Source organism: Gopherus evgoodei, chromosome 8, assembly GCF_007399415.2.
Source record: "Gopherus evgoodei ecotype Sinaloan lineage chromosome 8, rGopEvg1_v1.p, whole genome shotgun sequence".
Taxonomy (NCBI): domain Eukaryota; kingdom Metazoa; phylum Chordata; order Testudines; family Testudinidae; genus Gopherus; species Gopherus evgoodei.
The window spans coordinates 93,032,117-93,176,295 of NC_044329.1; the positions used below are offsets into that span (position 1 = coordinate 93,032,117).

Below are 144,179 nucleotides of genomic sequence, written 5' to 3' on the forward strand. Positions count from 1 at the left end.
GTATGTCCTCCAACTGCGGGAACACCTAACCCAGGCCGGAAGCCTGGCGAGGGAGAACCTTAAGGCGGCCCAGGAGAAGCAGGAGCGGGGTTATAACCAGGACATGCAAATACGAGAGTTCGCCCCCGGAGACCGGGTTCTCTTACTCCTCCCCTCCAGTGAGTCAAAGTTGCTGGCCCGTTGGCAAGGCCCCTACGAGGTGCTTCGGAGGGTGGGGCCCGTCAACTACGAGATTCACCAGCCAGGCCGCTACAAGGAAAGGCAGTTGTATCACATCAACCTGCTGAAGCCGTGGCCTGCTGATCGACCCATGCCCGCCAGAGTCAGAGTTGGGTCCGGAAGGGGCCCAGACGGGGGAGGTGTCAGAACCTGCATTAGGAAGCACCCTGACGGAGGAGCAACGGGAGCAGGCCAAGTGCCTCTTGTGGGCCTTCCATCAGACCTTCACGGCGCTACCGGGCTGCACGGACGCCACTTGCCACACGATCCAAACAGCGCCCGGGAAGGTCGTTAGGGAGACTACCCGGCCTATCCCATACCGAATGCGAGCGGAGGTTGAGGAGGAGGTTCGGGCAATGTTGGCCTTAGTGGTCATTGAGCCATCCCAGAGTGAGTGGCGCAGCCCAGTGGTCCTAGTACCTAAGCAGGATGGCACCCGGCACTTCTGTATAGACTTCCGAAAGGTGAATGCCATCTCCCGGTTTGACGCATACCTGATGCCCCGGGTCGACGAGTTACTCGGCCGCCTCGGAGAGGCCCACTATATTACCACGCTGGACCTCAGCAAGGGGTACTGGCAAATCCCCCTCGAGGAGGCGTCCAAGGAAAAGATCGCCTTTGCCACCCCGTCCGGGCTGTATCAATTTACTAGGATGCCCTTCGGCCTCCATGGCGTCCCCGCGACCTTTCAGCGGCTGATGGATCGCCTCTTGCGACCGCACCAGGAGCATGCGGCCGCCTACTTGGACGATGTTGTGATCCACAGCCACTGCTGGGACGGCCATCTGGATCGAGTTGCGGCAGTCCTCCGAACCCTTCAGGAGACGGGGTTAACGGCGAACCCCAAGAAGTGCCGAATAGCCTGGGAGGAAACTAACTACCTCGGTTACACTGTTGGGCAGGGGCAGATAAAGCCCCTCGTGGGGAAGGTCCAAGCCTTGGCGGAGTGCCCCACTCCGACCACGAAGCGGCAAGTACGGCGCTTCTTGGGGCTCGTAGGATATTACCGACGGTTTATTCCCCAATTCGCGTCAATTGCCGCACCCCTGACTGGGCTACTGACGAAGAACAGCCCCCGAAATGTGGACTGGACCCCGGAGTGTGACGCAGCCTTTAAGACGCTCCGCGACTGCCTGTGCCAGGAGCCCGTCCTATATAGCCCCGACTTTGATAAACCCTTCATCCTTCAGACGGATGCGTCGGATGTGGGCTTAGGGGTGTCTTATCTCAGGAAGGGGCCGGAGGAGACCACCCCGTCCTGTATATGAGTCACAAGCTATTCCCCTGGGAGCGGAACTATGCCACAATCGAAAAGGAGGCCCTCGCAGTCAAGTGGGCCTGCGAGGCTCTTCGGTTCTTCCTCCTGGGGGGCCCGTTCACTCTGGTCACCGACCACACCCCACTCCAATGGCTAATGCGGATGAAGGATAACAATGCCCGCATTATGCGCTGGTACTTGGCCTTGCAGGCCTATGCGTTCACCATCCGGCATAGGGCTGGCAAGGACCACATCAACACGGACTTCTTCTCCCGCCTCGCTGAAATGTGGCAGTCTGACCCTGACCGACGGGGGTCGGACTTGAGGGGGGATGGGTGTAGTGAAGCGGTGTGGCTCTCCTCCTCCCCAGGGAGGGTTGAGCCCCGTCAATCACCCCCCAGGGCGGAAACGCTGGGAGGAAGTCCTGCCCCTCAAAGGGTCAGGCGGCAACCCGGAAGGATAAAAGCCGGGCCTCAGCCCTCAGTCAGGGCCTGGCCGCCGGCAGGAGCAGACGTGCCCGCTGACCCTCCTCACCGGGAAGCCGCTGAGGCCCGAGGCCGGTGGGAGCTGCCCCACAGTCGCTACGACGAGGAGCTGCCGGAGCTGCCCCGCAGTCGCTACGGCCCCGAGGAGCCGCTAGACCAGACCTGGTCCGCTGTCCCAGAGGTATTCCCGGACCTACCGCTCTGCCCGGACTGGGAGGAGCCCATGGTACTGGACACCCCGACGGACCAGGTAGGAACCAGGGGGGAGGCTGGAAGTAGCCCGGGGGCAGCTGACCATAGTCAGGCTGCAGAAGGCCCTGCGCCTATGTCAGTGTGTTTCGGTCAGGACCCCCTTCCCCACTGACCGCCACTAGCGGTGTCAGCCGCTACTAGGGCCCCGGGCTGGAATGCAGAGGAGTGGGTGGGCCTGTGTTCCCCCTGCCACCCGTAACCAGGTAGCAGACTCTGCCCCTCTGTTGCCACTGCTCTGCCCTGCTCCAAAGGCCAGAGCTAGCTGAACTGTAGTTGGTGCCCCGCCCGAACCAAGAGCTGGGCCCCCTTTGACTTTGCCACTGCTCTGCCCTGCTCCAAAGGGCCAGAGCTGATAACTGTGTTTGGTGCCCCGCTCGAACCAAGGGCTGGGCCCCTAGTATTTAACTGTGTAGCTGTTCAGTCCCATACACAGGGTCCGAACCGCTGGAGCGGACTGCGAACCCGAGGGCAGAGGCCCTCGGACGACGGGACGAGGCCGGTGTGGCTCCCCTCCTCCCCAGGGAGGGTTGAGCCCCGGCACCCCCTCGTCCACAGCTTCATTTCCCCATCTGTATAATAGAGGTGATTAAATACCACTCTCCCAGGCATGTTGGAGGGATGACTAATTGTTAATGTAGGCAAAGCCCAGGTGCTATTAAGCATTTCTAACTATTCATTAATAGCAAATCTGTGGAAAAACTCCACATTCAAAAATGCCCTGCTTTGCACTTGTTTCCTGCACTCATTGTCCCCAGAAATCTTCTAGAGTGGAACCTATGAGCCCTACTTATTTCATAAGTGATTTTCCCCCTGCCCCTGTCTCGTCTCTCCCATGCCCTCCTGCACTGTCTGCCTGGGATACTTCAGCAGGGCTATGAAAACAGTTCAGCAATCAAACCCCAACTCCACTGAGGAAGTGGAGCAGGAGTGGTCATTTGTCCTCAACTTGTCTGAAATCTTTATATAGACCAGATTCAGATTAATTTGCTGAGCACTGCTCTGTTTCACTGAATGAACTACTGTAAATTATAGGTGTAACTGTGGTAATGAATAACACAAGCAAAGCTGTTACTGTCAGGTCAAACTGAATGGGAGACCAGACATGGATTTCCAATGCAGTAGCAGCAGCAAACTCATAATTAAATAAAGCAACAGGTGGTGTATTTTTAATTTTGAAAACAATTACTTTTTCATGGCTATTGGTTATGTCAGAAGGAAACCTCCGTTGTTCTCCTTCCAGACTTGTTTGAATTCTTTGTGCCAGAGCAGTCTCATTTCCCCAGACACTCCACCTACGCCAGTTTTATTTCATTTCTGACTTGCAGAGAATGTTAAAGACTTTGGAACATCCTGCAGTAAAACAAAGCATCTGATTAACATGCCAAGATGTACAATCCAGGAAAGAACTTTTACAAGTCTCCAGTAAGAGGCAGTGATGCTTGGGGAGAGGACACAAGGACTTGCATTCAGTGTGGGCATCCACAATTTACCCAACTGATGGCAGCACTGGTAACTTGGCAGGAGCCCAAGGGCTCTTCATAACTTAAAATGGAGTAGATTGTGGCTGTTCTCACCTTTCTAATAAGGAGCAGGCTGCTTGGATTAAAATGGACCTCACTGTGGGCTGAGGGTCTATTGTCTCTGCAGCCAGGCCATCCATTTTAAAAAATGAGTGATTGCTCTTGACCAAACATTTCTACACTTGAGCTGTCTCACTGAGGGATGTCATGTCTAGAAATGGGTGTAGCTGGATCTGAAACTCATACACAATCTGAATCCTATTTAGGGTTCAAAAGAGTTTGATTAGCTTTGAAATAATAATTATACAGCTGAGAGGTCTTTTTTCTTGTGCTAGTTCTGAACCTGTTAAACCATGACCTTCTGGGACTCTCCTCAATGGGGCTGATTTTTACATTGGTAACTAAGAGCCTGATGCAGCCTTCTCAACTCCTCTTGAATTCAGTGGGAGACTAAGGGCTCTTAACATCCCATGGAATTGGATCCTAATGCAGTTCAGATATGTTCAAATAAGGATCTTAACCTGGGAATGTCCTAACTAAACTGAACCAGCAAATCTTTTCAGGCTCATTGACTGAATGCACTGTTGCACTGGAATTCATTATAATGACTATGAAAGGTGACTTAATAGGAAAGGAAGGGGTAAGAATATTGTTTTTTCTGGTGCCCCTCCAACCTGTAAAGCTGGCTTCAAAATAACATTTTGAAAAACTATTTGTAGTACTGTAGCTCCTGGTTTCAATCCTAGCTGAGATCCTTTCTCCAATGTGCTAAGTACTGTACCAAAATGTATAAGACAGTGCCTGTCCCAAAGTGCTTACCGTCTAAACAGACAAGACCAACGACAGGTGGGAAAAAGGTATAGTAGTGTCCCCATCACTGAGATAAACCAATCAATCTGTGCTGCTAATCAAAGGACATAGTGTTTTGCAGTGTGGTCATTCTCACTCAATCTAGTCAAGTTCTAGGGGAGTATTTCCAGTGTAGTGGAACAGCTCAACAGAAGAGACTAACTCTGCTCCAGAATAGTCACTAGGGTGGTGGTTAGGCATTCATAGTGGCTAGGGACCTAGGTTCAAATCCCCACTCTAGAGCATGGACTTTACTCCCCTTCCAGGTGAGTGCCCAAACCACCACTCCTTTGTGAATCTAGCCTTTATTTTTCAAGTTAAAGATGCCCAAAGCTGAAACAAAGAATCTTATATTGAGTACAATGAAACACCTTGTTGACCTGATACTTTATGTCTGAAAAAGTTATTTTGTAACTTTTCAGTTGCTGGAGTATTCCCCCTTCCACCAAATTATTTTCAGGTTGACCCAAAATGATTTTTTAAAATTTCTTTGGAATTGCCAGAAGGGGTAAAAAAAAAAAAAGAAATCAACTATTAGCATTATATTAGAATTGTATGATCTTTGTATTTCTATTTTCAGGGTGAAGATACACTTAAAATTAATTCCGCTGTTTATTTTAAAAACTTTGAACCACCTTATTTGTTTAGTTTTCTGCCCAAGGCTGACAGTGAAATCAAATGAAACTATTACCTCCTTCATTAAATAAGAACATAAGAATGGCCATACTGTGTCAGACCAAAGTGCCATTTAGCCCAGTATCCTTTCTTCTGACAGTGGCCAATACCAGGTGCTCTAGAGGGGATGAACAGAACAAGTAATCATGAAGCGATCCATTCCCTTTCACTCATTCCTAGCTTCTGGCAAACAGAGGCTAGGGACACCATCCCTGCCCATCTTGGCTAATAGCCATTGATGGACCTATCCTCCATGAATTTATCTACCTCTTTTTTGAACCCTGTTATAATCTTGGCCTTCATAACATCGTCTGGTAAAGACTTCCACACATTGACACTATGTTATGTGACAAAATACTTCCTTTTGTTTGTTTTAAACTTGCTGCCTATTAATTTCATTTGGTGACCCCTAGTTCTTGTGTTATGACGAGTAAATAATGCTTCCTTATTTACTTTCTCCACACCAGTCATGATTTTATAGACCTCAATCATATCCCTCCTTAGTTGTCTCTTTTCCAAGCTGAAAAGTCCCAATCTTATTAATCTCTCCTCACTCCGAAGCAGTTCTGTACCCCTAATAATTTTTATTGCCCTTTTCTGAACCTTTTCCTTCTAATAGATCTTTTTTGAAATGGGACAACCATATCTGCGTGCAGTATTCAAGATGTGGGCACACCATGGATTTATACAGAGGCAATATAATATTTTTTGTCGTATTATCTATCCCTTTCTTAATGATGCCCAACATTCTGTTCACTTTTTTGACTGCCACACACACTGAGTAGATGTTTTTAGAGAATTATCCACAATGACTCCACATCTTTCTTGAGTGGTAATAGCTAATTTAGACCCCATCACTTTATATGTATAGTTGGGATTATATTTTGATGTTTGACGAAGTTTTGATGTTTGCACCAGTGATAAATAGAAAGAATCACTCAGAGATGGAAGTGATGCTATTACAGTACTTTTGGGGGGGTTAATGCTGATGCTTTAGTCTTTATTAATATTACAGTAGTGTCCAAAGGCCATGATTACGATCCTATTGAGCTAAGTATCTAACTGTTTGTACAATACAATCTTAGTCATCTTTTCAAACATCTGGTTTTTATTTCATTTTACCTTTCCAAAAACTATTAACAATCTATTTAGATCTTTTGTCAGAAGATATATATTAGAACTGGTCAAACACTGGAAAAAATATTTGTTCAGTACATTTTGTTGTTGCTCATCATATTATCCAACTGGTCAGTACTATATAATTTTTAAAAAATTGAATAATATTTGGTCAAGTTTAAAAAAATCAGACTTTGACTACAGTTTCCTAAACTTAGAAAATAGTTGGCTCATAGAGGATTTTCCACTTCCCTGTTATGAAACTGGGAATGAGATCATTATCCTCTCATTCCAGTGCTATCCTGTGTAGATTGTTGGCTTTCTATGAGTTCACTGATTTATACTTTGAAATCATACTGCAAGAGTTGAACAGAACAGGGCTGGGGAGATTATCACATATGGGACAATAGATAACACGTGCACCTCTGTCTGACTAACAGTCCTGTTTTTTCAGCAGACTTAGGTAGGGTGCTGGGGACAGATTAATGACAGTCTCATAACCAAGACTTGGAAATGATGTACTGAGGAAGGCAGGCTGGAGGACAACATATTGGGCGGGATAGAGGTAGCCGGTTAAGCTGACTTCAGTAGTAAGGTAGCTTGGTGCTCCAATAATTGGAGAAGAAAGTCTAGAAGGTTGGCAGAAGTGGCTGCACATCTTCCCAAGCCACAATCCCACTTATGGTAAGATCTGTGGAGTACTTTTTTCACTGGCTATGGACAATACTGCAATACTCCCTCCTCTGCTGGAGTGAGTGTCACTGTGACTAAGGGGCTGACTTTAATTGATACACAAGGAATACAGTATCAGTCCCATGTCTCAAGAATAGTAATCTTAGAACACATTTGTGTTCTCCTTACTACTAAAGGAGACTATTGCTTATATGAGTCCCAGCCAACTACACAGAGATCCAGCCATGTTTTTCTGTAATGCACCTAAAAACTTTGAGGCACATCTTCAGAAAAAGTAACAGAGACAAATGTGTCAGCAAAAAGTCTTATGAATCTGTTCCAAAAAGAGAGAGACAGATTCTCAGGTGGGATCAATGGAGCTAAGCTGATTTACATTAATAGGGTTCAGTTTGGGACGATTGTAATTTACGGACTCCCAAACTTAATGTTGGGTCTTCTCTCATTTTGTATCTGCGGGTGTGGTGAAGAAGTCAAACTTGAACCTTATATATATACATAGAGCTTATTACATTTTAACATTAAGGAGTAAATCTTGTCTTCTGCAAACAATTTACGTAACAGACGAGGGAGGAATCTTTCCCTCATGTTACTGAGCAGTACTAGCAGAGCTGCTTCAAAGCCACTAATCCAGCCTAATGGATACAATCACTTCAGTAGATGCTCTGCCTCTGCAGGATGTAATGGCTAGTATGTCCACACCATAAGCAATCTGTAGCAGGGGTTGTATGTTTGTAGAGTGCCTACCTGCCTAGCAGAATGGGGCACCAACCTGGCTGATACCTCTAGGAGCTTATAACAATTTGAATGGTTTTTATAATGATTGATCCTCAGCCTTCCACTCACCTCCTGAAGCCAGGAGAGCATTGGGACCAAATGCCTGTGACTTACAAGGTAGAGCACAGACCTGGAAATCTACTCTCCCCTACTTTCTCATGAGCAGTGGAACTGTAATATCTTCTATATCCAAAGTCCTCTAGATTTGAGGATTTGGCCCCAAATTGCATCCGGCATGTTTTTAGGATGTAATTATATTTTCAGTCTCAGAATAATAATGCATTATTATTTAAATAGCACTATTTAGTTTTGATTTAAAAATTCAAGAATGACATTTTCTGGAAATTGTATTTATTAGCTTTGAAAAACATTCAAAGCAGACAAAAAGACATTGACAGTCTACCTACAAAAACTATCAACCACAGTCTAAACCAGACATAAGTAAAACAATTGATCAGTTTCATTATTGTTACATGAACATGAAGACCTGATGAAACTACATTTTACTGTTCACGTTTCCCATAAAACTTTCATGGCAACATTTATAATGCAAGGATATGAAATGGAAGCATTTTATGCAGACTGTAAAATAGGAGTGAAATCTGGTTTGCATATAACCACAAGTGTAGAGAGACATTATGATACCCGTGAAGGAGAACAACAGTACAGAATCACACTGTAAGCATTGTCTGCTTGTGGACAGAATAACAGATTTCATATAAGATCTTGTACTGAGACTCCCTCATATTTGGGTTTATGTATTTGTATTACATAATAAAGCCATAATCAGTCCCCAATGTGCCAGGTGCTGTAAAGACACAGGAGGAATTTACAATCTAAAAAGAGGAGTACGGATGGGTGAAAGGAAATATTAATATCCCCATTTTGCAGATAGAGAGCTGAGGTACAGAGAGATGAAGTGACCACCCTCCCCTCTCAACCTTGTGTATTGAGATTGCTAACATGTGTAATTACTAATGTTCATGTTTGCAGGATTAGGACCTGTGTGCTGATCCGGAACTGACTGAGTAGGTGAAAATTCCCATTGGCTTCACCATCACTTTATTTTCCGACATTCTCTTCAAAATTATATTATGTTGAGAGATTTAGTGACACAGAATGCATGTCATAAGAGATCAGTCAATAAATATAAATAGATAATTGGGTATCTGTTTTGTCCACTAGAGAGCAATGGTCCTTTCAACCCAAATGACTAGTTGCTTGAGCCGGTTGGAAAAATGCCAGTTTTTGTGGGAAATTTCAAGGGGGGGGGGGAGAGGAAGGAGAAGGGGATTCTTCAGAATGTTAAGATTTTTGATGAAACACCTAAGCTAAAAAAGGGTGTCAATGATTGAAAACCATTTTTTGGCTTAAAAAAAAGTTCAGTTTGTGTAAAACCAAACTCTGAAAAATTTTACTGAAAAGATTTCACTTTCTGTTTTTTCATTAAAATCTGAGAATTCTGACCCAAATGAAAGTTTTGTGTGGAAACTTTAATGGAGGTTGAAAGCTATATTTTTGTTGTTTTCTGATGGAAAAAATTTCAGCTAGCTCCACTAGTTACCCACTTAGGCTCTGATATCACAATACTTGAGCGTTTGCTTAATTTTAAGCATGGGGAATCGTCCCACGGAAGGCAGGACTAAAGTTATGGCCATTTAAGTGTAACTCAAGCTATTGTGACAAAAAGAAAATCAAATCTTTACATTTTCAATTATTTCCATGCACACCTCTCTCTCTCTCTCTCTCTTTGCCACCTCCCCCGCAAAAAAAATCTTGATACTTTCCATCTGATAAACATTGCCTCCTATATTTTAAAGAAGTAAAATTAATATGGCTGGCTTTTAGCAATAACTACTTTTAACTGTTCAAAAGATCCTTGTTTATACATTTGCCAAACTAACCTCCCGTCGGTGGAACAAGCCCTTAGAGATATGGGGACTAAAATGTCCTGAAGTTGGTCGAGCTGTGGGTGCTCTTAACCTGTGAAAGTTAGGCCAACAGTGTCTGGCATTAACCTTCCAAGGGGGATACAGGCCCTGTCTAGACTAGGAAAAGAGGCTGGGGGTAGAGGGCCCAGCAGCTAAAACCTGAGAGGGGCCTGAAAGGGATTGTCTGGAGCACAGAATAGCAGACCTCAAAACATCTTAAGGGGGCAACTAGGGTTGCTAATTTTGGTTGGATGTATTCCTGGAGATTTATCACATGACATAATCTTTAATTAAAAGTGAATCTTTAATTCCTGAAGACTCCAGGCCAATCGTGGAGGGTTGGCAACCCTAACCTAGACTTAATTGTTATCAGAAGGATGACCTAGAAGAGGCATCACAGTACTAGGCCTAAGAACCCCATAAGGTAAATTTGCCCTTGTACCCCTCTATGGGACTGCTCAGTAGGGGGCTGAGTTAGAAATTACAGGGTTTGTCTTTACTTGTTGTTGGCTGAGACTGTACCAAGTGTATTGGTATCCTGTCTTTTCTGCTACCCCTAGCAAATCCTTTCATTTGGGAGGTGTGTAGGAGTGCTCATGGGGAATCCACCAGCTTCCAGAGCCCTATGGTCTAGTAGTTGAAATGTCAAAAAAGACACATACTTGGTTACATGCCAAGGTCTGCTCTAGGGCTCAACCCAAGGGCTGGCTGGAGTCTCCATCACAGAATAAATTGAATGCCACCCTTATAAAATGGCAATGTCACCTTGGGGCTAGAGAAAGTGACTAGTAGGCAAGAGATCTGGTTTCTACTCACAACTGTCACAGATCTCCAGTATGGCCTTGGGCAAGAAACTTCATTACTCTGGGCGTCAATGTACCCTTCTACAAAATGGAGATAATATTCACCTTTCTAAAGTGCTTTGATTTTCTTGGATAAAAATCTCTTATGTGTCTAGCATTAGTTTGATAAAATATGATTGCTTACCTAGACTTTCTCAATGATTTATAACATTTTTATGTGAGCTTGGTGCTTGTGAAAGTGGTAGGTTGGCAGCCCTACAGAATGAAGTTCTCTATCCCCGGAAAAATCTCAACAGGGGCCATATGAACTATGTAGTGTGCTTCAACTTGAACTTGGTGGAATCATGCTAAGTGTAATAAAAGGTCAATCTTCATGTCCAGCCAAGTTTTGGCCTCTCTGAAGAGACTGTTAACAAGCTTCCAGCTGTAGTGACACCTATTACTAGAAAATGAACTGGATTGAAACAAGCAACATCCACTACCTACCTCAAGCTAAATCCTGCTTGCCTTACTTATATTGAGTAGTCCCATAGGCCTCAAGGCAAGCAGAATCTGTGCCCTGTTTTGTTTAAACAATGAACTAGTGAACATGATATTCCCAATGCAGTATTGTGTGGGCCAGCAGTTTTCAAACAGTGGGTCAGGATCCCAAAGTGGGTCGTGACTCCATTTTAATGGGGTTGCCAGGGCTGGCATTATACTTGCTGGGGCTCAGGGGCTGAAGCCAAGGTCTGAGCCCCACCAGCCAGGGATGAAGCTTTCAAGCTTTGGTGCACCCTGAGGCATCAGGTGTTGGGGTTTAGCTTTGGCCATCCTGCCCTGGGTGGTTGGGGTCAGGCTTCGGTCCCCCTTTCCGGGCTTGTGTAGTAATTTTTGTCCTCAGAAGAGGGTCGTGGTGCAATGAAGTTTGAGGAAACCCTGCTATGGGCAATCTTATGAATGGCCAGTAAAACACTTTTTCTTTAATAGAATCGAAGTGTTCTGGCATATAAATTAGTAAACTATAACATGAACACCTCTAAGCTTAACTACCAGCTTAGATCTGGTCTCGCTGCCACCACTCTCAAATACTAGCCCCCTTTTCTGGATAGTCTTGAGAGAATTCTTCACCAACTCCCTGGTGAACACCAATCCAACCCTCTGGATCTTAATACAAGGAGAATTTAATCATCCCCCCGCTTTTCCCCCCCATCAATTCCTGGTGAGTCCAGATCCAATCCCCTTGGATCTTAAAACAAGGAAAAATCAATCAGGTTCTTAAAAAGAAGGTTTTTAATTAAAGAAAAGGAAGGTAAAAGAAAAAAACCTCTGGGAGACAGCATACAAGCTGATCTCACAGACAACAGATTTAAAACACAGGATGTTCCCCTGGGCAAAACCTTAATACACACAAGAATACTCAATTTGATAATTCCCCTAATTGCACAAAGACAAGTTACAAAAGAAAATAAACATAAAGCTATTTATTCCTGTCTAAAACTTACTACTCTGATAAGAGGCTGGTTCCTTGATCTTTTCCACTTGGCTGAAACTGAAACTGAGTCTAAACAAAGGAAACTTCCCTCCTTCCTTTTGAAACATCTTGTTCCCCTATTGGTTCCTCTGGTCAGGTGTTAGCTAGGCTAGGTGAACTTCTTAACCTTTTACAGGTAGAAGAGGCATTAACTCTTAACTATCTGTTTATGACAATAACATATAATAGAAATGGCAACAAACAAAATGTAGAAGCCTAGCCAGCAAACCTACTATAAATATACCCTGATTGATGAATCAACATCAATTATTAAGAGCTGATTATGCCGAGGAGAGTTATAATTCAGCTGAATTAGTGTCATGGAGATGTCAAGTGTAATTGGGGTGGGGGGAGGGGAAAGACAGGAAGGTGGGGGGGTTGGGGTTTTTTTAAAAAATTTAATTATTAAAGAATATGCCCTGGACACTGAATTAGAAATGAATGTGATGGCAGAGTAACCAAAAGAAAACAGCAGTAACTAAAACTAATAACTTGGTCTGATTTTTTTTTTATCAAATTAAGTCTACATTGTATTTATACAGTACATTTTGTCTTATTATAGAATGTAACTGCTGACTGAATTGCTTCAATATTTGCTATCAATATTTGTATCTAAAAGCACAAGTGAAGACAGTGAAGACGAAACTTGACAAATATTTGGCACATAGACAATAGAGCCTCATCTACTCTAGGGTTTTGGTTTTGATCTTTGTTTTTAAATCTCCCAGCGGTGCAGTTTTCAGGGTGATGGTAACAGTAGGAGTGGTAGTGTTGAAAGGCACAGGCAATTTTAAACCATCATGACATACAGATCTGCTCTGAGCAGGGTTAGATGGCATGGTAGTAATAATGCTTGTGCCCTCTCTATGCTGGCAATATTATCCATGGAGCTGCACTGGTGGTAGTGCAATGGTGAGAGATTTCCTGAGAAATGCTTATATAGACATAGGATTAAGGGCTTGATCCTGCAAATCCTTCATGCATAGAACGCCCTTCAGCTTTAACTGGACTTCTGAACAAGAGTCCACAGGACAGGGCTTTAAGCAGGAAATTACCAAAATTACCTGATGACAGCTATTAAACTGTTAATACTGTTGATCTTGGTCAAAAGGTTCAGAAGAAAAGATCACCTCAGGCCTAGATTCAGCATTCAGGTTTGAGGTAATCCCCTAATCTAAGGGTTTGTCTACACTGGAAATTTACAGCACTGCTACTTTCTCGCTCATGGGTGTGAAAAACACCCCCCTGAGCGCAGCAAGCTTCAGCGCTGTAAATTGCCAGCTGGGTCCCTCGTGGAAGTGGTGCTACAATCACACAAGCCACATTAAAGTGCTGCCACAGCAGCGCTTTAGTCAGGAGCGGCGCCAGGGTTTTTGGCACCTTAAGCAGGGGTCCTTCCACGCTCCCGGTTGGCAGCGGCAATTCTGCAGTGGGGGAGTCCTTCTGCGCTCCTGGTCTTCGGGCCACTTCAGTGGCAGGTCCCAGAGCGAGTGGAGGACCCACCGCAGACTTGCCGCCGAAGACCCGGAGCGCGGAAGGACCCCCCGCCACCAAATTGCCACCAAGAGCGGCAAAATGCCACCCCTCCAAATCCTGGTGCCCTAGGCGACCGCCTAGGTCGCCTAAATGGAAGCGCCAGCCCTGGCTTTAGTGTTGCCGGTGTAGACCAGCCCTAACTCTCTAAAATCTAAATCAGCAATTTTCAGTGTCTACTGAGTCATTCCCTTAAAGCTCATTACGGCACTCTGACACTTGATCCTATGTTGTTTCACAACTGTCAAACAAATGTTCCCAAGGGTGATTTTTCGTGAAGACAATGCCTTCTGGTGGTCAGATGTGTTTATTCCTGATAGCTCTAATCCAGAGAGAAATCTGGGGCCTCTGAGATTGATATTATTCTGTTTTGAAAAGAATAGAGAGTGCTTTCCAGTAATGCAACATGTTTAGCATCTGTCACATGTGGTTCTTTCTCTGCCTCTCAAATTCTCCCCAGAAGGAGAATTATGGGTTTTGTAGGGTTTTCTTTTGTTTTGTTTTTTTAATATACTCATTGCTGTGTGTTTGTTAGACGAGGCAGATCAATTAAGTTTGCCTTGCGCTTGAAGTTGAAGGTGGTGAAGTTTATGATGGTCCTTACTTCATGTGGGAGTTCACTCCACAGTCGTGGACAAGTCCCCAAGAAAACAGTCTCTCGCACAATTGAGCTTTATCCTTATGGTAGAATTTTCCATTGTGTCCGAAAAGTGGAGTTGTAGCCTTCATCCCGGAGCTTTAGGCAATCTTTTAGTTATATTGGGCATTCAGCACCTTGAAGGTAAGGCCCAAGATCTTGAATTTGATTCACTGTTCTGTGGGAAGTGTGGAGAGCAGAGCACGGGTTTGGTGTAGTTGCTGAGGAAAATTCTAGCTGGAGTTTCCTAAGAGCTGATGACTTCATGTCCAAATGCACTGCACTGCTTGTGACACACAGGCCCACCTGTGGTTCAGTACTCCATGTTAGCAACTCTTGTCAAGCCTGACATACTCATTACACCTCACGCACTGGTGTCACGATATTTAGTTAAAAGGTGACATGTAATATAATATGTCTGGCTAATTAAATCTAATAGCGCACTGACCATTAATGTTGCTGTAAAATGTTTGTAACACCTCGGTAGGTGAAATCATGGATACTCTCTGATGATATGTCCAGGAGACTATAAACAGACAAAGGTGACAAACAGGTTTTTTCTATATAAAGGAGAAAAACTATGGTGGCAGATGCCCTGTCTAGGAAAGAGGGCTCTGACCTACTGCCTCAAAGTCAGCGGATGGCTCCTAGATTGGGAGCTACAGTGGCAAAGCATCGTGGGATACTCAGGGTTACAGGGTAAGAAGTAACACAACCCCTCACTGGTCTGGATTGCACCCCAAACTCTCTGACACTGCTGTAGTCCAGACTGGACATGACAAAAGTATGAATAACCAAGGTCAGGATGTGATGGTGTCTCCTAGCCAGCTGAAAATGATAGCATCTATGAGTAATACTTTCAATTACATGAGATCTTAGCATCAGTGAGGAATCTAAGAACAGTCCTAAACTACAAACGGAGTTGACGAACTGTAGGGTGTGTACTTTCAAACTAAGTGTACTGCACCATAGCTGCAAACTCAGTGCTTTCTTCTGCCCACCACAACTGAGGAGTCTATTGATGGATTCATTCTCAGGCAGGTTAGGGACACATTCTGCATTAATTTCATATTCGCCTTTTGGCTAAAATATCTGTTTCACAACTGATATGTTCTCTAGTGGCAGAGTCTATCCTGCACATGATGTTGTTTGGTAACTACAGAAGCCATTTGTAGTAAAACAGCTTTTTCTCCTTCACAACTTGTCTGTTCTTTCATCTTACCCATAGTGCCAAATTCCTCCCAGTGAAGCTGCGTGGGTGCAAATCAGGGCAGAATTTGGCCTATGATACTGAATTTGTGACATCACAATACATTTTGTATGTGGCGATTTCAGCTTTAATGTTAGGGACTGTGACTTCCCTGCAGGACCTAACAAAAGGCTTAGTTAGGACATGAGAGAGAAGCTTTCTTTCAAAACATAAATATCTTTACTAATAGCAAAGTGTAAAAATCAAACTATATATCTTTGGGTGTTCTTTACAAACTTTTTTTTTTCTATTTTGATATAGTGTTAAGGAAGGTCCACCTTTAAATACAAAGTTGAATGTGATGTGTTATAACGTGCCTGATTCTGGCTTGCAAATGATAACTTTTTAGAAAACTTTAAGCAGATGCTCTTCCTTGCTTCTTGAAATAAATGTATTTTTGAGTAACTCATAGTGTCAAAGTAGCTAATCACAAGTAAAGGCAAGTTTTACCAGTTTGGGCGAAGACAAGTCCTTGCACATTCCAGGCCTAATCTTTAAGGTGCTGAGCACTTCCTGTAGGGTGCTGAATTCCATCAACTTTCCTTTAAATTAGTGGGAGTCGAGAGTGCTGAACTCCTCAGAATTAGGTCCTTCCAGAGCAGAGACAAAGACTTATTTGGGCTGTGGTTAGTGATTTGGTCGAAAGCTAAATTAAAAGCAGCAACTGGATATTTTCCCTTCTGTATTGCTCAACCCTAAATTTGTTTGAACATATGGAGGGAAATAATCCTTGTTCTAACTGCATTGAAAACAATTGAGTTACAGCTCCAATTAATTTGGCTTCATTGAGTGACAAGATTTAGGAAAAGTGTGCTCTCTCTCTGTGTCTCTCTCACACACACTAGTGGGCAGTGTGACACCCTGGCACCAGGGTGGTGTGAGAGCATGGAGGGGGTAGAGTGATACCCTGGCATAGGGGTGGTGTGTGTGGGGTGGAGTGACACCCTGGCACTATTATTATTTGATGTATGTAATCTGGTCAAGCCAAGCCACAGCATTCTTATGAACTAGGTTCAAGGCACAAAGACCTCCGGTAAATTGAGTCATTTTGTAGTCCTCAACAATGTGTGTCATGGTTTGGGGCTGCCCACATTGACATAGTGGACTGTCTCTGAAACACCGCTGAAATTTTGCTGCAGCACAAATTCCATGTCCAGTATGAAACTGGCTCAGAAGGCTCCATTGACTTGGTGGTAAATCAACCCTAGGTTGACGTTGAGTGGGGTCTCAGAAAAGATAATTGTCATTTTCTCTGTGGACCAGGAAGCTCACCACTCATCCTCTATTATAAATCCCTCGCCAGGTAATCTTATCCACAATGGGCAACGTGAGGGCAGACGCCCAGTTGATGGATTAAACAAGTCTTTATTTAATAGTAGATGTGGCATATCATGCAATTTCGTCACAAGCTTTGCTATGCTTTCCTCTCTGCGAACACTGAGCAGAGCAATATTGCAGAGAACCAGTAACCATGGTAGAGGAATAATGCCCTTGGCACTGGGGCAGTGTGAGGATATAGGGGAATAGGATGCGTACTGGCACCGGGGTGGTATGATGGCGTTGGGCGGGACACGCTATCATGCCTTAGCATTGGGGCAGTGTGAGGGCATGGTGGTGGGGATGGTATGACCCCCTGACACTGGGGCAGGGCATGGGGTGTTGTGGGAGTGGTGAGATGCCCTGGCACGAGAGTGGTCTGAGGGTGTGGAGGAGTGGTATGAATCCTGACACTGAGGCAGTGTGATGGTGCAGTGGGGTTGGTGTGAGAGCATGGTGGAGGGTGGTGAGATGTCCTGGCATTGGGGTGGTGTGAGAGCACTGCTGGGGGCAGTGTGACCCACTGGCATAGTGTATGGGCTGCCCTGACACGGGTTGTGTGAGACCATGTCGGGGGTGTGTGTGGAGTGATGCTCTAGCACTGGGGCAGTATGAGGGTGTGATGTGGGGCAGTGTGTGGGGGTGGAGGGGCAGAGTGATGCTTTGGTACTGCAGCTGTGTGCAGGAGCGCACCAGGGTTTTTGGCGCCCTAGGCAGGGGTCCTTCTGAGCTCCCGGTCGTCGTCAGCAATTCTGCGGCGGGGGAGGTCCTTCCGCGCTCCCGGTCTTCTGGGAACTTCAGCGGCGGGTCCCGGAGCGAGTGAAGGACCCGCCTGCAGAATTGCCGCCGAGAGTCGCAAAATGCCACTCTCCTAAATCCTGGCGCCCTAGGCGACCGCCTAGCTGGCCGGATGGCGCCAGGGGGCGATATGAAGGAGTGAGGAAAGGGGCCGTGTGATGCCGGGGGTTATGACGCCGTGGTGGGTGGGGATTCCCTGGCACGGGGGCGGAGGGATCCCTGGTACCGGGGCGGTGTGAGGGCGGGGGGCAGCGCAGCGTCACCTGGTGAAGCTCCCACCCGAGGGGGCCAGCAGGCAGCGCCCCGCCCCCTTGAGCGAGGGCGTGCCCCCGCCTGGCTCGGCCGACGGCAAAGCCTGGGTCCTGTGGCGGGCGGGAGAGCTCCGGGCCCGGCCAGCGCCGCCGCCTCCCCCGCCCGGGGCCAGGCGGAGCCAGCAGCGGGAGGAGGAGCGGGTGAGAGGTCGGCCAGCTCCGGTCGCCCACAGAGGGTGAGTCCCGGCAGAGAGGGCGGCGGCGGCGCCCGGCGGTGAGTGCGGTGGCCCACCCGCGGGGGCAGGGGAAGGGCTCGGCTCGGGGCAGCCCCCCCGCCCGTACGCGCTGGGGCGGGGTGGGAATCGCGGCTGACGGCGCCCAGCAGAGCAGGGGCCCGCGCTGTGCCCGTGCGGCCGGTCTCCGCTGTGGCCCTCCCCAGGCGTGTCTGGCTCGGCGGGTGTGGTGGGTGACTGAGACCCCCACCTCCCGCCCGCCCCCTCCGCTCTGCTGAGGCTGGCCCTGGGGAAGGTGACTCCCGAGACACCCAGCGTGGCTGGCACTGGGGGAGAGCCGAGGTGACTCCTGAGACACCCCTCCCACACCCACACACACGCGAGAGCGAGGGGTGATATTCACATGCTCCTCCAGTGTGGTTAGTCCAGGGCAAATGATTCCCGAACTCCTCTCCCTGCATGGAGTCTGCGCCTGCTTATAGGAGTGCCAGAGTTGGAAGTGCTGGCAGGGTACTGGGAGTGACTTATTACAGGAACTTCCCAGCAGGTGTGGAAATAGCACCTATCTTGGCTGGCTAGTCTAGTTTTTCACTTGCTGCTGATTCTTCAGCCACTTCCCTAGATTTGAATCAGCCCTGCTCAAACACCTTCTGCCCTATCTTTGTGATACTGCTACATTTATCAGGTAATGGTCCTTGTATCAGAGGGGGGTAACTGTGTTAGTCTTTATGCACAAAAACAACTAGAAGTCCGGTGGCACCTTAAGGTGCCTCCGAGCTCCTCATTGTTTTTGTAATAGTCCTTGATACTGTTACAGGTAGGAAAAGGAAATAATTGTTCCCATTGACAACCAAGATATGACAAGACTTAAAACTATGGTAGAACACATTGTCTGGTGATAGTTGCCACTTTATTATTGAATATTTACTATATTTTTCCCCAGGTGAATAGACTAGCAAAACTAGTCAAGAGAAATATGGTAACAGAAAGAAAGAAGGGAGTTAATTAACATGTCCTATCATGTTTAGTGTTTGCCATGTTTGGCTTGTTTGCTGCTGAGAAGGAAGGAAACATGTAACTTGTTGAAAATTCCATCTGGCTCTAAACTCTGTTATCTTACTTCTCATCCTTATTACCTCTTTATCCCCTATGCCCTGTGCTGCTTTTGAGGACATAATGTTTACAGTCACTAGTGTAATGACAGTTGTTTAGAGGCTGGTGTACTGCCTATAGAGAATCTTAGCTGATGTCAAAAAGTGTATTTGTTTTAAGAGAAAGTTTTGCTCTGCCTTTAAAGTGTACTAAACCTTTGAAATATTGCACATCATCTTATGCTTGTGAGTAGCAGTCTCTGGTGTTTCAGCTGCAGAAGTGAATGGATAAATCGGATAATGACAGATCTAAATCAGCAAACAATTTAGTTAGCAAGTTTGTGGGTTTTTTTATCTTCACCCACAAATTCATTAAAACAACTTTGCATTAAAGCCAACATATATTTAGACTGATTTTATTTAATTTCAGTTAGTTACATATCCCTACTAAAACCCTCACTCATTTATTAAAAAAATACACTGAGTATGTAGCTATAAAAATTCTTATTAAACAAAAACATATTTGGAGTAAGTGTCCTTGTCCATCCATTGTGATTAATTTTTATTCTATATGTATTTATAGTGTTTGTTAGTGATCTGAGCATGAGGCTGGGGTCAGAAACTGCTGCAATCTAATCCTAGCATTGACACTGATTTGCTGTATGGCCATGAACAAATCACTTAAAGCTGTGTCTCATTTTCCACATCTATAAAGTGGGAATCACAAAATTCCACAAAAGAAAGTTGTGCTGATTAAGGCCCCAGTCCTGCAACTATTTGTGTGGGCAGACAAGGACTTAATTGGGGCTCTATGCTGGTCTCGTAGTCTGTCTTCATGCAACAAGTTGCAGATTGAGTCTAATTAGTTCACTGAAGTAGAAACATGTTATATTAACAATATTAGTCAAAATGTGCCTCACCAAAACTTGTGACTTGTCTTATGACTAAAATGAATTTATATGTATTCTTAAACTGCAATATCATATGCCAGGCTAATATTCTTGATGTTTTTAATGAGAGAAATGCTTTAACATCCATCTAGATAATGTTTGAATTGTATTTTTAGCATTATGTATAGGATAATATTTAAAGTGATTTATCACATTTTCCCCAATATTGCAATTAATTTAGAGCTAATCATAATAGGTTATTAGTTTATATTTATGCTAATTGCAGATCAGCTTGAAAATAAAACACCATGAGTAAGTGATCAGTATGGTATAGTAGTAGTACTTTGTGCTGGTTCATCACAAACTAAATGAGATTAAAGGATTAATATACAGTCAATGACTTCTAAATCCCCTATTTCATCTCTTTCTCCCCCCTCTGCCCCCAATTGTATATATTTAATCAAGTGCTAAAGTGTCAGAATACATTTCATGAATTGCTTTCCCTTAGAAATTAAGTAGTGCAATAAAGCAATCTTATCTGGACAATTATAAAGCTAATCAAGGTACATGCATTTAGTAATGAAACACTTCAAAATTGTTTTGAGACTTTTAACTTCAACTCTTCTTAGGATACATTTCTGTCTCGCAGTATACATACATTAATTCTATTTTAATCTTTTAGCACAGATACTGAGTTATACAAACATACATTTTCAGCTATTGGTTTCATTTTAAATAATATGTATAATTCAGATTTGTAATTATGTAGTAACTAATTCTGTGGGTACTAAAGGTCTGAAGTCTTCGGTCCTGATCCTGCAAAAGCTCAGGACCTTGGAGCCTAACTCATAAACAATGTGTCTGTGACTCTAAGAGTACAACCTGTGGAATATCTTGGGTGCTGGCTCCACAGCAGGCTTATGTGTTCTTGGGATATTGGGTCTGTCTTGGAAGATATTAAACAACTAAGTTTTATAGAAGGCAGTAGCTGTACAGGCAAAGCTCCCCAACTCCTGATGCTTGGTCTGTTGGTTAGACCCTGCAGTGGAAGCAAACCAATAGGAATTATTCCAGCAGCCTGGTTCTAATGAACTGACCTACTCTATCTCATAATACAAGAACAAACACAGACTAAATGAAATTGACAAATTTTAAAATGAATTAAAAGTACTTTTTATGCAATATAAAATTAACTTGTGAAACTCGCTGCCACAGAAATAAACAAGTAACTTTAGCAAGGTTCATAAAAGGATTAGAGCCATCTAGAAAGGAAATTAGCATCTGCATTTGTAAAATAAAGGATAAAAATGACAATCGGCCCTCTTGTTTTAGTGTATAAAGGACCAATGGCCTGAACCTTCTTAAATTGAAATCAATAATAAAATATATTAACTTCCATGAGAGCAAGGAGCAGGGTCTTTCCTCAAATCCTGAGTTGGGCTGAGAACTTGCAGTTCCCAGTGAAACCAAACCGGCAGGTGGTTTGGCGTCTCTCTGGATTTGGTCCAGTTTTATTACTGCTGGACTCGGGCAGCTTTTTTCCCTCAGAGTGTGGTGATATTGCATGGACTAAACCTAAGCTCTCTAAGGACTTGTCTACATATGAAAATTAATCCAGAATAATTTAGGAATTTAAAGTGGATTATCTATCCATGTGGGGACATGGTAACTCTATATGTGGATAACTTTATTCTAGAATAAATGAGAAATAGCTATACTGGAATAACTCCCCATGTAGAGAAGTCCTAGCCCGAGTTCATAATGGTATTTCAGATGGACTATAGGATAATTCTGTAACCAATGTGGCAATTCCTCTTTTCCTAACTATAAACCAGTATGTACATGTGACTGGATGTGTAAATGAGTGTGAGGGGGAGGGAAGGTTTGCTTGATAAGTGAACATTTTTCAGTGTCTGGCTTCCAAGGATTAATAAGAACGATCAGTGAGTTTAAAAGAGGATTAATGAAAATTACCGTGAGTGACTTTCAATAGTAGTAGTGTTTTGTGTGTGTATCTATATAACAAATGAGGGTTTCAGGATTTATTTTTTTCCCCACAGAAGAACAACTAAGTTAGTTGGAGGGGATAGTGTGAACAAATTGCTTTGTTTCATGATGACAGTTGGCAACAAAATGGCAAATTTAGGAGCCCATTTACAAACTTTGGGATATAAAATTCTCACTGGAAAAATAATATAGAGGATATCAAGAAAGTGGTAAAGGGAGGCAATGCTTATAGACTGCTGTTTATGGTCTGTCTTTCCATGTCTGCCTCTGCTTTCCTCTATAATAGGCAGATTTCCCCCCTCCATTCTGGATGTGCAGAAGATCCAGAATGCAGTGGAACCCTGTGCAGTCTGCAGTGCCTACCTGTTGCACTTACAGCTCTTTGGGGCTCTATACTTTCTTGTGCAGGGGTAGGTTTTGAGGATGAGAGAGACAGGTGGACTCATAACTGTTTGGATCCACCTCTAAAACCTGCTAATAGGGATGCTTCATCTTTGAGGCTGCTAAGTCTTGGCTGTGGAGCATTTTGACCCTGTGGAGGGACTACTGTTCCTGATCAGTGTGGACATGCCCAGTTTGGCATGCACACCCATTGGCTGAGCAGTGTCATATGTACTGACTAAAAATGGCAAACTGTGAGAGAGGAAATGTTGCAGGTTCCTGTGCCTCTTCACTCCGTTGTTTACCGAAGACCTCACCTTTCACATACATTATACTAAATCCAGTGTGCAACTAATATAATTATGTGAATCACTGAATTTTCTTTGTGGATTAGCAGATTTCTCCATCTTGTTTTGTCTTCCAAATGTATAGTCACCGCCAACCTGTACATGTTGAGTATCTTGCTGAACCAGTGGCACTGGAATACTTTTTAAAGTGAGGGTGCTGAAAGCCAGTGGTCCCCAAACATTTTACTTTGCACCTTCCTTACCCCGTCCGTGCCCCCTCTCCCCAGACCTGGGGCCAGGACTGGGCTGTGGCTCCAGGAGGGTGGGGGGATGTGGATAGGGTAAGGGGCCTGAGACTGGGACCACAGCTGGGGCTGGGGCCCTGCACAAAACCTTGGTGGTGCTGCAGCATCCTCCGCCTTAGTTCCCGGGCCTATTGGCTGAAGTGGCCTCTTGCTGGGTTTAGTAATCTGTGAATGGTTTCATTATTCACATAAAAAGGGGGTATGATAGGATCATCCACAATTACATTGGGAAAGGAAACACAGTGACAGTTATTGTTTGATGAGAATAGTCTCTCTAGATCTGCTATTGAAAAGTCCAGTCTCCAGAGTTCTTGAAAATTGTGTAAGTGACCTAACATTTCAGTATATGTGCACAGCTGCTCATTTCACATGATATGCACATATGACCTAAGTAATTACTTTTTCACCATCATGATAATTATTTGTATTATAGTAGTGTCTAGGGTCCCCAGTTGAAATCAGTGCTCCGTAGTGCTAGGTGCTGTACGTACACCTAATAAGAGATTGACCCTGCCCTGAAGAGATTGCATTTAGGGCTGGGTGAACATTTTTGGCAAATGGTAAATTTGCTAAAAACTGCAGTTTCAGCTAATAAAAAATTGAGGATTTAAAAAAAAAAAAGTCAAATTGACAGGTTGGTTGGTTTGTTTTACGTTGAGTTAAATTGACCTGAATGATTTCTCCCTTCCCTTCCCTCACTCATTTTGGCAAGGGGAAGAAATGAAAACAAATCAGCTTAGTTTGGAAACTAACAGCATTTTTTTGGATTTTTCAGTTCAGCTGTTGAACCAAAAATTGATTATTTAGTCTGCTCTAATCATGTTCTAATGTAATGGACATTTGCTTAGGCTATGTCTACACTACACAGCTTTTAGTGACATGTCTGTGTCGCGACAGCCGTGCTGCTAAAAGTCGTGCGGTATAGCCACTGTTCATTGGCAGGAGAGAGCTCTCCTGCTGATTTTTTAAAAAAACTTCCACCTCCAATAAGCGGCATTTGTGTTTTTGGCAGGAGAGTGCTCCTGCTGACAATGCAGTGTTCCCACTGGCACTTGTTGCAGCAAAACTTATGTCTTTTTTTGGGATGAGGGGATGGCGTTTTAACCCTCTGAAATACACAAGTTTTGTTGTTCAATTGCCTGCTATTTAGATGTCAGCTGGGCTGCTGTGCAATAGAAAGCAAATTGGTTCTGTTTACACCATCTTTCTGTCCATCCCTTTTCCATATTTTTTAAAACTTGCAGTACAAACATTTCACTTTGACATGATTTAGTTTCAGTTTTAGTCATAAACTTGTTCTTAGCATAATTTTTTCACTCTGCTTAATGTACAACTGTTCTGTCATACAACATCTGGTAACAGTTGACAGTTAAAGTGAAGGGTGAGATCCTTGGATGTTTGGAGAATGTAAAACTGAATCTTATCTTGGTGGGTAATGTATATAGAAAACCCGTTCTTTCATATGGGCTGGTATTTAAACATTGACTTTATAGATGCAGAGACTGGTATTTTCAGTTCCTTGCTGAATCAGCCTCTTGCTGTTTGTGACCCACCCTTGTTAAACAGGGAGTTGTAACATGTTAAATGAAGTCCTGCTGGATCTTGCATTCTTAATAGATAGTTATCTGCAAATGCTAATGCAGGTAGGTGTTCTTAGGAAAAGAATATCTGGAACAACTTTTCTCACATGGGTGGAGATTGGGCAGTTTGTATTGAGGCTCAAAGGCAACTGTACATTTCATTTAACGATTTGAGATTAAATAGTATAACTCACCTTTGCAAAATAGTAAAGGTGAGTTATACTATTCCTAGTGTTGATATAGGATTAACTACAAACAATAAACCTTAATTACCTTTCACTGCTAGAAACTCGAGGGAGGGAGGCACAATTATTATGGTTCTAAAGGAATTGATTTCCTCCAAGCCAGATTCTGATACCTGCACTCCCACTGAGGAGCACCTTGCTCTGCAAGTACTCTGGTTGAATTGAACTGCTTGCAGAGTAAATTACTACTCAGCATAAGTGAGGGTGTCCGAATCAGGCGTGAATGAGGAAATACTAAAAAGGCAAGTATTTGAAGGATGTCAATACCAAGGAGGGAAAAGAATTTTTTGTCATTCAAGGGGCTATAATTGGAGTAATTGGGTATCATTTGGAAAATGCAGGCTGAATATCAGGTGGAATTTTATGACCAGGAGACTTGTTGCTGTGTAGAATAGTCATCCAGTGGGAGTGGTAGAAAGGCCGCTTTACAATTAAATAGAACAAAACCAGAAGAAAATGTACTGTGCAATGCATAAGTGTTCTTGTGTGGAGGTATCAAAGTTATATCATCTAGTCTTACTCAGTTACTCTTTCTAATTTGATCCAGGTTGACATTCATCTTTGTGCTTTAATAAAATGATGGGAGCTAATTGCTTATAAATGAACACTAGTCCACTTCCACCATCCTGCATCAATTACATATTCATCTGAGAAGCCAAAACTGCTTTTCTGGTAGGGTGTGTCATTTTATGAGTATTTTGTGTGTGGTTAAGGCACAGAACTGTGCATCTCCTTGCATCTCAGTTTCCTCTCCTGCACATGAGACCACCCTAACTCAAAGGAGTGTAGTGCGTTGAGTTCCTGGGTGGAAGTCTCTCTAAAAGTGTAGAGTATCCTCTCTATTTCTTCCTGGAGGTAAGTTGTTTTTTTTTGTTTGTTTTTTCTTTTTTTAAAGGAACAGTGTCATTATCTATAGACATAAATATATAGTAATTTAAAAACATTCACTCCCATCAGAACCTCCTGATGTCTTACATATACTTACATTTCTTTTAAAAGGTATAAAAATTCTTTGGGTGCACAGCAGCCAGTACAATCCCCATATTTTGCTGTGCCCAGTGTTCCCTGCATGGAATAATATAAGACTTGTATGTTATCTTTCATCAAAAGATCTCAACATGCACTAAATTGTATAGTATGTGTAAGTTTTATTTTGTCCGATTTAAAGGTGGAGCAGCTGAGAGATGGAGAAGTTTTCATTTGGCTACCAGGTCACCCAGTGAGTTGCAGAGCCAAGGTTAGAATCCAAAATTACTCTATTCTTTGCCAAAATAGGCAATGCTCCCTTCCTACACAGCACACGCTACATATTTAGATTTAAAGGATTGGATCATCTTAAAGTGTTGGTTGGCCTGCAACATCTAGATAAATAGTAGGTGGGTGGGAGGCGAGCAATGGTGCAGGGATTGGTTTCCAAAGTACTGTGTACTGTAGCTAATAACTGAGTCTGGGGAGAGAAGGTGACTTGGTGGATAGTTAGTAGGCATTGGTTGAAGAAAAAACACTGCAAGCCATATCCTGTGAACAAGTTAAATGGAAGTACTATTACTTGGCAGTTAATATTTACAGGATCTTATCCTAATGTGGAACAAACTCATATATTTATTTCACGTTCGTGACGTCTTGCCTTGCAATCCTAGGCGGGAGACCATCAATTGAAATAGATGTTAGAAATTATCCTTTTTCTTTTTTGTCAAATGCCTATTTGTGTTTTTAAATTGTTTGTACATAGCAGACAGGAATCCAGTCATTTAAATCAATTGTAACATTTTTATTTAAAAATTAAATGCACTGTAGGAAGTCTCCAGAAATGTTTTCTGTAAACTGCCTATCCCTAATAGGATATGTTTAGATTTCAGTTCTGTATAGTTACATTTTCATGCTTAAATTTTCTTAACAGTTGGTTGAATATACAGTTACATGCTATTTGAACTGTCTGTGTTTATGAATTTAAATCCTTAAAACTGGCTCATTGCTTTAAGTCATTAATCATTTCAATAAGTAATGAAGCTTTTCAGGAAGAAAATTTCCGTTCTATATTTTTTTAAGTCAAGCTTACATAAACAGGAATTCACAATTTATTAGACTTCTGTGTCTCAGTGGAATAAATGAAATTCTATTGCAGAGCAGTCCATATCAGCCTAAATTGAAAGAATAAGCATTTGTGGAAGATGCTCTTTTGCAATAATACTGTGTGTGTTTTTAGGATGTTTGCAAAGAAACTTTAGCTGTAGTAAGTGTGACGGGTATTTTACGCTGATAGTATATATCAGTTTGTATGTCTCTTAACATCTCAAACATAACTTTAAGGGAGCAGGAGTTTAGTTAGAGAATTTTGCATAACGCAAAATGGAAGTATTACACTTATCAAATATTTATTTGTTCTATTGTTTTCACATTTGATTGATATGAATCTATGTAAAGGTAGATGGAAATGTTGACCATATTATTTCATCTGAAATGTATAGATTCATCTGTGGCTGTCAAATTCATTTCTGCTTTGAGTTATTAATACACAACAGAAATAATGGTGCAATCTTTACTCAAGTTAATAAGCCTTTCATGAGCAGTCCCCTTGGCCACACTTGGTGCAGAAGAGTAAATATTTTGTGTTGCATTGCAGCTGCTTTGTTTTTCTTTTTCTTTCAAGAAAAGGGAAGACTACAGAGGGATCTGCCCAAAGCAGCATATGCCGTGTTAATAGCATAAGCCTGCTGAGCTGGATTTACATAGTTAATAGTCCATTATTAGTCATTTTTTTTCTTTTGAGTTTACAGAAGCATAGTTAAAATAGACTAATGTGGCAGTAGTTTAGCATAACTTGGAAAACTCTGGATGCAGTTTTTGAAGATCTTTGACTTGTCTTTCACAAAATAACTCTGCTTTCATATTTAAAGTATTGCACTTGTATAAACTTGCAAAAATAATTGAATGGGTTTTAGTAAGTATATAATTTTAAAATAAATATTAGGGCTGTCAAACAATTAAAAAGATTCATCGCGATTAAGTGGCAATGAAAAAGATTAAGTGTGCAATGTTAAACAATAATGGAATGCCATTTATTTAAATATTTTGGGTGTTTTCTACATTTTCAAGTATATTGATTTCAATTACAAAACAGAATACAAAGTATATAGTGCTAATTTTTATATTTTTTATTACAAATATTTGCACTGAAAAAAATAAGGTAGTATTTTTCAATTTACCTCATTTTTGTTTATCATTTTTACAGTGCAAATATCTGTAATAAAAATAATATGAAGTGAGTACAGTATACTTTGTATTCTGTGTAATAGAAATCAATATATTTGAAAATGTAGAAAAACAACCAAAAAAATTTAATAAATTGGTATTCTATTGTTTAACAGTGCAATTAATCATGATTAAAAATTAATCATGATTAATCGCACTGTTAAACAATAGAATACCAATTTATTAAATTTTTTTGGTTGTTTTTCTACATTTTCAAATATATTGATTTCTATTAATCACACGAGTTAACTGCGATTGACAGCCCTAATAAATATATAGACATGAGTTCGTATGTGTAAACTTACCTCATATGTATGTATATGAATTCTTGTTATAAAATTTCACACATACGACTGCAGTTCAATAATTTGCATTAATGATTGGGGAGACCATTGAAAATCCCTGAATATTATGAATCAGGAAAGAAACAAATGTTATAAAGGAAGGCTAATGCTAAAGACACAATGTGCTTTATTCATTTATTTGGACAATTATAGTTATTTATAATACTTTAAGGTACATCTACACAGAAAAATAAATACAACACTGCAGCAAGTGTCAGAGCCCTAGCATGAATATCTACACAGCTATTTTTAGCCCTGTGACCCTGAGTCAGTTGACTCGAACTCTGAGGATAGTTCTGACCACAGCGAAACACCTGCGGCTGGCCTGTGCCAGCTGGTTCACACTCGTGAGGCTTGGGCTCAGGGGCTGTTTAATTGTGGTGTAGATGTTCAGGTTTGGGCTTCCAAGCTTTGCAAGGTCCTAGAGCCCAGCCTGAGCCAGAATATCTACACCACAATTAAACAGCTTTTTAGCCTGAGCCCCATGCACCTAAGTCAGCTGGAATAGGCCAGCCACAGGTTTTTAATTGCAGTGTAGACATATCCTGAGACTTGACACCACAGGTATTTTGCAGCGTAGATGTATCTCTAATGTACCATTTTAAAATGGTAGTGCAGTATAGTTCTTAAAGATAATAAAGATTTAGCAAAATAAGAATTCACTTAACCTCCTTTATTATAGAGCTTGAAAATTTAACCTTCAAGCTAATAGATATTAGGTAAGTCTAGCCAGGGTGAAAAATATTGATGCTGCTATACACCCTGCAACTAATAATATATCAGTCAACTCTATTTAAAACATTTTTAAAAAAAACCCAACTTGCTCTCTCCCTCTTGCTTTTGTTACACTTGCTTTCCTTTCCTGTCTTGATGGCACTTTTTTTCTTTAAGTTGGTCTCTTCCTTAAAACTTCCAGCAAGGTTGATATGAGCTTGTCTTCACTAGAATATTTGGTTGTACCAGGATACAACCGTTAGGTACCTAGGCACGATTTTGCTGTCAGTGTAGATGAGGACGAGTAGTGTTTAACACTTGACTCACAATCAAATGACAATTTAAGCATTGTTTGCCCCCATTGTTAATGAATGCAAAGTCAAGTTTACCATTGCATTGTTGCCTGCTCTATTGACTTTATCTGAGTCTTGTGATATTTGGTGTTTTTCTTAAAGCTACAGGAGGAGGTGAGGTCCTGGGACACTTAAAGATTTGTGTATGTCCAGGGATCATATGCAGCCTTGTCCTTTGGAGTTCAGTGTGGCAGGTACTGTACTTCAGCAGTGCCAAACTGTAGAAGGACAGGTGTTCAGTGTAGTGGATAGTGGGAGTTAGGCAGTACTTTGGCTCAAAGGCCACCTCAACCGCATCTCGGGGGCTCGACTGGATTGCTTTTATGCTGTAAAGTCCAGTATGATTGTTTCAGTTCTGCTTGTCTCCGACTCACTTGGCTGACCATCACTATGTCTCTGTCAGTGTTTCTGTCCCCTATCCTGCTTGTGTTTCCCATTGGTGTTTTTATCACCAAATTGTTTCAGGACCTGAATTTTCACCCAGGCATTAGCTGTGTTTTGGGAGCATTGGCGGCAGCAGCAGAAGTTCTTATAGGAATCCTTGAGACAGTGGCAGGACATGAGAGGTCCAAATCCAATTGTTTTGCCAATACTACACCCAGGCTGCTGTAAGGGCCTTGTGTCATGCTGTGTGCCCTGGAATGGGACATCATGGATCTTCATGGCAGCCTTGATGTTGGGAACCTGATATCCAAAATACGAGCCTCCAGAGCGCTTGCTGGAGAACCTTGCAGGAAGCTCTGGTTTGGGCCCATTTCCCTCAGCTGCATGACATGAGAAATTTCTTGGTTTGGAGAGGAACATTGCAGACTGTCAGCAGGGTCACTGTCTCCAGCTGCCCAAGGCATGTCTGACATCTGATTCTGTGGAAATCCAGACAGCATCTGTATCCTTCTGTGGTACTTTGTACTCACTTGAGTCTTATGACCATGCTGGCAATGGTGGAGCTGCACCACTGGTTGCCCTGTCTCGCTAGTGAGGAACAACAATGTCTGGAGCCCTTCTGTCCTTGCAGGAGCTCCTGTTGTGGTCCAGCAGCTCTCTACAGGCAAAGCCTCAGGAATAGATGGGCTGTTGTCTACATTTTATAAATATTTCTAGGATCTTATTGGTCCTGATATTTTCCTGAGTGGTTTCTGGAGTGCTTCCAGGGGAAGGAGCTGTCCCTCAGTTGTCATGGGGTAGTAAATACCCTGCGGCCCAAGAAATGGGACCTTCATGATGTGCAGAACTGGAGACCTATTTCCCTTCTCTTTCCCAATTACAAGATCCTATTCTATCCTATTTGGATACAGTGTTTCATTTTTTCCTCAATTGTTTCCATTTGATCTCTTTTTGTTTTTTTTGCGGTAGCTTTTCAATGGCTGGGAACTGTTTTTCTCCAAACTTGAGTTTATTCTGGGAGTGCAATACACAGCCTGTTTTTTTTGTTTGGTTGGATGGTTTTTTTTGTTTGTTCTTCTTATTATTATATGTGTGCTGGTGTTACTGTATCAGGCCAAACTAGTCATTCTGAACTTTCCCAAGGACAAAGTGATGGGGGTAAAGGGGCGTGATGTGCTGGAGGATGATGTTCTGCATGCTGATCGTTGCCTGGCTGTGGGTTTGCTACCTTTTATAAGCTCACTTTGAAGTCTGGATATGTTTTGATTGATCTGATGTATTAATGATGTCTTGAGCAAACTTGATTCTGGTGACACCATAGTGATCCATGTGTAATGTTTGTTTTTGGGGAGGTTATTGCTATTTATTCCTTTCTTTATGTATATTTAACATATTTAATGACATTTTGAATGTATTTAAATGTGATTTATTTTACAGTGAATAAAGGTGTTGTTCACATCCCTCCTCCCCCTCTCCCCTACCCTTCCTGTGCACCAGACCTAAAGACCTTCCAGAATCCTGACAAACATTTCTTGGAAACTGATTGATACATCTTCACAAAACATTCTGGTTTCAATGAAAACCTATTTTGCTGAAATGACAATGTTCTGAATAGTCACAGAACCTGCCCAGAGGTCTTTCTCAGTGGTGCAGTTTATATGCAGATTTGGCAAAAAAAAAATGCATTGGTTCACACTCACTTCACATTTGGAAGGTTTTGTTCTTTGCCATAAGCGCTAGAAATTTAATTAAAAAATATAATTTTTCATTTTTTAATAATTGACACTAGGAGTTCATGGGAGAGGTCCTAAACAAGCCATTGTTTCTCTTGGAAGTACAGCAAGTCTTCTTGGCAGAGTGAAAAGGACCAGTCATCAACTACATAACTGAGTGGCACAGAGCACATTTTCTTCCTTTTAGCCATTTCTTAAAACATATTAAAGATGACTAGGGGGAAAAACCTCTAACCAATCAAAAGGACATAAATGTGGTTTGTGTCCTTCAACCCATGTAAATTTGTTGTATCAACTATCTGATGCCACATCACAGTGAGAATTAGGGTGGCTACAAGAGCTAGAAACGCAGAGCAGAAATGCCAAAAATCTTCTCATTCAGATTTCTAACATTATGTACCATGTTATCTATGCACCATTCACTTTTGTTGGTCATGCCTATCAGTTAATAGTGCTAAGAAACAAATCCATTAGTATCAGGTTGATGTTGCCCAAGGATGTAGAAATAATGGCAAAGGAGAACAAGAAGTGGTTACTCGGAGATCATAGCAAATGGGCTCCATTCATGAGATATAAATACTGTCCTTTTGTACTCTGTGCACATGGACTAACAAAATAAAAAAGCAAATTATATGGAATGGCTCAGAGAGACACTTCAGAGTGTAAAGTCTCTTGTTACTTCCGTCTTTGCTACACAGTTTCTCAGTGTTCTCTCATTTTCTGTAACAACAGCTGAACTGTGTGATGAATTCTAAGTTATGGCACAATGAGAATTAAAGATGGCTCCAAACTCCAGATCTGAACATCTTTGAATTTTGGGAAATTTCAGATCCATGTCAAAACTTTGAAGCTTAGATTCCTCTTTAACTGGAACTTTTTTAAGAATCACAGGCACATTCAGGTAGACTTTACCTGAATGTGCCTGTGGTTCTTAAATGGAATCTAAGCTTCAAAATTTTGACATGGATCTGAAATTTCCCAAAATTCACTTGCTTAGTAGCATACTGTACTTCCCAAGTGAGTGCCCTCTACTTCTGCACAAAAAAAATTCATATTATTTATTATGTAAGTATTTAAATACGTGTCCAAAATGTATGAAAGACTCTGCGAGAGGAAAGAGTGATGTTTCAGATTTTTGTGGAGGGCAGCGGAAAGTATGAGACCAGCATTATATTGGTTGCTAGTCTAATAGAAATACTTGATACCTAAATTGCTTTTTGAATGTTCACAGCAGTGTACAGACTTTCCTATCTCACTGGGATATTGTAAAGACTGGTGCAAGTATATATCATTTTATAGATGCGGAAACTGGGAAATAGAAGTATTACATGAATTGGTTATAGTACATCAATGGCAGACCATGATTTGTTTGAGCTCCTGGGTCCCAATCCTGTGCTCATTCCTGTAGATTATATTCTCACCTAATAAAGAAGAGTAAGGGTCTTTTTGTTTTTTTTAAAGTTTTTAGGTTTAAGTCTCCAGTATTATTCAAATATTAAAGAAGCAAGCTGCTTTTTTGACAGTGTGACGACAGAGAGCCAAAGTTTAAAATTTCCTCCATCATTTTCAAGCACTGGAATCGGCCTTTCATAAATGTTGTTAGATAAATTCTGTTTCTTTTAAAAAAAAAAAAGGCTTTGGTTAATTTCACAGTTAAATGAACAACTAGGAAATTAATCAAAATAATTTTTAAAACTAGAAGCTCTACTTCACAATTGTTTTGTTTTGAAAGGCTTAGATTTTCAGTGCGTGCAAATGGTAAAGTAGATTCTCTGACTATATACTGCATCAACAGATTTGAGCCACCTTTTGGGATTGGTACTGAAATGGCAGCCCCCAGTGAGTAGAAAAGCAGTCCTCATACTGAAGTAGCATTGGGTATTTATAAAAGCTGTTTGGAACATGTTTTTAAAAATACCTTCATGACTTACTAAATATTTATTTAAGTATCCGTTGTGTTATGACTAAATCATTCTAGATTTCCTGTTAGTTGTCACTGTTTTGGAAGTGGTTTAAACTAAACTGGAAAAAGGCACTTTTATTGTGAAATAAGAGAATCCACACATGGAATTATTCTGGAATAGTTATCTTGTGTTAAATTCACACCCTTCTTTACTCCAGATTTAGCTTTCATATGTAGACATGCCTTTACTACCTGTATTGCTGCATATCTGTAATTTTGCCTCAAGTAGTTTTTATGCAGCTGTACTGTAACTTGCATATTTGCTTTTTAAAATTACTCTGGACTACAATCATTCCCTTTGTTTCTGTAAGTGAAGGGAACCTCAGTCAGATGGATCTGTCATGAAGGACAGAAAAGGGGAGAGAAACTTCAGGATTCGTCTTGAAATTGTTCTGTTGACAGTCGGGCTGCATATGGATCTTCATAGATACACTAAGCCCCTCGGTTTATGCACAGCTACTCTGCTGGCTCATCCTCCTATAACCATGTTGCCATGTGCCATCAGGTAACTTCCCCCACCAGCTGCTCAGTAGCAGCCACAGAGAGGCCTGGAAAGAGTTACTGTGGTTTGAAGCAACATGTACTCCTATTCATACAGTCACAGGGCCAGCAGAAGTGGAGGATGTGGAAAGTAAGTGCTTCCTTTCTCTGCCATCCCACAGATCCTGGAGTACCAAGTCTCAGAACTGTAGAGGAGAGCTACTATGCCAGTGGAAGAGATGGAGTAGTGGTGTCAATTTTACAGCATCATTGCCTCATTTCCTGCCCCCCCATATGTGGGTTTATTCTGAAAGCTTCACAAGAAAATCTTTGGGGAAGGGGAGCTTTATTAGGGGAGTTCTGCTCTGCTTTCTATATCACAGTTATACTAGTAATGGTTTTTAATTACTGGTTGATTTGATAAGAACTTTGAATTATTACATTTTTGGAGTGGAAAATGGCCATTAATTTGTGGCAGTATTTATTTATATATTTATTTAAACTGAAAATTCCCTAGCATGCTTATTATTCAAAATATATATGGCAACTTGTGTAGCTAAACTCTCAGTTCATACTACTGGTTATGTGATTTGGTAATGCCAGATTAATTCCTGAAGTATCTGTTTCTTTGTCATTACATTTAGTGATTTCCTTTGTTTTTCCTCAGCTGTCAGAAAGCAGATAAAGATTGCTTACTAAAGATTTGAAGCCGAAGCCCAGGAGAGAGAAAGTACAAGTGACTTGTTGCAATTCAGCAATCTTTGGGGTTTTTCGTTTTTGGATTTTTATTTATTTATTTTTTTACTGCAAACAATAATTTTGAGTTTTGCTAGTCAATTTTTTTTGCCTTCAATACTGAATTAATAGCATTTTTATTGTTCTTTGTTAATTATATTGGGCTATATTGTACCCGGTCACCCTGGGAGATGGAACCCCTAGGGTGGGAACACCAAGAGTCCAGGAAACTCAGCAAGGTTTTGTGTACACACAGCTTTGGGTGATTATTCCCTCTTCAGGAAGGTGGTTTTGGGGGCTATGAGGCAGGAGTAGTCCAAACATCACATCTCTGCCCAGAGGTTCAGCCTCTCTGCACTTTTTCAGGCTCCCTATTTGGGGATTTTCTGACTCATTTTACACTTCTTAGCTCTTCTGCTCACTACAGAGAGAATGAGTAGCAGGGCCATTCGTTTTTACAGTTCTGTAATGTAGACACAGTCTTACATACTCACCTTACAATGGGGACAGCTGCACTGTAAGGTCTGTAATGTAGTCGCTCTGTGCCAGTGGGAGAGAGCTCACCCGTAGGCATAATTAAGCCACCATCACTGAGTAGTAGTAGTAGCTATGTCGGTGGCAGATGCTGTCCATAGCCAGCACTTTTATCGACAAAAGTTTTATCAGTCAGGCATGTTTTTGCTGAGTTTCCTCCACACCCTGGCCAACAAAAGTTTTTTGCTAGCAAAAGTGCTGGTGTAGACAAAGCCTAAGTCTTTAAAAGTTTGCTTTAAAATGTATCGTGCTCTCACAAGTATACACAATTAAGTGTCAGTTTATTGAGTAAAAAGGATTCAAGCAAGAGAAACAGTTGGTCTACTACATTCTAAACCTTTTCATCCTTAACATGTTAGCATTATATTTAACTTTTTTTTTTTAAATGCTAGCTAGAGGAGGGAGTTATGTATCTGTTTTTAGTTTAATAGTCAGTACTTACGCATCATTCCACTTCTGATGTGCTGGAAACTTGTTTTACATTTCAGGCACAGCAATAAGTGTAAATCTTTAGCTAATTATATTAAGCTGTCAGTCACCACACTGAGCCATGGCTCTGCTCCAGCTCTCCAGTGGCACTGGCACAGGCTTCTTGTTTTAATTGCAAAAAATTCCGACAGTTCCCCAGATCCTATGGCTTCTTTCAGTTCTGGTAATGAATAATCTGTTGCTCATCTACATTTTCAATGTAATAGTCATCAAGTGTGTGTAGTATACATCCTGTGTTTTTTGATGGAGGGCATCTACATTGGGCTATAAAGGGTTATATATGAAAAAGCTCTTTTTTTTACACTTTATACACGCTTAAGTGAAGATGCTAATACGCCGACAGGAGATCTCCTATCGGCATATTTAATTCACCTAATGGGAGAAGCTCTCCTGATGACATAGCACTGTCTACACTGGGGGTTAGGTCGGCATAACTGTGTCACTCAGGGTTGTGGATTTTTCACACTTCTGAACAACGTAGTTATAGTGATCCAAGTCTGTAGTGCAGACCTGGCCTAAGAAGAGAAGAACATATCAGTACTGATAATAAATACATACATAAAATTACATACATAACTTGCAGTATATGACTAGTACTGAAAGATATCTTGAAGCACATTATAATTAACTCTGGAAAAAATAACATTCTCATTCTTTTACAGAACTATTTCAATATATGTTACTGAAAAAGTACTAATTATACCTGGCTCTACTTGCATAACTTCTGGGATCAAATCAATATGAGTGTAAAGAATTAATAAATGTCATTTGTAACCTTTTTGTAATATAGTCCTCGTTAGTAAAAGTTTTTCATTACTTTTTGTATTTGACCACTCTCTGTTATCCAAAGCACTATCGACAAGGTATGAAAGTGCCACATTAGTCTTCAGTTAATTTGACACCCAGGTTTGTTTACCTAAATAAAGAAAAGATCTAGTCATTCATGTTGTGGCGCACAACTTTTTCTTTTATTTTCGATTGAGGCCTCAGCTAAATTATACTTCTGAATCATACCTGATCCCATTACCTTTCTTTCAAGAACGACTTTATTAAATCACCATCTCCTAGCAGCTGTGATTAAGTCTTAGTTTTAAGTTTAAATTAGTAAATCTTCAGTGAAGCAAACATTTGAGATTGATGTTAAATACAATATCAGGTAATCATACTCAAAATTCACCATTCTTGCAGTAGTGAACATTGGTTGCAATGAGATCCAATGGATCTTAGGTCTCCAAGACTCTGAGAGCTCTTTTCTGGGATCATGGGACCTTAGAGGAAACTGGGACTGCAAGGGCATGTCTATGCTGCAATAAAACACTCGCGGCTGTCCTATGTCAGCAGGCTCACAGGGCCTCTGGCTGCGAGGCTATATAATTGCAGTACACAGTAACTCACTTAAATTCGTCCCAGTTAACATTGTTTTGTTGTTACAATGCTGATCAGTTAGAGGACATACTTGTTTAAAGTTGCACAATGCTCCCTTATAACGTCGTTTGGCAGCTGCCTGCTTTGTCCACGGCTTGCAGAAAGAGCAGCCCATTGGAGCTAGTTGTTGGGGGTTTGGAACCAGGGTGGACAGGCAGCCCGCCTATCAGCTCCCTGCTCCCCTAAGTTCCCTGTGTGGCAGCTGCCCAGCAGGCTATCAATTGATGGCAATTCAGCTGTCCCTCCCACCACAGACCTGTGCTGCTCCTGCCCTCTGCTGCTCCCTGGAGCCTCCTGCTTGCTGTGCCGGGGGCAAGGAGGCAGAGGCGGGAAGAGGAGGGCTAATATCAGGGTGTCCCCCTCCCCCTGCTCTTGCACCCTGCTTACCCCTTCTCCATAGAGCAGGGTGGGGACATGACAGGGCTTAGAATAGAGGGAGCTTGCTCTCCGCAGCTGCTGTCTCAACTTCCTGATGTACTTATAAAGACAATGTACTTAGAGTGGTGTCAGGGTACTTAAAGGGGCAATGTGGATTTCTCTCTCACAGGGTGTGTGTCTCTGTCTCTGTCTGCCGTGCTGTCTCCCCTCCCTCCATTCGTATTGCTTTGTAGAGTATGGGGCTGCATTAACAACAATGTGTTAACTCTTGAAGACTTAGCCGAATGCTAGTTCATCATTTAGCAGTAAGGCATTCCCTGGAAAAAATCCCACCCTCTTCCACCCTCTGACTTCAGCACCTTAACCAAGCTTCACAATCATCATTGCTGTATACAGTATTAAATTGTTTATTTAAAACTTTGTATGTGTGTGGAGGGGGGATATATATAAAACCTAAACGTGCCCCCCCCTACATTAATTCTTAGGGGGAAATTGGATTCGCTTAACATAGTTTCGCTTAAAGTTGCATTTTTCAGGAACATAACTACAACGTTAAGCGAGGAGTTACTGTATACATTTCTGGACTTGGGCTGGAGCTTGAGCTGTGGGACTCTCCCACCTCACAGGGTCCCACTACCCAGGCATGGCTGGAGCCCAGATATCTACACTGCAGTTTTATAGCCCCTCAGCCTTGTGAGCTTGCTGATACAGGCCAGCTGCAGGTGTTTTATTGCAGTATAGACATACCCTAAGGCTTTGTCTACAGTCTAGCATTTCTCAAATATGGCTGCATGTGGCCACTACGGGCTTTTTGTGCGGCCACATATTCCTAGGAAATGATGGGGAGGGAGGCAAAGCAGTGTTAACAAACATACAGATAACACTTTTCACAGAAACAGACTTGCTAGCTAGCAAGTCTTTTAAAAAAAAAAAAAGTGTAAGAAACAACAACAAAAAAAACCCAAGAATGTGCAAATCATATTTGTTTCTATTCTGTTTAGGTCCAGTAAAGAGTTGAGATGACTGTACATTATTGAGTCTGCAATGAAAACCTACTTTAATTATGATTTGGACTTGTATATGTGCATTTTTTTCTTTAAAGTTAATTAAGTATTTTAGGAAAAATTGTCAGAATGGCACCACCAAAAAATTTCTAGTGAGACCTCTTGGTCTAGATGAGGATTTAAGGGAATGTTGTTAGAAGACGTTAGCCAGTATCTTTTAATTAACGTATTTGGAAATCTCTAGCGTAGACAAAACATTGCATACTCCTAATATGGGTTAAAATGGCATTAAAACTTAGCTTCCCCACTTCAACCTGACCGGTTTAGCGTGTTACAAGCAGCGTGCCTTGTTTATACTAGGCAGCTAGAATGGGTTCCCTATCACCTTCTACCAATGTACTTTTAAATCTTAGGCTAGACAAAGCCAGTAAACCTTCCACCTTCTCTCTGAAGCTCACTGCTCCCAAAGCTGAGTTCCTAAAGGGCAAATTTTTATGCATCTAAAAATTTTGATTTCCTTAAAATGTTGATAGAGGGTTATTACTCCTCCTCCTCCTCCTCCTTTTAAAAAAAAAAAAACAAAAAACGGTAGTGAGTGCAGCAACTTGCCAAGAACATTATACCAAAAGCAAAGGGGGAAGAATTATACCCATGATCCTTAGTTATGATGTGAGAAAACAAAAAATATGTAAGACACTCTAAAAAGGTTTCTCTCCAAATTATATAAATCATGGTTTTCTCACTGATGATGCCTGAAACCAACCTTTCCCTCTTCTCTGGGATGCCTGAAACTGATCTTTCCCTCTTCCATTGCTTGTGCACTGAGATTTATTGGCTCTGCTCTGATAGTGCAGAAAAATTATTTCTAGGTTTCTAGCTAGAAGTGTTTCTACTCCTGTTCTAGCATACACTTTTATTGTGCACTTATGCATTTTTCTTTGATTTAAAAATACTCCCCAAATGAAAAATTAATATAATTGTTTTGTTCTACACATTAAACCATTTGAAAATATTTTAGCCGAAAGCTTACATTTTTTGCTCATTTTTATCATAATATTTAAAGTGAGACTGAATATGTAAAAAAGTGTGTGTGTGTGTGTGTGTTAGAGGAGTGAGTAGCTTGATGCTAAAGGCCTGATGCTGGGAGGGGCTGAGATTCTCTTTACAATTAGGTTCGATAGTCAATAAACAGGAGCAGGAAAAGGGATGAAATCCTGACCCTGTTGTAGTGAATGGGAGTTCGGCTATTGACTTCAATGGGGGCCAGAGTTTCAGACGCTGAGGCTATGTGTACAACACGGAGCCTACGCTTGCATAGCTATGTTGGCTAATGTCCTAATATAGATTTAGTGTACACCCAAAGGAGGACTATTTCTACTAGAGCAAGAACACCACTGCCTCAGACCGTGTTAGCTACCTTGACAGAAACACTCTTCTGTCAACAGAGCTGTCTCTACACTGGGTGTTTTCTGAGCGTAGCTGTCAGACAGAGGCATGACTTTTTTCACAACCTTGACTGATGTAGCTATGCCAGGCTCCAGTTGACTTTTCAAAGAGGTCTGGGTTCAGATCATTTTTCAGAATTATAGAAGTACTATTATTTTTTTTTATGATTGCTTTAGTGTCGCCTATATGCTAGGCACGTCCCAAACACAAGATGCCTTTCCTGCCCCTTAGGGCTCTCAGCTGGAAAAGACAAGAAAAGTATGAAGAGTTGGGAGATAGATAAAACATAGGAAGGATTATTTGTTAAGTAGATACCATGTATGCTCACTGGCCCTCTTCTAGCCGTTATCTGTTGGCTAGCTAAATCTGTTCTGGTTTCTTGTAGACATAACAGTAGAAGTTGGTCTGGAGCAGAGATGTAAAACTGTTCTTCTTGGCAGCTTCTTTTAGACATCCTGATTTTTTTCATTCATCTTTGGGAAAGCTTCCTGTGCTGTGGCCATAGCCGCTACTGGGTTTATGCTTTGGGAGGTGAATACAGCATGTGGGGTGTGTGTGTTTTTTTATTTGTTTTTTTTATTTTGCGTGTATATAAGGAAACTTTCAAAATATTGTAGTCTTTGTAATAAGAAATGTTAGTGTTCGATTCTAATCTTTAGCTTTCTTATACTATGGGTTTACCTATATTTGAATTTTACTGTGTTACAGATTTACTACGTTGATTAAACCTGAACAAGCTGGGACAAGTGGAAAGACTGCTTGTCTAGGTAAGTTTTCAGCACACACCCTTTTCTGTCTTGATTGCAAAATATACAAAGGCATGATATTCAATTTCTCAAACCAAGTTGCCTTAATTTTATTCTGGAGTAAAATAAATAATCAGTATTTATATTTGGCTCTGAATTTGAACAGTCTTGTTGCTCTGGAATAAATTGCGTATCCTGCTTGGTTGGGAGGCAATAGTAGCGACTGAATCTCTCTTTATTATGAAGAACCTACTAAACAAATTAAATGTATTGGATGTTCATTCTTTCCTCATATTTTCCATGCTTTTATCTTCTCTAATTTCTCCATTTTCTTCTGTTCCTTTCTCATCTGTCTTTTCCCTTGCTTCAGACTTTTTCATCTTCCTTCCTTAGTTATTTCCTCATGTCTTTCCTCTGCAAAATATCCTCTCACACATCCACTCTCAATCCTTTTTCTCCCTTTTGCTCTGCCACAATCATCCCTAATGCCCAGCAACAGTCCAGTGCTTACAAGGTGCAGGGGAGGTGAACAGAAGCATGGATGGCACTTCCTAGTCTAGGTCAGTAACTGCCTGCATGACAGCCAAGCTTCCTGTAGACTTGCGATTTGCAGCAGCGCTCAGAGTCTCAGACTCTGCTCACATCTGATTGTACAGCCTTGTCTGTGCTATGCAAACTTTCTAAAAACTTTCCACGATAATTAACACTTGTTTAGCTTCACTTGCGTTAGCAGATTAGGAAACTTGGTATAGGTGGGCTGCTGGCATCTTTAACATAGTGTCATAACTCTTCTCAGAGCAGCTCTAATCAACACTTGTTTGTTAATAATAATTAATCATAAAAGAATCAGCAGCAGTTGGTATCCCATCCATACTAAGACTTCCAGTGATGCTAACACTAGTGGAGCTGAACAGATGTCAGCAATGGTGGGAAACTTTAGGAAGATTTCCATAGAATAGGCAAGGGCCTATATCTGAGGAAGAGCTGGCTCATAGGGTTGCTGATTGTGAGGCTTAATTGAGTGGGGATATGATCATGTGATAAATCTGTGGAGGTCCCTGAAATGCGCATGTTTCCCAGCTCACTCTCATTTCCAAAAATTCAGTTATCTAGCCAGTCTACTGGGGTTTACAAAAATCAAGACTAAACAATATCTTCTCTAAAACCGACAGGGACTTTGTCAGTTTTCAGGGATACTTGGTTGCCCATTTATTTGTAAACCCCTGAAACTGTGTGTTGTTAATTCACATAAGTAGAGGGTAGGAGTGATCATGGTGGACGAGAGTCAGTTTGTCTGGTTTTCCTAAGGGGGAGTGGGTAGACAGAAGTTGGCAAATGATTTTTGTTAGGGTACTATCTCATGTGAAATGAAGCACTCAGATAATACAGTGATGGAGACTATATAAAAACCGAGATACATTACGCATTATGGACCATACCTCCAAAACCAGCAGTGATGGGTGTTCTGGGGAGGCAGATGAGAGAGAGAGAGTAAGAGAGCATGCGCAGAAGCAGGCATGTCAGACATTTGATCAATACCAGTTCAGCTTGAATAAAAATGTAGTGACCTGGACTGTACTTCATTTTTCTGTGTGCTGCTCTGATGCCTGAATTTCAGGAAACTACATCCCTACTCCAGTGTTTTTAATGGTAATTTCTGAGTGTCATCTGCTACTTTGGATGGGGTTCTTCTCCCAAGCTGTCAAATGATGCTCCTTCTGGTCATAGATGCCAACTTCTCCTGGTGCTGGTGGGTGCTTGCATCCCTACTCCACACCTGCCCTGCCCTCTTCTGCCTGTGCTCCGCCCCCATTTCAACCCCTTCCCCAAAGTCCCCACCCCAACTCCGCCCTTTCCCTGCCCCTATTGGGCCCCCTTCCCCAAATCCCCGCCTCCTCCCCTGAGTGTGCTATGTTCCCGCTCCTCCCCCCCTCCCTCCCACAGCTTGTTACAGGTGGCAAGCCTGGGAGGAGAAGCGGGGCTGCAGCACACTCAGGGGAGGAGGTGGAGGTGAGCTAGGGAGAAGGGGAAGGGTGAGGAGCTTGACTGCTGGTCCACCAATTTTTCCCCGTGGGTGCTCCAGCCACGGAGCACCCACGGAGTCAGCGCCTATGCTTCTGGTTTGCTCATTCAGTTTACTGGCAGTCTGTCAGTTGCAGATGACTTCCTGATTTGTCTACTAAAATAAATTAATTTTTTTTCTATATGGGTTTCTCTTCCTTGTCACAGAATCAATAAAATGGTCAAAAATAAAAGCTTTGATAAATTCATAAAACCTCGACTTTGCGTTTATGTAGTGCCTTCCAAACAAGGACCTTGAATACTTGACAAGTAGCCCCCCATCAGCCCTTTCAAGTGGATGTTATCCCTATTTTACAGGTTAAAGAATTTGCCCAAAGTAACACACCCACTGTGTGGCGGAGCTAGAAACCGAACACAGATCTCCTGACTCCTACTCCAGTGTTTTGACCACGGGACCATCTCTGCCCTACATGCTGTAAGGTAAGCTATTTTTGATGGAGAAAGAGACTTCTTTTTAGATGATCGGAAAACTTTCCAATTGTAGATTAGGCTGACAGCACCATCAGGAAGGTAATTGATATGTTTCTTAGAGAAAGATTTAGAGAAATCTCACTAATTTGAGAAGTACTAATTGTTCTTATAAATGACATTTTGTTGATATTACCTGAATGAGATAATTTACAGTGGTTTCAAAGTAACTAGGTCTAGGGGTCAACTTTCATTTTGATACTTTTATTTACTGTAATGGTCTGAGTTTTCGGAATGTGATCAGTAAAAATGGAGGGGGGAAAAGACCTATTTTCTCCACTATTTGCATCTCCACCAAACAGTTGTGCTTGACAGAATTGCACATGCCATTCATCCCCCGTCATACTAAAGGAGAGCTTGACCTTAAAAAGCCTAAATCACAGAAGTAGCTCCATTAGTCAGTGGGACTACTTGCATAAGAGCTACTCTTGGGAGTAAGGCTTTGAAGAATCAGTCCTTAACTGAGTATCCAGTATGCTGAATCCTGTTGAGAAAATTGGAAGTAAATGCCTTATGCTTTTCTTCACTTCCTTGCACCTTAGTACGGGTTTTTATGCTGTTCAGGAATATAGCCAAACTAAAAGATAGGTGAAAATGGTGCTTAACTTTTTTTTTTTTAAATGTACTCACTCTGACTAATCTCTTGAAAGCAAGAATCGGAAAACTGTTTCCTTCTAAAAAGCGATCTCTCTCACTGTGCACATGCACTGAACTGATTGACTTTGGAAAAGTTACTGTACCTCTGTGTGCCTCAGATTTTTCAATCTATAATGTGGGGAACATGATACTTTTTCCTTTAAGTGTTTTGACATCCACAAATGAAAAATGTGATACAAGAGTTAAGTGTTGTACTATTTATTATGGAAGTGGTTGTGAAATGTATTAATATACATCAGAATCTAAGCAAGATGTAAATGGATATTCCAGTCCCATGCTTAAACCACTGACTTAAACTCTCTCTTGTATAAAACCATATCTCAGTTCATGTCTTTCTGTTTTACATTGCATACTGAAATTTACAGTTTTTTATACTTACCGTACATATTATATTAGAGTGGAAATCCTTTTGGGATAATCATAGGACATATGAAAAATAATTTGTGCATGTAAAATTTTTCTATTAAACAGAAAATGGAAAATCTTTAAAAGATGCAGAATAACACGGATTTTCTAGAGCTTTTTTTATTTAGCTATAAAAGCTTTATGTTGAAAAGCGTGCATTCAAAAAACATCGGTCTACTCAATCCCCACTAGTAAACCATTGGCATTATTGTTAATAATCCATTGTATTGGTGAAGCACCAAGAGTCCAGGAGGAGGGGTGAGGTCCTCAGCCCTGTTCTCACCCCATTATATGGGGTAAAACAGCTGGAGTGACATAAAGGGGCTGTAGAAGTCCTGGCAGAGGCAATGCAGAAGACAACCAGAAGGCTACCTTCTGAAGACTCCACTGCAAGCCCTAGCATAGTCAGTGTGTCGAGGTGGGATCACAGCATGCAGTATGGTATTTTCTAGGCAGCACTGTGGCCGTTAAGACAACCAGAGAGGCTTCTGAAAAATAGGCCTCAAGGGCTGTCTTAAATTACTCTCTAGGACATCTGTCCCCCAAAACAATGCAGGATCAGGAGGGCAGAAAGGTGACTCAAGGCCACGTTAACTATTCCCTTCCGCAGGGCTGCGTGTTCTGGCACAGCACAGAATCTCACCCTTAAATTCCATTGTGCTAGGAGCTGTACATTCATATAACAGACAATCCCATCTCAAATAGCTCATAATCCAAGTGATTGTAAGGCATCTTGTTTTTTAATCCATGTTTTATTTTAGCATTATGTCCTGTATTTCTTGACGAGGACAAAACTTTAAGGTTTCTTCTCAACACACAGTTTTTCTATTACACTAATCTCTTTAATGTAACTCAAAATAAAAATATAAAATAAAGAAATACAAATTCAAGTATCAACTTTGTTGATAGTCTGATACATCTGACTTATTTGCTGTCCACTAGGTGTCACTCTTGTTCTAATATTAGGAAGGCAGTGAAAACCCTTGCGTTTTCAAGGAAGTGAAAGAAGTAGAAGCCTATGTAAGAGAGAAACTAACTGTTTTTAAGATTTTCTGTCTGCATTTATTATTAGAAATGAGGCTAGCTATGCAACAGCTGAGCAAGCCTGAATCTGATGTTCAGCTTTGAAATAACAGAGGTTTCTTTGAGAGGATGCAAGAGGTCTGTTAGCTTGGAGAGGGAGTCATAATCAAATGTCTAAAGACTGTTACACTAGTGACAGCGACTATGGTGGATGATGCCACATCAGGTGTGTGGTGAAGTTGCCAGATAGGAGTCAATCGTGTGAATCCATGAATCTCTGGGGAGGCCCCATGGGTGGCACCGGGACGTGTCAGGGCATGCACCACTTCACGTGTTGATGGAGAGTGTGAAAGCATGGTATGTTGGCAATGTGGCTGAAGAGCAAGTAATGCTGATTTTGGATATAACGAGGGCTTGAAGGAAGGCCAGATATTTGCAGAACTATGACATTTCACACTAAATCAAACTACTTTATGCTGAGGATTTGGTGCTGACAGCACATGTGGAATGCCTCTAGCTGCTCCAAGTGTGCTTGTAAGAAGTGTGACATTCCCTGGCCAGATCCAGAGACATGAGGTGGTCATGTGTGGTGCACAGTGGTTTTCATGATTTCAGGTGTTTTGTGGGCATGTTATCCATAACCAGTTGGATCAGAAGTTCTGGGATGTCTTTGGCGCGTTTAAGTTCTCATGCTGTGGCTATATCTCGGCTGATAGCTGGATGTTCAATGTTTGCTAATACAGAAAGTCACAGTAGAGGTGTCAGTTTTAAAGTTCCCATGATGATTTGCATGGTCTGATTCAGCTGCTCATCCACAAGTTGGGTATGGCAACTTCTTGTCTACACTTGTGCACAGTACTCTGCAACTCTGCCGAGACCAATGTTCATAGCACTGAGGCAGTTGATTCCCAGCTTGTTCCCACAAACTTCTGAATAATATTGATGCAGATCTTACCTTTAGAGGCTACTTTCTTGAGGTGGCCATGAAAAGTCAGTGAGCAGTCAAGAATGACATGGAGATATGTTAGTTTTGGGTCATAACAGTTTCATGACAAAACTCAACAGTTAGTGTTTTGTGTGATTTATTTTAGGTGCCTAACTGTGGATTTTGGTGCCTAACTTTTGCCTCTCAAGTTTGAAAATTTTGGCTGAGGCCAATTTTTTTAAATTACACAATCCATTTTAAAATAGCAAACCTCATCTAGAACAGCCTTAGGGGTACGAGGCTTCCCCTCCTTAACTGTTGGGGGTGATTCCTTCTCTCCTGTATCAAGAAGAGCATAACAGTTATCTATGACCACAGCAGGAGGATTCTCAGCAGGGGTGGAGCACTGCCTGCTGCCAGAAGTAATCAGCTGCCAGTGTCCACCCTGAGCCATCTCCTCCTCTACTGGTGTGTCAGTAGTCCTGTGAACTGGGACAGCTACATCAGCTGTCTCCACATGGATACTGTCCTGGAATTGCTCATGGATACGGATGTTCCTCAGCCTAGCCACCTCCTCCTGTAGCTCTCCCACCTGCTGCCTGAGAGATTCCACCAGTAGGCACCTTTCACATTGGATGCCACCCCCAGCCTGGATATCAGTAAGTGGAAATTGCAAGTTACAGTCTTTGCAAACCCACAACAGAATCTGGGTAAAAGCATCCATGCTTTTGGTGCTCTGTCTGGCTACAGGCGCTGGTGGAAGAGACAGAAGCAGTGCTGCAACAGGTGTTGCGGGTCCTCCTAACCATCGTAAGCCTCCCTCTGTCAAACTCTCTCAAATTCCCGTCTGCAGCTCCCTGTCTGCTCTGCTCTGCTTTAAACAGGTTTTGGATGTGGCTTGGTTTATAGGTTCAGGGGACCAATGGGTCACAGATGAGACCAACAAGGGACCCCCACTCCCTTCCTACTTCCCTTCCAAACTCCCTTGCGAAACTCGCTGTTAGCAGCTCCTGGTCGCTTGTGCGCAGCTTTATAAAGCCCTGGTCTGAGTGAATGCCCCGCCCACTGGTTAAGGCTCAGCCAATTACCAGAGGCTTCTAGCTTTCAAACCTTTCTTGGTAGCTCAGCCTCCAACTGCCAGCTACAGCACACGGTCCTTCAAACAAACCAACCACCACAACAACCAGACTGACAAACACAAGCTCAGCACACAGCAAGTAACCCCCAAACACAAACACACACACTGCAGACAGTCACTTACCCCACAGATGCTGTATTTGCTCCTCCCTCACCTGGAGAACTCCCTTGCGAAACTCCCTGTTAGCAGCTCAGCCAGAATCCCCATAGCTAAATTAACTAACTAGCACTCAAGTAACACTTCTCCCTCCCTCCCAACAAACCCCATACCTTTTAAGACCCCAAATGCCTGAAAAAATAGTTGTCTTGAAGCATGCCTTCCAGAGAATAAACTTGAGCTGTTTCAGACCCAGAGGCTCAGGGGAATTCCAAGTCCAGGTCCTTTCATAAAAAACACATTGTCAGGAGCCCTTCCCATCTTAATCAAGATCCCAGCTCAAGTGTCTCCAAGAATTATAGCTGTGGCTGACTCTCTCAGGAGAAGCAGGTGGCTTTATAGCTCAAAACCAGCACCTGAAAGGAGCAGATGTATTGTGAAACATAGCTTACTCAACAGATCTACTTTCTCTCAGTATTCGGAAGAAAAATAGATGAATTAAGTGACAGTAAGTTCACTGCTTTTTACTCCTGTTAGCTCTGAAGAGTCAAAGCAGCGAAAGAGAGACTGAGCTGGATTCTGTTCCTCCTTGTGTATCATCTACCAGTTTGTCTACAAATTTCCATGTAAGGGCAGTGCGGTTCACGTGTCACTGAGAACATAATTGGAAGATAAGGTCATTGCACAGGTATCCCTGAGAGCGCAACTTAGAAATGAAGGGGTGGTACATGTGTAATTTGTCCTGCAGAACCTTTGTTGCTGATGGTGATAACCATCTGAACCCATACTGCGGAGTTTGCAGAGCTGGCAGTTTGAAAAAATGTTCACTTGTAAAGTGAGCACATTTCATATGAAATCAGAGACCATAAACATGGAACTCTACAATGTCATTTTTATAGTCAGTTTTCAGATCAGAAATAGTTTTTATGATGGTAATTACATTCTAATAAAGAACTGATGCAGAATTTCAGAGTATTGGTGTAATATGCTGCTGACACACTAGGCGGCAGGCAGGTCTAACTGATCTAACTTTGGTTTCCGAATAGTTGTTAGGTACAGCACTATGTAAAAGCATAACAGTAGTCTAATCTTGAGGTGACAAAGGCAGAGCAGGTGGTAGTGAAATCCACGTTCAACAGAAAAGGTGTCTGATTGGATGTGGAGTTCCAAAGTTGTGGTGTTACAGACAGAGAAATGCCATCAAAGAAACAAGATACTTTTGAACATCACATCCAATCAATTCCAAAGTTGTCATGTTACAGACAAACAGAGAAATGCCATTGAATGAAATGCCAGTCATCTTCATAAGGGTATTGTGATAGTTAATTTAATCATGTTTGCAAAGCACTATGAAATTCTCAGAAGATATTAGTTAAATGCAAAGATTATTATAATTTAGTTGTTGTAGTATAATAAATGTATGGCAGTTGTAGGAACCACTAAATATGTCCAAAATATTAGAGGCCATGTTGAGACCTATTTAAAAATTGGGTTCTTAAATTCTAACACAGGTTGATTTTCGTTTGTTTTAATCTTAGTTGTATGGATGTTGAAAATGTGCTGTGAAAGGTCACTAAATACAGTGAAGAACTGTGGGAAACATCACCTGCTTTGTTGACTTTATTTTCAGGTGAATCACCTTGATGCAGGTGAATCATTCATGGAAAATCCTATGTAAGTGTGGGGAAAGTGTTGTGGCAAAGTGCTATTTACATTTAGCTGCTTTGATGGTATGATTAGTAGTTGATAATGCAAAAATGTCAACATTCTCCGAAGCATGTAGCCATATTCAGGCTTAATATTTTTCTATGGAACTGTTAAGAATCATTTCTCTTCTGTTTATGCTTTCATTAGCTCAGAGTGGCTACAACAGTGAGTACATACCAGATGATCACATCATGCTGAGTAATTTTAAGACCTAAAATGGCATGTGGATTACCTTATATGGCATGGCTCAGAGCAGTGTTTCCCAAACTTGGCCGAGGGACATACTGGCTGCCGCTTCCAGCAGCTCCTATTGGCCTGGAGCAGCGAACCGCAGCCAATGGGAGCTGCGATTGGCCAGACCTGCAGATGCAGCAGGTAAACAAATTGGCCTGGCCTGCCAGGGGCTTTCCCTACACAAGTGGCATCCCAAGTTTGGGAAACACTGGCTCAGAGGATGATGATAGGTGGGTTTTTGGTTTAAGTTAAAGGTGATCTTCTAGACCAGAGGTCGGCAACCTTTCAGAAGTGGGGTGCTGAGTCTTCATTTATTCACTCTAATTTAAGGTTTCATGTGCCAGTAATACATTTGAACGTTTTTAGGTCTCTTTCTACAAGTCTATAATATATAACTAAACTATTGTTGTATGTAAAGTAAGTAAGGTTTTCAAAATGTTTAAGAAGCTTCATTTAAAATTAAACTAAAATGCAGAGCCCCCTGGATTGGTGGCCAGGACCCGGACAGTGTGAGTGTCACTGAAAATCAGCTTGCGTGCCGCCTTCGGCCAGGGCTGGCTCTGGCTTTTTTGCTGCCCCAAGCGTGCAAAAAAAAAAAATGTGCTGGGGCTGGAGCAGTGAAGTGAGGGGTGGGAGGGCGCAGGAACAAACCTGCCAGCCAGTGGAAATAGCAAAGGGGGGGCGTGGAAATGGGAAACCAACCGGCTGGCCGGAGCAGCAAAGGGGGGGCAGAAAACCTGCCGATTGCTTGGAACAACGAAGGGGGGACGCGTGAAATAAGCCCGCCGGCCGGAGCAGCGAAGTGGGGGGCGTGAAATCTGCTAGCTGGTCAGAGCAACGGGGTGGCGATCAAACCTGCCAGCCAGCTGAAACAGCAAAAGATGGGGTGGGAAGCCAACTGGCCAGCCGTAACAGCGAAAGGGTATGGGGGGAGCAGGAAACCTGCCGTCCGGCCGGAGCAGCGATGAGGTGGGGGCGGGAAACAAACCTACTGGCTGGCTGGAGCAGCAAAGGGGTAGGGGTAGGGGCGCGAAACAAACTGCCCGACCGGCTCGGTGAAGGGAAGAAAAACGAAAAACAAAAAACCAAAAAGAAGAAAAAATACCTGCGGGAAGGTGGGAGCGTGGGTGCAGGGGTACTCGCAGCCCTGCAGACCCCGGGCAGCGGAGTGCACACCTCAGCTAGTGGGGGGCGAGGAGAGAGAAAAGGGGCGGCCAGGGCTTCCTGAAGCGGGGTGCTCACCATGCGGCCCCTGCCGTCTGCTGGGAGGGCTCCGTGCTGCTCCGGTGGGCGGGCTACCGTGCGGGGCTTGCTGCAGACCTGGCACCGCTCCCAGCAACTCCCCTTCTCCACGCCACCGCTCCCTCAGGGTGGCAGGAGCAGCAAGCCAAAAAGAAAACCTGCAGGGGCGGCGGAAGTGGCAAAGCGCAAAAAAAAAAAAAGGCTTTGGACGGAATGTCGCCCCTTGGAATCTGCCCCCCCAAGCACCAGCTTGCTCGGCTGGTGCCTGGAGCCAGCCCTGCCTTCGGTGCCATAGGTTGGCTACCCCTGTTCTAGGCTGTAGTTTCTCTCTGGAAAGTTAGATAAGGTGCATTAAATATCCATCAGTGTATTAGTAAATTCATCCTGTTTGAGATATACTAAAGGTTCACATCCTCATCTCAGTAGCAGGAAAAAATTGTCTACACATTTTATAAGATGAAGAATTAATAAAAAATATGTACTCTGAGAAAGTATGGACAAAGGGAATATATAATACTTTACTGCAACTCTGTAGTTAAAATAGATCTTGAATCCATGTTTCTGTGGTAAATCTCCTTTTGAAAGGCTTTTAGTTCAGCTGTTTAATTTACTTTTGACCCCAACAAAGTGGTTTAGCAGGATTGTTTTCTGCATTACAAAAAGGGGAAAAAAAAAAAAAAGTCTGGCAGGGAACGTCATTCGCCTCAGCATTTCTCCCTCTGGTGGTGGGGGCCTGGAGTAAATCAGTTCTACTCCGGAGGTTTTCAATTCTTCACTTTGGTTTATTTTTCAGTATTTACATGGTGGGCCTCAGGGGTAGGCCTGAGTAGTTCTCTTAAGCAAAAAACAAACTCACAATGCACAAAACATACATATGTGTCCCTGCCCCCTCTCCAGGGTATTGCCTTATTGTGTTGGCTTCTGGTCACCAATCCTTTCCCCAACAGATGTTAACTTGATTGTTTCCCCTATAGAAAGAACAGCCTTCCACCTAGGAGCAGCCTTTTCTCCCTGCTGCAGCTTTTCTTCTCATCCCTCCTCCTCCCCTCACTAAAGAGAGATTTTTAAAGGTCACTCCAGTGGCCATTAAATTGAACTCAGGTGTGTCTAATTAACCTGAGGTGATCTCATTTCAGCTTATGGGGAAAAGGGCCTTCACCATTCAAGGCCTGACATACCAACTTTCCAACACTCTTATAGCTGTCAGTTCTGACTTTGTCAACACAGCAAGTGAAGTATATTGGAATTCCAGAGATTGGTGTTCTTTCCATTGGTTTTCATTATTATGATTTAAAGAGAAACTTATTTATGATGATTGTGGATATAGTATTGAATGGGTGCTTATTTACAGGTGTGTCGCATCTTACGCACATTTAACATGTGCGATTTCAGCTTTACGTGGTCAGCCGAAAAAAAAAGAGAGAGAAATAAAAATTTTAATATTGTACCTGTAGTGCAGGCGATTCCAGCCGCCATTCAACTCAATGTAATTTTGACTATACATGGTTTTCGCTTTACGCGCTAACTGCGGAACGGAACCCCTGTGTAAGATGAGACTCGTCTATATAAATAAAATGTAAAGTTAATTAAAATATGCTCCCCTTCATTAACATAAGCAGCCGGATGATGAATTTTTTGCATACAGAAGGAGGCTGTAGGCTCCATAGTTTGTTCCCCGTGTCCCATAGAAGCTACATCACCCTAATTCCACAAGGCTGAGGCTCTGTTGTTCAGAAGGTGATGAATTGGGGGGGCAGCCACTCCTTGGGGCTTTTTTCCTGTAGAAGTGCATAGATCTCTGAGCAAAAGTTAATACTACTCCAAAATCACTAACTCCTGTTTTATGCGTACACTTTTTTTAGGCCTGGTCTACACTATGATTTTAGGTCGAATTTAGCAGCGTTACCTCGATTTAAGCCTGGACCCGTCCACATGACGAAGCCCTTTTTTCTGACTTAAAGAGCTCTTTAAATCGATTTTTTTTTTTAATCCACCTCCGAGAGGATTAGCACTGAAATCGGCCTTGCTGGGTCGAATTTGGGGGTAATGTGGATGCAGTTCCAATGGTATTGGCCTCCGGGAGCTATCCCAGAATGCTCCATTGTGACCGCTCTGGACAGTGCTCTGAACTCAGATGCACTGGCCAGGTAGGCAAGAAAAGGCCCGCGAAGTCTTGAATTTCATTTCCTGTTTGGCCAGTGTGGCAAGGTGCAGGTGAGTGCAGATCTCATCAGCAGAGGTGATCATGATGGAGTCCCCAGATTGCAAAAGAGCTCCAGCATGGACCGAACAGGAGATACAGGATCCGCTCACCATATGGGGAGACGAATCCATGCTAGCTGAACTCCGTTCCAGTAAACGAAATGCCAAAACCATTAGAAAAAGTCTCAAAGGGCATGAAGGACAGAGGCCATAATAGGGACGCACAGCAGTGCTGCATAAAAATTGAGGAGCTAAGGCAAGCTTATGTAAAAACCAGAGAGGCATGCTAGGGAGTGCAGCCACCACTACTCCAATCCTGTGTTTTAACTCCATCAATGGAGAATCACACAACAGGGAAGTGGGTTTTGGGGATGAGGAAGATAGCTCACAGCAAGGAAGCGAAGAAACCGGTTTCCCCAACAGTCAAGATATGTTTTTCAACCTGGACCTGGAACCAGTAACCCCCAAACCCACCCAAGGCTTGCTCCTGGACCCTAAAGGCGGAGAAGGGACCTCTGGTGAGCGTACCTTTGTAAATGTTACACATTGTTTAAAGCAAGCATGTTTAATGATTGATTTGCCCTGGCATTCACGGCCAGTACAGCGACTGGAAAAGTCTGTTAACGTGTATGGGGCTGGAGCGGAAATCCTCCAGGGACATCTCCATAAAGCTCTCCTGGGTGTACTCCCAAAAACATTTTGCAAAAGGTTTCTGGGGAGGGTGGCCTTATTCCATCCGCCATGGTAGGACACTTCACCATGCCAGGCCAGTAGCATGTAATCGGGAATCATTGCATAACAAAGCGTGGCTGTGTGGTCCCCGTGTTTGCTGGCATTCAAACAACATCCTTTCTTTATCTTGCTGTGTTATCCTCAGGAGAATATCATTCATGGTTACCTTGTTGAAATAGGGTGCTTTTCTTAAGGGGACATTCAGAGGTACCCGTTCCTGCTCGGCTGTTTGGCTGTGGCTGAACAAAAATGTTCCCCGCTGTTAGCCACATGGTGGGGGGAGGGGTGAAGCATGAGTGATCTCTCATACCAAACCAGCAGGCCCTCAGTACAAGAGGCAAAATGTGACCTTGTAACGAAAGCACATGTGCTGTGTAATGTGAACATCAAAGTTTAATGTGAAAGAATATACCCATTTTTCTCTAAAATGTCTTTTTGACTACCACTCTCCCTTTTCCTCCACCAGTACAAATGTTTCTCCTTCGCAGAGGCTAGTGAAGATTAGAAGGCGAAAAAAATGCACTCGGGATGAAATGTTCTGAGAGCACCTGCTGTCCTCCCACACTGACAGAGCACAGCAGAATGCGTGGAGGCAGACAATGTCAGAGTGCAGGAAAACACAATATGAACGTGAAGAGAGTAAGTGGCGGGCTGAAGATGATAGGTGGCGTCAGCTTGCTGACAGAAGGCAAGAGTCGATGTTCAGGCTGCTGGAAGATCAAACTCGTATGCTCCAGTGTATGGTTGAGCTGCAGGAAAGGCAGCAGGAGCACAGACCGCCACCACAGCCCCTGTGTAACCGACAGCCCTCCTCCCCAAGTTCCATTGCCTCCTCACCCAGACGCCTAAGAATGCAGTGGGGGGGCCTCCGGCCACCCAGCCACTCCACCCCAGAGGATTGCCCAAGCAACAGAAGGCTGGCCTCAATAAGTTTTTTCAAGGTTTTAAGTTTTAAAGTGTGACCTTGTCCTTCCCATCTCCCCAACCCCACCTGGTGCTTCCCTCTTCCCACACCCCTCTCAGGCTACCTTGGCAGTTATCCCCCTATTTGTGTGATGAATTAATAAAGAATGCATGAATGTGAAGCAACTATGACTTTATTGCCTCTACAGGCAGTGATCGAAGGGGGGAGGGGAGGGTGGCTAGCTTACAGGGAAGTAGAGTGAACCGGGGTGGGGGTGGGGGTCATCAAGGAGAAACAAACAGAACTTTCACACTGTAGCCTGGCCAGTCATGAAACTGGTTTTCAAAGCTTCTCTGATGCGCACCACGCCCTCCTGTACTCTTCTACCCGCCCTGGTGTCTGGCTGCGCATAATCAGCGGCCAGGCAATTTGCCTCAGCCTCTCACCCTGCCATAAATGTCTCCCCCTTACTCTCACAGATATTGTGGAGTATGCAGCAAGCAGTAATAACAATGGGAATATTGGTTTTGCTGAGGTCTATCTGAGTCAGTAAACTGCGCCAGCGAGCTTTTAAACATCCAAATGCATATTCTACCACCATTCTGCACTTGCTTAGCCTATAGTTGAACCGCTCCTGACTACTTCCTAGGCTGCCTGTGTATGGCTTCATGAGCCATGGCATTAAGGGGTAGGCTGGGTCCCCAAGGATAACTATAGGCATTTCAGCATCCCCAACAGTTATATTCTGGTCTGGGAAGAAAGTCCCTTCCTGCAGCTTTTGAAACAGACCAGAGTTCCTGAAGATGTGAGCATCATGTAGCTTTCCCCGCCATCCCACGTTGATGTTGGTGAAACGTCCCGTGTGAACCACCAGTGCTTGCAGCAGCATTGAAAAGTACCCCTTTCGGTTTACGTACTTACTGGCTTGGTGCTCCGGTGCCAAGATAGGGATATGGGTTCTGACGATCACCCCACCGCAGTTAGGGAATCCCATTGCAGCAAAGCCATCCACTATGACCTGCACATTTCCCAGAGTCACTACTCTTGATATCAGCAGCTCTTTGATTGCCTTGGCTACTTGGATCACAGCTGCCCCCGCAGTAGATTTGCCCACTCCAAATTGATGCCCGACTGACTGATAGCTATCTGGTGTTGCAAGCTTCCATAGGGCTATTGCCACTCGCTTCTCAGCTGTGAGGGCTGCTCTCATCTTGGTATTCTGGCACTTCAGGGCAGGGGAAAGCAAGTCAAAATTTCATGAAAGTGCCCTTATGCTTGCAAAAGTTTCACAGCCACTGGGAATCGTCCCAGACCGCAACACTATGCAGTCCCACCAGTCTGTGCTTGTTTCCCGGGCCCAGAATCAGTGTTCCACAGCATGAACCTGCCCCGTTAACACCATGATGTGCACATTGCTGGGGCCTGTACTTTGCAAGAAGTCTATGCCCATGTCTATGTCCTCATCACTCGTCACCATGCTGCCGTCGCCTCCTCGCCTGGTTTTGCTTTGGCAGGTTCTGATTCTGCATATACTCTAGGATAATATGCGTGGTGTTTACAGTGCTCATTATTGCCGTGGTGATCTGAGCAGGCTCCATGATCAGAGTGCTGTCACTTCTGGGCTGAAAAAAGGTGCAGCACGATTGTCTGCACTGACAGAGGGAGAGGCGACTGACTATATGGCTTACAGGGAATTAAAGTCCACAAAAGGGGTGGCTTTGCATCAAGGAGAAATGCAAACAACTGTCATGCAGAATGGTGCCCTCAAGGATCGAACTCAAAACCCTGGCTTTAGCAGGCCGTTGATTTCACAGAGGGAGGGGGGAGCAAATGAATACAAAACAAATCGGGTCTGTTTCTTGTTTTGATCCACTCCATCTATCTTTTACATTTTTAGGGTGTCAGCAAATGGTGCAGTTCGACTGCTAGCCATTGTCATCTCCTGGGTGCTTGGCAGAAGATGAGAATGACCTGGCTGAGTCACTCCCATGTCTGCCCAGGCACTCCTGACTGACCTCACCGAGGTCGGTTAAAAGAGTACCCAGGAATATGACGACAATAGCTACCAGCTGTAACGCACCATCTGCTGCCAAAAGGCAATGAGCTGCTGCTGTGTAGCAATGCAGTCCCATGTCTGCCAACACCCAGGCAACTTAAAGCGATGGTCAGCTGTGCGGGCTCCATGCTTGCCGTGGTATGGCAGCTGCATAGGTAACCCAGGAAAAAGGGTGCAAAATGATTGCCCTTGCTTTCATGTACAAGGGGGCTGACGACATATACCCAGAATCACCCACGACACTGTTTTTGCCCCATCAGGCATTGGGATCTCAACCCAGCATTCCAATGGGCAGCAGAGACTGCGGGAACTGTGGAATAGCTACCCACACCCACAGCTACCCACAGTGCAACATTCTGGAAATTGACGCTAGCCTCGGTACTACGGACGCAGTCCACCGACTTAATGCACTTAGAGCATTTTTTGTGGGGGAACACACAATCGACTGTATAAAAACTATTTCTGAAAAAACAACTTCTGTACATTCGACCTAATTTCGTAGTGTAGACATACCCTCAGTCAGGGCGGCTCTAGGCATTTCACCGCCCGAAGCACAGCGGCATGCCGCGGGAGGTGCACTGCCAGTCACCGGTCCCACGGCTTTGGTGGACCTCCCGCAGACGTGCCTGCAAAGGGTCTGCTGGTCCCGCGGCTTCGGTGGATCTCCCGCAGGAGTGCCTGCGGATGGTCTACTGGTCCCGCGGCTCCACCAACGCCGCGGGACCAGTGGACCATCCGCAGGCATGCCTGCAGGAGGTCCACTGGAGCTGCGAGACCAGCGGACCCTCCGCAGGCATGCCGATGAAGGCAGCCAGTCTGTCGTGTGACCGATAGAGCACCCCCCGCAGCATGCCGCCCCAAGCATGCGCTTAGCATGCTGGGGCCTGGAGCCGCCCTTGACCTCAGTGAGGAGCCAATAGCAGCATGGCCAAGGTAGTGCACTGTCATGGGGAGCCATGCAGTACCACTGAGGGTGCAACATATCATGTGGGTATCTTTTTCCCACAGTTCCTGGGATTTACACAATTTGAAGGCAATATCCCCTTCCACCGTGCAGCCTCCCAAGTCTCAGTGTATTCAGGGGTGTATTCAAAGGACACCTTTATCCCGGAGCTTCCTGGTAATTCTGCTGCACCTGTGGTGTTTCTATAGCAGTGTAGGGTATGGCCTTTAGTTTTACTTCGGGCTGATACTACTTTTTGTATAAAAACATTTCTTAGAAACTTGCGACCACACATAGACTGTGACTTTGGATACATGTTACAGTTGGCCTCATACTGTGGGTTGACACAGTGCATGGTGATAAAATCACCATTAATTGGTGTATTAAGATTACATGTGTTAAGTACTGTAATGCTCAGTGTGGTTCTATGTTCAGTCTGGTTTATTGCTGGATCTGTGTTGTTAAGTTAGTCAATTTATAAGCAGTTCTATCAAAAGAAATAGTGGCAAATTACTCAATATTTTATTCTTAACCTTTATTTAGGTCTTTATTAGACTAGAATTTTTGATGTATTCTTTTAAAACTAGAGCATCAGCTGAATTTATGCAACTGTAGAGAATAGCAAATTATCTACAAAGGAATGCTGAGATGGAATTCCCTTATGTACTTTTACAGGAGTAAGTTAATTACACTTCACTCAGCAGGTTGTTCATAAATCCTAGATCTAAGAGTCAGTTTAAAAAAAAAAAAAAGATAGATTGGCCTTTAACTATCCCAGCTGGAACTTGGCTTTAAGGCTGAGCCATATTCCTGCTCAGACTGTTGTTTTAAACGCTTACAGCACTGTAGCTTCGGCATTTAACCAAGTCTGCAAAAAGAAGCAGGATGATGTATTGAAAATAGTGTATGCATTCTAGTTGGGGAGAAAAGTTTTAACTTTGTGTATGTGTTTTTCTGTTATCGCTTGTAAAAGGGTGAATATGCATAACACACTAAATGCACATTAAAAGACACATTTTTCTCCTGTTCGTTAAACCTTTTTTTACCAGTGTAATTCTCTCCTGGTAGAGGTCATTGTAGAAACAAACTAAAACCTCTTCATTTTTCTATGGAAAAAACAGACATTTTCCCCAGAGGCTGAGTTAAGCGTGCACATTGGCAGATCTGGTGTGCTCTGGGTGTTTGTTTATTCTCTTGCTAAATGAAGAGCTTTAGCACAGTGGATACTTCTATAGTTCTGAAATAGGTAGAAAAGGGCAGGCGATTTTGCTAGTTTCTAGTGCTGATTAATTTTCCTTCACAAGCTTTGTTTCTTTTCTGGTTTAGGTGATCTATTTTATTTTTCAAAAGTTCTTATTTTTTTAAGGGAAGCACTTCTTTAGGACGGATTGATGCAGATAACAACTGCAGTGCAAATATGTGACTGAACTCTTTCATTGATTTGGTTTGTACTCAGTCACTGTGTGACCAGTACATCTATACAAATGTTTCCTGGTGTCCAGGTTTGACCTTAAATATCCAACTGTATGCTCAAAAGGGCTTAATATTTCTGTAAATCATGAGCCCTAGGGCAGGTTCTTTTGGAGCAGGGCACTTTTTTAAAAAAGGCATCTTCCCAGTGGGTAGTTGATTCCATCATTCAGCCATAAAGCTGGAGTGTGGAGGCAATAAGAGAAAACAACTGAGCCAGGGGAAGAGACAGCAGGGTAAAAAAGGACAAAACATGATAGAGAGCGCACAAGAAAATAGAAAATGCTGCTCTGGGGAGTAGCTGGAGAATTAAGGTTGTTCAGGATCCATGGCTCAGAAGTAATGGGAGCATCAATTCAACAGAGTGGTGTGAGGGTTCAGATTGTGGGTATAGGTTAGTCACAGTTTAAAGAGGCCAAGTTGAACGATTTCATTGCTGATTGGTTTGATGTCGATTTGCCGCCCCCAGAAAGAAATGATCATACTCAAATTGGAAGATGAGTTGTCTCCAGAGCCCTTTCAGATATCGGAAAGGGCTCTGTCATTAACACATTTGACAGAAAAGGTTACAGATAAACCTGATTATCTTATTCCTGTTTGTAGTTTGTAAGTAAGGCCTGGTCAACGCTAAAAAGTGAGGTTGACCCAGCTACATCTCTCAGGAATGTAAAAAATCCACACCCCTGAGCGACATAGGTTAGCTGATCCAACCCCTGGTGGTGACCGCACCAGGTCAGTAGAAGAATTCTTCAATCAGCTTAGCTACTGCCTCTGAGAGAGGTGGATTACAGTCCTTCGCTGATGGGAGAACCCCTCCTATTTCAGTAGTGTGTGTCCACACTGAAGTACTGCAGTGGCACAGACAAACCCTAAGACAATTGAGTGTCATGGTAGTGTTTAGCCAGGTTTTTTGGGGGGAGTAGGAATGGGAAGGATGCTTGCATTCCACATCACCTTCTCCTTGAATCATTTCTTTTGTTTCCTGTCTCATCACATGCATTCAAGCTACTCTTCCACAAGGCTGTACGTAATCTTGTCCCTGCCTACATCTCTGGTCTCTCTTCCTCTTATCCCCATCTCACTCCCTATGCTCTTCCCAAACCTCTCCCTACTCCTTCCTCTGTTCCCGTCTCCCAATTCCAGCTTCGTGCCTTCTCTCTTGCAGCCCCAGGAGTGTAGCAGTCTCTTTGCTCCCTGCCACCAAGAGTCCTCACTCTCCTTCAAATTCCTCTTTAAATTCCACTTCAGAAAATCCTTCATCTCATCATTAGTAAAGACCAGGCCCTCCCTCTCTTCAATTGTTGTCCTTAACCTATGGCTAAATAGGTGGCGACTTGGTTTACTGCTCCTGACTGGCTAAAACTTGCATGCATCGTATCATTTTTGTTAACTCCACTCACTTCTTTATCTCATCTGCTGCTTATGCCTAATATTTTAGGCTATGTCTACACTATAGCCTATGTCAGCAAAACTTATGTTGCTCGGGATGTGAATATTCCACCCCACTATGTGACATGAGCTTGTGTGCACAGTGTTATGTCGGCAGGAGAGCTCCCACTGGCATAGCTTATGCCGCTCGTGAAAGTGGGTTTTTTAATGCTGACGGGAGAGCTCTCTCCTATTGGTATAAAACATCTTCACCAGATATGCTGCAGCAGTGATGTATGTATAGACATGGCCTTAAATTGCCAGTTGTTTAGGGCAGGGGCTGTCACTTGCTATATGTTTGCGCAGCATCTAGCAGAATGGGACTTTACATGGCTGACATCAAGGTGCGAACACAATATTATATTAAATAATAACTGTCTTGCATTGATGGTGTACCGTGAGGTCTTTGCGGTAGGAAATGTGTCCTACTTATGTTCTGTAAAGTTCTCTCCAATTTTACAGTTGCATGTAGATGTTTTATAATACAGTGATGCCAAAGTTTTCTTGATGAGTAGAAAACAATATGTCCATTTCAACAATGCCAGGGTTCAAGCAAGCGTTTGAGAATACACCTCTACCCTGCTATAACATGACTCGATATATGGGTTCGCGCGTAGCAGTGGGGCTCCGGCAGTGCTTTAAAGGGTCCGGGGCTCTGGCTGCTGTGGGGAGCCCCAGGCCCTTTAAATCACCGCTGGAGCCCCGCTGCCACTACCCAAGGGCTGCGGCAGCGGGGCTTGCTGGCAATTTAAAGGGCCTGGGGCTCCGGCAGCTCCGGGGAGCCCTGGACCCTTTAAATCACTGCAGGAGCCCTGCCGCCCCTACTCTGGGGCTATGACAGCAGGGCTCCACGGATGATTTAAAGGGCCTGGGGCTCCCTGCAGTGGCTGGAGTCCGGAGCTCTTTCAATCACCACCAGAGCCCTGCCACCCCTACCCTGATATAACGGGATTTCAGCTATAAGATGGTATGGATTTTTGGCTCCCCACGACCGCGTTATAGCGGGGTAGAGGTGTATATTTGACACACCCGTTCTTTCCAATTACACCACATGCAACCCAAACCACTACCAAGCACAGTACTTAAAAACTCCCTCCGCCTGGTGTAAGGTGAATCTAAATGTAGCAGGAAATGACAGATCAATGGGTATCCTACTGAGAAAATTACTAGGAAAACTTGGAATCTCCTGATGTTTTTGTCCTTGTACTGTAATGCTCTACCTGCTGATGGGAGTCTTGGTAGTCCATCGATCCAATGATGACAAATCTGAGCAAATCATTTATTGTTGGTCTCGTGATGTGCCCTCTGATGGCTATACAAGCCAATTCTAGAGGTGCACATTTGGCTGCAGATGGTGCAGGGAAGTTCACAGTCAGTGGGTTGTGCACTGCTGGTGCTCTGTGATGTCATTCACGTGCCTCTTGTAGATGCCCGCAGCGGTCTTCCTCAAAGGCGATGCAGGTATTTGACTGTTGCATGCCACTGTGTTCTGTCGCTGGCGGTGTCCTCAAGGTCCCTGGGTTTGATACTGCTATACTGCAGATTGGCTTTGATGGTGTCCTTGTAACGTTTTCGTGGACGACCTGTATGCCGGATGCCCTGGGAGAGCTCATCATAGAGAAGCTGGTGGGGATTCTTTTGGCATCCATGCGGCTGACATGACTGGTCCAACGTAGCTGTGACTTCATGATCATCATTTGTCATCTGGGCTCTCTCAAGTACCTCAAGATTGGGCACTTTGTCTTGTCAGCGGATCTTCATGATGTTGCGGAGGCAACGCATGTGGAATGCTTCGAGCTGCTTGATGTGATACCTATATAGTGTCCATGTTTCACACCTATACAAAAGAGATGAAAGAACAGCAGCTCTGTACACAAGCAGTTTTGTTGACATCCGGATGTTGTGGTGGTTTAAAACTTCGACACACAGATAGCCAAGTGCCTGGCTTGCTTTGGATATTCGTGCGTTGATCTCATTATCCAGTGATCCATCACTGGATATGACACTACTCAGGTATTTAAAGTTCTCCACTACTTTAAGCTGAATGCCATCAATGGAGATACTTGGGACAGAAGCATTTGATCCAGGCACAGGTTGATGGAGAACTTCTGGCTTTCCGAGGCTGATAGTCCGAAGAGTTGTGAGGCCTCGGGAAACTTGTTGACAATGTGCTGAAGATCATTTTCAGTGTGAGCCATGAGGGCACAGTCGTCGGCAAAGAGTGCCTCAAGAAGGATTTCTGCGCTGTCTTAGTCTATATGACTGCCTATTTACTGGTAATTGGAAGCATGACCTATTTCTACCTCTTTGAGTAGCTTTTTAAAGAATAATTTGCTTAATAGCCCGTTAAGAAAATCCTTCTCCTAAACTTTGAGCACAAATAAATATATAAATTCTTCAGAGTTGTGTTCAAAATGTATATAAAGTTGCAAACCGTTCATCACCATAGTCTGAAGTAGAGGGCAAATACTACCATTGAGAATTTTTGTGGCTGTTTATGTAGTGTAGATACCCCTTGATTCTGAAGGAAAAGAAGATTATTGGGTAGTACTCTGGTTGGTTGTTTAAAACTCCTCTTAAAATTAGGAATTTATGTAGGCAGCCAGCCCACCTTTAAAATCACCTAGCTAGTCTGTATTCTGTTCAAAAAATCTGCAGAAGAGATCTGCTCAGTTTTGAGAGGACTATGTAAAGTAGTGCTGCTGCTTATGTTTATCTGAAGATGAGCGAAGAAATAGTATCGGTTCAGTACCAAATTTGGTAATTTATTTTCCAAAGGGCATGAATGGCTTGTATGTCTGAATTACCAAAAAGCCTAACTATTTAAGAAAATGGACAGTGGAACTTATTAATAAGGTCATTATTAGAATTTTCTTTTGTCCAGTATTTTTTAAGGTCAAATTTTACAATGTAAATCCAGTAACTCCATTTTTTTAAATGGGAGAAATTATTTTTCAATGAAGCTAATCTGGATTTACATCAGTGAAGCTGAGAGAAAAATTTAGCTCTTAAACTTTTTAGTAGCTACTCTTTGACCTATTTTTCTTTTGGCCAAGGAAGAATTAATGGAAAAGGTAGAGAAATCATCAAGTGTGTGTTCCATTTTAAGAAGAAAAGATTTTCCTTTCCCCCCTCACCCCCGCAACTTTTTTTGGTATTGTTGTAGCACCTCTGAGCATTAGTCATGAATCAGGATACCATGCTATGCACTATACAAACATAGGACAAAATTTTGTAGTATATTAAGTAAAAATTGAGATGCATCGAACCAAAGTTCGGATTGTATTTGTTGGAGTGGATCCAGGCTCTCTGGGAAAGGACTTCACGCCACTTAGCAAATACCTCTTCTTTACTCCAAACATTTTTTTAAAAATATACAATCAGTTTGCTCTGTTGATAACCAATAAATCTTTGAATATGGATATAATGTACTTAATACCAAATTCAGTGGCTGTATTGCTTGTCCTATCTAACAGCACGTGTTGCAGATTAGCAGCTGGAAGTTTTGTCTTAAACAAAAAACAGTATGTTCAAACAAGCACATTTTATTCTTGCAACAAGGAACCATGTTTTTGCTAGGCATTTGCATGGGGCCTAGGACAATGGGGTTGTGGCCCATGACTGGGACTCCTAGGTGCTATTGTAATACAATTAATTAATAACTTACCTAGAGAATACAACTCTGTCTGGCTAGATTCTTTAAATTGTTTTTAAAAAATCTGCGAGAAGTCTAGTTAGGACCTGAGTTCTCAAACTCAGGCAATGTAGTTGGACCACACTCCCCTGCCCCTTTACAATCACATAATATCCTTGTGGCAACAACAGCCATTGTTTGTGTAAAAGTATTACGTTTAACTTGTACCCTTTCAGTACAGTCCTTACCTTAGGCCTTAGTTCCTCCTGTACCTCTGACACATTGGGTAGTCCAGTTCCTTCACTGATGACAGTCACTTGCTAGTTGTGGTACTTCCCAAGTGATGCCAGCACACTCAATATCCTATCTCATTGTCTTCTGCTAGTTCTTCCTTGGCCTTCCTTGCTTTCTCTTTCCTCCCTCGATACCCAGTTGAATGCTTGTTTAGCGTGTACGCCGTATGGAGGATGGAAGACATGTCCCAAGTACCTGAGTCTTCTTTCTGTGATGATTTTTTTGAACATCCTGCTGTGTTAGCCCCCTTACTGCCATTTGTTATGTTATCTTTCAACGAAATGTGTAGTTTCTTCCTCAGCCATCTGTGATGGGCAGCCTCCAATCTCTTTTTGTTAGCGATTGTCATTGGCCGAGTCCCTGCTCCGTACAGTAGCATGCTCAGTACAGTGCATTGACCTTCAGTTTGGTGTGGAGACCTCTGTCTGACCACATATTGTTTATCCTCCAAAAGTGGTGCTTGCTTCTTCTACTCTCATATGCCTATTCTTTCACAGCCACTTTTGAATGTCATCACACACTGTCCAGATAGCAGAACTCTTCTACCTGTTCAATTTCTATTCCATCCACATACACCTTTTGCATCTGTTGTCCTACCTTTGTAAATCGGTTTCCTTTACATTTATTTTCAATCCAATTTTTGCTGCTTCCTGTTCTACCTCTGATGCAAGGACAGTCATTCTGTTCCATTTTAGACTTAGTAAATTAACGTCATCAGCAAAATCAAAGTTATCTAGCTCATCTCCATTAACCCAGGTTACAGCATCCATGATACCTTTTGTTGCCTGCTTCATCACCCAGTCTACTGCTAATCCAAAGAGGATTGGTGATAACTCATGGCCTTGTCTAACTCCAATCATAATATCAAACTACTCTCCCAAGTCTGTGTCCAATCTTACAGCACAGTTGCTGATTTTATGTGTGCACATATATTTTTACAAACCATTCAGCCATCACACTCTTCACTTCCTTTAGAACTTTTGGATGTACAGCAGCTGGTTCTGGTGACTTGTTGCTCTTAAATTTATCTGTTTGCTCCAGAGATTTATCTTTAACACCTCAATCTCCATTCAGTTCAAAACATCCACATATGAGGTGTATCTTGGGTTTTTTGATTTGCAGACTTAGTAGCACATAAAAATGCATTCTCTGCAATAATTACACAGGTATTGGCCTGTCTGACGAGTAATATCAACTGATCTTTTTCAAATGCATTGAGATTGCCTGAAGTGTGAAATACATTTATCCAAATAAATATGTTCTTTGTTAATGTCAACTTTTCCTGCTTTCTCTTACTGTATGACTTTTACATTTTCTGATTAAAAACTAAAACCTGGAAAAAATGGCCTTTAATATTCCTTATCATACTTTTTTGCTGAGTTAATTTTCAGTGTTGGTCCATTTTTATTTTTACTATCTTCTCTGGGTATTATTTCTATTATTAATAGTATTAACATAGAGAATCTCTTGAATGGGAGTTGGTGGCTTTAAAATTGTCATACTTTAACTGCAGGGAAATCAATTAGTATTATTTTGAAATTGTACATGACGACTACTTGCAGAAAACTGCCTTACTTTCCAGCACAGGAGCTGCGTCGTATCTCTCTAGTGTTTCTTTTCTTTCTCTGATTGTCTCACAGTATGATGAAATAATCTATTTAATGAAGGGGAACCCGGCCCCATAGCAAAAATTTCTATCAAAAATTAATAACGTAAACTCTCCACCCATATAAAAGAAAAACTGATATAATAGCTGTGCCTTTTTGTTCTGCTATGGTTAAGGTTCTGTCAGTATTTCCATGATAAAGTCCTAGTTTTAGGGGCTTCATCTAAATATAAAAATTCACTGTCAAATTTTACTTGTAACATTTCTAGTGAAGGAGGAATGATTTGTGTAAATTAAAAAAAAAAAAAAAGCTTGGTAAGCTCTTTATAACTGCAGCACCAGTAGAAGTGAACAGTTTAAGATACTTTTTATATTTATATTTATTTAATTTATAAATTAAAAGTCTGATCCTATGGTCCTTAGGCAAAACTCCTCTTTGAACTCTTTGGGAACTTTGACTCAGTATGGAATGTAGGTTTAGGCCCTGAATGTATTAGTGGATTCGTGTAGTATAAGTTCTAATTGCTTTTTGTATGGGTGAAAGAGAGATGTATGGGTTTTTGAGTAAGACCCTAACAGAAGTCTTTTCTCTCTTTCTTTAAAATTGCATTTTATTTTTAAATGATGTTTTTAATCTTAAACATGCTGCTGTAAAACCAAGGCAGTTTGTTGTTGTACGTTAGTTCTGGCTTTCTAAGTTCTTAAGCCAACTCCTCTTTTTTTTTTTTTTTTTTTTAAATAGTTGCGAGTCACTGTCCAGTAATGTTCCAGTCTCCTGGCTCAGTTCACTGGACAGTGGTGTAGCTATGTCATGTGAGTAGTTTTACTGGCAGAGCTGTAAACATGTCAGCTCAGGTTCTGTCTGGTCAATAGTGTCATAAGAACTTTGGTTTGGGCATTGTTGTAAGTTTCTGGTAAGCAATCTCTTAAAGAGCATATTGCTCACACATGTCTGGTACAAAACAGCCAGTGCTCTCAGGGACTGGCTTCGCTTTTGTAGTTGCACAACAGGAAATCTGAACTATTATGAGTTCTTTAGATTGCTAACTACAGCTTATTTTATGATTGTGTGGAACTAAAACGTTTTCACTTAGGCATCAGTTAAGTGTAAGATTTTAAACTAGACTAAGCTGTTTTCAGTGTTAAATTATTTCTTCCCATTTTAAAAATCTTCTTCCATATTTGTGATAGACTATATAATATATTCCTGGATGACTAATGTCACTTAAAAATATCCCTTACTGAGCTGGCTATGACTATCTTGTATGTAAAAAATAGTCTGTTTGCTGTGTGAGCCTTTAAATATGGTGAGTCAACAGATGGTTAATTCACCGCATAATAAACCAAAACAGAAAGTCTCTTGACTTTTTTTAATTCTCAGCAATTTTCAGTTAGGATGTATTTTCCAAAAATAAAAAGTGCACCTGAAAACACTTCACCACCACCAAAACCAGACTTCTGCTCAAATAGTAGCATGCTCTTTCCCAGCCAAAAAGAAGAAAAATCTACCTTGTGAATATTTTTCTTATGCGAATTGTCACTATGTTCAGACAAATGAATTGATCTCTCAGTAGAATCTTCTCCTCAAGTTCTTTGCAAAAGAAATACTGCCATACTGACAGCATTTTAATAGCTGGGTAACACCGTTTCCCTCAGTGTGCACAAACTGTATACTACTACCAGGAATGTCTCCCAAATAGTGCTGATATTTTAATTTAATATGGTATAGATGGTAGGCCAGACTGGAAGGTGATTTAGTATCTATGTTAGATTTTTTTGTGTCAAAATGTTGATGCACATAATATGTCAGCCATCTGTGAACCCTTGACCGTCTTCTGCACAGCCAAATTACATAAAAACTTCTCACCTCTCAAAAACAGACACTGTTCCCAGAGCACATTAAACACTGCTTATACCAGATTAAACAGTTAACAATGCTCGGGCTTATTTTCCCTTTAAATTTAAGAAGATAAACTTTTGTTCCTGTAAATGTGGGATTTGGGCAGACTGAGTGAGTTCTACCTTACAGGTGCTGTATGAGCTGCTCCACTCATTTCTGCCAGTATACTACAGCCCTGACCTGTAGCACCTCAGCGACTCCCGTCCTGCACCTCTTTTGAGCATTGTCTGCCAATTGTGACCAAAGACACTTTTCATGTGACTTAAATCAGGAATTTAATATAGGTCCACAGAGCTTGAAAGGCTAGGGAATTAATGCTTTGCACCACCTACCTTTCCTTTATCCCACCCCATTCCATTCCATCCCATCCCTCCCTTCCCCACCCTGGTCCAGAAATCACGCTGATTTTCAGCTCCTTTGCAAATGAGGAAAGAATCAGTATTTACCAAATGAAAAGACAAAATCAGTTTGGGCGTTGGAGTTGGGCCACATTGACAACTTTACAGGAGCCTGATAGGCGCTGCTGATTTGCAAAAGATGGAACCTATTGTAGTCACACTCATCATAAGTGGGAAAGTTTCACCTGGGGAGATAGCACGTCCCAGCATGCATTTCTCCATCCCAAATGGAGCACTGTATGCTGTAGTTTCTGTGGATCACACCTCTGTATTCAGGATAAAAATGGTCACAATGCATTGTTACTTGACTAGATTTTCATCTGCAGATTAATGACGATGCTTCAGAATTTCAGGACAGAGACTGTCTGTTACTATGTGTATGGGCAGTGCACAATATGAGCATAATAGGACTAGATCTCAGTTGGGGATTCTAGATGCTATTGTATTACAAAAAATAACACGTTTAAACCCTTGAAAACAACTGTTTCAAAGGAAGCACTATCACCATTTGGGTTTTTGTCTTGGAAAGATTTTATGTTGAGGACAGTCAAAGCTGAATAAGTTTCTGTAAAATGGAGTGTTCATAAATTTGAAAAAAGTCTAGGGACAGTCAGCGATACAGTAAACTTTGGAGATGAGGGAGCAACCTGTACTGCAACTAATCAGTTAATAATTTTTTTTTCCTATCACGGAATTTGGATGACTTCCTTCTGGTAGTGATCTGTGTTTGAAAGGACTGGCAGTGTGTGCTGTCTGCTCTGCCTTCCCAGCATACAACCGTGAGAGATAAATTTTCTTTCCAAATTGCACCATCTTTGCTCCAGCTCTGCCAAGGAAAGCTGAAATACAGAAACCCTTGATGGAAATACTGTGTGAATTGGATAGTACGCAACCCACAGCCAGTTCAGTTCTGAAAATACTGCATGCAGTGTCTGCACTAGAAACTATCCTAATCTTTGAACTGGCATGATGGTTTATAGAACTCCTTCAGTCATATTTGCTGAAAGTCAGCCATTTAGAGTGGTAGCATCAATTAAATTTATTCTGTTTCATTCTTCTCCAGTCTCCTTTTCGCTGATGGAAATAAGGGAGTTACTAGAAAAGTAGGTCAGTGTTGTGAAAGCAGGTGATTATTTAAATGGCCAGATTCATCTAGATATGTGAGATTTATGAGTGTGTTTATTTTTTAACATGCATGATCCAGGAAATAAGTTTGAAATGATACTTGGAAATCTGTTATTTAATGTCCCTTCTGCCTGCTTTTAAATAGGAGGCACTGTCTGTCATTTTCTAATTAAGCTAATCACCAGCATGCTAAGTAGAGTCCTTCTACATTGTGCATTTGGCTTTCTTCCAGCTGGAAAAGCTTTTGTATTGTGTGTAGCTTGTTGAAGGCTGACAGCATTCATTCTAAAGCTCTATACTCTGCTGTTTCACTTTTTTATGTTCTGCTTACGTGCTGCATACTCCTGCTCCCACTGAAGTTGATGAGAGTTCTGCTCCTGACTTCAGTGGGAATGGCAGCAGGCTTTTGATGATCTTTGCATTGTCTCCTGATTCATCGTTGTGATTATACAGTAAATGCTGTGTTATCTGGCTCTTTATCAGCCGGAAAGCTTTATAAACTGACATTTCTGATCTTCAGTAGGGTTGCCAGGTGTTCAGTTTTCGCCTGGCTGAAAAAAAAAAACAACACCTGGTTGAAAAAAACCCCTGGCGGCTCCAGTCAGCCCCACTGACTGGGCCATTAAAAGTCCGGTTGGCACAGGATTGGCAGGCTCCCTACCTGACTCCACAAGGCTCCCTGAAAGTGGTGACATCCCTACTGTTCCTAGGCATAAGAATAGCTACGGGGGCTCCGTACGCTGCCCCCGCACTGACAGCTGGCAGCCGCGGCCAATGGGAGACTTATGTGCATCACTGTGTGTAATCCTTCTCTCAGGGTAGCAAGAGGAGATAGTGAGACCAAGTTTTGAAAAGTCAGTTGACATAGTAATCCCAAGGGAAAAGGGAATCCTGCAAACTCCAAGCCCTTATGTACAGTAATGAACCTGATCTTCTGAGATGTCAAGTATCTTTAGCCTCCTTTGAATCAATGGAAGTTGAGGGTATTTCCTTGCTCAGCAGAATCCATCGCAATGTGAGTAACTGTGGGGAGCAGGAGTCTATCCTCCATATTTGTTAGAGCATTCCTCATTTTAGTGTCTAATTCTACACTTATTTTCTCCGAACCAACAGCATAAGAAGCAACCCGTTATCCCACATATACACACAACTCCCCAAGGATGCAGAAAAGAAATTCTAAATAACCAAGCCAAATACAGAATTGGGAGAGTGGTCTGCCAGGTAGATGTGTGTGACACAGATAATGTAAGATTCCACTTTGTTCAATCCTGTGAAGTGCACTGCTCCTGATTCATGTGTATTTGGCAGAATGCCAACCTTAAGTGCTGACCAAGCAGACCCATCAGTGTGATAGCAAGGGCAATGCCTTTACACTGCAGGTAGGAATCCAATGAAATAGCCACTTCACATGACCCAGAAAAACAGAGGGACTGGACAAGTTATAAAAAAGTGCCCTGGTCAGAAACCAGGCTGCTTAACCTTGTAGCTGATTCAGGCAGCGTTCGTGGCATTACTGAGTCAAACTAGTAATGGACAGTAGCTTGATTATAAAGACAGCTATTACCCACAGATATCTTAGTGTTTATCAGTGATACAGCAGTTCAGGTGGGTCGTAGTAAAATTTACTTTTCTAAAGTATATTTAAATATGATGCATCCTAATGCTGTTAAATGTCTGTTCTCCCCAGCACACACCCTGAACCCCCTTGTGACAGGGTAGCTAGCTCTCTGATGGGGGTCAGGCCTCCAGTTACCTGTGACAGGCTCCACTAAGGAGAATAAGCCAATCCAGATCCACCTTTGAATAGTTAATTGCCGAGGTGGTGGCAGCAGTTAATAAGCTAAGGAACACCTGGGCTTAATAAAGGGCTGTGAGGGCTCAGTTCGGCGGTCCTAGAACACAAGAAGCTCTTGAGGAGAGGGATACTTGGGGAAGCTGGTTAGGGAGCTCACCATGAAAGGGAACCTAGGAGATACTCCTAGAGGGAAAAGGTTCTGAAGGGGAGAATTAAGTGCCATGCCCTAGAGAGAACTGGTCCCAGTGCAAGGAACTTACCACATGTTGGCAATGGTCCAGATGGCAGCAGAACTACACACCGCTCCAGAGAAGAGCAGCTGTGGTTTGATCCCTGGGGAGGCTGAGAGTCTAGAGTGGGAACTCTTCCCCAAGTGATAACAGGGTATGTCTACACTACGGGATTATTCCGATTTTATAAAACCGGTTTTATAAAACAGATTGTATAAAGTCGAGTGCACGTGGCCACACTAAGCACATTAATTTGGCGTTGTGCGTCCATGGTCCGAGGCTAGCGTCGATTTCCGGAGTGTTGCACTGTGGGTAGCTATTCCGTAGCTATCCCATAGTTCCCGCAGTCTCCCCCGCCCCTTAAAATTCTGGGTTGAGAGCCCAGTGGCTGATGGGGCAAAAATCATTGTCGCGGGTGGTTCTGGGTAAATGTCGTCAGTCATTCCTTCCCCCAGGAAAGCAACGGCAGACAATCATTTTGCGCTCTTTTTTCCCTGGATTGCCCTGGCAGACGCCATAGCACAGCAACCATGGAGCCTGTTCAGCTTTTTTTTTGCAGTCACCTTATGTGTACTGGATGCCGCAGACAGAAGCGATACTCCAGCGCTACACAGCAGCATTCATTTGCTTTTGCATGATAGCAGAGACGGTTACCAGTCGTTCTGTACCGTCTGCTGCCAGTGTAAATTGGCAATGAGATGACGGTTATCTCTCCTTCTGTACTGTCTGCTGCTATCATGGGTGCCCCTGGCTGAGATCGGCTGGGGACGCAAAAGCAAAACTGGGAATGACTCCCCGAGTCAATCCCTCCTTTATGGTTTCTAAAAATAGCCAGTCCTGCCTAGAATATGGGGCAAGTGTACTAGAGAAGTGTACTGCTCCGTGTCAGATCCCACAGAAATGATGAGCTACATGCCATTCACGGGGGGTCCCCCTGCAACAACCCCACCCGTTGCTTCCCTCCTTCCCCAACCTTCCTGGGCTACCGTGGCAGTGTCCCACCCCCATTAGTGTCATGATGTTATAAAGAATCCAGGAATAAGAAACAGTGACTTGTTAGTGAGATAAAATGAGGGGGAGACAGCCTCCCGGTGCTATGACAGTCCAGGCAGGACATTAAGCGGTGCGGAGGAGAGGAGCCCAGCATGCCTCTGCTATGATAGTCCAGGCAATACAGAATCTTTTCTTTGCACAGGAAAGGGAGGGGGCTGATGGAGCTCAGTCCCCAGTTGCTATGATGAAGATGGTTACCAGCCATTCTGTCCCGTCTACTGGGAATGACCAGGAATCATTTCTATTTTTACCCAGGCGCCCCTGGCCGACCTCACCTGAGGAAAGCCAGGAGCACTCACGGGCTGATGGTGATGACGGATATCAGTCATATTGTACCGTCTGCCACCAGGGAGGGGAGAGGAGCAGATACTGCTCTTCACTGCTGCAGCATCGCGTCTACCAGCAGCATTCAGTAGACATAAGGTGACATTGAAAGAAGTCAAGAAACGATTTCTTTCCTTTTTCTTCCACCTGGTGAGGGGGGAGTAAATTGACGAGCTATTCCCTGAACCACACCGGACAATGTGTTTGAACCTACAGGCATTGGGAGCTCAGCCAAGAATGCAAATACTTTTCGGAGATTGCTGGGGATTGTGGGATAGCTGGAGTCCTCAGTACCCCCTCCCTTCCTCCATGAGCGTCCATTTGAGTCTCTGGCTTCCCGTTACGCTTGTCACGCAGCACTATGTAGCCTGTAGATCTTTTTTTCAAACGCTTTGGCATTTCATCTTCTGTAACGGAGCTCTGATAGAACAGATTTGTTTCCCCATACAGCGATCAGATCCAGTATCTCCCTTACAGTCCATACTGGAGTTCTTTTTGGATTTGGAACTGCTTTGCCACCCGTGCTGATCAGAGCTCCACGCTGGGCAAACAGGAAATTAAATTCAAAAGTTCGCGGGGCTTTTCCTGTTTACCTGGCCACTGCATCCGAGTTGAGATCGCTGTCCAGAGCGGTCACAGTGGTGCACTGTGGGATACAGCCCGGAGGCCAATACTGTCGATTTGCGGCCACACTAACCCTAATCCGATATGGTAATACCGATTTTAGCGCTACTCCTCTTGTCGGGGAGGAGTACAGAAACCGATTTAAAGAGCCCTTTATATTGATATAAAGTGCATCGTAGTGTGGACAGGTACAGCGTTAAATTGGTTTAATGCTGCTAAAATCAGTTTAAATGCGTAGTGTAGACCAAGCCTTAGACAGCTGGTGTGCAGAGGCTGCTGCCTGTCATGTTGACCAGTGTTGTCTCTGTGTTTCCTTATCCCCGCCTGTCTGTATTCACCTGTTGTCTCATGTCTTATACTTCTTAGAGTATGTCTAACATCTCAAGCAGGACAGCACATGCATAGGCTCCAACTTCTCCTGGCGCCTGTGGGTGCTCGACCCACCCTCACCCCGACTCCACCCCTGCCCTGCCTCCTTCCACCCCCATTCCAACCTCTTCCCCAAAGTCCCCACCCCAACTCTGCACCCTGCCTGCCCCTATTGGACTCCTCCTGTAAATCCCTGCCCCGGTCTCTTCCCCGCCTCCTCCCCTGAGCGTGCAGCATTCCTACTCCTCCCTCCTCTCCCCCCTCAGCTTGTTATGCCGCGAAACAACTGTTTTGCGGCAGCAAGCGCTGGGAGGAGAAGTGGGGAGGCAGCACACTCAGCGGAGGAGGCAGAAGTGGGTGGGGCCATCTCTTCCCTCATTCCCTCTCTGCCTCTTGCTCCAGCTCCTCCCTCAGCCACAGTTCTGTCCCCAGCTCTGCTTGTTCAGTGGTTTGAGCATTGGCCTACTGAACACAGGATTGTGAGTTCAATCCTTGAGGGGCCCATTTGAGGATTTAGTTGGGGATTGGTCCTGCTTTGAGCAGGGGATTGGACTAGATGGTCTCCTGAGGTCCCTTCCCCAACTCTGATATTCTGTGATTCAATCTTAGCTCTTCTGTTGAGCCAGTTGTGCAGTAATGGAGGGGAAGCATGGACAGATTCCATTACTGGTAAGGTGCAACAGGAAAAGTTTGGGCATCACTGCCTTGGATTGTAAGTGACTTGGGGGAAGTGACTGTCTTTTTGTTCTGTGTTTGAGGAGTGCCTTTGCAAAGTCAGGTCCTGATCCATGCCTGGAGCTCCCAGGTGCCACGGTAATACAAATAATTTCTAAGGGAAATAAAGCTAGATATGATGATTATAGGCCTTTCTGTGGCATTCACTGTATCTGTACACCTGAAAAAATAAATTTACATTCATAACACCCCTCTGAGGTCGGAAGTATTACTACTTAAACTGAGTGCAGCAAGATTAAGGGCTGGTCTACACTATGGGGGGAAATCGATCTAAGATACGCAACTTCAGCTACGTGAATAACGTAGCTGAAGTCGAAATATCTTAGATCAAATTACCTACTGTCCTCACGGCACGGGATCGATGTCTGCGGCTCCCCATGTTGACTCCGCTACCGCCGTTCGGGTTGGAGTTCCGGGATTGATAGGAGCTCGTTTGGGGATCGATATATCGTGTCTAGATGAGACGCGATATATCGATCCCCGAGAAATCGATTGCTACCCGCCGATATGGCGGGTAGTGAAGACGTAGCCTAAGTTACTTGCCCAAAGTCACTCAGGAAGTCCATGGCAGAACAGAATAGAGATCTTATGGTTTCCAGTTCAGTGCCTTAGCCACAAGACCTTCTTTACACTTGTAAAGAGTGTTTGTTTTTTCTTTACTAGTGATTGTATTTTACTAAACAAGAAGCTATCAAAATATATTGAAATGAAGATTAGTTACTTTTGATATTTTCTTTGTACTCATGGCATGAACATAACACACACTCTTTGCTCCTTTTTTGTCGCTGGGAGCCCTCAGTGTTATTACATCTTTATTATATATGTTCAGCTAACTATTTATAGTAGAATCAGCTAAATTAGAATGCCACTATAGATGGCCTTTAGTCCTGATTACGTGGAATTCACAGTTAATGGAAAATACAGGATAATTATTCATGTCACTGTCTGGGAAGAGCAGTGACATTAATGAAGAGGCCAAGGGAGTTGGGAGGAGACTGTTTGCGCTGGGACAGGATCTGAGCCTGTTGCTTGCTTGCCCAGCTTTCACTGTAAGCGATGCTGGCACCAGCCCAGCAAGCAGCTGCTTGGGGCAGCCAACAGCGAGGGGTGGCACATCCAGGTCTTTGGCGGAAATTCAGCAGCAGGTCCCTCACTCCCTCTCAGAGCGAAGGACAAGCTGCAGAATTGCCGCCGAAGAATGAAGTAGCGGTGGTAGAGCTGCAGATCGCAGTTGCTGTTTTGTTTGTTTGTTTGCTGCTTGGGGCAGCAAAAACCGTGGAGCTGGCTCTGACTGTAAGGAGTTCTGAGTACATATCTGGCAAGAAGCTAGCAGGGAGAGTTTTGAAATACCATAACTTCATATACTTTCTGCACATATCACAGCTATTGTTAATGTATCTAAGTCTTGATATGTCATAGCTGCTTTGCAATGTAGAATTGTTTGATCAAATCTAAAAAGTACTGGATATGATTTAAATTCAGAGAGGGAGAGAATGTTCTATACTATTCTGTGGAAAGAGGGCTTTTTAAAAAACAGGGTGCTGCTGAACAGGCTGAAAACTACAGTATGTGCAAAAAAAAAAAGGGGGGTATGCTTTTTGTTAGAATAAAATAATGCTATGCTTGTTTGGCTACTCAAGTGCAAGATTCAAGAGGGGGGAAAATGGGGTTGTCTGGATAGCTGCACAAAGGTGAGAAATATGAAACTTCCTCTGAAATACTATATTTAGGGTCTTTGGGAGGTGATTTTTTTAAATATGTTTGAGTTGTCCTATAAGTGAATTTAAACACAGCACAGCAGTAGTTGATTATTCTCCACAGATGTTGATAAATAAAGACTGTCACTGCTGAGTTTGTATACAAATCCTATTAGAGACATGCCAGTATTTTCATAGAAGAGTGACATAGTTTAAATTACAGCCTGGCACAGTGGCTTTGTCCTAACTACCTCTTTTTTGCTTATCTAGATATAGAAGCACCGTAAAGGCATATTCAGTATATTGCCGTAGCACTGCTGAAACAAATATCTTTTTGTTTTGATTTTGTTCTATTAGCTGTGCTCCTCTACCTTAATATTTCCCTGTCCAACCCTCTCCAAACTACCATCTGCAATGACCCACAGGCTAAGGTCTTCACTAGGCAGAAGAAATACCCTTTGGCTATAAAAAACAGAGCTAAACCTGTGCCTCTTAAAATTCTGGCTTTTTTACTTGTCATCCCTGCTGTGTGAGGGGCTAAATGAAGGACCGAGTGACTACTTGCAGAGGCCACGGAACACCACCACTCTCTTGTGTGCAAACCTCTGGAGAGAGACCACTCTTACAATCAACCACATTTGCTTACTCCCATGAATGGTCGCTCTTGGCAGGTTTTACTGTACTTGTTTTTCTGTTTTCTAGAAGTATTTGTGTAGGGTAAAATTTACTAGTTTAATCTCTTTGCTGCTGCATAAGGAATTAGTGGAATGACCATATTATTTCAAATTTGATGCTGCCAACTGCTCAAGTTGCCTCTTCTATCCTCATGCTGGTCTCTGATCAGTGCTTGTTTCCGCAGAAATAATGCCTGTTTCTGAAGTGTAGGCTGTACTTCCTACAGAGATGAGAAACAACTTAGATTGCATAGGACAAATGGCACGAATGTTGCTGCCCTAAAATAAATAAATAATTATATTTTGCTCTTATGTAGGACACTTACTATGGGTGGCATGGTCTAGTGGTTAGAGCAGAGAACTAGGTGCCAGGACTCATTCAGTCTTACTTTTTGGGAGTGCTGCACAAGCTAGCTCCAACCGAAGTGCACAGGAACTGTGTTCAGCACCTGGAGAACTAGGTCAAAGCGATCTTTCCCCAGCTCTTCCAATAATTCACTTTGAGGCTTTCGGCACGTCACCTTAGGCCAGCATTTTCAATGGGAGCTACAGTTGCTCATCAAGGATAATTTTTTGAACATAAGGGCCGGGATTGTCTTTCTTTGCTATGAGTTCCAGTACAGCACATTCTACCGTTAGCAAAGCCTCAAAATTTTCTGCTCAAAAAATGACACTTCAGCCTCAGTAGTGATTAAATCCATCGTGAAATAGGCGAATTCCTTGGACCCATCTTTATTGATCTTTTTAAGAGTACCCTTATCCATCCTAGATGTCTCTCTTCATGTGTTGTTTAATTTGCCACATTGTTTTGTGGTTGGTCTTGACTGATGATATGCTTCATTTGCATTTGCCTTTATTAAAAAAAAAAAAAAAGTGTAACTGCAGCTAGCTGAGAGTGGATACTGACCCTGGCCATGTAATAGAGGTATTACCTTTTGTGGCCATGACCCTAGCCTATGATGAGGGTCAGGAAACAAAGATCCATCTCTTGCCAGCACTCCAGTGTTTTACAGCTTTATTACAGTATTATTGTAATAAGGAAGTGATGGTAAATCAAAGTACAGAAGTCTTTTAGAAGGAAGACTTTGCAAAGATTATGCTTCAGGAGGACTTATGGGGGCAGGCGCAGCGCTAGGGATTTTGCCACCCCAAGCACGGCAGGCAGGCTGCCTCTGGCGGTTTGCCTGGGGAGGGTCCGCTGGTCCTGCGAGAAGTCCACTGAAGCCGCAAGACCAGCGGACTCTCCGCAGGTAAGCCGCCAGAATCGGCCTGCCTGCCGCCCTTGCAGTGCCGGCAGAGCGCCCCCCATGGCTTGCCGCCCCAAGCACGCGCTTGGCATGCTGGGGCCTGGAGCTGCCCCTGTATGGAGGCTGGGGAAACAATAGTTGAGCAGTGAAGTCCTCTGCAATTCTGTAGTCCTGCCTGCATGTGTAACAAACTGAAAGTGACTTGATTACATGATGTCTTTAGAACTTGCTTATTACACAACTATCAGAGGCCACCCTGTGATTTGATAGCTATTGAAGTGTGAATGGTGTCAAGTTGGCAGAGTAGTATCATGAGCCGACAGACATTATGAAATACACGTCTTGGCCATGATAGTGGAATCTTTTAAGAGTCTTTGTAAAGAGACCACCATTATGCCTGCCAGATGAAAACACCAGTCTGAGCAAACAGTTATGCTTAATTATTTACTTTTTGGAGCAATTTTGATTTAGACAGCAGTTTTCTTTCGTTTTTTCTCGTTCATTATCATTGAGTTGGATCTGGCACAGTGACAGTTTTGCTCTCATGCTTGTCACAGTGTGGCCTTACACAGGGTTCTCATTAACTACTTCTTAGGATTTGGTTGTCTGTGATGCTGAGACCAAATCTGGTGTTTCTGTGCATGACTATGATTTAGTGGCACTGGTTTAGTCACAGGCTTGAACTAACTGTGATCAAAACCTGCACTCTAATCACTCACATGCCTTCACAGAGGCTAACTTTACACACTATATAGAGTCAATGTCCAAAAGCTTTGATCAAATTGCAGTCATGTGCTGCTGCTGAGATCAACTGAACACAACGGGTAGTTTCCAAGTGCAGCACTGTTAAAACTGTGTGGCATGAGTGCTGCTTCAAATTCTCATCCTGAGAAGAAAAGTATGATCTGTCTCAAAGCTGCTCACTCTTTTTACCAAAAACACATTTTGAGCCAGCCATGTGGGTGGCCGGGGGGCGGTGTTGGGAGGGGTATTGGGGCGTGGAGTAGCAGTATTTCTCTGGACTTTGGCAGCTGTTATGTCTGATTTCTGTGAGAAGCTGGAAGATTGTTCTTAAGTCACTACTAAATCCAAACATAACCTTATGTGGGTGTGTGGCAAAGGGCAGTGGAGTGGGGGGCGCTGGAGGTGCACACATGACATGCTCTCTCCTAATGAGCAAGTGGGCCATTTCTCTGCCCCTTTCCTTCTCTGCTGACCTGTAGATCTGCCTGGGAAAAGGATGCTGTGCCATGTAAGGACGGTTGTAAAATACTCCTCCTCCTACAAGAGAATCAGAGGCCAGCAGGAGAGAAATGGCATCTATCTCTGACATAGTGCCTCCTGGCACAGTCTAGATTCCACAACCTCCCCTTGCTCAGGGCTGTGCCTAAGGGCAAAGTTCATCCCATGATAATCAGTAATAATACTCTAGCTTTGGAGAGGTATATGTGGCTCTAAAGCTAGTATCTGGCCCAGTATACAACTTTCCATAATCTTCTTGCAGATGTCTGTTTTTAAAATGAGCATAGGAATACTTTTATGAATGTCTTCAACTTTAAGGGAATAGATAGATTAATAAAAAGCAGTTGGGGGGGAAGTACAAGTGGAGAAACTATTAGTGGAGGCTGTATTCATATTAATGGGCTTGGAATTAGGAAGAAAAAATACATAAAAGCTTCAACAGTGTTCACTTTTTTTCTTGCTGGTATTTTCTACGTACAATATCTGATCTGTCAACATTTCACATAAAAACTAAAATTCCTTTTTCAGCATATGGCATTGCCTCTATACAGGGATGCAGTTTTTAGAAAAATAACCAATTGTTTTTCTTAACAGAGTTCGAGAGATTTCATTGAAAATGACTAGCAAAACAACTAGCACAACAAACAATATAGCTCAGGCACGAAGAACTGTACAGCAGTTAAGAATTGAAGCTTCTATCGAAAGAATAAAGGTGAGAAACGTTCTTACTGATCTTTCTCTTTTTTTTTTTTAATATGAACCATGTGAATTACTGCAGGTATATTTTACTAAACTCCCAATATATATGTACATATTTTTTTTATTATGCAGTGTACGTCACAGAGGTTATCTCTGAATGTGGTAGTTTCACTCATACCTATGGTACTGAACTTTACAGATTTCCTTATTGTTGTTATAGAAAAAATTGTACCAACAGTATAATACGTACTTTATGGACATGTGAGAAGACCAGATCTTTGCTACTGGGAGTTTATAATCTAAATCTATAATATGTAGTGGGTGGAAGATGAGATGCTATGTAAAACAGTTTTATTTCCAGTTGAGCATGTTAGTTTTGAATGTTTAAATTTTACTGTATATATCTTTGCAAGTAGATCAAGGGTTTGTAGCCCTCTTGAAAGAGGAAGAGAGTTGAGACAGGATGCACCTAAATTATGGTGGACAAGAAGCCCAGACTTCTCCCTGCTCCCCCCCCCAGTGGTTAAGGAATTTGATTAAGCTAAAATATCACCTATTAAGATTTGGCTTTTTGTTGTTGTTCTAACCATACCTTTCTTTGCCTTCATTCTTCATTTTATTAATACTCTCTGCAGTCTACCAACTGTCCAAAGGTCAGCAGACTGATTAATACACCTGACGTAGATACTTTTCTTACAGTCAGCTACAGATTAGGAACATGCAATGTCTTGCAAGGAAATGACTGAAATCAGTTTCCTAGAAACTGTAAGTCAATTGATGACGTCTCAGTGATGATTAACAATGATGTCTAAAGATACAAAATCTTTTTACTAGAAGCCTGCTCGATTGTTCTGAACTTGCTGTTCAAATCTCAGCAAAATGTAAAGTTACTCATGCCTATCTTCCCAAACTAACCCCAAATTACCTTTAAAGACACAGCATCCTGGTTTATCCTTGTTTTTGCTTACTTTTTTTCCATTCTACCAACCTCACCAAAGCCAGTCCAAGAAGCAAAGCATAGAAACCTTTGCATTATGCTCGGTGGCCTTAGCTCTGGACCTGAAGTTTTTATGGATTCCTAAAACTCTGTTTTCCGTATGCAGAACTAATTCACTGTAGCTATGGATGCATCCCACAGCCCATTCCATCCTATTGCAAATGATCTGGGAATATTTACCATATTGTGTCTTTTTGCCAGGTATCAAAAGCATCAGCAGATCTCATGTGCTATTGTGAAGAACATGCCAGGAAAGATCCTTTACTAATGGGCATACCTGCTTCTGAAAACCCTTTCAAGGATAAAAAAACATGCATTATATTATAGCAGAGCAGTAAGTACCTCCATAGCTTTCCCAAGCAAAACAGACTACAAGCAAATTTTTAGAGAAATAACCTTATGGTCACCTGATATCAGCGGTGTAAAACAGCAGTGTATTTACTATGTGTGTAAATGAATTTTTAAGCTTACGATTTTTTTCTTTATAGTATCCTTACTGGGTAGGAAGATTGTAAACTAAATTATCCTATTTCTTGTAAAATGGAATGGGGTCTGTGGCATGCAGCTGGTAATTCCCTTGTGTTGGCTTTTATGTCAATATAACTATGTTGCTCAGGGTGTGAAAAATCCATGCCTCCCAAGAGACATAGTTATACCAGCCTAACCCCCTGGGTAGACAACTCTGTCAGCGGGAGAACTTCTCCCGTCAACATTGTTCCTGCCTCTCTGGGAGGTGGATTAACTACCCTAAAGTGATCTGCTATAGTGCTGTATGTGAAGACTAGCCCTAAGAAGAGAGGGCTGGATGAGGTGAAGATCTTTTTAAAAATGAGTAATATCTGCGTTTCAGTTTAAGGTGTTAGGCTACACAATCAAGACCAAAGTTGCCTGATCTTCACCTATAGATCAGCAAGGTAGACAAGTAATTCGACTCTTATTCAAGATTAATTTACTGTAGCTTATTTAAAATAGTGTATTTGTATTCAATTAGTGTATTGGTGGTGTGTGTGTGTGTGTGTGTGTGTGTGTGTGTGTGTGTGTGTGTGTGTGTTTGTGTATATACACATTCCAAAGTGCATTCTCTGACAAGACTCCTTGCAAACAGCTGCTGCAATTAAACATAAACTCCATAGGTTCATGTCTTTACCTTCAGTTATGTCTTAACTCTTTAAAAAGTGAAAAATCTGGTTTTGTGTCAAGAATCCATAGATTTCTGATGATTTATGTAATTTTTCATTTTTGAGAGGGTCTAATAAAGGAGAATTTTAATCCTTTTATTCTGCCCCTCTAAATTTTCTCCTCAAATTATGATCAATGTAGCTCCTTTAATAGGGCTACAATAAGACTCCAACACTTTGGAACTAGCATTTCTCTTGCCCCACGGCTAAGGTGAGGGGGAGGAGTCTATCACTCCAAGCCACATGGGTCACCTGTGCAAGTCTCATTTAGGTTTTGTGCAGTGATCCAGGATTTGATTCTTTTAATAATTGAGTTCCCCTTTCTTTTTAAGGAAAAAGAAGCCAAATCCTATCCAGATTATGATCAAGCAATTGTAATTGGATGGCCTTTCCATAACATCACTGAAGTACAAATAGACTAAAAGTTTATATACAAGTCTTGTGTATTGATGGAATAAATGAGTGGAAAGAAAACAATACTGACTTCTAGTAGGTTAACAATGTTTTTTTGTGTGTGTGGGTGTTTCCCTATAGCCAGCTATACAATACCTGCAATTGTGATCTTCTGTAATGATATTTACAGAAATTATTAACCACTTTTAATTTACTGTTTTATGTTGCATGTGTCTAATTTTGTATTAAATTATATAGACACTACTAATAATGTTATGTTTTTAACACACCTCCTTTCAAAAATCTAAATTTGAGACTTCCTGTAAGAAAAAATAAATGCACGGATTGTTCTGTGCTGACATTCAAATTATTTTTATAATTAGAATATTTTCTAATAAGTTCAAAACAATCTAGATTTTCACTGATTTTATTCACCATATTTCAGTCATTTTGTAATGCGTCTTGTTAAAAACAGTAATTAACTTAGCTATATGCTTTCATAACTGAGCTACTAGCCGCAGTCATGCTGTATTTCTTCAATTCTGTAATATCTTGATTTTTTCAAAGTAACTTTTTAAAACCAAAATATTGCCCTTCTGTTGATCTATTATGGCCCGTGTTGTCAGCAATTTGTGGCTAAATGTTTGAACCATTTAGAACCCAACTGAATATATGGAAATGTACTGTGTGCACATATGGTGATACAAAGGTCATTTTGATACCTGGCTCTTTCTCTTTGGCCATTTCTAAGCTATTGGTTTATGACCCTTCATAGAATTTCATGTCAGAAGTATTCAGCTAAATTAGAACTTTACAAACTTGTTTCATAACTACTTACGTTGCATTAATTTGAGTAATGAGTTTAACTGCAGACTTTTTTAAACTGCAGATTTTCTTTTGACCTGAATCCATTTTGTTCAGTTACGACTTCCATATCCAAATGTATTCAGCATTTTTACAACTGGAGTCATAAGTGCCATGATTGTGTTTTTTAAGTTACTGCATCAAAACATGTAAATGATACATTTTAAAGTATTATCACAAACATGTTGCCATAAAACATACACTACTGGAAATATTTTCATAAACTCGGGCCTGACTCAGTGCCCATTAAAGTCAATGAGAATTTTGCCGTTGACTTCAGTGGAAGTATGATGAAACTTGGGATTACTAGCATACCGTACTTGTAACCTGTTGAAAGCATTTTCATAAATATTAGGATTCTAAATGTTCGTAGTGCCACAATGTATGCTTGTTTTTAAAGGATGAGTTAATAGTGATCTATTTACCCCTGTTTAATCTGAAGTGTATTTTTCTACTTTTTTCATACACTTTTGACATCTTTGCAATGCAAGGACAAATAGCTGCGATTTAATTCCTTCTTAAACTTACGCATTTAAATAGCAAAAGAGTTTTATTAGAACATAATTGCCCTTTTACCCACATATATATGATTAGAAATAAGGTGCCAACTTCTTTCAGATGCCTTCTAACTTTTAGCCTGAAACACATAGAAACTATAATAAAACAGTAAAATACAACTGACTGCTTCTGATTACTTTTGTGTAGGTTTTTAAATAAACTCTGTGTATTGTATTTTAAGCACAGTATGTAGTGTCATCTGAGGGTTCAAACAGCTACTTATGTTTTTATAATATTACTCTTTAAGTATACAAAATGCAGTATAAAGTAGACCTTTTTGTTTGATGAACTTGTGAAGAGAATGAGTAATGCAGATTAGGAAGAATTGTGAAGATATATGGACTTTCTAGTTAGTGAGATGAAATAATGAAAACCAAACCACCCCAAATTCATACCTGTTGGGATACTGGAGGTTGCGGGAATGATTTTTGGCCAGGCTAGCTAACCGGAACCACAGTACTGCAACTTACTTGGTGCTCTGAGTGCAGATACCTCAAATGTAAAATCGTTGTGATGTAAAATGAACCTGATGATATTCCAGAAAATTTTAGGGTTTTTTTCCTTAAACTAAAAGGCCCATTTGCTTGGTTTTTTCCCCACCTAGGTTTACTAATTTGATTGTTTGAATACCGTTATTTAGTATTGTAATTGTAACTTCAGATTCACATGACTGTTGTCACAATGATTTGCTTTTGACTGACAAATGGCTTTATGAAATCCTTTTGTTTTCTCTAACATGATTTTGCCATTCACCAGTAAACCTCTTAAATTAGTTCATTGTGATCTTTGTATGGAACAGGGCTTCTTATGAGAGAAAAAACTATTAAGCAAGAGAATTTGATGGATGGCTAATGTTCAATATCATGGATGTGAAATACTTTATTAAAAATATCACTACTTTGTATATTGTTTCAGCTTGTCATTGTAGTTCAGTTCACTTTCCAATGCACAGAGCCTGTTGAGGAATTAGACAAATGTCAACCATCCAGAGGGTCCGAAGTCTTTCAGCACAATGGTGTCAAACACTGACAAAGACGATGTTCTTGGAAGAAAGACAGACTAGATGTAAATTTGGGGTTGGGGTGGAGGTGGAGGGAAAGGAATGACTCACTCTGTAGGTCAACTTTGCTAAGCACCAGGGTTTAAATTGGGAGGCTGGCTGTGTTTGTGCAGTGTTACTACCAACTGTAATCTTATGCGCCAAGTCTTAGCTTTCTCTTTTTAAAAAAGTCTCTCTCACCTTGCGGTTACAAAACAACAACAACAACAACAACAACAACAAAAAACATGAAAATGTAGCAGGTAGAGAGCTCTGCCTGTTCATGCAGAGAACCTGAATTAAAAGCTCTGAGAGAAACTCAAACAATGACTGCTCATCTCAAAGGAGTGTTAACTTGGTTGCTGAATGAGAATAAATTTAAATGTGAATGTTGTCTTTCACTATTGATGAAAGCTTATAGGGAAGGAGAGGGAAGATCATGTTATGAAGATCCGCATGGTGAACTTCAAGTGACATAATGTGTGGTGCCATTAATTGGTAACATTTGGAAGAGTTGGTGTCTCTCTCCCCTCCTAACTCCACAATCGAGGAGGAGCCAAGCCCATTAAGCTAGCAGAGCCTAACAGATACCTGATCTGCACAGAGGGGAAACCAAGTCATAGCCCAGCAGAGCATGGAGGATCATATTTGGAACATCTGCATGCTTTTCTAGTGAGTGGTGTCTCAGGTGGGCAGAGCTTGGAAGAGTAGGACTGTTTTGTTTTTTCCTGTTCTATTCTTGAGCTCCACTGGGGTCAGTAGAGTTGTACCAGCCCAGATTCAGCCCTGCATGAGGATCTCTGATTCAAATGCTCCCCTGGCTCAAAGGTATTTCTAACTTGCTCAGTATTATCCCTTTGGAGTTATAAGGACCTCTGCTTAAATTCTGGGGGGAGACATGTAGTTCAGTGCATGTGTCATAAACAAATAAGTGAGAGTTAATAGAACAGAAGTACTTCATATCTCTTTTGCCTTTAAAGGGTTAACAAGATCAGTGAGCCTGGCTGTCACCTGACCAGAAGACCAATCAGGGGACAATATACTTTCAAATCTTGAGGGAGGGAAGTTTTTGTGTGTGCTGTTAGAATTTGGTTGATGTTCTCTCTGGGTTCTGAGAGTGACCAGATGTGCAACCAGGTTTCTCTCCAATCTCCCCGATACAGGCTCTTATAAGTTCAGAATAGTAAGTATTAGGTAGATGAGGCGAGCTAGGCTTATGTTTGTTTTCTTTATTTGCAAATGTGTATTTGGCTGGGAGGAGTTCAAATCTGTATTTTGCTGAAAGGATTTTAATTTGTACTTGTATACTTAGGCTGGGACAGTATTCCCAGTGTCTATAGCTGAAAGACCCTGTACCTATTTCATCTTAAATTTACAAAGATACTTTTTACTGTTTTTCTTTCTTTAATTAAAAGCTTTTCTTGTTTAAGAACCTGACTGTTTTTTTATTCTGGTGTGAGATCTCAGGGGAAGGGGTCTGGATTCACCAGGGAATTGGTGGGGAGAAAGGAGGGAAGGTGGAGAGAGAGGTTAATTTCTCTCTGTGTTAGGATTACCTTCTCTCTCAGGGAGAATCTGGGAGGGGGAGAGAGAAGGAGGGGGGAAGGTGAATTTTCCTCTCTTTTAAGATTCAAGGAGTTTGAATCACACTGATCTTCCAGGGTAACCCAGGGAGGGGAAGCCTGGGAGAGGCAACGGTGAGGGAAAGGGTTTACTTTCCTTGTGTTAAGATCCAGAGGGTCTGGGTCTTGGGGGTCCCCGGGCAAGGTTTTGGAGGGACCAGAGTGTACTAGGCACTGGAATTCCTGGTTGGTGGCAGCACTACAAGTTCTAAGCTGGTGATTGAGCTTAGAGGAATTCATGCTGGTACCCCATCTTTTGGACGCTAAGGTTCAGAGTGGGGAATTATACCATGACAGCTTGTCTTTCTACAAAACCCAAACATGACTATAAGACAGGCTTATTGATATCCTTGAAATGTACCCATTGGGCTTCTTGAAATCTTGTTTCTATTTTCCTAGTTCCCTTTTATTAAGTCTTTCAGACAGGAGAGCCTGAGAATTACAAACCCCAGAGTTACACACTGACCAATCAACCACACACTTCATTTGGAACTGGAAGTATGCAATCAGGCAGCAGCAGAGACCAAAAAAAAAACAAAAAAAACCCAAATACAGTACAGTGCTGTTTTAAACATATTTTTTTTTAAAAACAAAAAGGGGGGGGGCATTTTTCTTCTGCATAATAAAGTTTCGAGCTGTATTAAGTCAATGTTCAGTTGTAAACTTTTGAAAGAACTAATATATTTTTGTTCAGAGTTACAAACATTTCAGAGTTACGCACAACCTCCATTCCTGAGGTGTTCGTAACTCTGAGGTTCTGCTATCGTGAAATAGAATTTGAGGCTATAATTTGTATTCCTGATTATCCTGTTTGAGTGTGATCTGTCTCTTTGACACACTCTCAATGAGCAGGTTTGTATAAATGTTTTGTTTGGCCCAAGCATTGGGAGCACCAGTGGGCTATGCAAATCATCCCGTCTGACTGCCAGTAGTAAAAACTTCATGCCAAACCATCAGGCATTTTGTTAATGTCACATATTTTACTGGAAAATTGGTTGAGATGCTTATTTGTTATTAAAAACTCATAGTAAGAGTACATACCAATTTTTTAATATTATTTTTTCATGTCCTTTCAGTTGCAAAACTGGTCTGTCTTAGTCCAGTTGCACAGCCCTCAGAGGCAGAGAGAAATTATAACTAGTAAACTTTTAAAATCCATAAAAATTATTAACTTTTAAGGGGTGATGTCTCAGTCTGCCCAGGCTAGAAATAAACTCCATATTCCCATTGGAATAGGGGACTCAGGAAGAATCTTTCTCACCTTCCCAAAGGTATGAAGCACTTCTGTCTCCTGAATGCTTACAATCCAGATCTCCCATGTCTTACCCCGCTGATAGAACACCATCCTTCCTTCCTCCCAAATCCATGTGTCATTCATATATGTTAATAGAAAAAGCTCCTCTACATTAATGTTCCATCTGGGGCTGCTGTGCTGGTGCCACAGATTGTGCCCATTCCAGAAGGAGGCAGCAGCTGCTGAAATTCATTGAACAACTTGGCAGCCACAACATGGCTACCGCTATACAGATGATGATAAACACAGCACTGAGGGGAACTTTCATGCATGCCCTTCATCAATGAGCGCATGCAGAGCACTAAGGCAAGTTACAGGGCCCCATCTAGACTGGTACCTAAGGGCTATTAATGTTCCTTTACACAGATCCTGCAAAAGCCCCCGTGTGATGCAGCATACAGAAATGAGACAGCAGAAATTCAAAGGGAAAAGAATTCTATTGAGTTAAAATACGATTTTAAAACAAATACTTCTCTATAGAATTACTGCCCAACGTTATTAAAACTGATTTTTTTTTTAAAAAAAGATTCAACTTCACAGTGCACCTCTTCCCTGATATAACGCTGTCCTCGGGAGCCAAAAAATTTTACCGCGTTATAGGTGAAACTGCATTATATCGAACTTGCTTTGATCCACCGGAGTGCGCAGCCCCGCCCCCCTGGAACACTGCTTTACCGCGTTATATCCGAATTCATGTTTTATCAGGCTGCGTTATATCAGGGTAGATGTGTATTTCTGCTGTTTGCTCCTTGTATTTCACTCAATTTGTACAGTACAGAAGAGTAGTCCCATTTTACTTTAGTTTATAATCATTTTATAGTCTGGTTCTGGTTCTCAGGCACTGGTTCTGTGTTTGAGTTCCAAACACAGAAGGAGGAGGTTTAAATCCAAACGAAAAGCTGTTCGATTGGATTTTTTTTTAACATCAAGAAAATGTTTCAGTATGGTAGTTCAGGCTCAGAGAGTCAAAACAATCTGTCAGTGTCCCTGAGCATAAGAGATCTGACATAATGGCCAGTCCTGTTTGGATAGGAGTCAATGGTACAACTACTGTTGACTTCAGTGAGAGCAGGATCAGGCCATTATCACAGTGCTCTCCTTTTGAACTGCTGGTGGCGTGGCACTTGCTAATATGACACATTCCACATCATGGCTCATGTGAGCAGATCCCTGCATCTGCAGGGAGTCCCACTAACTTCAGTGGGACTTGTCATGGGCCTGATTGTAGGACTGGGGCATATAATGCAATCGAAAATGTTTCTACACTTAAGGGGGGTCTACTTACTTTACTATTTTCACAAACTCACTTGGGCATTTTGTAATGCTGCAGATTAATTACTATTTGTTGATGCTTACTCTCTTCAATTACAATGATTGGAAATCATAGGTGGGGACACAAAAAGGGTGAAAACCTGGTTCCATTGATGTCAATGGGGTTAGGATGTGTTTATTTTGGCTTTAACTGTGCTGCTCTCTGGTCATTTTGCATGTGGGCCCATCTAATTCCTTGTGAGTCATGGGAAAGTGAGAAATCGTGTCTGCCAAAGGGTTTCACCCAAGTCAAAAAGTGTCTTGGAATTGCTTTATGAAGTAAGAGCCCTGAGCCTGCCATGAAAGAGTTTAGAATTTCTACTGCTCTCAGCCAAAAGTTTTGGTTTTAGAATTTTGATAAGTGCAAAGTGCTTCACACACACTAAATCCAATAGTACTCATGTAGGAGAAATAAATTCATTTCATGCATGGAGGCGGAGTGTGGTTAAGTTCATCATTATAAATAAAAGAAGACTTTAGGATTCTGCAGGAATGATCCAAAATGTCTTACATCAGCTCTTCCTGCCTGCATGCTTACAGTTAGTAATAGAAAGTGTTTTGCCTATTGTCACATAGTAAGTCGAGGTTGGAGCCAGCAAATTGAATCCGTGATACTGACTCCCAGACCTGTATGCTAATCATTAGATGTCATATAGAAACTAATAGGCCCACCTGAATGCTAAAGTCTTTTTCCATGACATTATTTCACAGATGTGGAATCTGTAATAATTAGTCTGAAACTTCCATCTTGTAATGAATTAGCCTCTGTGTAGCACTGGCCTGTATGGGATGGGTTCCAAACTATTCAGTTGTGTCATAGGCCATGTACTGCAAACAGATAAGAGATTCTCTTTTAGATCATGTACTAGAGATCTGTGTTTCTGGAGTGGAAGGATTTGTGTTATAGCCCTACTCTTGCCACAAAGTTCAGTGTAGCTATATTGTGCTGCAAAGCGATAGCAGTGATGTTGCAGGTAGCCACAGCTGTTATACAATACCTTTCCAGAAAACAGCTTATATTTGTATACATGCTAAAATGCCTTTCAGTGAGAAGAGCCGCAAAGAACTTCCTGTTCTCCGAGGGATTACACACATTCATTCTGCTCTTGATGTACACCGGACTTGCACACATCAAATTTTTTTCCCCTCACTGGGGTGGCTCAAGCACTGCCTGCTGCGGCACACCCCTGCACGCTGGCCTAAAGGGCCAAGCTGCCCCAGAGCGACCTGCCAGCTCCTCCTTACCACCCATGACAGTTGTTGGAATTGCTGTGCTTGCTTTAGCAAGTGTTCTGTGTGTTCATTATCAATTAATCGTAGATGGTTTATAGTGATAGCACGTAGTTAAACTTATACCATCTACACTATTTTCTCTCTTGGTCCCACTGGAGTGTTCTTCTGGTACTCAGTAGTGAGGGATGCCTCAGTCACTGGGCTTCAAGCCCCGCATCTCTTGCCAGGTGGCACCAGAACGGGGGGAATAATGTTCATTCCCCCCCCCCCATTTTTTTTACCAGCTGTAAGGGCAAGTGATGGGAGGAGGGAGCAGATAGGAGCAAGTGGGAGGTGGGGTCTTGAAGCGGGGGGAAAGAGATGGCACAGGAGCGGGGCCTCAGGAAGGGGTGGTGTAGGGGCAGGGTCTCAGAGAAGGGGTGGTGTGAGGTTGGGACCTGGGGGAGAAGGGGTGAGGGCAGGGGCTTGGGGTGGCATGGAGGGTGGGACCACGGTTTGGGCACCTGTGGCACCCCCACTTTTAGGGTGCTTCCACTGCTCCTGTATCTTCCACTAGGCCAATGCCCATAAGCAATCCACACTCAAACTGCTTGAAATGTTTAGGTGAAGCTCTCATTCAGGATCATTGCCAGATCTGTGAAGACTTTAAGCCTCAGACAAGGAAAGACAGAGAAGCCAGGCTAAAGTTTTTGCTCATGAAGGCAGCCATGAGACCTCTGTCAGAGTCTGATCGATCAGGCTCAGCAGCAAATGCCTCAGCATTGTTTAGACGTGTGCCTACTATCTGGCCTGAGGCCTGACACTGCTCACCCTCCTTAGTGCTTAAGAAGAGGTACAAGACCTATAAGCAGACCACCAAAAGGGGATGGTCACTGGTACCAAAGTCATCTAGGAATGGGTATAAGAGTAAAGTGCAGCTGACACCTAAGCAGTCCTCTTCAAGCTGGCATGGCTAACTCTGGCAGTGAGGCGGGCACAGTCCTGTTCAGAGCATGAGGGAGTGCCTTCTACATCTACAGCACTGCACCACCCCGAGACCAGCATCGGCCTAGTGGAAGATACAGGAGCGGCGGAAGCACCCTAAAAGTGGGGGTGCCACAGGTGCCCAAACTGTAGTCCCACCCACCAGGCTGAGCCCCAACCTCACACTGGCCTTTCCCCTGAGGCCCAGGCCCTGCTCCTGTGCCATCTCTTGCCCTCAAGACCATGCCCCCCGCTTGCTCCTCTTCGTCCTCTCCTCCCATCGCTCGCCCTTACGGCCGGTAAAAAATGGGCGGCATTTGCTGCAGCAAGAGAGCAGCTTAGCCTTTCAGTGCCAGTATGCCCAGCGGTGCAGGAGCCCGCGCTCGAAATACGAGCAGATGCAGGAGGGCAGCAGCAGCATCAGTGCAGTGCTTGGTACCATGTCAACCTCTGTTGCCTCAAACTGCACGTCCGCCAGTACTGTTGAAAGGGAAGCCTGCAATGTTGGTGGTGCTACTTCCAACTCTGCACTGGACTCCAACATCACAGGGAGCAGCCCCTCCTCAGTCAGGGGAGGGAGAGTCGTCGTCCTCTGAATTGGAGATTTGGCTCTTATGTTTCCCAGCCCTGGACCTGCTTTCCCTACTCTCGGCTAAGGCACTACTCCCCTGCTAGGGAACATTCAGCAGTAGTACCACCATCAAGTGAATGGCCAGGAGGTCACTGGACTCACTACCAGTTCAGCCTTATTGGAACCTGTGGTTTTTCCTCCTGGTTTCTAGGCCATACATGAGACGTTCCTGTTTTTTGTCCTCAGAGAGGCATGGGGCACCTACTTATCAGGCACTACCTTTTCTATAGCCTGATACCGAGCAGCTAGAGGTAGTTCAGGAGGACCCTGCTGGACAGCTAGTGGAAGAATAGCCGCTTCAGCCTGTGTGGGCCAATTCCATCAATCTCAAAGCCTTTTACCTTCCAGGGGTGCAGAACAAGCTGGCGGACTGCCTAAACAGATCATTTATGAGCCACCATGAGATGTCTCTGCTCCTGAATGTAGCCTGATAAGTTTTTCAATAGTGGGGACTCCTAGCTAGACCTGTTTGCAAACAAAGCCAACGGGAACTGCCAAAAATTTTGCACCCTCCAAGGCAACAGTCCCAGTTCCATCACAGAGGCTTTCCTGGATGAACAAGCTCTACTATGTTTTTCCTTTAATCCCACTTCTACACAGCGTGGCACTAAAGATCAAGTGGGACCAGGCCCAAGTTACATTAATAGCCCCAGCATCGTCAGGACAGCACTGAGACTCACTCTATTGGATCTGTGAGTGGCACCTCCAGTTTCAGTCTTGTTGCACCCAGACTTGATCTCCCAAGATCATGGTTGGCTGTTCCACCAAACCTGTGGGACCTTCATTTAAGGGCCTGGAGGCTTTATGGCTAAATCCTAGGGAGGAGTTTTGCTTGGAGCAAGTTCACCATGTCTTGTTAAATAGTAGAAAGCCCTCCACCAGGCCTGCTTCCATATCAAAACAAAGGTGTTTTTCTATCTGGTCTCCTCAATCCAGAGTCTTGCCAATGCAGTTCTCCACCATGCATATCCTGGATTATCTGTTGCACCTACAACAGCAGTGATTAGTGATATCTGCTATCAAGGTCAACCTGGCAGCTATAACAGCTTTCCATCCCCATGTGGATACCCATTCTATGTTTTCTAGTGATATGAGAATCAGATTTGTGAAGGACTTTAACCTAATTTTGTTGAAGCTCATGGGGCCACCATTTGAGCCTGTATGAATGTGCTCCTTACTACACCTATCTCTGAAGAAGACATTTCTGGTAGTTATCACATTGTCCAGGAGAGTGGCCAAACTGCATGTTCTGACATCCAAAATGCTTTCTATGAGCTTTTTTAAGGATAAGGTGTACTTGCACCTTCATCTGAGGTGTCTCTCTAAAGTGGTATTTAATTTTCATATTAACCAGTCAATTTACTTATGTGCATTTTATCTCAAACCACATGTGAATAGAGAGAAGCAACATCTGCACACCTTTGACATTAGAAGAGTGTTGGCGTTCTACAAAGACAGGACAGTACAGTTTTGTTTGTCAGACTCAGCTATTTGTGGCATTAGGAGACGGAATGAAGGATCTCCTGGTCTCTTCGCAAAGAACTTCATCTTGGATGATTTCCTGCATTCATATTTTCTGCTGGGCACGCTGATGGCACATTCCACAAGATTGCAAGCAGCCTCAAGGGAAGTCTTGCATAAGTCCCTATCCAGGACATTTGTAGCACGGCAACCTTGTCTTCAGTTCACATCTTCACATCCCATGATGCTGTTACTCAGTACTCCAGAGACGATGCTAAATTTGGCCAAGTTGTACTACAGTCTGTGTGGATGTGAATTCCAATCCCTCCTCTTACATTATGGCTTGTGAGTCACCGGAGTGGAATGCACATGTGCAATGACTCAGAAGAAAAAGCAGTTACTAATCTCTTGTAGCTGTTGTTCTTTGAGATGTGTTGGACATGCCCATTCCATGACCCACTCCTCTGCATCACAGTTGCCTGGCAAGAAGGAACTGTGGGAGCTCAGGAGCAACTGGGCCCTTTTTTGCTGGCGCGTAGCAACAGAGGATGCTTGAGCCGCCCCTGATGGATACCACTGAGGGAAAATTTTCCAATGGCTGTGCACGGGGCACGCACACACCGTGGGTGGGATGGACATGTGCAGCACATCTTGAAGAATAATAATTATGGAGGTTAGTAACCATTTTCTCCATCTCCTCTGCTGAAACACAGCCTTGAGAAGAGTTGGAACAGGGCAACTATTCAGCATCAGTTAACACTGCACAAGCTTCAGATGGTGAAATGAATAACTGCTACAATTGACATTATGTGGGAAATTGAGATTTTTGTGTGTGATTACAAAACAACTAACTTGGATAGTCAACCTATGGAACTCATTGTCAGGGGCTGTTGTGGAGGCCAAAAGTATAACTGGATTCAAAAAAAAACTTTAAAAGTTCATGGAAGATAGATCCATCTATGACTATTAGTCAAAATGGTCAGGGATGCCACCCCATACATTGAGTTTCCCTAACCCTTTGAGTGCCAGAAGCTGAGGCTGGATGACAGGGGATGGATCAGTTGCTAAATTGCACTGTTCTGTTAATTCCTTCTGAGGCATCTGGCACTGGCCACTGTCGGAAGCCAGGGTACTGGGCTAGATGGAGCATTGGTCTAACTCAGTATGTCCATTCTTACGTTCCAACTCTGGGGAAAAGTGGCTGGACATGGAAGCTCTGCCATGCCCTTCAGATTTGTGATTGGGGCAGATCTCACACAGCAGTAAGTTTTAAGATCTATGCTATTTTGTTCTACCTAGGCGTTTATACTGTGCCAGTTGCCATGTTGTCTTGGCACTGTTAATGTGAGACTCCAAATATGCTACAAGTCTATCCATGCCCACTCATAGTGGTTTGGTACAGTTAGGAGTGTCTGTATTCTAACACACTGTCAGTCTGTGCTGTGCTTCTCTAATAATATTTTATAACACTACCAACAAAAAAGACAGTGTTAGACCAAGTGGATGCTCCTAAGAGTGCTGGACAAGTTTCCGCTCACACCATTAGATTGATTGTGTAGATGGGGCTTTAATGCCTGATCAGGATAAAATGAAGCTACTGGCTCGGGACAGACAGGGATCGTAGCTAATCCTCCAGATACTGTAAAAAGCAACAAAGAGTCCTGTGGCACCTTAAAGACTAGCAGATGTATTGGAACATAAGCTTTTGTGTTGCCCAGAAAGCTCATGCTCCAATACATCTGTCAGTCTTTGAAGTGCCACAGGACTCTTTGTTGCTTTTTACAGATCCAAACTAATATGACTACCCCTCTGATACATAACACCCTCCAGATACTGATTCCCACATTCGTTACACCATTTACCTTACTGACTCAGGAACTGGGAACAAAACCTGGCACATGGAGTTGAAGAAAGGTTAAAGATCCAGCAACCTCCAATTACGTGTTTATAGTCACATATATTTAAGGGATGACTAAACTGTTTCCTTAATATCTACAATTCTGCTTCTAAATTATCTCCAGCACAACAGAAAGAGAGGGGAGTTTTGAGATGGGCATGAGTGGGGGGGGGAATCTTGAACACATTTCAGTCTTCAGTGTGTATTTATGTTTGAAATGCTGATAGTAAATTTAAATGCCATGGTAAAGCAGCAAATCAGAATTTAAAGAGACATTGTCAAGTTTAATGTTTTCCAAAAATTCCTTTCCTTTGTCACTAATGCTATCTTAGAATTATTTACTCTTCACCCTTTCTGGTGTAAATTTGTCAGTATCATTTGTGGTTAGAATCACTGTCACATTCTGGTGATCCTGCACTTACGTAATATGTTGGATGCAGACACTGCAGGGGAATGTTTAAACCTGAACTAAAAAACTGTTACTGGCTTTGTTTCAAATAACAAAACGTTTCTATTAAGTCTGGAAAAAAAATTAGTAAATGGGGGCCATAAACATTTCCTTTTAACTTTATTATTTGTATCACTGTAGCCATTAGGACTAGTCATGGCACACAACCCTGTTTTGCTAGGTGCTGGAAAGACATGGAACAAAAAGATAGTCCCTGCTCCACAGAACTTACAGTAAAAGTAGAAGACAAGACAACAGATGGGAAGTATAAGGAAACAATGAGACAGTATTCGTTAGCATGACAGGTAGTGGTCTCAGAACACCCGTGGTCTCAATATTGTCAATTTTTGTGTAGGCATTGGGACAAAGGAGAGTTTTGAGGTGAGATTTGAAAGTGGATTACGAGGTAACTTTGCAGATGTTTATAGGGAACTTCTCTGAGACATGGAGGGAGTATATTCTTTGCTGCAGTAATCAGAAGGGATATTAAGTGGGGCAAGTTAACCCACTGAGGCCTTAATCCTTCAAAAATTTACACATGTAAATAAATTTAATCCTGGGAGGAGTCCCATTTCTGGGAGTAAAGTAAAGAATGTGTGTAGGGACATTTGCTAGATCAGGGCTCAAGTTTGCAATTAGCTAAAAACAGCTGTCTTATAGTGCAAGCTTCTCACACGCTGAGATAGCAAGTGCATCAAAAAGGTTCTAAAGTTAGGTGTCAGATGTTGTCTCCCACCAAAAACTGACCCTAATAGAATATGAACCAGCACATGAAACTTTTGTATTGCATGTAGTATGGCCCTACAATTAGTCTGTGTTTCCCAGAACCATACTAAAATTGGCCATATTCTACTCTGCCTTACCCATAGTGCAAACTCAGTCTGGTCATTGGGGGAACCCACAGGTGTAAATGAGGGCAGAATTTGGTTGGACTCTGTGGATTACCTGTCAGTCTTCTTTTACATGCAGTTAATCTGGACACAAGGCTTGCTGCAGAAAGAATGCCATTTGCAAGGTTATATTGGCTGCCTGTGTAACCCTCAGGCCATGTGTCTGAAGTAGATGCCCTGCTGTCCAAAGGTCAAGTGTAACTAGGCCTGAAACCAGGTAGAAGCAGCATATAGAGAGAGCATGAGGAGAGTCTTCCCAGGTAGGAATGTTAAAAGACACTCCTTCCAGGGTTTCTGGGCAATGACCCTGGTCAAACATGGATTAGCCTCAAAATTCCTTCTTGGCCTGTAAGGCCTTCTTCGTCAGGTCCTGTACAGCTGGGCTGTAAGGAATATGGGAGCATGTTGATGATGGAGATATTCTAATGGCTAACCCCCCACCCTTTTGTCTCTCTTTGATTTTGGTGGCTGCTTCATACCATCTAAGCATAGATTCCTTGTAACAGAACTGGCAGTGTTTCTCCTTATCTCTCCATCCTGCTAACAGGTGTTGATCCAGCAGGGAAAGTCTTAAGTGGGTTTTGCTGACTCAGTATTACCCTTACAAAGGAGGTAGGAGTTGCTAAGTGGTTCATGGACCAAGACATGAACTGCTTTTCAGCGTAGGAACCTTGGTGTAGAGTTCTCAAAAGCACCTAACTTGTTGACTTTCAATAGGACCTGGGCTCCTAAGTTACTTATAATACATAACAGGCCCCACTCTCACGTTTTGTTTTTTTTTTTTGGAACCATGACGGGGTTTAGGAATTAAACCCACATTCAGGCTTGGTCCTGTAACTTCTGTGTATATAAAATACCTGTCTGCTAAAATGACCTATAGCTGCAGAATCAGCCCCTAGCATTGCAGGGTATTGAATCTGGCAAGAAAGTAAAAGTTAACACTAGGATTTGAGGTTTTTAAATTTTTATTTCAGTAAAATAAACACCATCCAGTTTCAAACCAATTATATTAATGTAGCTGTTTTAACATTTTTTTATTAAAAAAGTGGTGTAGTTGTATACCAGTTGCTTAAGGGTATTCTGGTTCTGAAGTTCATAGCATAAATAAAATCTTCATCAATATCATAAAATAACTTAGTATACCTTAGAATAAAACTTTGAGCATCAACGTCCCAAAATACAATAAATTTGTTAAAGTTTTGATTAACCTTTTTGCTCTTTCCTGTTAAAGGTGTTTTAAACCAGAAACTACTAGTTGCACTTTTAAAACTTCAACGTGTTTGGTGCATTTTGAAAGTAACTCAACCATGCAGCTTCTTAAAATCTTCCTGTCTGGTTTTTAATTCCTTTAGTGACACACTTGCTTATAACTTTCTGCACAGGTTCTTTTTTCATTCCCATAACTTTCTGGCTGCAAAGTCAACTTCCTTCAGTCCCACACACCATGTTGTTCAATCTCAGTCTACCCACTTGACATCAGTTGTTTGTAATCCATTCGTCAGGTATAGGGATTTACTTCCTGACCAACTGCTAAAGTATTTCAAAATTTCAGTGCAATTTTGTTCAATTAGTTTTCATCCAAATGCCATCATCGCTCAGGGAGATTAATCACTGGGACCCACTGATCCTTGTAGCGACTTTCCTGGCAAAAGCAAATGAGCTGACTCAGTGCTGGATCCTTCCATTGAGATGCATGGGGATTCTGGGGGAAAAAAAGAATTGTTCAAAACAAAACCGAATGGTCTTAAATCACTAGTGCAAAAAGACAGTGCTACTAACTAACATACAACTAACATCCAAATGCAATGCTAAGTGGATCCTTGAACTCCAAATTGTAGTTTGATACAAATAGTCTCCTTAAGTCCTTTAGAGGTTTTGTGAAATCCTGTGCTATATACATGACTGCATTGCAACAGGGATTCAACATTTAAAAGCTGAGTAAGGGCTTCAGAATCTGGCTGTGGTGGAGGTGTGATCTAGGGGTCAGAGCATTTTAAATACATTCCTATTTTATGTACTGGCATTTTCTTGATGGCTTGAAATTGTTTCATTCTAGTGTTAATCTTGCTGAAAAACACATACAACCATTAATAATCTGGCTTCTTATTTGAAAATACAGGGTTATATATGATGGGCTGTAACTCCCACTGATTTCAGGGAGTTCCATGAGAGTGTCAGGATATTGTAGAGAAGTGGTAGAAAATAGCTTTAACATTAGACTGCACCTATACTATTCCATCTAAACCTATAACCCACAACAACAAAGCAAACACTTAAGCTTCCTTTCATGTTTCTTCTGCAGTATGGGCATAATGGAGATACTGAACAAGTGTTTTGAGGATTACTTTTAGTATAGCGAAAAATATTAAAACAGCAGCTGCATGCATATAAACTTCTTTACTTTTTAAACAGAAAATTATTGATCCAGTTCCTGCTCTGTCTCTCTAAAGAGCAGATGAATTTCAACTGAGTTAATTATTTCCCTATTTTTCTCCACAGAAATGTACACAGTAACTTTTGACCATGGGCTAGAGTTAAGAAATTATTCAAGTGTTCAGGTTTGCCAAAACCATCAATGAACGTTTCTTCCCCCTCTAAAAGCAAATAACCTGTTCTATCTAATCTCTACTCTGAGCCAATCTGTAATAAGGAAAAACAAATAGAGGAGGCTGCTGTAGCAAGGTGACTCATGAGGATCTCTCTGCTGCTAGCAGGATCTTGAACATGCCCATTTGGGGAAAACCTTTATGATCAAATCAGGAACAGCTCTGATGCAATGTCCTTAGTACAGGAAATAACTAAGCAGGGAAAAGAGTATGTCATTCCCCATAGCAAGTTCAAGATAGGCCTGCTCCAAGTCTCAGATCTGAGTACTCCCAGATCTGGGGGTGGAGGGCGTAAACCCAATTTTGAATTTATAATGGGCAGAACACCAGATTCCAAACTTCATAAAGCTGTGGGTGTGTTCAATATCTTACCAAAATGCATCTCTTAGCTTATCTCTAAAGCAAACCCAACTGTAATCAGGTGAGAAACAGGCCTCGGAGACCCAGCTTAAGCAGCAGAAAGGGAGCTCTGTGCCAGTGAATCTTTTGTGCTCCTGCTACTAGGGAGAAAGGAGGGGATAGTCACTTACTGTGACAAGCACACAGTGCAGGTCTGCAGGCTGCTCAGCTCCCCCACTTGCCCCCAGAAGCAGCAGCTCAGCCAGTCGGCCTGGGTTGCTCACTCGCAGAATGTTAATGTCATTCTCACAGCAGAAAGCCTGGATCAGGGTGAAGTGGATTTGCAAAGCAACATCCCGATCATCCTCATCATCTGCTGCTAGCAAACAAAGCACCACGTTATCTGGATCCCTGAAGGATGAAACAATACAACCTGATTAGTCACAGCTAACACACAATTACATAATTTAACACAGACACACAGGGATGAAACAGACAATGTCACAGCTTATACATATGCAGAAGCTACTATGCAGGCTGATGGTATGTGTCTGAGCGACAAGCAACCAAATGCATACATATGTTCACAAGGTGAGACCTGTGTGTACACAGTACATACATGTAGTCAATCCAGATGCATCCCTATTTACTAGCTTTACATGCACACAGGTGTACTTCTGGTCCAGCTCTACATACACACACGTGTACTTTCCCCCTCAGACCCAGCTCCGCTGCACACGCACACGCAGGTGTGCTCTGCCCCCACGCCGGCCCGGCTGCACACGCACACGCAGGTGTGCTCTGCCCCCACGCCGGCCCGGCTGCACACGCACACGCAGGTGTGCTCTCCCCCCACGCCGGCCCGGCTGCACACGCACACGCAGGTGTGCTCTCCCTCCACGCCGGCCCGGCTGCACACGCACACGCAGGTGTGCTCCCCCCTCTACGCCGGCCCGGCTGCACACGCACACGCAGGTGTGCTCCCCCCTCTACGCCGGCCCGGCTGCACACGCACACGCAGGTGTGCTCCCCCCCCCACGCCGGCCCGGCTGCACACGCACACGCAGGTGTGCTCCCCCCACGCCGGCCCCGCTGCACACGCACACGCAGGTGTGCTCCCCCCCCTACGCCGGCCGGGCTGCACACGCAGGTGTGCTCTGCTCCCACGCCGGCCCGGCTGCACACGCACACGCAGGTGTGCTCCCCCCCACGCCGGCCCGGCTGCACACGCACACGCAGGTGTGCTCTGCCCCCACGCCGGCCCGGCTGCACACGCACACGCAGGTGTGCTCTGCCCCCACGCCGGCCCGGCTGCACACGCACACGCAGGTGTGCTCCCCCCCACGCCGGCCCGGCTGCACACGCACAGGCAGGTGTGCTCTGCTCCCACGCCGGCCCGGCTGCACACGCACACGCAGGTGTGCTCCCCGCACACCAGCCGTGTGAGGCGGTTAGCCCCCCGGCATGCCGCACGGACTGGCAGCAGGCTGTGCCCGGGGGGGCCGGGGATTACCAGACAACAGCAGAAGGCAGCCGGGGGCCTCTGGCCTCCTCACTTACACGTTGAGCAGCTTGGCAGCCTCGTAGACCCCGACGGTGACGCTCCTCTGAGTCAGGGCTTTGCTGAGAACTTCCTCCAGCGCGCTCCCCGGCGTCTCCATCCTGAGAGCAGCAAGAACAAGCCGCGGCTCCTGTCAGCCGCCCCCGGGCAGAGTCCGCGCGGCGCCCGCCCGCCCCGGCATCCCCGCCTCCCCCCGGCGGCGCGATCGGCTGACAGGCAGCCCCGCCGCGAGCAGCCCCCCGCCCCGCGGTACCTGCCCATCGCCTGCTGCTCTCCAGCCAGCTCCTCCAGAGTCATAGTGCAGCCGCGGGGGGCGCCGCAGCGTGCCCGGCCCTGCCGCGAGCCTCACACCAACTTGCGCCGGCTACACCCGCCAGCAGCGCCGCAGCCTCTGAGGGACAAAGGCGGCCTCGGCCGGGGTTATCCTGCCAACATCCAGCCAACCGTCTCCTTCCTCATTTGCATGCGGCCGCCCCATTGGGCCATGCAAATGTGGTTTCGCGGCCCGCTTGCCCCTTTGCCCGGGCCCCGCCGTGGAAGGAGGGGGCTGGGAAGCCGGGCGCTGGACGACAGCGGGCTCCGCTGCTGCCGATTGGCGGGGCAAATGGGTTGGGAGGCGGGGTCTGCGGTGGCAGGGCGCTGTCGATCATCACTGCAGCGGGCTGCTTCAGCTGTTTTTCTGGTCGGTGCACATTTCTCCCCCCTTTGTGTGGGGGAGGGGGCTGCTGGGCAAAGCTGTTGCCAGGGCTTCGTGCTCGCACAGCACCAGGACAATAGGAGTTGTTAGTAAGCAGGTTGGAAAAGCCAAGTGTAGCTGCTCGCGTGCAGCGCGTTGTCCCTTCCAGCTGCTGTTCATTGAACTGCCTTGTGCTGCGAGGTGCTGCCCGGCTGTACAAGGGGGAAGCCTTTCAGGAGTGGGGTGTGTGACCTGCCACCCAGATGTCACAGGGCATGGGCAGGGGAGGGACCTGGTTTCTGTATCCGCCTCAGCACCTGTATGACTTTGGCGTGCATATGGCTCATTGAGAGAGGTGCTAAGTACCCCCTGCTCACCTTGACTTCCCTGTAGCTGTTGACTTGCAATGGGAGCTGAGGGTGCCCAGTGCACCTTTAAAAAAAAAAATCTGGTTTCTGTGCCTCAGTTTCTCCATCTGAACACTTCAGAGGGGTGTTGTGAGACTTGGTTCATTAATGCTGGTGAAAGCTGTATGAGAACCTCAGATGGAAGGTGCTTAGGAAACACAAAACAGTATTATGGGGAGTGGGATAATTCTGTAAGGTGACCAGACAGCAAGTGGAAAATTGGGACAGGGAGTGGGGAGTAACAGGAGCCTATATAAGAAAAAGACCCAAAAATCGAGACTGTTCCTATAATATCGGGACATCTGGTCACCCTATTATTAAGGCATACCCATTTTTAACATGTTTGAAGAATGCCATTGTAAGTGTTACTAGTGTTCATTAACATCAGAAGAGAGGTCACCAGTCACTTGTAATATAAGACAATGATTGTGAAGCAGGTGTAACTAGCAAATAGGGGCCAGATTCTCAGCTGATATATATTGGCATAGCTCCATTTAATTCAAAGTAACTGTGGATTTACACAAGCTCAGGATGTGGCCCTTGACACCTAAAAATCAGGACTCCATAGGCTTAGTAAGCCAAAAATTGTCAATGCTCACAAATATCCGCTGAGGGATCAATGCTGCAAGGTGCTGAATGCGCTGGCACTAATCCACAAAAGCACTTAATGTTTAAGCATGTGCTTTTCTAGGTCAGGGGCAGCATGCTGATCTGGCAGATCCAACCCTTTGCTAGCCAGCACTATGGTTACAGTCAGGGGGAGCTGGGTTACTGGCAATTTTCCAGTTTAGAAGACCTGTCTTCCCCTGCTGGCTGGGTTAGTCTCAGTTTCTCTGAGTGAGTACTGGAAGACATGGCTGCCTCATTGGCCTTGTGTGCTGCTCTGGAGCTCCTGAGGGCCATTTCTCAGCTGTGCACTCTGACATAATTTCCTGCCTGCTGCATAGCAGCTCCATTTCTGTCTCCTGTCTCCACTTTAAGTCACTTTCCTGCACCCCTCATGCCCAGCCTATCTATTGTTGGACTCCAGGCATATTTTTAGATTCCTTCTCTCCACACTAGGGCCTCCATTTCTGGCTTCCAACCTTCTCCAGCTACTTCTCTTCTGATTTCTGCCCTTCCCCCTCCCCCTTCCAACAGCTCCTTTTTACTTTCAGGTACCCCATTCCCCTGTCAAGATGTCTCCCCTCTCTTTTTGCCAAGAAGTGGGAAGAGAATGAGCGAGGAAAGAGACATTGGAGGAGGAGAAGTGGGAGACTGAGAAGAAGCTTGAGGGAGAGCTGGTACAAGAGAAGAGGAAAGCTGTGTAAGTAATGCTGGTTGAAGGAAGAGGGAAAGCACAGGGAGCAGAGAACAGAGAGAGAAGATAAAGCACCAAGAACTTAGGGTAACAGAAACTCAGAACAGCAATAAGGAAATAAGGTTGGACTAAATTAAAAAGGGAGCAAAGCCTGCAAGAGGTGGAGCTGAGACTGTTGAAGCCTTGACTAAAGGGAGCACTGGGATGTAAGGACTGTTTTCTCCCACTTCATCCTTTATGGTAACAGTCCTGGTTTCTCTTCTGGAGGTGGGGCACATGGCTAGCTCTGGAGGAGAGTGTCATAGGTGCCTCTTAATGTCCAGCAGAGCACTGGTCTCTCCATCCACAACCTACCATGGCAACTGCCCTGGTTTTCCATTTCAGAAATCTGATCTCCCTAGTTAAGAGATGGTAACTGGAGGAAAAACAGTAGACTGGAAATAAGTAAGTGGTAAGTGCCTATTAGACCAAATCACTGTAAGTATTCCCACTCATGCACTGAAATGCATTTCTCAACTCTTCCTCAGTTTAGAGACCAATTCACTTCTGTACCACCCAAATCTGTTATCTCACATTTATTACAGTAAGTTAATGACGTAAGATTATGCTGACTCATGCAGTAGAAATGACAGAAAGCTTTGTCTCTAGGCCAGCGGTTCTCAGCTCATTGGCCTGCATGCAATCCAATTATTGCACAGCTGTAGTCCAGCTGTGTGCTAAAGGCTGCCAGGCCACATAGCGTGGTCTGGGGCTACTGGCAGGCCATGCTGGGGTGACCAGACAGCAAGTGTGAAAAAGCAGGATGGGGGTGGAGGGTAATAGGAGCCTATATAAGAAAAAGACCCAAAAATCGGGACTCTCCGTATAAAATCGGGACATCTAGTCACCCTAGGCCCCGCACAGCGGGAGTCTGGCTCCACGGCCGCTGCCCAGCCCCACACAGCAGAGGTCCGGTGTCACCATACAGCCCCAGAGAGTCCAGATCTGAGGCTGTTGGCCAGCCCTGTGGGGTTGGATTCTGGAGTTGGCCTCAAGGATGCTGGCCAGCCCTGTGGGGTCGGGGTCTGGGCTGCTGCCTGGCTGCCCTGCCACCCAATCCTACGCGGCGGGATCCAGCAGGTTGGGGCTGCCATACGGCCCTGCACGGCAGGGTCCCTGCTGCCTGGACCCCTGCCCAGGGCTCCGCTCCTGTGCCCACTCAGTGGAGGGGTCTCTTGGCAGGTGGTGCTGGGCATAGGGGTCAGTGGGGAGAGGTTCGGGGGTATGTAGGGGGAGGGGGTTGCTGTTCTTGGCTAAAGCAAGAAGGTGCCAAAGGTAAAGTCAGTGACATCTGTGTTGGCAATCAGCTGGGGTCAGGGCTGGATCTGCTTTAAAAAATCCTGAAAAATATGAAGTCATGTCACCATTAGAAGTAAGTGCCTGAACTTGTACTTTCCTTGAGAGGGGAGCAGTGATAGCTCGTTGACTGAAATCACACTTTAGGCTTTGTGTCACACAGTGAGCAGCCCCTGAGAAAAGAAATGACTCTCATATCATTTTAAGGCCCACATTCCATCGTCTACTGGGGATAAATGTACATGCAAGCCAGGTCTAGCCCCTTGGCCCTTGGCCAATTGCCAATACAGCTCTCAGTGACATTACATTCAGGTGCCTCTGATTTAGCATAGGTACAAAGTTTTCTATCATATCCATTGCATGAATCAGCATTATGTCAATAATTCACTGTGATAAAAGTGAGATAGAAACTATGGGTGGCACGGAGGTGAGTTGGTGCTTAAAATGAGGCCATTGGGCGCTGCATTTCGCTGCATAACTGGGAATGTTTTAGGCTGAGTTAGTTTGATATGTGCTTAGTACCAGGATCGAGGATGTCACTCTGGTTTCTACTTAGATAACTGAGAGAAGCATTTGGCCCAATGATATCATTTTTCCTTCTGTATCAGAATTTCTTCAGTGCAATAGTGCCAACCCAGAGCACTCAAAAAGCACAAGTCAGCCCCCCCCCAACCATAAACATTAGCTTAAAAATAATGAATTTTAAAAAATAAAATAAAATTGCGCTTCTCTTTAATTTGCCATCGTTTCTAGGCCTTTAGGGTACACTCAAGTCACATAATTCAAGTTATTCTTCACAACCGGGGGGGTAGAGACTTATTTTGCTTTTGTTAATGAAAGTTGAGATACTCGCCTCATAATCTGACTCCAACAGCTGGGGCTTTAAGAACAAAGCACAAAATATTGCAGGACTTCCAATACAATACAGAGAGCTGGCAACTCTGAAGTGAAAGATGCAGCCACAACTTAATAGGTTTATGTCTGTTTTTCTCCAAGAAGCTGGTAAAGAAGTATCCCCTCTGCTTATTTTATCATTTTAATTGTGCAGCAATTCAAATTACTTATACTAATAAAGTGCCAAGAGTGAGTAGAAGAAGGTGGAAAGGGCGTGTGTGCAGCAGATACTGTATATCCTGATTACACAATGCAGCCTATCCTGCAGCCTTGAAGGCTTTCTGAACATCTGGCCTTATTAGGCATTTAAGTGCTGGGGTTAATGTCCTCTCCATACATCGTCCTCCAAAGAATATAGGAGCTTTTGTCAGTGACTTTGTGGAACATTTGGGTTTGTTTTTAGGCACCTACAGGTTTCTCGTGTCTATAACTTTTATTATAACATGCATCAGAGGGGTAGCCATCTTAGTCTGTAGCCACAAAAATGACGAGTCCAGTAGCACCTTAAAGACTAACAGATTTATTTGGGCATAAGCTTTTGTGGGTAAAAAACCTCATCTGAAGAAGGGGGGAGTGGGGGGTTTACCCACAAAAGCTTATGCCCAAATAAATCTGTTAGTCTTTAAGGTGCCACTGGACTCCTCGTTGTTGTTATAACATGGTTTTTAATTATACATGTGTTAATTGTGTCATCTGCCATCGCTAAACTCTGTCCTGCACGTTCTGTAAGTCGTGCATGTGCCTGGTGTGATCTTTTCACCAAAGATTTTAACTGGAGGAAGCTTTCTGTACTAAACTGTGTGGTAAATCAGATGGTTAGACAGAGAGTCTTGGGGCTGGTAGTCGCCTTAGATGTTTCTCCTAGAGAACATGCTTTCTGTTTTAGACAGTTATTGGATTCAGAATACTTTACTCTCTGATGCACATAATTTGGATCTGTTGGGCTCTGAAGGGCACAGGGTCCCTAAATATGGCACAGAGTCTTAAAATAACAACACTATCTCTACAGAGGACATCCTGGCTACACTTTATATCTGCCCCTTGCTGATAAGGTACCACTGATAACTGTGAAGTGCTGAGAGCCACACCTCAGCTCCCATTGGCTTCAGTGTAGGGTGATCATATTTCCCCATGCTAAATATGGGACACCTTGTGAAATTGCTCATATTCAACAGTAATTAATCAGAACTATGCAGTAGCCCCGCCAACATGCTATAAAAACTCCAGAGCCCCAAAGTGCCGCCCCAAGCACGTGCTGGTGTCTGGAGTTGGCCTTGCACCTCAGCAGGCCACCCAGCCTTTCTTGGTTGTGACGGGAGGGAGGGACAACCAAAAATTATAACTCAAAGGTGGGCAGGGGGAGGAGGGTTCAGCTCAAAAAGTTTGAAAACAGCTCAGGGTGCAGGGAAGGGGGTAGCTGGGAGCTGTGTGTGCGGAAGGGATAGTTCAGGATGCAGGGAGGGGGGTATCTGGGGGCTGTGTGTGCAGAAGGGGTAGCTCAGGGTGCAGGGAAGGGGGTATCTGGGGGCTGTGTGTGCGGAAGGGGTAGCTCAGGGTTCAGGGAGGGGGGTATCTGGGGGCTGTGTGTGCGGAAGGGGTAGCTCAGGGTGCAGGGAGGGGGGTATCTGGGGGCTGTGTGTGCGGAAGGGGTAGCTCAGGGTGCAGGGAGGGGGGTATCTGGGGGCTGTGTGTGCGGAAGGGGTAGCTCAGAGTGCAGGGACAGGGGTAGCTGGGGGCTGTGTGTGCGGAAGGGGTAGCTCAGGGTGCAGGGAAGGGGGTAGCTGGGGGCTGTGTGCGTGGAAGGGGTAGCTCAGGGTGCAGGGAGGGGGATATCTGGGGGCTGTGTGTGCGGAAGGGGTAGCTCAGAGTGCAGGGACGGTGGTAGCTGGGGGCTGTGTGCGCGGAAGGGGTAGTTCAGGGTGCAGAGAGGGAGGTAGCTGGGGACTGTGCGGAAGGGGTAGCTCAGGGTGCAGGGAAGGGGGTAGCTGGGGGCTGCGTGCACAGAGGGGGTAGCTCAGGGTGAAGTGAGGGGGTAGCTAGAGGCTGTGTGCGGAAGGGGTAGCTCAGGGTGCAGGGAGGGGGGTATCTGGGGGCTGTGTGTGCCGAAGGGGTAGCTCAGGGTGCAGGGAGGGGGGTATCTGGGGGCTGTGTGTGTGGAAGGGGTAGCTCAGGGTGCAGGGAGGGGGGTATCTGGGGGCTGTGTGTGTGGAAGGGGGGGCTCAGGGTGCAGGGAGGGGGGTATCTGGGGGCTGTGTGTGCGGAAGGGTAGCTCAGGGTGCAGGGAGGGGGATAGCTGGGGGCTGTGTGTGTGGAAGGGGTAGCTCAGGGTGCAGGGAGGGGGGTAGCTGGGGACTGTGCGGAAGGGGTAGCTCAGGGTGAAGTGAGGGGATAGCTAGAGGCTGTGTGCAGGCAGGAGGTAGCTCAGGGTGCAGGGAGCAGTCGCTATTCCCTGAGGGTTCTGCCAGCCCCACCCCTATGGCACTTACCCGCTGCATGAGAAAAGGGGGCTGGGAACTGAGGAGCAGCCAGCAGGAGAGGAGGGAACATCCTGATTGCCTGCTCTTTGGCACCAGCCAGAGGAGCAGTTGCCCTGCACTGCCCACCTCCAGTTTCCCACCTCTGAACTGGCCAGAGGGAAGAGAGAGAAGTAGGTGTGGGGGGTGTGGAGCTGCCATTTGGGGTGGCAACATTCCTGGTGCCCCTCAACTCTACCCATGGGCCCAGGGGGCTTCAGCCCCATGGAGAACACCAGGGATCCAAGATTCAGCCCCACAGCTCCTGCCTTCAGCCTCATGGCGGCACTAGGAATCAGGGCTTCGGTTCCCCCCACCGCTTCTGCCCCCAGCCCCGGCTCTGGCTTCACTCTGCAGCAGGCACTGGGAATCAAGGTTTTAACCCCCCACCCCCTGTGGCTTTGGCTTTAGCCCCACGGTGGGCGCTGGGGATCTGGGTTGCAGCCCCACGGGGGACGCTGGTGATCAGGCTCTGGGTTTCGGCATCGGCGTCCAGTGACCCCCCTGAAAGTGCTTTCAGACCTCAATTGAGAACCCTTGCCTAAGGTTTCACATGGCAAGGGGTGACACCCCCCCACCTCCTCACACATGGGGCTGCCTCTTGTCCTACCTGATGTGTCATCTTCCCACCTCTCCACCCGGCCTGAGGCCACCACGTGCTCTCACTGATGAGCCACCGCCTTCCCACACTCGCCCACCAGCCACAAACAAGACATGGCTGGAGTTGCACTGACTGACCACTGAGTGACCAGCACGGGGAGCAGAAAATACGTGAGAATTTGCCCGTTTTTTAAAAAAAGGCGGGACACCTGCAATAGGGCTTAAATACGGGACTGTCCCATTAAAAGTGGGACGGATGGTCACCCTACCTCAGTGGGATTTGAGGCTGCTCAGCACATTCCAGAAGTTTTTAGGGTTGGGTCCTCCTCCTAGCACCATGGCACTTTTTAAATGTATGGTTTAAATAAGCCCAAATAAATGGTAATTCTCACAGGTGGATACATACTGTCAGATCTGACCCGAGTGACCCCACACAACAAGCTGCATGGAACCAAACTGATCTATGGTAGAACTGATGGGAGGTGAACGTTTCATTCTAGGGAATCTAGTTACTTCAAACTTGAGGCTTGGCCCTTCAGGCTATACTTCTCTCCAAAAGCCAGGTAGTTATTTGCAATCGCTGCAATATTAACAAAATAACTTTTCTAAAAGGTACTGTGAATAGCCTTCCATTTTGTTCAGTGTCTTGTCTCTTTAAGCCCTGGACGGCATCTTCAGTTGACACACACACATTTTCTAGCACTGCCCCCAAATCCAGCCATTTTAATCAAACTTTATAAAACCTTTGACAAACCAGAGAGATTAATAAAAAATCACAGCCCAGTCCTCAACTGGTATAAATCAGTGCAGCTCCACTGACCTTACACTGCTACATTCCCGGAGATACACCCCAAATCTACAAAAAAGCAACAAAAGATATTAACTGAAACAGCAAAGACTGTGACTCATAGGAAAATTACAACATAGCTAAATGAAATATGAAAAGAGGAAAGGGAAAATATCTCTTCTTAAATCAGACAATCTGTAACTTGTTTGAAGAGCTAACACATAGGAAACAAGTGGCAGTGCCTCAGGGCTAAAGTTCCACTGTATTATCTCTCAAAAAATATCAATCACTGAATAAATTCAGCCTGAACACAATGCTGCACAAACCAGCCATGTATCTGGGTATAACAATCTCAGACTTAACCCTACCTGTGTATAACCCTGCTGCACTGAATACCTCTGAATATACAATAGTTAAACTCAATAGCTATACACATAGCTACGTATAACAATACCACACCAAAACCCGCTGTCCCTTTCTGTTGTTCTGTTCTGTAATATTACACCACATATTTACATGTATACTTTACCTTTGGACTTCCTGAGAAGTACTCCTACATGCAGCTAAACAAAAGGCTGCATACAATCTCAGACTTCCCCATTCATAAGTGGCTCAAAACCAACTATGTCTCTTCCCCCTCTTGTTCTGCACGGAATATTGCTCAGCTTGGACAGAGATCTGGGGCTCAAGTTTTCATTTCACTCTCTACCGTAGCTAACCTGTTGGGGTTTTGTTTTTTTCCCCTGGCTTTGAGGAAGGTGCTGGATTTACCTTTGAATTATACTTGTATTTTTAATAGGTTGCCACCACCTTTGCCACTTATTTCCCTACAGGAGGGGCTGGGATTCATTTTGCGGGTGATTACTGAGATGTAGAAGAATCATGTGATTGTTTTCCATTGAAATTCTTGCTCTGATGGCAAGGAGATGGTGGTCTGGGCAGTTGGGGGTGAGGAGACTTCCCACCACCCTCTACGCTAGAGCAACTCTTTTATCTTTTTTAACTAGTCCAGTTTGGAAGCTTAGTTTATATATCGCCTTTTTATCTGATACTTGCCTATCATATAGGTACAGAACTGGAAGGGACCTCAATAGGTTTTTTTTCACCGCACTGAGGCGGGACTAAATATTATTTAGTTGTTTGTCTAACCTTTTCTTAAAAACGTCCATAGATGGAGATTCCACAACCATCCTAGGAAATTTGTCCCAGTGATTAACTATCCTTAGAGTTAGGAAGTTTTTCCTAATGTTTAACCTAAATCTCCCTTGCTGCAGTTTAAGCCCATTACTTCTTGTCCTGTCATCAGTTGGTAAGAAGAACAATTTTTCCCCCGTCTTTATTAATAACCTTTCACATACTTGAAGACTATTATCATGTCCCCCCCTCTGTCTTCTCTTCTCCAGACTAACAAACTCAGTTTTTTCAATCTTTCTTTGTAGGTTATGTTTTTTAGAGCTTTAATCTGTTTTGCTGCTCTCCTCCGGGCTTTCTCCAATTTGTCCACATCTTTCCTGAAGTGTGGTGCCCAGAACTGGACACAGTACTTCTACTGAGGTCTTATCAGTGCTGCGTAGGGCAGTAGAATTACTTCTCGTGTCTTGCTTACAACAGATGTACTAATACATCCTAGAATGATGTTTGGGGTTTTTTTGCAACAGTATTACATTGTTGACTGATATTTAGTTTGTGATCCAATATAGCCCCCAGATACTTTTCTGCAGTTCTCCTTTCTAGGCAGTCATTTCCCATTTTGTATTTGTGGACTTGATTTTTCCTTCCTAAGTGGAGTACTTTGCATTTGTCCATATTGTATTTCATCCTATTTATTTCAAATCATTTCTTTAGATTGTAAAGATCATTTTGTCCTTTGAAGTGCTTGCAACCTCTCCCAGCTTGGTATCATCTGAAAACTTTATATGTGTACACTCTATTCAATTATCCAAATGATTTACGAAGCTATTGAATAGAATCAGACCCAGGACAGATCCTTGCAGGACCCCACTTGTTATGCCCTTCCGGCTTGACTATGAACCATTTATAACTATCCTTCAGTTTTCTAACCACTTGTGCACCCACCTTATGGTAGGCTTGTCTACGCTTATTTTCGTAATTTGCTCATGAGAAGGTCATGTGAGACAGTATCAAAACCCTTACTAAAGTCAAGATATGTCACATCTACTGCTTCTTCCCCTGTGCACAAGTCTTGTTACGCTGTCAAAGAAGGATATTTAGTTGGTTTGACATGATTTGTTCTTGACAAATCATGTTGACTGTTACTTATTATCTTCTAGTTGCTTACCTTCTGTGAAAACTTTATAACTTAGGCTCCTGGAGAAGATAATCCACCATCTTTAGCTAACACAGGGCTTGTCTACATCAGAAAGCTGCAGCGCTGGTGAGGGAGTTACAGCGCTGCAACTTAGGAGGTGTACACATCTGCAGGGCACCACCAGCGCTGCAACTCCCTGTTTGCAGCGCTGGCCGTACTCCCGTTTTGTCTCGGGTGTAGAGGATCCAGCGCTGGTGATCCAGCGCTGGTAATCAAGTATAGACACTTACCAGCGCTTTTCTTGACCTCCGTGGAATAAGCAGGTATCCCAGCATACCTGAGGAAGCCTCTGGTAATCAAACTGGTCTCCTTCCCCACCTTGCTCTCGCGTTCCCTGAACCCCGAGCAAGCAGGTCTCCTTCCCTGAGGTTTGCTGGGTGGTTCTGGGAACGCGAGAGCAAACCGCGGCGAAGCTGGTCTCCTTCCCCGGTTTGCTCTCGCGTTCCCCGAACAAGCAGGTCTCCTTCCCTACGGTTTGCAGGGTGGTTCAGGGAACGAGAGAGCAAACCGGGAAAGGAGACCAGCTTCGCCGCGGTTTGCTCTCGCGTTCCCCGAACAAGCAGGTCTCCTTCCCTGCGGTTTGCAGGGTGGTTCGGGGAACGCGAGAGCAAACCGCGGCGAAGCTGGTCTCCTTTCCCGGTTTGCTCTCGCGTTCCCCGAGCAAGCAGGTCTCCTTCCCTGCGGTTTGCAGGGTGGTTCGGGGAACGCGAGAGCAAACCGCGGCGAAGCTGGTCTCCTTTCCCGGTTTGCTCTCTCGTTCCCCGAACCCCCGAGCAAGCAGGTCTCCTTCCCTGCGGTTTGCAGGGTGGTTCGGGGAACGCGAGAGCAAACCGCGGCGAAGCTGGTCTCCTTTCCCGGTTTGCTCTCTCGTTCCCCGAACCCCCGAGCAAGCAGGTCTCCTTCCCTGCGGTTTGCAGGGTGGTTCAGGGAACGCGAGAGCAAACCGCGGCGAAGCTGGTCTCCTTTCCCGGTTTGCTCTCGCGTTCCCGAACCCCCCTTGAAGCCGCCCAACAGCGCTGCAGTGTGGCCACATCTAACACCACTTGCAGCGCTGGTTGCTGTAAGTGTGGCCACTCTGCAGCGCTGGCCCTATACAGCTGTACTAATACAGCTGTAACAACCAGCGCTGCAAAATTTTAGATGTAGACATGGCCACAGACTACTTCTATCAGGCTATTCTCTGGCTAGCTATTAGGCTTTACTCCTGCATTTGGTAAACTGTACTGGCTTTCTGTAACGTGGTAGATTGTGCTTTCAGATTCTACAGTTGACCTGTAAGGACAGTAGTCAGCCCAGTGCTTCTCTTTGAACTTTTGCTGCCATATGTTCCCATTCACCCTGTAAGACCTACAGGGGAGGGTTTATTATAATCAGAACTATGTCAGAGATCATGCTTTCTCAGCTGCTGCCCCAAGAAGCAAGCCTCCCTTGTCCAGAAGACCTGCATTCATTGTACATTATCTACAGAAACACAGAACTGGAGGGTCAGATCCTCCGCTGGTGTAAAAGAGCATAGCTCCCTTGACTTCAACAGACCTCAGCTAAGGATCTGGCCCTGAACAATCTATTAAAGATTTCTCAGCAATGTGGTTTAATATGGTTTGTTGTTTGTTTTCAGATTTGCTTTTTGCTTGCTATAAATGGCAACTTGGATTTCAGAACATTAAGTCAATCTAGTGTAGTGCATTTCTGAAACCCTCTAAAATCATAGCTTGAAGCATGCAGCAAAATGAGGTAAAGGTTTATGCTGTATGCTGTAAGGAGAACCATTTATCTGAGCATCTGCTAGTTTCATACTTAGCTCTTATTATCTGCCATAGCATAATATAAAAGGGTAATTGAATACAACATTTGTAGATCTTTAATTGCTTCTGACATGGGCAAGAAAACAGTTGTGGGCACATTTCACTAGCTTAGCTCAGCCTGCATATTGTATTGTCCTTTTCTCACTTCTAAGGTGGCACTTAGTGTATCAGATGTGACAGGACGTGACTTAACAATATGTATCACATATGGGGAAAGGGAAAAGCTTCTTTTGCAGCAGGTAGAGGGATGGCAGATGGTAAGACAACAGCAAAACAGGTGGAACCATTGTTTGATGATGATCTGAATTAAGTTCGGTTAATTTACTATATCTTTACATATCCCTAGCAACTAAAATCTCAGACTTCATTGCACGAGATTGAGATCAGGTTTAAACTTTGCAGACAAACTGTCAGTGCAAGTCCATCTGTGACTGCTTGTAGAGCCAATCTGTCTTAAAGTCAACGCCGGTTTCTCTCTTCTGGTTGTCAGTAACATCCTGGAGCCAGGACATTAGAAACCCCCTGCAGTGCTGTAAAAACGTGTCTTTTCTCAGGCTTTTCATGCACAGGGCCATTCTCCTCCATTCTTTTACTGATAAGCTCAAAAAAGCTCTGACAGTGACACAGATTCATCCTTCTCCACTATAGCCCTACCCTGGCATTTTCAGAATCAGGGCCCTCTCTCATGCTGAGGTTGCTGGCTAGAACTTGGGGAAACTTTCAAGCTGATTCCCAAAACAGATTTACTTAAAGTGATAAACCAGATGCACCCTTGCCCTCTGTCAAATGGACCATGATCAGCCTCATTGCTTACTCAATTATTTTTAATCCTGGGTCAAATATTGGCCAAGATAATTCATTTCCCCTTGAAGAATGTGGCATCTCTTTGTGTACTTAGATGCACTATTTATTTTGCTGAAAAGACCTCTCCCCCTTCACTCTTGTATCGACTAAGATCCTTTCAGACCTGCTGATTTATGAGCAAGGTTTTAGGGAAAGGCGTAGCAATGCATCCCATCTACCTTTGCTCATATGAAAATTCCCACTTATTTTAGAAGTAGACACAGCAGAAAAACAGACTGATACGGGGCTATTAATACTGCCACAGCAAATAGGTGGTTTCACCTTGTCCTTCTTTATTTTCTTTGTATTATTAGGCATGACTAGAGCTGGTTGAAAATTTTCCAGTGGAACATTTCAGAAAATGCTGATTCCACAAAATCAAAACATTTTACAGGAACATATTGAGTTAACGGAAACTTTTGATGAAAAATTATCAATGTTTTGTTTGATAATGGCAAACCATTTTATTTTGATAAGATCAAAGAGTTTTGTTTTGACTTTATTCTTTCAATTTTTCTGTTCTAGGCTATTCTAACTCAAAGTGAAGTGCTTCGACCCCATCAAAAGGAAATGTTTAGATAAGGTCATTTTGATATTTCAGAAACAAAATTTGTCTGAAATTTCATTGTGCAGGAAATTTGAAATTTTAGTTGTTTTGTTCTGATTTGGACCAATCTTGAAATGTCAGGATTTCCCACAGAACAGAAATTCAGCTTTTCAGCCAGCCTGATGCACTAGATCATTGGGTTCTTTCACCCCCGTGAACACATGGAGGGCCTATGAGGTACTGTTGTTACCTAATTTAATCAATTTCCCTTTAAATGTATTTCAGCTGGCTCAGTTATTCTGGGATACCTCTGTTTTGTGACCTGCCTATAGATTTATCTTGTAAAAGTGGCTAAGGGAATGGGGGAAGGGTAGGCTCAGTGCTGTCTTAAAATCAGCTGGTCTAGATGGAGTGTTTCTAAATTGGTTCTGGCTAAAGTCAGATAAAGCTGATGTGATCCTGACTGTCCTGAAGCGCTATCTGAGTCAGGCTCCCCCATTACTCCCACTATGATACATTAGAAGATTCAGAGCTTGCCAACAAGCTAGGGATCCATATGGACTCAGTTGGCCCTTGATTCTCATTTGGCAGCTGTCACTAAATCTGCCTTTCATCACTTGCCAAAAAGTGCTGAAGGCATTTCACTCTCACACAAACTCTGAGCTTTAATCCCTACTTTCATAATTTGCCAGGTTGATGCTTGTAATTCCCTCTTTATGGGTCTCCCTAATAGCTCTGTCAAGAAACTGCAATTAGCCTGAGATGCATCTGCTCGAGTATTTCTCCACACATGCCCCTTGTAGAGGAGCTCCTCTGTGCACCCTTGCGCACAGGCCAAGTCTTCAGGTAATGATTTGCTGAAGTCTGCCAGGATGAGGGCGAGTTTGCAGTGTTTCATGGCTCTGCATTTGACTCACTGCTGATGTTAATGCTCCTTTAGTAGCCAAGTGAGGGCTCTTCTTTTTTCAGTTAATTTAATTCCCAGGAAAGGACTACACTGGAGTCACGAGTCTTATGTGTACCCAGAGGTGCACGTACTGCACGGCCAGCAGGAGTGCAAGCTTCCTCACACTGCCCCACCAATGTGACTCAGAACTGACCTGGAAGGACCACTCCGTTGAAAATCTAATAGCAATAATTAGCCCTTTGCCAAGCATGAATAAATTAATCCTCATAACGCCCATGTCAGGTGGGTAAGTCAGTATTAACATCCCTGTTGTATGGATGAGAAACTGAGACACAGAGAGACAGATTGAGAGGCAGCTCTGAGCTGAGGTAACTTTTTGCCTTTTTCTAGCCCCTTCATGCTTGTAAATGAGACCTACTAATTCTCCCTTAGATTCACACCCATTTGCTATCACGTAACTAACACATCACCTGTGAATTTGGCCCTCTCAGCCTAACAGAATCTAGGACCTTGGCTACACTGCAGAGTTTTGTCGACAAAAGTTATGGTGCTTTTATTAAAGCGTTTAAATTAAACCACTATTGCATGTCCACACTATGCTCAGAGCGGATCCACAGTAGCAGCTCTTGCATCGCCACAGAAAGCAGTGCACTGTGGTAGCTATTCCAGTGTGCAGCTGGTCACAAGGTGCTTAGGGAAGGGTTTGCAATGCCTCATGGAGCAGGTACAGAGTTACATGATGCAGGTTGCTCAATCCCATCTATCCATAGACATCCTACTAGATTGCCAGCTGCTTTTCAACTGAAGTGTATGTGGGGGAGGAGAAGAGGGAGTGTGTGTGACAGGGTGTTTGTGTATGTGTTGGGGGGAGAGACAGAAACAGGGTGTGTGTGTTGGGGAAGAGTGAGTGTGTCAGTGTGCTATCACTTTTTCAGATAGCAACCTGAACAACCAATCCTTGGGAGGCGGGGGGGGGGGGCAGCATGGGCAAATTAGCAGGTGCTTAGCACCCACCTGCAGCCAAGTTCCCCTCACTCCCACCCGCCGGTGGCCCCTGCCCATCAACTCCTCCCCCTCCCTCCCAGTGCCTTCTTCACACAGCAGAACAGCTGTTCCCCGGGGTGCAGGAGGTGCTGGGAGGGAGAGGGAGGAGCGGGGATGGGGTGTGTTTGGGGGAGGGGGCAGGAAGAGATGGGGCCAAGTGGGGGTGAGAAGAGGCAGGGTGGAGGTGGGGCCTTGGGGGAAGGGGTGGAGTGGGAGCTGGGAAAATTAGCTGGCGCCTATGAGGAGGAGGACATCTCCTACATTAGCCCCCGGCTCTGCACAGCAGTCTCTTCTTCCCTCCACTCTGCATCAGCAGCAGCCTGCTCTACCTGTGGTTCTGTGATTGTCTCCAGTTCTCCCACATCCTTCTCAGCTACCGGGAGCTGCATCCTGAGCAGCTCTGTGAGCTTTCTGTGTTGAGGAATGTCAAAGCTTCCTGGAGCTTTGAAAGGGGAGGGTGCATGCCTGCAGGGCAGCTGAGTTCAAAAAAGTGAGCACAGCAGGCGTTGTGGGATATGGGGGAGGCCAGTCATGTTGACATAAGGAACGGCAGCATCTACACTGGCACTTTGTTCACAAAACTTTTGTGCAAAAAGCCCTATGTCTCTCGCCGAGGCGGTTTTATTTTGTTGCCAAAACTGAAGAGTTTTGTCACCACAAATGGTATTGCAGTGTGTACTGCACTTCACTGGTTTGCTGCCAGAAGCTGCCTTCTGCCAACAAAACTCTTCAGCGTAGACAAGGCCTAAGCTGGTATAACTCACATGATACAGCGGGTCCAGAAGAAGATGTAAGTTACATCAGCTTAGGTCTTATCTCTAGGTGAAAGTTGCTAACTAGGGCAATGTTGACACTACAAGCTAGAGGTGTGATTCCCCTGCTCCTGTACACAGACCCCTGCTATCTCAGCAGTGTAGGGCAGTTGCACAGGCATTGGCAGCGGAGGCGCAGCTCAGCCGTGCTGAGCACAAACCCACTGATTTCAGCCAGGTTTATACTGGGCACAGATCTGCCATGCCTCTGCTGCCGTTACCAATGCTACCCCAGCTAACCTGCTATTGATACTTGCATTAGCTCAGTGAGAGCTAGGAACACCCCTAGCTCATAGTGTTAACGAAGCCTAAATCCAGATTTCTTATGTTGTTGCAAAAGGCTGCTTGGACACTCTTGTTTCAGTTTACCTGAAATAAACCTGGTTTAAACCAAAATTAGAGTATTTGCACAGCGTTTTGATTAAATTGGTTTAAAACCACACCTTTGGTTAAACTGCTATAACTCTGTATGAAGTCTAGCCTTTTGACTCACCTCTGAATTTGGCCCAGAGAATTTGAAGGGACATCGTCATCAGCTTGAAATCTAGTGAGTTTAAAGAGGAGATTCAGAGCAGTTTCAGGAATTACTTCATTCCCTGAGTCCCCCTGCCAAAGTTTCTGGTTTCACAATCTCATTTTCTTATCTTTGTTTATGTTTTTTCTCCTTTTTGCTGTGTGAAAGACCCATACAAAGAACAGGGGAATGGAGAAACTCCTATACACAATGTACTATCAAATGCATAATATGAACAAACTGAAAATACAGAGCTATTTCCCCCTTTAATCTCTCTGTTATTGGAAACTATAGAGCAGGGGTGGCCAAACTGCGGCTCCTGAGCCACATGTGGCTCTTTTACTGTTAACGTGCAGCTTGCAGAGCCCCTTCCCCATTCTCCACCTACCAGACTGGTGCAGGGGGGAGTTTGGGACCTCTGCCTTGCTGCGGGGTGATGGGGTAGGGGCTTCTGCCCAGCGGGGAAAGGGGTCTGGGGCTTCAGCACCACAGGGTTTACCTGCCAGGGATAGGGGCTTCAGCAGGAGCGAAGCTGAAGCCTTGAGCCCCATCAGATGCCTCCCGTGGGGCTCAAGCACCGAGCTCCGGCAGGTGCACTCTGGCTCTTGAACTGAAGATTGTCATATGCGCCTTGGAGGGTCAGTAAGTTTGGCCCCCCTTCTATAGATGTTACCAGTAATACTAGTACATGAAAAGTTTTCAGCCAGCCAAGTGGTTTTAAGCTGACTATGTCCATATATAGTGACACGGGTTAGTCATGCATGCCCAGACGCATGGAGGTTTTCTCTTTCTGATTACCTATGTCATGGAGATCTCCAGCCCATCCCCAATCCACCCTCCACTTCTACACCATATCTTAAGATAACAGAGTTTTAGAGTCACAGTCTGACTTCCTGCATAACACAGACCCTACAACCCACCCAGTAGTTTATGTATCAAATCCATCATTTCAGTTTGAGCTATTGCACATCTTTTGGAAAGATTTAAAGACTTCAAGTGACGGAGAATCCACCATGTCTCTAGATAATTTATTCCACTGGTTAATTACCCCCCACCAAGGCTGGCCCTAGATCAAATGGCACCCAAGTGAGGTGCATCTTTGGCACCCCTCCCATTTGTTAAACTTTTGAATACTTTATTTTTTTATTGTATTTGTAGCCCATTTCAAGACTTGGATGCACGGTTTGCACATATGATTTATCCTTGTCATATAAGACTGACTGATGATGCTCTTCTGTTTATATACCTGTGAGGGCATGACAGACAACATTCTAAGAAGTTTGAGGAAAATGCAGTTCTCAGAAAGTCTGGAAGGTTCCATGAGATTCTACAAAGGTGCAGAACATTCTAGGAGGTTAGTGAAAAATGAATCCACTTACAGAATACCTGAAACATTTTATTTCAAATATTCTATTTTCCCTTTTGTCACTAACAACAAAAAACATCACCCCGAGCTGGTTCCCCCTCCCCCCCCCAGCCCAGGACATCAGTTGGTCACCTTCCCCTAAATCTGGGCCTGACCCCCACCATTACAAATGTATACCTTATTTGTAGTCTGAATTTGTCTAGCTTCAGCTTCCAGTTTTTGTTTTATTTAACCAGGGTTCAGTCTTCAGATCAGCAAGTTTTGACTATATTGATGCATTGAAACATTTCAGTAAATGAGTAAATTCTGTGAATGTTGACCTTGTAGGTGACACAGGGCACATATGAGAGCTAGTATTAGAACTGCCCAATTCCTGGCCCTATCACAATGCTCAGATGCTAGGGCCTAGGCCAATGGTTCCCAACCAGGGTCTGGGGCCCTCTGGGGGAAGGCTGCTAAGCAGGGCTGGTGTTAGACTCAGGCCACATCCAGACTAGGAATTAAAATCGATTTTAGATACGCAACTTCAGCTACGAGAATAACGTAGCTGAAGTCGAATTTCTAAAATCGAGGTACTCACCAGTCTGGACGGCGCTGCATCGATGTCCGCGGCTCTCCGTGTCGATTCCGGAACTCCGTTCGGATTGATGGAGTTCCGGAATCGATGTAAGTGCGCTCGGGGATCGATACACCGCGTCCAGACTAGACGCGATATATCGATCCCCGAGCAATCGATTTTAACCCGCCGATGCCGCGGGTTAGTCTGGACGAGGGCTCACTGGGGCCCAGAGTAGAAAGCCGAAGCCCCACTGCAGCCCTGAGCCCTGCCACTTGGGGTTGAAGTCAAAGCCTGACCAATGTAGCTTCATGGGGGCCCCCTGTTGTGTGGGGCCCCAGGCAATTGCCCTGTTTGCTACCCTCTAATGCCGGCTCTGACTTTTATATACAGAAAAAACAGTCATGGCACATGTGGGCCATGGAGTTTTTATAATATGTTGGGGGGGGCATTCAGAAAGAAAAAGGTTGAGAACCCCTGGCCTAGGTCTTGCTGTCTCTATGATGATTCACTCTACTTGCCTTTTCAATCTCTGGCTTCAAAACCTGCATGCTATTACAGCCACTAGGAACCAGACTGAAACCACCAACCCATTTCACATGGCTCACCATAGCTGTCAGCTAAGGCTTTCAATCTCTGCTGACCATAACCAGATTCAGCTTTGTGACTCAGGGAGGAGAGATTTCCAATCCTCATCAACTAAGCCTTGTCAGGCCCATTTAAGACAGAGAAGAGTCCAGTGCATCTGTGACTGATTACACACTGTCCAGCTAGGCAGGCACCTGGGCCTTATAAGGAGGAGATAGTAGCAAAGAGAAGATGTCTATATGCTGGTCTCTCTCAAGGGAGGGTGCTGTAAAGGAAGCTGTGGCAGAGCTGAAAGGAGATCCTGAGTGGTAACCACAAGAACAGTAGAGGGGGATTTGCCTGCTGACCTCTCTCAGACAGTGAGAAAGAGATGAAGAAGGCTGAGGCTCAGTGGGGAAAGGCAGGAAATGGTTGCTTAGGGAGGAGCAGACTTGGAAAGAAGAGCTCTAGGACTGGCTGAAAATGCTAGAGCTAGGTATGAACTCTTGTGTAGGGATCATGGACTTTATTTTAGGATTTCAGGATTGTTTTTAACTTATGCTATTAAACCAGCCCCAGGCCTGGGGTGTGGTAGCTATGAGAGGGCCTATATGGAATTTATTAAGGAGCCCTGAGAGAAGGGGAAACTGAACTTAGTCTCCTCAGAGACAGCAGGGGGTGCTAGAGGGTAGGTATGCCCTTTTACAAGCCTAAACAAAAATTCCCCATTCAAACACCTCCTAATTTTAGGATTTTTTTTTTAAAGATGGATCAGGGTTTAATTGTAATCATTTGCTTAAGAGTCACCTCAGTTGCAGAGTGTAGTGTGTTAAATACAGTGGTCACAGGCACTATTGTGACATCTGAGATAGTACATAACTCCTATAGTCAGTAATATGAGACTGGGTCAGTCTGACTCAAAGTTACTGACCTTTAATTAGAATTTATTCCAGTAAAATACCAAATAACACATTTTGCAAAATGTGTTTTGTATATTTTGCCCTCTTGTTTATACTTGCAAAGTGAAGCTCTTCACCCAGAGATACAGCTGTATATCTGTCATATTTTTCAGAAACCCTTCAGTTGTGGACAAAAGCACTCAGACTATGGTTGGGGTGCATTATTAATACTAACAGAGAAATGGACACATTATTATAATTAAGAAATGTAACAGACTTTACAAAAAAAAAAGAGAGAAATCTCTCCTGATTTAGGAGCAGATAATTCTCCACGAGTCAAGCTAAAATATTACACCACACCCTGCACGTAAGAACACAATTCACCTCTTTTGGGAATGAGGCCAAAAATCAAATCCCAAAAATCAAATCCCATGAGCTGTGCTCAGGTGTCAAATAAACGAGAATAAATCAAGCAGAGTCAACTTGCTTCCTCATAGTTAACAAATTAGGGTTTGGTGGAACAGCTAAGCAAGCCTGCTCAGCTGTTTTTGAAATTGTTTGAATCTATTATGCAGGAGGAGTCTAACTTTATTTTCAGTGATTCAGACCGCTCCACCACATACAAATTATGTGGCCCATGCACTAAATGTGTTAACGAGTTAAATTAACTGGTTGGAGCCCACATTACAGGTACAGTGTTTGACTTTGCTCCCAGGATCTACTTGTTTCTGAATTTTCTAATTTCTAAATGAGCTGAAGCAAAGAATAAGAACAATGTTAAGAATTTATGCATTACTATATGCGAACTGTTTTGAATCCTGTATCATTCTATGTTTCTGGAAGTACCCAACAGAAGCTCTTATTCAGCAAAGCACTTAAACATGTGCTTAGGTGCTTTCCTGAATTGGGGTCACAATGGCTTGTTGTTTAGTTTTAGAACCAGAAAAATACAAAGCTAAATGAAGTAGGTGCATCCCAGCATAAATATCAGTGAGGGAGAAGGGCTGAATCCTGCAGGGTTAAATGTATCCTGTGCCCTGCATATATTAGAGCAGGGAAAATACTGCAAAAGTTTGAGGGATTATTTGTTTGCCTTTTTAAACACAGTCGCTTTGATTGTGCCCCCTTCTGAAATCACTTTCTCTGATTACTCTAGCAGTGGTAGGTACTGGTAAGAGGCAACAGATCTTAAGTGATTTCCAGAATAGTCACAGGAAGCATATTTTGAACTTGTAATTGGGAGCATTCACACTGATTCTAAGGGCTAGATTGCAATCTGGACTACACACCTGTGCAGGAGAGTAAGAACCCTCCTTACAGCTGTGTGTTGGCTATATGGGGGTTGGCTGCAGGCATGCAGTGGTGAACAGGGAGTATGTGCTCACTGGCTCCTCTCAGACCAGGTGGGCTTGGCCAGTGTAGCTGAGCTAGCACACAAGGTGTTGTAACTTGCTGCTGTTATAGGCCAGTAGCAAATGTCTACCCCACCCTACCCCAGTACATGCCCCTGCACAGGGGAGATGCAGAGCAGGATGGACTTGAGCCTTTAGAGTGTGTCTCTGAGCAATAATTCTCCTCTATGCTGCCCCCATGAGTAGCTCCGTACACCACATCCCTTGCTCAGAACTGTGCCTGACATCACAATCTAGCCCTTAAAATGAAGCTCTTCCAGTCAGGGGGAAGGAGGGATACACTGGGACCCATGTGCTCAATCAGATGGTTAAACATTGAGCACTCACAGCAACTCCCTATGAAGAAAATTGTTTGAGAGCATTCAGTAAATCTCAAATAGCAAATAAAGTTGAGAAAAGTCATGACAATTTCCTCACTGAAAAAAGAGGAAACTCTTCATTATCCACCCATCTGGAGAGTAGAGAGAGACACCTCCAGTTATTGAGAGAAGTTTTTAACACTAGAAAAGTCCCTTTTTTTTGTTTATGAATGTCTGATCTGAAACGGGGGGCTGAGGAGAAAGGTAACGTTTAGTTCTTTCCTCAATGAAAAGTAACTATACATTTATTCCAGAGGTGAATGTCCTTTATTTATTAAAGCAGCATTTCTTTTCTTCTTAAACAAGAGGACATGGAGGCTGCCTGCATTCCGGCTGCTCCACATTTATTCAATCCCTTGCTGATGTGCTCATTTGGCCCAGTTTCCATGTTAGGGTCCAATCTCTGCTCTGTCCTACTGTCATTTGCATTACCTCCTTCCTTCTGTGGAACTCTGTCACCAGCTGCCTGCTGTTGTTGACTTTATTAGAATCTTTAGTCTGCTTCAGTGAGCTTTCCCCTCTGTCATGTTGTTGCTGTGTAAAGGCCCTGGATTTGGTTCCTTGGTCAACAATGTACAGAAGTATGTTGTCTGCACCAGTTAGCAGGCTCTCTGGCAGGCAAACACAGCAAAACTTTCAGGTTTGTCTCAGGCTCTGGACTGTAATTTTAATTTCCCATTAAATCTGCGATGATGATGGTGATTCCCATTGAAAAGTGAACACTAGCCAGCAGATTCCACAGACCGCTTACAATCCTCTCAGTTATTTCATTTTCCAAGGCTACATCTACACTACAGGATAAATTCGAATTAGCTTAAACCGATTTTATAAAACAGATATTATAAAGTCGATTGTGCGCGTCCACACTAGGCACATTAATTCGGTGGTATGCTTCCATGGTCCGAGGCTAGTGTCGATTTCTGGAGCGGTGCACTGTGGGTAGCTACTGTAAAATAATGAGGCCAATAACGTTGATTTGCGTCCACACTAACCCTAATCCGATATAGTAATATCGATTTTAGCGTTACTCCTCTCGTTTTGTAGGAGTACAGAAATCGATTTAAAGAGCCCTTTAAATCGATATAAAGAGCAGTGTAGTGTGGACAGGTGCAGCGTTAAATCAATTTAACGCTGTTAAAATCGGTTTGACAGCGTAGTGTAGACCAGGCCCAAGTAGCGCAAGTTCTTGTGAGCTTCCTGAATTAACACACTAAGGGCTGGTCTACACTGGCGGGGGGGAAGTCGATCTAAACTATGCAACTTCAGCTACGCTGTTCACATAGCTGAAGTCAAAGTATCTTAGTTTGACTTACCTGGCTGTCCTTACAGCTGCAAGTCGACTGCTGCAGCTCCCCCTTCAACTCTGCTTAGTCTTCCTGCCGAAATGGAGTATGGGCATCAATTCGGGAATCGATTTATCGCATCTAGACGAGAAGCAATAGATCGATTACTACCCGCCGATCTGGCGGGTTGTGTAGATGTGGCCTAAGAATCAGTAGTGAAGTAAATAGCAGTGTTGCTGATATAACAATGCTGCATGGGCATCTACACAAAACTCATAAAAACCACCCAAAATCCTGCTACAGATGCTGCTTGAGCTGAAGGAGCAACTCCAACCATTAGCTAGTAATGGTAAGCTGTTGTCCGCTAGTGGACCAGCCAGCAAAGGGTGAGTGACACACACTTTGCCAATGTGCTACTCTTGACTCTGCCTTTGTTGTATGAGTTTGGAGAAGACTTTCCTCTCCAGGGATATCCATCCAGCACCTTTCACAAGTGCTGCATTCACTAGAAGGCCTTGTCTACACTGGCACTTTACAGTGCTGCAACTTTCTTGCTCAGGAGTGTGAAAAAACACCCCCCTGCGTGCTGCAAGTTTCAGCGCTGTAAAGTGGCAGTGTGAGAGAAGCCCGGTGACTGGAGCACCCATGCTGTGTGTGAGCTGGGGCTCAGGATCTGCCCTCTCAAGAGAATATTTACAGTGTTAGTCACTGAACTACCCTCTGACACTATATCCCCAAGTTCAGAAATAATTCTACAGCCTTCCCTGCCGTTCTCTGGTGCAATCTGCATATAATAGCATTGTGGAGTGTCTATCATTGCCATGAAAGCAGCTAGAGTCCAACAGGCTTTCAACGTGGGGATCTCATTTTGATGAGAGAGCACATTCCACAGAAAAACAGGTGCAGAGACAGCTGTTGTGATGCTCCCCAGGGATATCCAGGGTTAGGAAGCACCTTGCTATTACTTGCCCTTAGCATGAAGGAGTCTTGTCTGTGCCTTCTGTGACTCAGCTTCCTAAAACAACCAGCTTCGCAGGCCTTGCTCCCTCTTTCTAGGTCAATGAATGTCACACACCAGCCCTGTGTCTCCCTAAGCATTCCCTGTAGTGTCCAGCCCCTTATTCCCTGAGCCTTCCCAGAAATACGGGGCTGCTGTTCCCAAAGGAACTGTGTGCACACCAGCGTGTAAGATTCAGCACAGCAACAGCCCTTAGATAATACATTTATTATTAAAGACTAGACATTCAGGAGGTAGAGAGTAAGCATAGTGGAAACAAGTGGCTACGTATAAAACAAAATCACAATACACTTTCTGCCTAAAGAAGTTTATCTCACCCACAGTCTTCTTCAGTGTTTTCAACCGAGGTTGGCTGAGATGCTGTTTCATGAATGTAAATACTCTGTCCATTTACTTCCTACCAAGGTGTATTCTGTGCCTTCTAGAAATAGCCTAGACAGGATAACTCCCTTGGGAATTGTGTTTTGGTTTTGTGCGCTCCTTCTCTGTTGACTTCACATCTCTTTGTTATGATGGAACCAGGCATCCATTGTTAGCTTACAGTGCTTAATTTACAACCAACAGAGGTATACATTTCTTCCGTCCAGTCTGGAGGAAAACCTGGTTTTCACCTTTGCTGGTGAGTAATACTTTGATATAGACTTTAAGAACATCTTTTCAGTATATTTATATGTAATTCCTTACACCCGCTACATACATTTCACAATGCTATTAATGACCAGTGGGACACTGGCTGTCATTTGAAACTCACATGACATTCTGTGGTGAACTAGAATGTACACACCAGACTTGTGAGATTTCTGCCACCCCTTGCCAGTTGGCAGTATGAGATTCTTGTCTCCCAGCTGTCCTCCACTCTCACTTGCAAAGGGCGCTGGGGACAGAACTCTGCACAAAGAAGCAGGTCTGAACCTCTTTCTTTCATTTCAGAACTCAGACACGAGCAATGCTGCAAAATAACCAGGGCAAATATAGGTTTTTCTACAGCAACTCAAAGAGCCTTTAATGTTAAAGGCCAGATTTTCCGCCAGTGGAAATCAAGGAGCAAGGTACCTACTGGTGGAAAAACCTGCACCCAAAAGGGGTTGCATACAGTGCCCACTCAACCAGGGGCCCAAAGTGGGCAGCACCTGCCATAGAGAGAGTGGCGATCAGGCTTAGTGGAGATGCTGGCTTCAATTACTATTCATCCGGATTGTGGCAGTGCCCATGGTGTGCTATGTGTTCCAAACCCAGAGACAGATGCAGCCCCTGCTCTGAAGAGCTTTCAGACAAAGAAGGATGTTGGCATTGTAACACCCAATCACAGTGATCAGGGCCGTGACTGGCACATGTCTTGCTAAATTATAGGTTTGGTGGAAGTTATTCATCTGTGGGGGTTTTGAAGATAACACACAAACAACCCTGCCTTCAGGATCCTGCCTAGTTCTCTTTCTCCCACGCTTATTCTTTTGTTGTTTCCGTTCCAGTGGCCTTACCCTTCTCTCCATGTCTCTGAGCAGGTCACTCCTGAGAAAGACACAGAAAATGGATAAGCTAATGAACTTGCCAGTTGTCTCTTGCTAGAAGTGGGCCCTCAGGTGGGATCTAAATGAGATGAGGATAATGGCTTTGTGGGTGGCAAAACACAACCCCGTGTAGCTCTGCCAGTGATCCCCACTTTGGGGGAACTGAGGCACAGAGAGTTAAGTGACTTGCCCAAGGTTACAGGGAGTCAATGACACAACCATGGATCAGAGCTCAGCAGTTCCTGGCTTCCAGTTCCGTGCTCAGGTCGTTAGATCATTTTGCCTCTCTGAAGTTAAAGACTGAGCCTATTCTCATTTATACTGAAGCCCCTTCACATCCCATGGCTCGAGAATTTCACCCTTTATCTCTGAATTGAAGATTCCAGTTGTGCTATACCACATGGGTGACAAATACACATAGCTGGAAGGCTCACACATGGCCCCTCATGCCATGATACCCTTATGGTACCCTACACACAGAGGAAACAACTTCACATTGGCTCCCATGATACTGGCATAGAGGGAAACACTGGGGACAGATGAGGGAGAGACCACTGGATTTATTCACATATGAATCCAGTATCTAGGGACCCTACCAATGGGTTACAGCTCATCGGTGCAGTGGAAGGGCTGCCCATGGCCTGACTGAGGATTACATCCTCCCCTGCATTCTAGAGTTCTTAGTACAAAGCCAATTTATTTGGGCATTTGTATCCAGAGGGTGTATTTCAGCCAACTGCACACCATTCCTGTCACTAAGCATGGGAGTTAGGTGTGTTCATCTGGGAGATAATATGCTCCTAACCCTTGGAAATTTGTTTCCCACATTTTTACTTAGAGGTGTTTCTTGATTCTTAATGAAAATAAAAAACAAAGTTCAGCTGAAGCAACTCCCTTTCCTCTACTGGCTTGCCTGGGTCATTTTTATTGTTTTGGCCAGACATTCAGTGAGTTCATAATGCAGCTGGGAAAATGCAACTCTCTCAATTTGTTTGGCTTCTGAGCCAAGTGGGTGCACATGAGCCTAGGCATCTGGCCAACAGCTTTCCTAAAAGTCAGGGTCAAGGCAGTCCACAAGAAGATGTTGTTTGCTGCATAGTATTTTTTACGGCAAGCAAATTACAAATACCTACATGTCTTGCAAATTATTAGCTTTACTTCCTGTAGATGTGGGAGAGATATGCAGTAAAGGAAACTCACTAATATTGTTCTATACTTAATCTATGTGCTGAGCAATGATAATAGTTCTTCACTGATGCTTAGTAGTCTAGCACAGATGCATAAGAGCCTCCATTTGAATGCAGCTCGAAAAGGCTACTGAATCCAGGCTTCTGTTTATTATTATCAGTCCTATGCTGAATCTGCAATGATTATTCCAATGAACTGGCTGACCAAACAGTTTACCAGAAGGGTATTTTAAAATGCTGCAGGTCTGAGAAAAATATGATTTCTCAAACTGCACAGCAGTTAAAAAACATGTTTTAGAAGTTAATGAAGCAAGAACAGGACTTGCTTGGCAGAAGTCAAGCCTTTTTTCCTGCAAGGTGCTGGCTAAGCTGGCTACATAAAATCTAAACAAAATCCACTATTTCTGAAACGCTGTCCATAGCTGCTGGGGTTTTGTTTGTGTAGCTGTAGGTGGCAAGAAGTTAAACTGTAACTGCCAGTTAGTTATTGGCAGTTTTTTAACCCTGTGACACTGGGAGTAAGATTTCACAGCCCTAACCATCCATAAGAAGAGAATGACTGGGCTAGATTGAAATCCCGATGCCAGGAAAGCAAGTGTTGGCTCAGAAGGAAATAGATGTTGATGACTGATAAGCTGTGCAAATCAGTCCTTAAATTGCTATGTTTAATGTAGCTCTGGAACTTGTTTCTGTACACACAAGCCACTTAAAGCTGAAGTTTTTGCTATTTATTTTAGAATAAGGAAAATGAAAGAGAACAAATGTAAAACTTCCATGTGTTTATCACCTCTGTACCTGGCTTCAGAAACCGGGTATGTCTAGACTGCAATTAAAAACCCACTGCTGGCCCATGCCAGCAGACTCTGGCAATGGGGCTGTTTAATTGTGGTGTAGATGTTCGGGCTTAGTCTGGAGCCCAGGCTCTGGTACCCTGTGACGTGGGAGAGTCTCAGAGCTTGGGCTGCAGTCTAAGCCAGAATGTCTACACCACGATTAAACAGCCCAGCAAACTGGAGCCAGCTGGCACGGGCCAGCCATGAGCCTCTGTTTTCAGAGGGTGTGTCTACACTGCAATTAAAGTGACTCCTGGAGTTAGAAAGGTAGAGGTGCTGTAAATAAAGAGCAAGGATGTTACAGTTTTATTGCCGTCTACAGCATAGACCCAAACTGCAAACTTTGGATGTGGAGCTGAACTTCCCCAAAGTTTGGGTGTGTTTGGGTGCAGAGAGTTTAGCCTATCTAATTTTAACCCATGTATCATATTGTCAAAGAGAAGTTCCCAGGTGCAGATGAGGTGATAAATTGCCACCTATTGCTGTTCTGCTATCTTCATAGAATCAGTCTCATAGAAATCAGAAATGGGACTCAGTGAGTTATCTAGTTGATCTCCTGCCAGTGCAGAGTTTATTCAGTTTTGGGGCTGAGCACTGAGCTCCTGTATAGTGTGGGTTAAAGAAAAGCAGCTTTACATGAAACTGGGAAAGAATCCACATCCTATAAATGGTCAGAAACAAATAGTTCTGCTGATTCGTAATCCGCCTCCTACAACATGCATCTGAAAACCTCTTTAGTGACAATGTCTTATTTTCAGACTAAAACACACATCCTGTTGGATGATTAAATCTCAAGGAGAAAACAAATGTTGCTAAAGTCCATGCTGGGAACTGAAAACAAAGCTAGAGCAATGTTTTGTCTGGACTTCTTTGAGTTGTGCAAAAAGGAGCACACAGCTGGGCCAAGAATGCTGGGCCAAGAATGGTTGTAAGTCTGGCTTGGTGCCTCACTTTGAAAGATAAGCAAATAGCCTGCACACGAGTTAAAACCAGAGTTAAATGGAGAATACTGTATTTGCCACTGGTTCTATCCAGCGACAGGAGGATCAGAGTTAAAGATACTAGTGTTCCATTCACTGCTATTTGTTTTACTGTGGCTTGGTTTTATCCACCTATGTATGTGGTTGTTTTTTTTTATTGCACTGCCCAGAGTGTTTATGTAACAATGACAGCATTGAAAACAGGAAACATAAACTGGAATTTTTTTATTGTTTCATGATGGCCCTAACTTTTTAGATTGTTGTGGTCAGTTTTCTTGTCATCTAAATGGAAAAAATACCGGTCCATATCCACATAGCCTCAGCAGGGAGAAGGTGATTTGATCCTTCTCATGGTAACTAATTTTTGTTCCAATCAGGGAGTAAGGAGTGAAGGATCAGGTGAGGATATTAGCACCTGTTAGCTTGAGGCAGCAGAAATAGGTGCCAGTTAGTGAAGGCTGAAACCAGCTAGAACAGTGGTTTTCAAACTTTTTTTTCAGGCGACCCAGTTGAAGAAAATTGATGCCTGCAACCCAGTGGAGCTGGGGATGAAGTGTTTGGGGTGTGGGAGGGGCTCAGGGCTTGGGCAGAGGGTTGAGGTGAGGGCTGCGGGGTGGGGCTGGGAATGAGGGGTTCAGGGCATGAAGGGGGCTCTGGGCTTGGGCAGGGGGGTTGGGTGTAGGGGTTCAGGGCTCTGGGCTGGGGGTTCAGGCTCTGGAGTGGGGCCAGGGATGAGGGGTTTGGGGTGCAGAGGGGGCTGTGGGTTGGGGGGCACTCAGGGCTGGGGCAGGGGATTGGGGCAGGCGACTCCTGGTTAGTGGTGCAGCAGGGGTGCTGAGGCAGGCTTCCTGCCTCTTCTTGAACCACGGACTGCGCTGCGCCCCGGAAGCAGCCAGCAGCAGGTCCGGCTCCTAGGCAGAGGCGCGCAAGTGGTTCCACGTGGCTCTCGCCCATAAGCATGCCCTCCCGCTCCCATTGGCCCCCATGGGCGCCCCCCCCGACCTAGGAGCCGAACCTGCTGCTGGCCACTTCTGGGGCACAGCAGGATGTCGGAACAGGTAGGGACTAGCCTGCCTTAGCCAGGCAGCACTGGCGATGGGACTTTTGACGGCCCAGTTGGTGGTGCTGACCAGAGTCGCAGCGACCCAGTGCTTTACATTCCACAGCCCACTACTGGGTTGCAATTTGCAGTTTGAGAACCACTGTGCTAGAAGACTGTTCTTTATGCTTGTGGCAGCAGGTGCCAGGAATGGAGACTGTGTAAGGCTGCAGGAATGGTCACAGCAATGGAAAGACAAAAGGAGGCTGAACAACAGAAGGAAACTATATGACGATGTCACTGGTAGTTTGATAACCCGGCCCTAGGAAGGCAATCTCCTCTCAAGGAGAACGCTGGCACATGGAGCAGTAAATGACACTTCTGTCTGCCCTCCTGGCCTCAGACATCCCAGGACGGATTCATCCTAATGGAGGGCAGGAGATTATACCCAGTGTCCCTGCCTCACTTGTAGAAAGGAGAGCTTTAAGTCTGGCCTCTGCCTAAGACATCCCTTTCCCCTGTCAGGGGCTGGCAAATAGATGTACTGAACCAGTGCAACCTCAGCGGCCCTACCTATGTCAACTCCCTGGCCAGCTCTGCCCATTATCTTGGCCACCCCAAGTGAGGAGAGAGGCTTTTTGTCACCACCGCTTTCTCCCCTAGTGGATTTACTGCTGCTGTGGCATTATGCTGATGCAAACCCAGGCTGAATTTAATTATGAGTGTAGGAGACTGAGCTAACTCAGCCCATGCACAGTTTAATCCCCTAGCCCTCATGTTCCAACCTTATTTGAGTGGTAAAGGCTGAGGAAGGAAAGGAAATTTGTGTCTCCTGCTGTCCTGTTAAATAATTTTATCCCATATACAACTGTCTGTGCTTTTGAGGCTTGGTTCAGGCAGCCTTACTGGTTTAGTGTTTGGATGGCATGGGGATAATTCTATTACAAATAGAAATACCTCCAGCAATATGTGCAGTACTATTATTTATTATATAGTGCTAAGTGCTTTGCAGGAGTTAGGACACAGGGCCCTGTCCTGAAGAGCGTACTGTCTAGACTGGGACCATCTTATTCACATTAGTGAGCAGTTATTCACATGAGTCCCACTGAAGTCAACGGGAGTCACATTGTGCATGTTTCTTTTGCCATTCTTGTTCTTTGGGGCAGAAACGAGGCTGGCTTTGATATCTGGGGAGCTGTTACTGAAATTACTTATGGTGTGGGGGAATCCATTCCTTCGATTTCTTCTTCTCCCTGAAAATTCCCCTTCACAGATCACCTTCTCTCCCACTTATGCCTCACACTGTCTCCTCTCCCCTCCCCCAAACTAAATGTGGGATTTATTTACAAATGGTTACAAACATAATGGTTTTCCTATAGCATTCCTTTGGACTTATTGGGGGTGGGGGGGGGTGAGGTAGGATTGCTACCCATCCGGTTTTCACCCAGATAGTCTGGGTTTCAGCTTGTGTGTCCGGGTGCCATTTGACAAGCCTTGATGTCTGGTTTTCTTTATCTCAGGGGAAGAGGCGGAGCAGGAGGCAGGACCATGGGGAAGAGCAGGGGGTGGGGCCTTGGGGGCCCGGTCACCAGCCATTAGAAAGATGACACCCCTAGGGGCGAGTGGCCGATGTGCATGTTTGGGTAGCCATGCAGTAGTGAAGGTGGGATAGAATGGGGGGATTTAGCTATGGAGCTGGAAAGCAAAGAAGAGATCTTGGAGATATTGGAAAAAGCATCATCAAAATTTGCAAATGGCCTGGATGTATGAAGCAGGGAAAAGGAAGAAATCAAAACTCACCACCACATTATGGGTGGTGAGTAAAAGGGAGCAAAGTGGTGTTGTCATCAGTGTCAGAGAAGGTGGAAAGTAAGAAGTGTAGTTTCAGCCATGTTTCAGTTAAACTGATGACAAGACATCAAGGAGCTGTCAGAAGGTCACTGTTGGACTGGATGGGAGGTGCCACATCAAGGTTGGAGAGGTGGATTTGTGAATCATCAGCATATTGGTGACAGCTGAAGCCATAGGAATAGATTAAATTGCCCAGAGAGAGGGTGTAAGGAGAGAAGAGCAGGGAGCGAAGCACAGAGCCCAGGGTTACCTCCCACAAACAGTAGCAAAGGAGGCCCCGGAAAGAGAGAGACTGAAAAAACACTCAGAGGTAGGAGAGGATGGTAGCATGAAAACCCATTGGGAATAACATGTCTAAGAGAAGAGGACAGTCAACAGTATCAAAAACACTAGAGGGGTCAAGGAGCAGAAAAATGGAGTAGAGACCTTGAGAGCTGGCCAAAAAGAAGTAATTAGACTTTTGCTTTGTTAAACACGTACAAGATAATAAGCTGTGGCCAAGAAAAAGTAGGCAGGAAGCAGCAGGTGATGTTAGTTCTGATTCTGACAAGGACATTGAGAAATAAGGGTGCAAGAATCATTTTTATTTTGAGAACAAAAATGTTTGTCACGTTTCATTCCGGTCTAGTCAGATGGCTGGTTTGATCAGCTTCATTAAAGTGCTGTACACCTGGTTAGGATTCACCCAAGTGTGCAAAGGCCAAGATGTGAGAGCAGTTGGATTATTTTTTTGCACAATGAAGCAAACAAGTTCTGCTGTGCTTGCTTTTGAAGCCTAGGGAAAGGGCAGGTCTATTTTTGTCCCCACTGGATTTTGGTTAAGGGAGGGCACTGAGGTCTTGTTTGTTATCCTTTTTTACACAATGCAGAGGGAACTGCTGTGCATTGACAGTGGCATTTCTATGTTGGAGATTAATATGGAAGAGGGGATTAGTCAGTTAACAGGTAGGCAGGAGGGCATACAGTTAGTCTATGCTAAAACAGCCTATTATTCTTGTTACCTACTCTCCCACTCTTGCCACCCATTTGTTTGTTTAACCCATCCTTTATGCCTCATCTGTTTAGGCCCGATGCAGCAAAGACATGCATGTGTGTAACTCTGGGTGCTGGAAGCCGTTCCACTGACTTCCGTAGGACTGTTAATAAGTTGTAAAGTCAATTGTTTGACCACACTGGGTTATGAAATCTATTCAGGAGGCTAAATAACCAATATCAGTCAGGTTTATTGCTCTAAGCCAATAATAGCACAGAACAGGAAAAAGGTTCAATATGATACCAGCCTCTGGGAAACTGTCTTGCGTGGTGTTACATTCACGTCAGGTGTGCTCCCAAAGTTACATATTTCAGCTGGCAGTATTTATAGAATGATTTTACAAGTTACACATCTCTTTATGTGTCACTAAAATCCAACTCATCAGTTGTCCCAGTTCCTTAACTTGTTGTTCTGTTCCTTTCCTTGTCTTTGTTTTGGATACTTGCATTCCAGGTACTGCCCTGTGCAGGTACCGCCTAGGTTTGTACCAGGATAGAACAATCATATATCTTGTCCTTTTCCTAGGATGTTCCAGTACTGGCCTGTGAGAATAACTCCTTACCTGTTGCTATGGTAAAATACTTGTGTGTCCTCATCCTGACAGTTTTCTTATCTACTTAACTGAAGTAAGCTTTTGCTGAATGCAAGGGGTTATGGAATACTTAGTATAAATGAGCAGGGTTTTATAAAAAGCATAGACCAATTTAGGCTGGATAACTACTACATGCTTAATATATACCGATTTTTATACTTGTGTGTGATTTACACCAATATATAGATCTATAATATGCAAGCCCAGCATATAGTAGTCGACAGTGTGTGTAAAGTTCAGCACATGCAGAAGTCTTGGCAGAATTGGAGCCTGATGTTGTAAGCTCGTTGGGGCAGAGCTGTAATTTACTATATGTTTGTACAGTGCCCAGCACGATGAGACCTCAGCTTGGTTAAGACCTCTAGGTGCTTCCACAATAAAAATTAATTGATCCTTATTAGAAGCTGGATTCTGCTTCCTTTGAAGTCAAAGGAAAAACACTCATTAAGTCAAATTCTGTGTCATTCAGCAGCCTCTCTGAGTGGCTCCAGCAATGCCAACTAACCAGTTAAGATGGGTTTGCAGTTGCTTGGCATTGCCAGAGTGGTGCAAAGCAGCAAAAGCAGACCAGTGAATCTAGCCATTCTCTCATATAGGGGAAAGTGGCGCTTTGAAACTGAGAGTATGTCCACCATGCAAAAAAACAACCTGCGAAAGCAAGTCTCGGAGCCCAGGTCTACTGACTCAGGCTTGTGGGCCTCACACTGCAGGATCTTCCCAGTGTGGCTGGAGCCTGGGCTCTGAGACCTGCCTCCCTTGCTGGGTTTCAGAGCCTGAGCACCAGCCCCACTAGGAATGTCTGCACTGCTATTTTTAGCCCTGCAGCATGAGCCCCACAAGCCCGAGTCAGTTGACCTGGGCTCTGAGACTCACTTCCATGGGTATTTTTGCAGGGTAGATGTACCCTAAGCATTGCAATATTGGCACCAGTTGAAGCTGAGTGCCATTTCTCTCCAAGCACATATAAAAATAGGTGTGGTGACAGGATTTGGAACAGAAAATGTTTGAATCAGGGGGTAAAATACTCTGCCAATGCTTTTAGGGTTGATTATTGGCCTACATTTTTAAAATGTATTCTAATTTGATTGAGGGGGAGGAGATTACTCAGACACTCCCCCTCCCCCAGCAGCATCCCGTGGATGCTGCTTATCTTTACAGTCAGGATCTTTGATTAAAGCCTCTGGACTTATTATATAATGGGATGTTTATTACCTTTAACTACATAATTAACCACTCTTTGTAAGGTGCTTCCTTTGGCAGAGCTGCTGTAAGTCAACTTTAGAATGTTTGCCATTCTTTATGTCCTTTTAGGGCTCCGTTCTGCAGTGCCTCATGCCCCACTCAAGGGTGCTTGTTACCTTGTAGCAGTGCTTAGCACCTTGCAGGACTGAACACTTAGAATTTTAGTATCCTCTTCTCCAAAAATGCTTCTTAAGTGACTGATAATAAATTTGCATGCTAAGTGGGCAATTTTCATGTTTCCATCTCAGCTATTGGCTACCATTTTCTAATCGCACAAAACTGAACACCCCTGCCCCACCTCTTTTCCAAGGTCCCGTCCCTCACTCATTCCACACACCCCATTGCTCGCACACCCCCACCCTCACTCAGTTTCACCAGGCTGGGACAAGAGGTTGGGGTGTGGGAGGGGGTGAGGGTTCTGGCTGGGGGTGAAGGCTCTGGGGTGAGGCCAGGGACAAGGGGGTTGGGATATATGGGAGAGGGCTCTGGGCTGGGGCAGGGGTTTGGGATGTGTGGGGGGGTATGGGCTCTGGACTGGGAATGCGGGTTCCAGGTGGGACCAGAAATGAGGGCTCAGAGTATGGGAGAGGGTTCCAGGCTGGGGCACAGCGTCGGGGTGCAGGGGGGCTGAGGACTCTGGCTGGGAGTGTGGGTTATGGGGTGGGGATGGGGATGAGGGGTTTGGGTTGCAGGAGACACTCAGGGCTGGGGCAGGGAGTTGGAGTATGAAGGGGGTTGCGGGGTGCAGGATCTGGGAATGAGTTTGGGTGTGGGAGGGGACTCTGGGCTGGGGCAGGGGGTTGGGGTGCAGCAGGAGCTCCTTACCAGGAAGTGGCCACCAGGTACCTCAGCCTTTAGGCGTATGGTTGGCCAGGGAGGTCCCGCACGCTGCTCTCTCACCCACGGGTGCTGCCCCCGCAACTCCCATTGGTTGCAGTCCCCCTCAGTGGGGGGGTGGGGTGAAATCCATTTTCAGAGCCAAAATCTAGTGTCACATAAATACTTCTTTCCAGGCACTCTGGGTATATTTACAATGAAATAGAAGCTGTGACTGCAGCCTAGGTAAATCATCAAGCACCCAGAGAGGAGAACTTTATGTTTACGTCACTTCACAAGCCCAGGGTGAGTTTTCCCTATGTAAACAATTTCCTCATAACAACTTCAGTAACCGATAATTGGTCCTGGGCCTGTCTGACTTAACTGATTGCAAAGCCAGAGTGCACTGTACATATTTAATATATATCCAGCTAATTTAGCAACTTCTTCTGGCTGTGACCCATCCTGAACTAACTTCCACTCTGTAAAAGGGAAGGTCACTGAACAGCATGGATGGGACTTGGGCCTGGTCCACACTACGCTGTTAAACCGATTTTAACAGCGTTAAATCGATTTAACGCTACACCCGTCCACACTACACTGCTCTTTATATCGATTTAAAGGGCTCTTTAAATCGATTTCTGTACTCCTACAAAACGAGAGGAGTAACGCTAAAATCGATATTACTATATCGATTTAGGGTTAGTGTGGACGCAAATCGACGTTATTGGCCTCATTCTTTTACATAGCTACCCACAGTGCACCGCTCCAGAAATCGACGCTAGCCTCGGACCACGGACGCGCACTACCGAATTAATGTGCCTAGTGTGGACGCGCACAATCGACTTTATAATATCTGTTTTATAAAATCGGTTTAAGCTAATTCGAATTTATCCTGTAGTGTAGACGTACCCTAAGAAGAGGTAGTGGAAAAAAGGATCTTGAGGTATCCTGCTGGGGGAAAAAATGGGGGCATTTCCTTTCCTTCTGTAAATAGAATGGACCCATTTGAAATGAAACAATATAGGTCTCCAGACCAATAAGCTTCTGCAACACAGAATGGAAACCTGTTCAATATATAACTAAGGTGCTCAGAAAGTCTGTTTTTGTACATGCAGGAAGTATTAATTTAAAAGGGCTCCATTGTGTCAGAATATATGTTTGGTTAGGAGCATAGAAACTGTATTCTTCCATTGTCTTATTAGGTTCATTCCTTCAAAAGTTAACTTGGGAATGTTATTTACCTTTTGTTGTGCAGGAAGGTAAAAAAAATATATATATATTTTTTGCACTTTTCTAAAAAGTAGCTCGTTGCTTAGCAAAATTGTTCTGTAATTCCTTCCCTGTGTTTTTCTGCCTGATTGCTAGTCATAATTAGCCAACATATTTATTTAACCATGGAGGCTAAAGGAACAAGGAGAGAAATGGACTGCCATGAACAGCCTTTTCTTTTCAAAGTACAGTTCTAAAGAGTGAATCTGTCAAAATGGCATGGTGAGTTCCATGTTAATTGACATGGGCACGGCGACAAAATGAGGACAGAAACTTGCATGGAATTAAGTAGCAGGCCGCAACTTTTTGCCCAAGGAAGGGGCACTACCCGCTGATCACCCACACTCTCCTATACCAAGCATTTAATGTATTCCAGTGTGAGGGTTACAGGGCTCCTTGCCATATAACCCATAGCATGTGATAGGCCCTCCTCAGCCTGCCCCCCAGGACTCAGTTCTCTTTGAATCCTAGCACCCTCCTTGCTGTGAGGGATAGAGGGCGCAGCATGGTGAGGACGTTGGCCCACGAGGACCACAAGGTCTGACCTCAGCCTGCAAAGGCCACAAGGTCTCACCCTATCACGTGAGCTCAAGGCCCATCACCAAATTTCCAGGATTTTTGCTTCTGGGAACCATTCATTTTATTCTCTTAACCGCATTGGAAAGGAGCGGGTTCCACATGGCCCCTGCACTGACCTAAATCCTGGGAGTTGGGGAATGCTGGCCAATCAGCATCCCTCTTCCTCACTGGCCAGTGGGTGCCAGAGATTCATGAGAGGAGTTACCTATTGTCCCTTGCCAAGTTCCTCCCTCCCTTGCTACTGGGACTATCCCCCTTTCACCAGTGACCCCATCAATTTCCCCCACCTGTTGATGCGATTGGGTAGCATTGGTGCTTCTGTGATTCCTGATCAAATCACCACAGCCTGGCAAACTCAGCCTGGGATCTGGAAGTCACGCTGGATTCTTTCCGGCTAATGCATTGTTACCAGTAGAAATTCTAATAGAAGAAGACTATGCTGTTGATGATGCACAAACCAAATACAATCCAGTTCTCTCTCCCAGAGCTGAATCGGTGCTGCAGTGTGAACTCAAGTAATAAAACTAGTAGTAACTTACATTAGGGCCAGATTTTGCTCTGCGATATTTGTGTGCAATTTGAAGTGAATTATGATTTACACTAAGCCATAAAGGTAGTGAAGTGATTACAGCAGAGTCAAAGTGAATGATTGTTGCTTACAACTAGAGTGGAATGTGGACCTTAGTCAAAGAAGGGAGCAGAGTTGAATGTGATTCTATTAAGCAAGAATGCACCATTGCTACTTGGTTGTTTTCCAAAGTAGAAGCAGCCATTTAAGTGGGAGGGTCAGATCATTATGTGCAGTACACTTTGCATGAGACTGCTGTCACATGCTGGACCGAAAGTAGGTGTAGCTGGTCACAGGAGGACCATTGGAGTGAAGGGAGACTCTCCAGTGCCATCAAGACAGGGGGCACAGTCTATGCCCTGCGGATCCTTGGCTGCTATAATATTGAGGTTATTGGCAGCCACTGTAGCTTAGAGCAGCCCTTAAATCATGTTTACCTCCTTCCTAGCTGTATTGTGTATTCCTCAGCCATACTGGTGGTCTGGGCTGGAATATTTTTATGGTAAAAGAAAAAGAAAGCTAGAGCGTGACAAAGTAGAAATATCACCATCAGCTGAGATCTTGATAGCTATCAAGATAACTGGTCAGTGCTTGGCTCAGAGACCCTACTGATCCTACAAAGATAAATCAAAGGTGCTGCAGGGAGTGGAATAATTGATTCAGTGGGAGGCATTCTTCTGCGGAATGAGTACTGAACAAAAGCCCATGCATAGCTGTAAGGTAACCACTTCTGGAGGTGCATGCTTCAAGTGAGCTGTAAACCCAAGGTCCTGACCATTCATCATTTCAGACTCCTTGGCACTTTTGATAAGATCCTTTCCTGGTGTCCTGGCCAAACTACTACATAGGTAATTACATTCTGCCTACCTACAATTATTTTGTGTAGTTTAACTTAGGTATGGTAGTTGCAGCAGTTCAGAAGTGAAGGAGTGTTGCTGTCAGCTGTTAAAACAGTCACGATGTAAACCCCAAATAAATCCGTTCTACCCTGTATAAAGCTTATACGGGGTAAACTCATCAATTGTTCGCCCTCTATAACACTGATAGAGGGATATGCACAACTGTTTGTGCCCCCCAGATATGAATGCATACTTTGGGTTAATTAATAAATAAAAAGTGATTTTTATTAAATACAGAAAGTAGGATTTAAGTGGTTCTAAGTAGTAACAAACAGAACAAAGTGAATTACCAAGTAAAATAAAATAAAACACACAAATCTAAGCCTAAGACAATAATAAAACTGAATACAGATAAAATCTCACCTTCAGAGATGTGGAAGCAGGGATGAAGCTGTCTCCAATTTTGTTGCTTCCAACCTGAGGGTGGAGTTTGTTTCTTCCACAGAGATGTTTTAATAAGTTTCTTTCACAGACTGGACGCTTTCCTAGTCTGGGCACAATTCTTTCCCCCGGTACAGCCCTTGTTCCAGCTCAGGTGGTAGCTAGGGGATTTCTCATGATGGCTCTCCTCTTTGCTCTCTTTCACCCACTTATATATCTTTTGCATAAGGTGGGAATTCTTTGTACCCCTGGGTTCCCACCCCTCCCTTCTAAATGGAAAAGCACCAGGTTAAAGATGGATTCCAGTTCAGGTGACAAGATCACATGTCACTGTAAGACTTCATTACCCATTTGCCAGCACAGACACATACAGGAAGACTTACAAGTAAAACCGAGCCATCTGCAGTCAATTGTCCTGGTTGATGGGAGCCATCAAGATTCCAAACTACCATTAATAGCCCACACTTTGCATAATTACAATAGACCCTCAGAGTTATATTTCATATTTCTAGTTTTAGATACAAGAGTGCTACATTTATACAAATAGGATGACCACACTCAGTAGATTATAAGCTTTATAATGATACCTTACAAGAGACATTTTGCATGAAGCATATTTCAGTTACATTATATTCAAACTCATTAGCATATTTTCATAAAATCATATAGAGTGCAACATCACATATGTTTTAAGATCCTTTTGGACAAAAGACAGCATATAAGCATTACCCTAGTGTGTAAGAGCCCTAGTCATGTGTGTGTAAGAGCCCGTTGTGATAGTCACTGTACAAACACAACAAAATGAGAGTATCTGGCCCAAAGAACTTATCATCTAAGTAACATTGTTCTCAAAGGGGCCTCATCATGGCATATACATTTGCCCAATTCTGCATCTAAAGCCATGCTATACTGCCACTTATGTCAGCAAAACTATGTCACTCAGAGGTGTGAAAAATACACACTGCTGAGCAACGTAAGTTTCTCCAACATAAGTGGCAGTGCGCATAGCACTACATTGGTGGGAGCGTTTTTCCCACCCACATAGCTGCTGTCGCTCTTTGTGGGTGATTTAATTATGTCACCAGGAGAGCTTTTTGCCATTGGCACAGAGCGGCTACACACGAAATCTTACAGCGGCATAGCTGCATTGGTACAGCTGTGCCACTGTAAGGTCTCTAGTGTAAACATAGCCTTTGTGTAGGATTACAATTGCCATTTGCGCACAAACTCACCATGTTTGTACGAGCTAAAATTTGAAGGCAGAGAACCTGATTCTCTGTTGCCCTGCCCCTTCTATAGATACTTATGCCAGGCAGAGTGTTTGCAAAGTGGGTGTAACCATGGATGGCAAGGGAAGCTTCTCCTTGGAGATTCTAGCCCCCTGCCCTGCCTTTTCCTGCTGAGTCCCTGCCCCACCTGGCTGCTCCCAGCACACACCCTTCTGGCCCCGGCTGAGGAGGGGGCTGAGAGCTCAGCTGGGCCTGCGGTGAAGCTCTCTGCCCTGGCTGGGGCTCCAAGCTCAGAGTCCCTCCCCCGTTCCACCTGCGGCCCCATTCATGGTTCCACCTCTTCCCCCCGCCCCTGTTCCATCCACAGCCCCGTCCCTGTTCTGCCCTCACTCTGCCTCTTCCTCCCCCACTGCAGCCCCAAGACTGGAAAAGCTCTGTGCCCCCGCCGCAGCCATAGTGGGGGAGATTTTTCAAGTGGCCCCCAAATCTACCACTGACTCCCACCTCAGTGGTGTGAGGTTTGGGGAGCCTTAGCCTCCCCTAGCCTCCATTAGGGCCGTGGTTTTCTGATTTGATAGTGCATTACACTCAAGTTGCATTGGTGTAAATGGCTATACAAGGTGCATGGAAATGGAGAATAATGATTAGAGTTTTTTGCCTGGAATTTTAACCGCTACTTTTGAATATCCGTCTCATAAAGCATGAGTATGAGGGGAGATCAGGGGCTCAATAGATTAATGGATTAAGAAACTAATGGCCTGATTACCCCAGGACCATGCACCTTGTTTAATCATTTACACCATTGTCATGGTGCATGAAGAGCTGTAACTGGTAATGTTTTACATCTACTTGCATAGCTATAAAAGACTCTACAAGGTTTAAGGCAATGGAGAAATGAGAATTTGAATCTAACAAAACCATTTTGAAGTGAGCTGTTTTCATATGGAACAGTGCCATCTTGTGGCTGCTCCTTTTATTCAATCATATACTCCACGTGACTCTAGTTTGTCTTTTTGGCTGAAGAACTTATGTTCAGTGTTGCGCCTGTATTTTAAAGACCATGAGAACTCTACCTTTAGTACCTTTATGATGTTATCCAGTGTGTGTTTGCTTTTAATTGCTTTTGATAGATACTTTCCCACATCTTCTTTTTGTCTTTTTTCTTAAAACCTATTTGATTATATGCACATTTGCATGCTTCTGGCGTGGTCTTTCCTTAGGTAAGGAAGTGTATTTTGTTTTTGTCAGGCTGGTAGTGCATTCAGAAGAAAGTGGCCATTAGAGCTGGGTAGGAAACAGGTTTCTCATTTTGTAAACATTTCTAGATTAAAAAAAAATCCCATCCTGAACTGGGTCAAAAATCTCAAAAGCTTATAAACAAACAAAAAATGGTTTGGATCATTTGAGACATTTCATTTTTGATAACTTTGAAACATTTCATTAGATTTTGACCATTTAACAAAAATTACTAAATTTCTAAATAAAAAATAATTTTGAAAATGTCAACATGAAATGTTTGGACAACTTCCAAAGTTTTTGTAAAAAAAAATTGTTGAGAAATTTCTTGAAACCAGTAATTTCCTGTGACATTTCAGCTTTAATGAATTATTTTCTGATTGAAAAAAAGTTTTATAAAAAATCTCAGCCCACTCTAGTGGCCATCTTACAATGTTGCTTGTCTCTGAAAAGTGATTCTATGTGTGGTGTTGTGAGATTCCATGTACTACATCACCTCTCCAGCAGTTGGGGAGGGATAGCTCAGAGGTTTGAGCATTGGCCTGCTAAACCCAGGGTTATGAGTTCAATCCTTGAGAGGGTCATTTAGGGATTTGGGGCAAAAATCTGCTTGGGGATTGGTTCTGCTTTGAGCAGGGGGTTGGAC

The 144,179-nt window shown here is 43.9% G+C and overlaps 2 protein-coding genes across 9 annotated transcripts; one reads left to right on the forward strand and one right to left on the reverse strand.

Annotated features, from left to right (window-relative positions):
* Nucleotides 1–17,895: 17,895 nt before the first annotated feature.
* On the forward strand, nucleotides 17,896–85,124 carry GNG12 (G protein subunit gamma 12). Of its 8 annotated transcripts, none has more exons than XM_030572483.1 (8): nucleotides 17,896–18,147; nucleotides 26,061–26,129; nucleotides 40,835–40,893; nucleotides 43,252–43,374; nucleotides 49,297–49,340; nucleotides 80,126–80,243; nucleotides 81,429–81,561; nucleotides 82,738–85,124. In XM_030572483.1, exons 5-7 carry the CDS (start codon nucleotides 49,327–49,329, stop codon nucleotides 81,552–81,554), a joined length of 258 nt encoding a protein of 85 aa, XP_030428343.1. In that variant the 5' UTR covers nucleotides 17,896–18,147; nucleotides 26,061–26,129; nucleotides 40,835–40,893; nucleotides 43,252–43,374; nucleotides 49,297–49,326; the 3' UTR covers nucleotides 81,555–81,561; nucleotides 82,738–85,124. The 8 variants fall into 8 exon arrangements, with proteins under 8 accessions (XP_030428343.1, XP_030428345.1, XP_030428342.1 ...); XM_030572485.1 differs by having other exon boundaries at nucleotides 17,896–18,109; XM_030572482.1 differs by lacking the exon at nucleotides 26,061–26,129.
* A 12,832-nt stretch (nucleotides 85,125–97,956) lies between these two features.
* Nucleotides 97,957–101,920, reverse strand: GADD45A (growth arrest and DNA damage inducible alpha). Its single transcript, XM_030573797.1, has 4 exons — nucleotides 101,769–101,920; nucleotides 101,515–101,616; nucleotides 100,146–100,365; nucleotides 97,957–98,711 (listed from the first exon to the last, which is right to left on the reverse strand). Exons 1-4 carry the CDS (start codon nucleotides 101,810–101,812, stop codon nucleotides 98,598–98,600), a joined length of 480 nt encoding a protein of 159 aa, XP_030429657.1. The 5' UTR covers nucleotides 101,813–101,920; the 3' UTR covers nucleotides 97,957–98,597.
* Between the last annotated feature and the right edge of the window lie 42,259 nt (nucleotides 101,921–144,179).

Coding starts and splice junctions, on each gene's coding strand:
- GNG12 (XM_030572483.1), top strand. Junction 80,244..81,428: donor CTTCTATCGAAAGAATAAAG/GTGAGAAACGTT, acceptor TCTTTTTGCCAG/GTATCAAAAGCATCAGCAGA.
- GADD45A (XM_030573797.1), bottom strand. CDS start 101,812: ATGACTCTGGAGGAGCTGGCTGGAGAGCAGCAGGCGATGGGCAG. Junction 101,617..101,768: donor GAGCAGCAGGCGATGGGCAG/GTACCGCGGGGC, acceptor TGCTGCTCTCAG/GATGGAGACGCCGGGGAGCG. Junction 98,712..100,145: donor TGCACTGTGTGCTTGTCACA/GTAAGTGACTAT, acceptor TTTTTCCCCCAG/AATCCCCATGCATCTCAATG.